The 142,097-nt window shown below is 50.9% G+C and overlaps 2 protein-coding genes across 4 annotated transcripts in view; one reads left to right on the top strand and one right to left on the bottom strand.

Moving 5' to 3' along the window:
* Window positions 1–58,239: 58,239 nt before the first annotated feature.
* Window positions 58,240–117,536, bottom strand: MAP2K6 (mitogen-activated protein kinase kinase 6). 3 transcript variants are annotated; one of them, XR_009488972.1, is made up of 13 exons: window positions 117,363–117,536; window positions 91,313–91,379; window positions 90,366–90,414; window positions 86,242–86,355; window positions 83,541–83,660; window positions 82,860–82,976; window positions 82,373–82,424; window positions 80,096–80,223; window positions 78,963–79,040; window positions 76,509–76,648; window positions 72,428–72,473; window positions 67,596–69,402; window positions 58,240–67,555 (listed from the first exon to the last, which is right to left on the bottom strand). XR_009488972.1 is itself a non-coding variant. In XM_059864735.1 (12 exons), the coding sequence occupies exons 1-12, from the start codon at window positions 117,376–117,378 to the stop codon at window positions 69,325–69,327; spliced, it is 1,005 nt and encodes a 334-aa protein (XP_059720718.1). In that variant the 5' UTR covers window positions 117,379–117,536; the 3' UTR covers window positions 58,240–69,324. The 3 variants fall into 3 exon arrangements, 1 of the variants encoding a protein (XP_059720718.1); XR_009488973.1 differs by having other exon boundaries at window positions 58,240–67,517; XM_059864735.1 differs by having other exon boundaries at window positions 58,240–69,402.
* An 18,114-nt stretch (window positions 117,537–135,650) lies between these two features.
* ABCA5 (ATP binding cassette subfamily A member 5) overlaps window positions 135,651–142,097 on the top strand; it is a 55,316-nt gene continuing 48,869 nt past the window's right edge. The window contains exons 1-2 of the mRNA XM_059864110.1: window positions 135,651–135,751; window positions 138,948–139,077. The gene's annotated coding sequence lies outside the window, so the exon portion shown is untranslated. The remainder of the gene's footprint in view (window positions 135,752–138,947; window positions 139,078–142,097) is intronic.

Genomic DNA, 142,097 nt, shown 5'->3' with positions numbered 1-142,097 from the left:
TCAGTTTCAGCACAGAAGATAAACTTGCTGCCAAATAATGAAATGTGTCCCCTGGTTTAATGTGATTTGTAAGAGCTAAACCTTGCCCTGCTCTGTTTGCAGGGCTCTGAAACCAAACATCAAGCACAGAGATGTCTGCACCCTGCTGTGGGGACTCCGAGCTCTCTGCTGCCCCAATTAACCCCAAAATCTGAGCCAGGAGAGGGCAGGCACTCTGCTCCCCAGGGATGTGTCTGTCTTCACAATATGGGAATTTTTCAAGCGTGCTGGTTGCCATTAAAATCTCATCACTTCCAATAGAGGCTCAGACCTAGGAAGTCTTTGGGTGCTTATAAAATAGTCCCTAATTAATGACAGCAATCATGAGGGTCACCCACCAGTGCCATGGGAGGTTTCTCAAGCCAAGAGGATGTTTTATGTTCTCCAATGTTTTTTCTGTGCAAGGTCAGATTCTGCAATTTCTTTTGCTCCCCTAAACCATTTCTAGAACCAGATCTCTTCACCCCACATGGCTTCTTCATGCATTTGCTGCTCAGAATTCTCTGTAACCTATTGAATTTTCATCTTTAACTTGGATACTAGAAGCAGAAATAAAGAGGCTACACTGCTCCTTCGTGAATAGAGGAGGCAGTCCCTTGTGCAACACAGACAGAAAAAATCCTGTGCATTTTAAACAAGTGCTCTGGGATTCCTAAGGAGCACCTCCATTGTATAAATGTATCCTTTTAAAATCCAGAAGGACCACCAGATAAATGCTATAGATCTGCCTTCCCCTGCTGCGTGCAATAAAGGATGTTAAAGCATGTCGTGTCTGCAGGAGGGAGCTCAGCCCCTCAGGGTGGAGGATTTATCTGCTGGACAGTGACAAAGCGGCCTCGATCCCCAAGGCAAGGTGGGAGTGCAGCCACAGTGAAATCCCAGGGGATTGTTCTTCAGCTCAGCAGCAGCTTTTGGGTCCCTGCACCAAATGCTCGAGGTCTGACAGAATGGAAAAAGGATGAACTTTCCTTCACACCCACATCCAAACAACTGTACCATGAAAAAGCAGAGATAACGAGGCGACGACTGCCCCCAGCCTTGTCTCTTTAAACCAAACCAAAACAAAGCACTGCCTTTTTAATTTGAGCCCAATTAATTTGAATAAAGTGAGGAAATCACATCTGGGCTGTGGCTGCTCGAGAGCTCCTAACCACAGCCTGCGTGAGGTTATGTCAAGGACTTGCTTGTCAGCTTTGCTTTAACTCACATATGGGACCGGGGAGGAAAGAAAACCCAAGAGTTTTTACTTTCTGCAGTAAAAGCCAAACTAACATAAAATGAGATTAATGGCAACAGCAGTGACTGCTTTCATTTCCCAGTGAACTGTCTCAATAGTACCAGTAATCAAGATCAGGTTGGCTTTCATTATATTTTTTTTTCTTTCTTTCTTTCTTTTTTTTTTGGATAAAAAAACAACTTTTCATCAGAGAAAAGAAAAAGAGATACTTAAAATACATAGACACATCTGTTCTCCCATATTAACAACATTACGTCTTTCTCCATGTGATGCATAATGAATCATCTCAGTGTGTTTTGCTTTATAGTTTTGTACAAATCCAATTCCTTGTGACTTTTACTGTAATAATAATATTTTCCAATTCAACAGTACCTTTCATTTTGAGTTTCTCAGCACTAATGAGAAGAGAAGTGTGCTGAGCCCATTGAAACAGCTTGAAAAAGGGAGGCACAGCTGTAATTACCAGAAATTGAATTTGTCTCCTAATGGGGAGAAAAGAAAAGCACTTCCAGCTCTTTTTCTTAAGCAGACATATAATTTTCACTGCACCCTGATCAAAGGAGCCGGTGTTGTCAGCTCCCTGGGAAATGCTTGGAAACACGAGGCTTGGAGCACCTTAAAATTTGATTTTTTTGTTACTTCTTAAGATTTAAATTATATGGATCATCCGTTTTGGGCAGATCATACTTCTCGTTCAAGCCACTGCTGGGTCTGTTTGATGAGCATGGAGCAGAGCTTCCCTCCATCCATAAAACCATCCATGGAACCATCCATCATCCATCCATCCATCCATCCATCCCTCCATCCATCCATCCATCCATCATCCATCCATCCATCCATCCCTCCATCCATCCATCCATCCATCATCCATCCATCCATCCATCCATCCATCCATCCATCCATCCATCCCTCCATCCACCATCCATCCATGGAACCATCCCTCCATCCATCATCCATCCATCCATCCATCCATCCATCCCTCCATGCACCATCCATCCATGGAACCATCCATCCATCCATCATCCATCCATCCCTTCATCCATCCATCCATCATCCATCCATCCCTCCATCATTCCTCCATCCATCCATCCATCCATCCATCCATCCCTCCATCATTCCTCCATCCATCCATCCATCCATCCATCCATCCATCCATCCATCTCTCCATCATTCCTCCATCCATCATCCATCCATCCATCCATCCATCCATCCATCCATCCATCATCCATCCATCCATCCTCCATCCATCCCCCATCCATCCATCCATCCATCCATCCATCCATCCATCCATCCATCCATCCATCATTCCTCCATCCATCCATCCATCATCCATCCATCCATCTATCCATCCATCAATCATCCATCCATCCATCCATCCATCCATCCATCCATCTATCCATCCATCCATCTATCCATCTATCCATCATCCATCCATCCATCCATCCATCCATCCATCCATCCATCCATCCATCCATCCATCATCCATCCCCCATCCATCCATCCATCCATCCATCCATCCATCTATCCATCTATCCATCATCCATCCATCCATCCATCCATCCATCCATCCATCCATCCATCCATCCATCCATCCTTTGTGGAGATGGTGTTGAGGCACAGAAATGAAAACCCAACATCCTCTCCCTGCTCTCTGCCCTTTGGATGCCCTCAGGCCCCACCTTTGCCTTCATGGCCTCACTCAGAAGAGCTCTGGGTTTTCCTGATGTTCCTCATGGACCAAAATTAGATCCATTTTTCTTTTCCTTCCCCATGGCCACATGGGAAAGGTGATCTCAGATCATTTTCCCCAGCAAATTCGTTAAACTGAGCCATTCCCCAGTTCAGACATGCAGGGTTAGAGGGGATTGATGCTCATAAGGAAGTTCCAAACCATATCTGAACCCTTCCAGCCTGTGGGAAACCTCAAATCTTGGGCACCTGTGGGGTTTATAGGAATTGTTAACCTCATTTGGCAGCAGTAATTAACATTTCCTTGAAAGACTGAGATCCTGAGACATCAGATGATGTGTCTGAAATGCTGCTTGAGGACAAAAGTCTCGTTTGTGTTTGCTACCAAAATCCAACAGGAGCAAAGGAATGATTTCCACAGCAAGGAATGGGAATGATGGCTCTTTTTTAAAATTTAAAAAAACCAAAAGAAAGAAGAAAGAGCAAAAATTCTTGATTCAATTAAGTTCTTAGTCATGTAAATAGTTGGGAGTTTCCACAAAGTAATGTCTTTATAGCAGGATGCCAATGCAGTGTATAATTAAAATGTAAAAAATGTAGGAAGTTGGCCAAGCCTTTGATTACAAACGAGATTTTCCTAACCCACCCATGACTTGGCATTTTGATCCCAAAATTTATCAACAGGAAAAGGTGATGATTTCTTTTTCTGGACTGAAATGGAAAATAAGTTATTTTGTAGAGAAATAAATCTCGTTCACAAACTTTATTTGCTCGTTACAAAAGCTTTTAGCATTTGATCACACTTTAGAAGAAGAAGGATTTTCTGGAAAGGGGATTTGTTTTCTTTGATTGGTTGCTTTATATAATACCTGCTTTCTATTGTATAATATGAAAGGCGATGGAAAGCAAGGAGCTTTTACATAACAACCATTTAATTAGAATAATTTAATTCAACTTTACCGTTCTGTATCAAAATGATAACAAGACTTTGGCAGCAAATATCAGTGTTGAGCACAGAGGAATCCCAAAAATATCATGGAACACTCTCCAATGTTTTAACCAGCGCCTCTAAGCAACTTCATTCTCAAACCTTGGACAGCTTTGTTTTTATTTACTCTCTTCACTAAACTGGAAATTAAGTAAAATCCTTGACAGGAGGTGGTTGAATGGGCTGATAAATGTAGTTTTATGTTATTATATAAATGCAGGATGATCAAGCAGGGTCAAACAGTGGGAACACCACAATGTCCCACCCTAAGTGGAACCTCTGAGTCCAGAGCTTTTCCACAGACTTGAAGCACTGAATGAGGATGAATTTTAAAATTCAGTGTTATGTTTTCCTTTATTCCCTTTACCCTTGCATTAAAGCAGCCATTAATTGGAATATTGTAAGCAGCAAATCTTCTTGCTCAAAGTAGAAAGGGTGAACAGCAAGGAAAGGTTTATTAAACTCTAAATTTTCTTTATTGTATGGTCAGGTCTCAGGGAATTGCAGAAAGCCAAATCCATCTCTGAGCTCTCCAGTGTCCTTTCACCATGGACCTCCAGCCAAAAAATACCTTTTGCCAACATTTGCTACTCAACACCCTTTGAGCTGCAAGCTGGGAAAAGAGACCCAATCAATGATAAAATCTACCCAGAGATGAGCAGCTGGGCCAGCTGGGGAGTTAATCCTCCAAATGGTCACTCCTGGTTCCCCAGCTTGGTCCTGGCATGTGAAGGAAAGAGGAAAAGCTGGGCACAAACCTCACCCTCCTGACTGCAGAGTGGGAAGGTGCAGCACCCCTAAAATGCCCCAAATTTATTTCAAATTCGAGCCTCCAAATCTGTGATCTCCAGTGCAGAGTCTCAACTCCATCTCTTGTTGATCATTTATTTTGCTTCGTAGCACTCTGTGGAGTCCAGGCTGTACATTTCAAGCCATAAATAGGTAAGATCAGTAAAAGTTCACACAGCATGTGGTCCCTGATTAGTCATTCCCAAACAGTTGGGGCTACAGATTTTCTCAACCAGGTGTCTCTAGTACAAGGCACATTCCTCTCTCTTTTTCTCGCTGTGATTGCAACGCTTGAATTTTGCAAAACACAAGCTGTGCAATTTCATCAGAATTTATTTGGTACGAGGCAGCTGAAAAGCAACTTTATGCCAAGAAAATGCAAGGAGAGAAGAATTCACAAGTCATATATTGTGCAGCTACACTTCTCAAAGGGTATTTGTGTGTTTTAGTGGAGCACCAAGCATGTTCGTGTCTTTTATGACAGAATAAAGCATTCAGCAGCCCATGATACAACTATTCAGACTGCTGGCAGCCACCAGCCAGTTTCCACTTCTTTGAGTGCAAGATTCAGGGTGTGGAAACTTTCTACTTCCTTGGAAACTCTTCTGAAAACGGGTTTTCACTCAATTCAGCCTCTAAGTGTTTAAGAGGTGACTGAAATTCTGAAAGTGGACGGGCTGTTTTAGTGCCATTGGCAACCTCGGGAAGTTTCTCACTATGTGAAGGGAAAGGAGGGGAGAAAAGTGGGGGAGAAATCTGTGTTATTAAAAAATCTAACTCAGGATTTTCAGCGAGCACCTTCTCTCCCTCTCCTTCTCTCCCTTTGAAAAGCAGGAGGTGAAAATAGCAGGATACTTTTCACTTCCATGTACTATTCACCCTCTGCATCAAAATTTCTACCCCTGCACTTGGAGCTCCTCTGTCTGCTGTAGCTCAGAGCTGCTGATTCAGTGAGATTGGCCAAATGCTTGATTTAACCCAAACAATTACACTGGAGAAAATTCCCACCATCATCCAAGCAGCAGGGAAGATTTTGCCTAAACATACGTCATGACTTGAAGGATATTCCCAAAGAAAGCAGTGATGGGACATGCTCAATGGATCTGGGATAGAAAATCCCCCTGGATGGGACTGATTTCACCCAAATTTATGAATTTAAAGTTAAATATCTATTTAAAACCTGTTGCAAAGGCTCTGGAGTGGCTGGTGGTGGGAGCTGGCTGTGTCAGAGGGTGATTCATGCCCTGATGGGGTGAATCACCCTCTGGGTGCTCCTGCCATTCCCTGCAGCCCCGGGCAGAGCAGGGATGATCCAGGGTGGCTCTGGAATGGCTCTGCTGGGTGGGCTGGGAGCTGGCACAGCCTCCTCTCCCCACACTCCCTGGTGTGAGAGCAGGAGGAGCTGGGTGCTTGCTGGTGTGTCCTGGAGCAAAGAGGTGACACAGAAATAGCAGAGATGGGGAATGATGGACTGTGCTGAGCTGGCAGGACCCACAGGATCATCGATCCAGCTCCTGGCCCTGCACAGACACCCCAACAATCCCTCCCCAAACACTCCTGCAGCTCCAGCAGCCTCGGGGCCGTGCCCATTCCCTGGGAGCCTGGGCCATGCCCAGCACCCTCTGGGGGAAGAACATTTTCTGACATCCATCCCAACCCTCCTGACACTTATTATTCTCCCTGATAACAGAGAAAACTCCTGAAACCCATGTCCAAATCCATTTCTCTGTTGCTTCATGTACAGCTGGCTGGAGAAAGCTTCTATCAGTGACTTGATCTATTTAACAAGATGGTCATAAGCCTTTTTGAAATTTCTGCCAGGATAAAATAGCCCAATTTGTATCTCCACTTCACGTGGGTCTCTAAATATTGTCCTGATCTCACTTTTTTTTTCCACTCTACTTTTAGATCTCAGCATTCCTTACCTTTGGGCAACCTTCATTATACAAGAAAAAAATAGGACTAAACAAACTAACCTTGGGGTGATTAAAGAAATAACTCTATTCCCAATGGAAATATCTGAAATTCCTCAGCAATACCATGAGAAACTAGTCTTGAATGTGATCTGATTTCAAAGGATGATTCATGGTTTCTGACTCAAGAGGAGTTGTTGATTGTAGTTTAGGTGTCTCATCCTAAACAAAGAGACACTTTTTATTTTGGTACTTTCTAGCTAAACAAGTTCTTTTTCTTTCCATGTTGTCAATATATTGTGAATATTCAAAGCTGTGGACAGAAAAACACAGGAAAAATTAACATTTCTCACCGAGCAGCCGAAGGAGACGAGGCAGGACCTAAAGCACTGGGGGGAGTTTGCCATGAAGCTCTTCCTGAGTGGATTTAGGGACAGCAAAGCCTGAGCTGCACCCTCTGACCTTTGCTTTGTGTTTGCTACATCATTTTTTGCTGTTGTTGCTGTTCTCATGGAAGTTCTTGGAACAGCCTGTGCATTTCTCAGGGCAAGGCTCCTGCACATGCCAGAACAGAGCATTCCCAGTGTCCATGAAAGAACAGAGCCATGACAGAGCATTCCCAGTGTCCACTAAAGGACAGGGCCATGGCAGAGCATTCCCAGTGTCCATGGAGGGGACAGGGCCATGACAGAGCATTCCCAGTGTCCATGGAGGGGACAGGGCCATGACAGAGCATTCCCAGTGTCCATGAAGGGGACAGGGCCATGACAGAGCATTCCCAGTGTCCATGAAAGAACAGGGCCATGACAGAGCATTCCCAGTGTCCATGGAGGGGACAGAGCTATGACAGAGCATTCCCAGTGTCCATGGAGGGGACAGGGCCATGACAGAGCATTCCCAGTGTCCATGGAGGGGACAGGGCCATGACAGAGCATTCCCAGTGTCCATGAAGGGGACAGGGCCATGACAGAGCATTCCCAGTGTCCATGAAGGGGACAGGGCCATGACAGAGCATTCCCAGTGTCCATGGAGGGGACAGAGCCATGACAGAGCATTCCCAGTGTCCATGAAAGAACAGAGCCATGACAGAGCATTCCCAGTGTCCATGGAGGGACAGGGCCATGACAGAGCATTCCCAGTGTCCATGAAAGAACAGGGCCATGACAGAGCATTCCCAGTGTCCATGGAGGGGACAGAGCCAGGACAGAGCATTCCCAGTGTCCATGGAGGGGACAGGGCCATGACAGAGCATTCCCAGTATCCATGGAGGGGACAGGGCATGACAGAGCATTCCCAGTGTCCATGGAGGGGACAGGGCCATGACAGAGCATTCCCAGTGTCCATGGAGGGGACAGGGCCATGACAGAGCATTCCCAGTGTCCATGGAGGGACATGGCCATGACAGAGCATTCCCAGTGTCCATGGAGGGGACAGGGCCATGACAGAGCATTCCCAGTGTCCATGGAGGGACAGGGCCATGGCAGAGCATTCCCAGTGTCCATGGAGGGACAGAGCCAGGACAGAGCATTCCCAGTGTCCATGGAGGGGACAGAGCCAGGACAGAGCATTCCCAGTGTCCATGGAGGGGACAGAGCCATGACAGAGCATTCCCAGTGTCCATGGAGGGGACAGAGCCATGACAGAGCATTCCCAGTGTCCATGGAGGGGACAGAGCCATGACAGAGCATTCCCAGTGTCCATGGAGGGGACAGAGCCATGACAGAGCATTCCCAGTGTCCATGGAGGGGACAGGGCCGTGACAGAGCATTCCCAGTGTCCATGGGAGGGACAGGGCCGTGACAGAGCATTCCCAGTGTCCATGGGAGGAATGGGGCTGCTCTTCTGTCCTGGGGGAATTCTTCTTGGTCCTCCCAGGGATTTACTCACCCACTGTGCAGGTCTGTGTGAGTAGCTGAGTGTGTGGCTGGTCACTCCTCCCTAAATCCCAGTGCTCTGCTTGCATTCCTACTCCCAGATGTCCATCAGATTTCCAGGAGATTTTCTTCTTGTTTGTTCATCACAGGGATTTGCCCATCACAATTCCCTCCAGGTGTTGGTGGGACCTGTGTCCTTTTGTGTGAGTGTGGCCATACAGAGTGAGCAGCAAGCAAATGCAAACCCAATCCTGCATTTCTCCTAATTCCCATTTTTCCTGCAGACTTCCAGTTCCTGAGAGGGAACTGGTTTGTCCTTTGTGTGGTGGCCCTGCCACAATGGGGACAAACCTCCCGAGCCACCCTGAGCTCAGACACCCAAAGCAGGGGGAGGCTGTCTAAGCTGAGCTGGGCTGAGTTTTAAAGCTGGGAGCCTGGGATGGCTCTGCCTGTCTGCTGGGAGAGAACAGGGATATTAAATTGTGAATATTTAATTGTGAATATTAAATTGTGGATATTAAATTGTGAATATTTCACCATTGTTATCTGCAACAGCCCAGCCACGCTTGCTGGTGTCAGAACGCTGCAGCAGGAGGAAAGACTTTTGAATTATTAATTCCTGAGGGCTAATTAATAGGAAGGATGCTGGGAAAGCCAGCCAGCAGAAGTTCAAAGCCTGCATGTTTGCAGCTGTGAGCAGCCATAACCTGGCCTGGGATTTCAGGCAGCCAGTGACACCCTTTGACATCACTTGCTCAAATAAGGACACAAACACACCAACCTGGCACTGCAGAGCCTTTGTTACCAGCAGAAGACAGATAAAAGAATTTGATTTATAATTGATTACCAAAAAAAAAAAAAACCAAAAACCAAGAAAAGTTAAATAAAACAAAAGCTTCTTGCCAACTGTTGCATCTCCCCGAGCCAATTCAGTGCACGATACAGAGCACATTGCCCAGGCTGAATTTCTGATTTCAGACTTCTCATTTTTCTGACATGTGCAGCTGAAATCCAACTGAAGATGCTGTTTCCCCAAGGCAGAGACGTTGCTGCAGCGATTCCCTTTTGAACCCTGTGCTGGTTCTCTGCCTCCCAGCACAGCTCACCCTGCCCCAGCCGCGTCCTGCCTGCAGCATCCCCTCCCTGCTGGGCCTGCAGCTCGCCCTGCTGAGGGATGGGCTGCTGGGATCCCCATTCCCACACTTCCCAACATCCCTCTGCCAGCCCTGAGAGGGACAAAAGCACAGCAGCTGCCAACTGGCCTCACGTTTGGAGGGCTGACATCCAGTTGGCACCCGGCGGGTTCCTCACGCTGGAACAGGAAGAGAGCTCCCTGCTGCAGTTCCCCTCCAATTTCTGCTGTTTACCCCAGGAATAAACTCATTGCTGCTGTGAAACCCCCTCCCACCGGGTGCAGCAGGGAAGCAAGGAAGGCAGGAGTGTCAGCCAGCTGGTCAGTGGCCAGATCACTGGCCAGTGGCCAACTGGCATCCCAAGTTTTACTCTCGGTGGAGGGCCTGGCTGCAGATCACCTGCCTGGCATTTCCTCCTGCTTATCCTACAAAAACCCCAAATGTCACACCCTAAACAAGTGTTTCCTTGGTGGCCTAGCAGAGATGTGGTAACCAGGACAGCTCTTCACTCTCCCACTGAATAAAGTCCATTTATTTGAGAGTTAGGAGCCTGAAGGGAAATGCCAGCAGGCTGGAGAAGGATCATTCCCATGGAGATGCACGGGGGACATCTCTCAGTGACTCTGCCCAAAATGTTACCTGCTACTGCATATCTTGATCCTTTTTCCTTCTTCTTCTTCTGTATTGCTTGCAGGGAACATGGCAGGGGATGGTCCCTGCCCTGGGTGTGTGCTGGGCAGGCTGGAGATTCACCAACCAAAGAGAAAAAGTCTTGCAGCTCTTCATCCCTGCCTTGGGATTGCTGCCACAGATTGTCCCTGAATCCTTTTGGGAAGGGGCAGGCTGGTTGGTGAGCCCAGCTGGGAGCAGAATCCCGCATCCCTCACAACTCTCCAGCAGCTTTACCTCTGTCCCATGCAGGGCAGGCAGCCTGGATGGAGCCAGTCCTCCTCTGGAGGAGGATCCTGAGGGCTGTCTCTTAATTAATGCACCCCATAATCACTCCTCTATTTCTGTCTTTCCAAGCCCTGCTGGCAGTGTCAAGGCCCCTTCTGGGCATGGCAGTAAATACCATTTGTTTTTCCCTCTCAGTGTCCCTGTCCCAGCGAAGAGGAGTGACAAGGCTGAGTCACCATGGCATCTGGCAAAACATCCTGGGAAAAGTGTTTGTCTGGAAAGCTGAGGAGCCTTGACCCAGGGGAGGTGACAGGACCCTTCAGGGCCTCTCCAAACCTGTTGGAATGGAATATTCCAGCATGAGGGGAAGGTGATAAGCAGCAGAAAGCAGCTCAGCCCCGAGCTGTGGAGCGCTCCACTCCTGCCTGGCAGATATTAGCAGCTCTATCAGGTTACACATCTGACTTTTCCTCTTTTCTCATGAGGCTTAGCTCAGCAGCTCAGGTCCCCAGGCTCAGCCCAGCTCTGGGCTCAGCTTTACCCTGGGGCTGCCCCACTGAGGGGTCCCTGTGCCCCTGGTCCCATTTGTCCCCCAGGTCTCTGTGAGGGATGAGTCATGCCAGGGTTGACTCTCACAATTAAAAGGCAAATATTATGTGTTTGTTTAGAGAAGTTTTATAGATTTATAATTATGTTTTATCCCTCCTTGTGTTGTTATTGTGGGGTGGCCTGGGTAGTCAGGGCATTTGGGAGGGCAACACTTGACCTCCAGTCAAAGTGATCTCCACCAGTGGACAGAAAAAAGTTGATTGACAAAATTTTGGGAGGAGTTAAAGGGTTAAAAGGTGAAACTTCCATTGTGTGGATGAGCACAAAAATATCCTTTGGATTTTTTTTTTCCTTTGGTGGGAAAAAATCCTCTGCTCCCAGGACTATAATATTTTCTCCATTCAGCCTTCTGTTGTATTTTTGATAAGGTTTTTATAAACCTTTTAAACTTGTAGAAGTGAGGATCATTTCTCCCATGTGGGACAGCAAAGGGCACACGGAGGGGTCTGTGGGCAGCAGAGTGGCTCTGGTGCAGTGGGAAGGATACAGCAGGGCTGCTCTGGGTTGGGGGCCAGCTGGAGAGGTTTCTGTGTAAAACAACGTGGAAAAGTGCAAGGATTCCCCAGCTGTGCTCCTGCAGAACATTTCAGCCCTTTATCAGCAGCCCTTCAGAGCTGGGGTGACTGGTGAGGTAGGCAAAGGAGGGGAGGGCAAAGCTCAGCTCCCAAACCCTCACCCTGTGTGTGCACCCCCAGCACATCATGGACAGGGACACAGAAACCTTGGAACTGGGAAAAATAACTAGGAAATAAAAACATTTTAACAAATCCGAATTTCCCAACTTAATTAACCCTAAAAATGCCTCTGCTCCTTGTCTCACTAGTCCTTAAAGCTTGCAAGCATTTCCACCTGATACTTTATCTCCATCAGATGTCTGTGTTCCACTTAACCCCCCCAGGACCTGTGTGCAGGACTGGGAAGGGTAATAGCAAACAGATTACATCCTTAGCAATAGACTAAGCACAATTAGGCCTCACATTCCTCTCACTCCTATAAATAACTCTCAGTTTCCTCTCCGTGTCTGCAAATTTCATTAGTATGATGGAAAGAAAAGAGAAACACACACACACACACACACACACACACACACACACCCCACACCCCAAAATTGCTTTTCTTGCAAAGCCCAGAGCTGATCTCTCAATCAAAGGTTTTGTTCAGCCTGGGGGAGGAAGGGGGGAGTTAAACCCACCACCAAGACTTGGGCCACGTGCTCCTGGCCATGAAGGGAAAATTCTCTGCAGATGGCTGAGGAATTCACCTGCGAGAAACAACAGAGAGAAACAAAATCCCCCTTTTTGCTGGGCTGTGTGTTCAGCCTGCAGCTGGGGCTGTGGGGTTTTGGGGCAGCATCACCCCTGCTTGTCCCTGATCCCAGAGGGGTGGGTGTTATTCCCAGGCCAGAGCCATCCCTCAAACATCTCCAAGCGTGTCCCTGCCTGGGTGTGAGTGTTCCCAGTGGTGGGATTCAGGTTGAATTTCAACAAGTAAAGATGGAAAATGGAGAGGATCCTAAACCAGTGAAATTGTGAATTTCATTCTCTGTAAAGGACACGGCAGTTCACTGAGCATTCAAAGTTTGCAGGTCTTCATCATCTTCCCTTCCCTCAGTGGAGACCCCTGAGTAACCTCCAAGTGCAGGTAAGTACAGGCTGCAATTGCAGGGGGGACAAAATTCTCCTGTCCCTGGGACCTCAGCTAAATTGTTAAGGAAAAAAGCAATTTTTAACTGCAGGGAGAACAGAAAGAAAAAAAAATAAAAAAAAAAAAGGGAAAAAAGGGAGAAAAGGCCAGGCTCAGACAGGAGTGTAAAAACCCTTGGAAACTTGCCGTGGTCAGCACTGTGATGGAATTGAAAAAAGTTGGAGGTGTTCTCCTGGGTCTCAGGGCTGGACTGGCTGCTTTGTCCAGGGTAGCTTCAGATATGGCAAAATCTGAGGTGCAAGGCAGCCTGGGCAAAAGGAGCTCTGGAAATGAGAGAATGTGGGAACTCAGGGGATGTGCCCCAGGAAAGGGCACCTGAAACCCTGCTCTGGCAGAAATGTTAATTGTTAATGGCTCTGGTAATGTTTGGCACGAGAGAGAATTGGAGAATTACACCAGGAAAAAGCTCTTGCAAGGCAAAATTGGTATTTTCAGCTCCCACTGTGCAAGGATGAGCTGGGTGGAGCTGTGCCCATGTCTGCCACTGCCACCTGTGCCACACCATCCCTGCCCTGCAGCAGAAGTGATCTCAGGCTCTCTGTGGTTGAGATGACCCCGAGGTGTCAGAAAGTCTCTTTTACCCAGCCCCAAGATCGAAGAAGGAGTCGGGATTCCTCAGCTCTGCTTTTCAAGGTTGGTTATTCCCTACCTATAGAGAATAGATATCTGTATCTAGTATCTATAACATTCTTTTTTCTGGTATCTATAACATTATTTTTTCTGACCTGCTGAGGTCTGTCTAGCAGGTTGGTCTGTGGCACACTGACCACCCCAGAGGTGGTGTTATCTTTTTATACTAAAACTACATCTACATTATTTACAATAATTCCCCAGTACCTCTCACCTGTGTTAGACAGTGAGCTTCTCCTCTAAACCAGTCCAGAATTGCCACCATCACCCAGAAGATGGAGGCCAAGAAGAAGAAAGAAGAAGGACAAGGCATGCCCAAATCCCTCCATCTTGGCTTCTGAACCCCCATTCTAAAACCCCCAAATTCTGGTTTTCTACCTTGTAACAAACTAATTTTCATTCTACTTAAACTTTCATGGCTTGTAAATCTTCACATAAAGCTGGTAATTTTCTCCTTGGGTTAAAATCAGAGGCACAGGGGTCTTTGGCTTTGTGCCAAGGTCTCTGAGCCCCCTGGCAGGGGTTTGAGGGCAGCCAGAGGGATGTCCTGGGTTGTGACAAAGTGACAGCAGTGGCACAGCCAATGCCACCATCCCCTCAGCCTGCATTTGCTAATCTGGCTCTGCTCCTCTGGGCACCCTCCTGCCTAAGGCACAGCAGAGGTGGGAAAGCAATGAAGTGCTGAGGGATTTTTCCCCTTGACAGCAGAGACATCTCTATTTTAATTTCTCTCTCTTCTCAGCTCATGTTAGTATTTCCCAGTGTGGTGCATAAATAATAAAAACCATGCAGTTCAATGAATTATTTGCTCTTTTTTTTCTAGAAAAGGTTTTTTCTCTTTCTTTCCCCTCCCTTCCCACACCCTTCTACTTTCATCTTCTGAATAGAAACCGTATAAGAAATGATGGGCAGTAATGAGACAAAGATGATAAAGTAAACTTCAGAAGAGAAGGAGTTGGCTATGGCAGCAGCCTTTTTGCACTTGCAGGGCCAATAGAAAAAGCCAGACGTGTAAAGCAATCCAGGAGGCATTAAAAGAACCTGCACCAGCTGAATGAAAGGCCCAGACAATTGTCTAAGTCTGTGTTTAGGGGCTGAATTGTGGCTTGCACCCCAGGCACCTGTGGGGAGATGTGGATGGACCCTTCAAGGTGTGGCAGTGTTTGAATTTAGGGCTCCTCCCGAAGCCAGTGCCAGCCCCCAGAGGGGAGCAGTTACTCACTGATCTTCTCCCATTTTGGTCTCCCACGTCAGAGCCTCAGAGACACAATTTACTCCTGGTGCTGTTATCTGCCTCAGACCCGGAGAATTTCATTAAATTCCTAACGAAGTGAAATAATTGCCTGGCTTTTCTTGCTGCCCTCAGCCCATTGTTGTTTTAGTCTCCAGTGGCTGGAGGATGTGGAGATGGAAAGATCCAGATGAATCCAAGGAGTTAAAGGCTGGGAGAGCCCATTGTTCTGATTTGACATTTAATGAGTTCTGCCCCAACCCATTACTTTGCCTCATCTCTTCATTGCTATCAGCAGAAAAGTGTCTGCAAATAATCGTGTCCCAGTCCTGCAGCCCATAATGAGCTCATCCCCATGCAAAAGAACTGTTATCTCTGACCAAAAAAGCCAAATTGCTGCCTTCCTTTGGTGTGAAGTCCCAATCAGCAGCGTTCAGTGAATGAATCACTTGGGAAGCCACACTCCCAACTCTCCTTGTTATTGTTAGAATGGAGGAGGAGAATTGAAGATAAAGTTTGATTCCACACAATGAAAATTATTGTAGAGAGGGAGAGGGGCCTGACTGCTAAAGAGATAGCACCAGGTTGGATGAGGAAACACTTTCTATTTCCTCTCCCTCGAAATCCACGTGCACCTCTGCCAGGTCAGCTGGAAGGGAACAGGTTGGAAGTTGTCACTCAACACTCGTGGAGAGGAGCCCTCCCTTCTCCATTTGGAATGCTCCCTGATCCTGCTGTTCATCATGGAGTCATGGAATGGGCTGGCAGGAACCCTACAAGTCATCGTGTTCCACCACCTGCCATGGGCAGAGCCACCTGAACTGTTTGCCTTTACCCTTCAGAGCTCTGGTGGCCACAGCTCCATTCTCACCCGTGGGGAAAGGGCTTGTCAAAGGTCCCTGTGGCAGGAGCTGCCAAAGCCACCACCTCCTGAGAGTGTCCTGCTCTGGAGAGGGATGGACAGCTCAGGGAGCGCCCAGTGCTCCCGCTGCTGTGCAAACCCAGGGCCCAGGGAATATTTCTGTGTCTGCTCTGGGGTGCCCTGACCCCCAGGGCAGCTCTGACTCTGACCCTCATCCATGGAGAAAGTTTCCCAGACCTCAGGATAGACTGGAACCCACCAAAGTGTGCAATAGATTACAGAGAGCAGTGTGGGTGGGTGAGAAATTGAGGATTTGGGGTTTTTAGTGTGTTGTGGGTGGAAGCAAGATGTGGGCACAGGGTGTCATCCTGGGCTGCTTCTTCCTTCTTCTCCAAGGGTTTGTGTGGCATTTTGGAATTGGGCAGAAAAGTCCCCACTGGGGCTCTGTGGGATCAGTCATTGGGGTAAAAGGGAAAATAATCCAGGTGTCAGCTCTTAATTGGACAGTTCAGTCTTAAAAGCCCTTGGACCAGGAGATTGTTGGGCATTTTGTGCCTTCTCATGGAAAGCTGCAGAACTCACAGCAGTGAGACTGTTTCACTGATGAGAAATAAACACTTGAGTGTGAACATGAATTATCATCTCAAGCGCCTTCAATCCAGACCCAGAGAAACCCAGAACCACCACAGGCTGCTGGTGAGTGCAGGTTGATGGAAAAAAGAGCAGGAATAGTTCTTGGTATGGAGTTCTGTAGTTTATTGCCCCCACACACTGAAAAGGGGACCAAGAACCTGTAACACAGGAGGGTTGCATGGGTTTATGTGGGACCAGGGAGGTGGAGCATGGGGCCTGAGGCCAATGGGTAAAGGAGCAGAGGTTGGGTTATGGGATAACAACCAGCTGGGATCCAGGGGAGGAGCTATCAGCAGAAAAGTGTCTGCAAATAATCCTCTCCAGGTCCTACAGTCCTACAGTCCCTACAGGTGGAGACCAATGGAACCAATGGAGAACCAATGGAGACCAATGGAGACCAGTGGGGAACCTTCCAGAATGGGGAGGAGAAAAGGGATGATGTCACTGGGGTTATTAACATGATAACTGGGGTTATTGACATAAAAGTACGAGGAGCTGTGGGGGAGCATCTCTTTGGGTCACCCTATCCTAAAGGTGGGTACCTTCCCATGGCATCCCTGCCTCAGCATCTCCTTTGGAATCCTGGGATGCAGCAGGTCCCAACTCCTGCTGGCCACTGCTGGGAGTGCTTTTCCCTTTGCCTGATTTTGGGAAGCACGAAATGGGAAAGACAGCTGAGGGTCTGTCTGCAGGCAATGGGCAGAGCTGGGAAATACGGGGCTGTTCCTCCTAGAAAAACGTGAACTGCTGTCGTGAAGGATGAGATCCCTGTCCCCAAACTGAGTCATCATCCTTGTCCCCACCCTGGGGCATCCCCTGTGTGTGACACACGTGTGGTCCATGTCACCTCCCATGAGGATGATGTTGGAGCTTAGGGATACTTTAGGAACACAAAACACTTCCTTGGGAAGTCTTAAGCTGCCTCTGCCTCGAGCACTGCAATCAATACAAAGGAAAATAATACTTTTGTTTTACTAATCTTCTGTAGGCTTGGTAAAATATATAATAGGTTCCATTAAGGCCGAGTTAGTTAATTACTAGGTAGGAAATCCAATATCTTCTCAGGGTTATTTTCCAGTTGTCATTTTGCAAGAGAATTTCTGCTTTGACGTCATTGCAAGACAAAAAACACTCTGTGGACAAAAGAAACCACAAATCGGGGGAAAAATACATCAATATTGTTTTTCTTATAGCCTGCCACTCATTGGGTGGAATTTTGTGCAATATTGTGAGCCTGCCTCTGGCAAAGCTCCGTTTCCAACCCAAATGTGTGCAATAATAGGAGACAGCTCATGGAGCCATTCCTGGAAAAGCTTTGCAGACTTTGCAGGTCCTTGCAGGGTCGCCTTCAGGTGCTGACCAACACCTGAAGGATCACTCCTCATTGAGGAAAAAATAAAAACATCCGTGGACATTTTCATGTTGGAAGTCAACATCAGCACTCAATTAATTTTCTGTAAATTCCGTTGCGTCCCCACACAGGTGCAAATCAGCTCCACGACCTTCCTTGGTTAACAAGGATATTGCCATTACCAGGATGCCATCCTTGGAGCAGAGAGGTAATTATGCTCATTAATATTAATCTGATCACCCACTGCATCTATTTTTCTGCTTCAGCAGGAGCTGAATTAAAATGCAAACTGACTTTAGCAAGGTTTCTAATCTGATTAATTACTATCCAGCTTATTTACAGACAAAGCCATAAAAGCACCCATCAAACCGAAATACCTGGTCATTTGTTGTGCATGGTTTTGTGGAAGTGCTGACTGCAAAAGTTCCTCCTAAAAAATCCACCATTCTGTTGGAATCTGCAAGGCTGAGGTGGAAGTTAAATATAATTTAATGTTGAGGGGTTTTTTTTCCTCAGGAATTTTGTTTTGGAAGAGAACCTGAGGGGAAAAATTCTGACAATGTCAAAATATTCTGTTTTGACTATTTCAGAACAAAATGTTTAGAGTTTCCTCTTCGGGATGGATTTTGTTTTGAATTTTTTGGTTTCGTTGTAGTTTTTTTATAATAAATACATTATATTGTGTTATAGAAGGAAAAGTTCGAGTGCCATAATGAAAATAAATGGTTTTATCTGCAGAAAACATTTTTTTCTGGAGTGGAAAACGGGATTTTGGAGCTTTGTACAGACTCTGGTGTGTAACAAAGGGCTGGAGGTGCCTTGGCCTTGAAGGACACAACAGGGAGAACCTGGCCTTGTCTTCCACAGTCCTGCTGAAGAACCCACCAGATCATTTTTTATCAGACTCCCAGCTTGGGTTCAAAGCCCCAGGTGCTGCTTTATGAAGGGTAAATTGGTGGAGAGGGGCACATTTGCTTCTCTTCCTTTTCCCACCAGATTCCTTCAGACTTGCAGGCAGTGATGACAAATGATGAAGGAATAAATGAAGTTTGTGGACTTGTCCACAGTCCCATCATGGGTGGGATCTTTCACCAGCCTGTCAGACATTTGTGGCACAGCTCAGGGAGCAGGGAATTCCCTCCCAAGGAGACCCATTACAATTACAACAGCTTTTCAAGGGCATTAATAGAATCATGGAATGGTTTGGCTTGGAAGAGACCTCAAAGTTCATCTCATTCCACCACCTTCCACTATCCCAGGTTGATCCAACCTGGCCTTGGGCACTTCCAGGGGTGGGACAGCCACAGCTTCTCTGTGCCAGGGCCTCACCACCCTCACAGAGAAGAATAAAACATTTCATTTCATTCCCTTTGCCTTCTCATTGCTGCTTATTTAGAGGGTTAAATGCCTCCTTTGGACCTGCTCCCTCTGGCAAACAAAATACCAGCACTCCCAGGGCTGAAAGAAGATGTGTTATACTGATAAAATCATTTCCCAAATGAAATTTAAGCCTGAAAGAAAACCCCAAACCCAACGAGGTTTTTCCATGGAGGGGGAAAATTTGTCTGCCATAATTTGCTTTGCTTCTCCCTGTTGTGATGGCTGCTGGGAGGAGTCTGGGAGGAAGGAAAGAAGCTCCTGAGCTGAAAAGTTATGGTCTGAAGGCATAATGATGAAGGCAACTTATTTTTAAACCCTTGCTGAATAATTAAATTGATGTTGGGGTGTGACCTTGCTCCTGCTGCCCCCTCCCAGCTGAAAATGTCTGAGCCCCAGGCTGGATCCTCACCTGGCCCAGCAATGCCAACAGAGACCTGGGGCTGCTGCAGGTCCTGCCTGTGCCTGGCTGGAAAATGGGAATTTGGAAGCTTTTTGCTGCAATCTGTGGTTGTGGCTCCCAGCCCTGCCAGCAGTGCCGGGAATCAAACCAGAGCCTTTATTGTAATGGGATAAAACCTTAACAGCCCCTCACAAATGAAGGGCCTCTCTTGCTCTGCCTGGCCTCCCTGCCCTTTTGATGAAGTCTCAGTGAGGCAGGAGCACAGGGAGGGAAAGCAGATCCCAGATTCCCCCATTTGGCTTTGAGGAACACAAACAAAAATCCGATTTTCCCAATAAATCCGATTTCCAGGGGGTGTTTGGCACCTGGCTGGAGCACCTTGGAGCTGTGGGATGAGCTCCAGGGCACCTCCTCTGCAGCCCTGCCCAGCACCCCTGGGTTATTCCCTGGGCAATGCAATCTCAGGCTTCTCCCACGCTGGCAGGAGAAAGCTTTGGCCTCAAACTGGAAACCTCCCAGTGAAACTTCAGCTGGGTTGGTTCTTCCCCTGTGGAATCCTCCCAGGGCAGAGCTCTCGCCCCTCAGATGGATCTTGTGGATGTGGGTGTCAGGAAATTAATGCACAAACACCACAGGGTTCTGTCCAAAAAGGAGACAGAGCAGTCCTGGAACTTTACTTGAATAAAGGCAGAGGCCATGGGGCATCCCCTGGGGTCTCTCCAATTTTAGGAGGACGCAGCCTCCCTTTTTATCCCAATTTCTGAGGTACTTGAGAGGTTCAGACTTCCAAGAACACCTGATCCCAGAGATTCCCCTCTAATGTATAACCCTCCCTTTTCATTTTTAATTCTTACAGAATTTAGGGGTTTTCCCCATTGTTTCTTTCATCTTTCAATATCCAATTCCATTTATTAGCAAACCTAAAATTTATTTGTAAAGGCAAATATATTTTTCCATTCATCAATCAGTGGAACCCTTCCCAATGTTTCTTTCACCTCTCAGTGCTGGTTTTATCCACCAGCAGACCCACAGCTGGTTTGGAAAGACAAATCTGCCATTCCTCTGATGGATAACTCATGGGAATTGTAATTTTGAGTTTTGTGCCCAAGAAGACATAATTTTAGTTTGCTTCAAGCACTCCTGAGCACCTCCAGGGATCTGTCTCTCCATGGGGCATGGAAGGGCTCCCCAGGGATGCTGCTGCCCCCCAGGTCCCTCTGCAGGGAGAGTTCCATAACTCCGGGGTAGTTGATGAAATTCCTTCTTGTTTTTGGCAGAGTCGTGTTGAGGCCAAGCCCCTGCACCCAAACACACAGCTCATCCCCCTGAGCCCCTGCTGAGGGTTCATCCCTGAGCCCCAAATCCCATCCCTCAGCCCCACATCCCATCCCTCAGCCCACATCCCATCCCTCAGCCCCACATCCCATCCCTCAGCCCCACATCCTTGCCCCACTGCTGAGGGCTCATCCATCATCCCCACATCCCATCCCTCAGCCCCTCATCCCATCCTTAGCCCCATTTCCCATCCCTGAGCCCCACATCCCATCCCTCAGCCCCACACCCCATTCCTCAGCCCCATTTCCCATCCCTCAGCCCCTCATCCCATCCTTAGCCCCAAATCCCATCCCTCAGCCCCAAATCCCATCCCTCAGCCCAAATCCCATCCATTAACCCCAAATCCCATCCATTAACCCCAAATCCCATCCCTCAGCCCAAATCCCATCCATTAACCCCAAATCCCATCCCTCAGCCCAAATCCCATCCATTAACCCCAAATCCCATCCATTAACCCCAAATCCCATCCCTCAGCCCCAAATCCCATCCATTAACCCCAAATCCCATCCCTCAGCCCCAAATCCCATCCCTCAGCCCCACATCCCATCCCTCAGCCCCGCATCCCATCCTTAGCCCCACATCCCATCCCTCAGCCCCACATCCCATCCATTAACCCCAAATCCCATCCATTAACCCCAAATCCCATCCCTCAGCCCCAAATCCCATCCCTCAGCCCCATTTCCCACCCCTTAGCCCCACACCCCACCCCTCAGCCCCTCAGCCCTGCACACCTCCACCCGTTCAAAGCCACCCCAGAGCTCTGGGGAATCCCTTTGATTTGGGGTTGCCTCCATCACCTCGGGGGCTGGGGTTGCCTTTGCAGCACCCTTCTGTTATCTCCTCTCTCGCAGCCTTTTCCCTCAGTGGGACTGAACCCTGAGAGGGAAATATTTGGGAATTGTTCTTTTGGGCTGATTTATTCAGCTGCCACAGAGCTGCCACCTCTGTGCAGTTGGGGTGAGGAGGGTTTGCCACATTCCACATTTCTTTGAATGATTCCATAAATAGGTGTCAACCCCTCACATCTTTCATAAAAACATGTTTCAACAGGGGTTTTTTTCTTCTTTCTTGATTATTTTAATGTATTTTCCCTCAAAATTACAAAACAAACAAACAAAAGAGCACAATAGTTCCAAACACTTCATCAGGAAAACATTAAATTATCAGTTCCTTCAGGCTGGTAAATAATGGGGAATTACAATTTGAATTCTGTGCCCAACAAGACATCATTTTAATTTGTTTAAAGGAGTCCTCAGCACCTTCACTTTCCAAGAGCATTTCTGAAAAGTCAGGCCTGAGAGAGGTCAGCCTGGATTTCCAAAATTCAAGAGATCTAAAGGAGAAACCAGCTTAAATCGTGGGGCTGGAATGCCTCAGGCACCTTCCCTGCTCCTGTTCTCATTTCCCGGAGCACAAACTTGAGTGGAGCTCATTATCTGCCTTAATCACCCATAGAATCACAGAATCCCTTTAAAAGGCAGAACCAGCAAACAAAAGCAGCTGGAAAGAAGATTTCAGGCATCATAAAATGTTGAAAGTGCCAACGGTTTTCAATAAAGCCATCTTGATTTAGGATTTCTCATTCAAAGAACTGCACATCTTGATTATTCCTGGGATATATTTAAAAAACCAATGAAACAAAACGAGCCCAAACAACCAATCTTGATGGTATTTTTGTCAAATATTTCCATTCTCTTTCCAAAGGAAATGGTTGATTTTATAACTGCAGATGCCTCTTGGTGAGCTGTTCAGGAAAAATCCCAAGATTTTTCCATTATTAGCCAATCCAGGCTCACTCTTGCATCCACAGAAAGGTGTTGCCACCATAAAACTGGGCCACAGTGTTTGCATTTTTATGATGTTTTCATAATTAGCAACTTTCTTCTCTGTCCCTCTGGTGACCAATTAAAAAGCAGCTGATCTTCGATGGAAACTTTAAGAACATCCTGTTTGGGGATTTTTTCTTCTGCTGTGGCCCATATTTTCTGGGGTTTTTTAAAGCTGAGGATAATTCTACAAAAAATAAGCTCGTTGTTGTGTCAGGTGGGACGTGGTGCTGGTGAATTCTGGTGTTGTCCTGTTCTGCATGGCATCCTAATGTCACCTCCAGCCATCTGATGTCACAGTTGCACCAGAATTTCTGCACTCAGGGCATCTCTGCATGTGAAAAAATAAAACACATTATCTAGGTGTGGAAAATACAGCTCTGAGAACCCTCCATACCTGGCAGGCTGGCTAAAAGAACAGCAAGAAATGAGTATTTTTTTGGTATTCCCTCTTTTGTGGGGATTAATCTGAAACAAAAATGTTTCCACCAAGAGCTGCCTCTTGTTTCCCAAGCCTGGAGGATCCAGCAGGACCCCCAGTCCTGCATGATGCCAAGAACCCCAAATATCTCCTGAGGTTCCACTGAGGGGAGACCAGCCTGCTCCTCACCTCATACCCATGGTCATCATCATCATCATCATCATCATCATCATCATCATCCTCATCATCATCACCATCATCAGAGCCTCTTGCATTTGAGAGGAATGGCAGATTTGTCTTTCCAAACCAGCTGTGGGTCTGCTGGTGGATAAAACCAGCACTGGGAGATAAAAAACAATGGGAAGGATTCCACTGATTGATGGATGGAAAAAGAGATTTGCCTTTACAAAAAATTTTAGGTTTGCTGATAAATGGAATTGGATATTGAAAGATGAAAGAAACAATGGGGAAAACCCCTAAATTCTGTAAGAATTAAAAATGAAAAGGGAGGGTTGTGCATTAGAGGGGAATCTCTGGGATCAGGTGTTCTGGGGAGTCTGAACCTCTCAGGTACCTCAGAAATGGGGAAAGAGAGAAGGGAAATGTGGCTGGAAATTGGGATAGAAAGGAGGCTGCACCCTCCAAAAATTGGAGAGACCCCAGGGGATGCCCCATGGCCTCTGCCTTGACTGGAATAAAGTTCCAGGACTGCTCTTTCTCCTTTTTGGACAGAACCCTCTGGTGTTTGTGGATTAATTTTTCTGACACATTGGATCCAGTGGGAATTGGGGTGAAGACCCCTGCAGAGGAGCCTTTCTGTCACCTCAGGTTGTAATTTACCAATTTACACCCCAAACTCAGGGCCTGCAGTGCAGACCTGATGGAAGCAGCTCACCCCAAACCCCACATCCCTGGTGAGGATCCTTGTTTGGCTGAAAAGGAGCAGAATTTGTCATAAATTTGGATGCCCTCCATAGAAACACTTCCACGGTGTTATAAATACATATTATAATATTGGCTTTTCACAAATATGAAAATAAATTTTATATGTGTTGTCAGGAAAATTAATCCATAAAAATCAGAGGTTTCTGTCCAAAAAGGAGCCAGAGCAGTCCTGGAACTTTATTCCAATCAAGGCAGAGGCCATGGGGCATCCCCTGGGGTCTCTCCAATGTTTGGAGGGTGCAGCCTCCTTTTTATCCCAATTTCCAGCCACATTTCCCTTCTCTCTTTCCCCATTTCTGAGGTACCTGAGAGGTTCAGACTCCCCAGAACACCTGATCCCAGAGATTCCCCTCTAATGTACAACCCTCCCTTTTCATTTTTAATTCTTACAGAATTTAGGGGTTTTCCCCATTGTTTCTTTCATCTTTCAATATCCAATTTCATTTATCAGCAAACCTAAAGTTTATTTGTAACAGCAAATCTCTTTTTCCATCCATCAATCAGTGGAATCCCTTCCCTTTGTTTATCTCTCAGTGCTGGTTTTATCCACCAGCTTGTTTGTAAAGACAAATCTGTCATCCCTCTCAATGTGGTGTTAAAGTAACTTTGTTCTATAGATATTGTTTTTATTTCTGTTGTTAATTAAGCTTAGACATAATAGTAAAATAGCTGATATAAGTATGCTTGTGTTAAAATACCTGCCTGGATGAGATATCATCCAATAAACATGTGAAGAAGACACCTACTACAGAAATACAAAATAAACATTTGAAGAAGACACAACTATCAGCACTCCCCATTTGATGACAGTTTTGACAGGGGCCAAAACTAAAAGTGATAATAAAAAAACCCTAAAACCACAACCAAAAAATACACAAACTCTAAAAAAAGCAGACCCAAAGGAGAACCAGACTAAACAGTTCTTAGAATACATTAACTAGTTTAAAAAAAAGAAAAGTTTACTGTGCATAAGAATCTATGAATATGCAACAGGCTGATGTAAAAGACAAAATATTTAAGGGATATCTCCGAAGATATCTCAGCCAAGATGCACCTGGCCATAATAACCTTTCCTCTGTAATCCTTATCTCCTATTATCCTTTATTAAACTTTTTAAATTCACACAAGAGAATAAACATGTTTTTCACACCCGGGAATGAGAGGAGGGCTGGTGGATCCATCTGTGAGGAGCAGGGGGAATTTGTGCTTTCTGCTCTGCCTGGATTCAGCTTCCACAGCTCCACTGCCTGCCAGAACAGCAACAAAACAACCAAACAAACCACCCCCAAAGAAGTTGTGGGATCACTCCCGAGTCCTTGGGCCGGGAGGTGACTGGAATTAAAGGGAGAACCCAAAACTGACAGGTCCCACCCACAGCCCTTTGCCTTTTCTGTCCTGTGGGCTGTTCACTCCCCAGAGCTGATGGCATTCCCAGGTTACACGTGATGCTGAATCGTTCCAAAACAGAGTTAATGTCACCTTTTAGCTCTGCAATTCTCCTGCAATTCACCCCCTGGAGCTGGGACTGTCTGTCTGTCTGCCAGGCAGAAAACAAGACGTGGGCAGAGAGTTTGTTTTTCCCTCTGGGTGACAAATTTCGAGACTTCACCACTTCTCCTTCCCTCTGCTCACTCCTCCAGCTATTTTTGGACTCACTGGTGTGGCTGTTGCTGCTTTCTGGCCAAAGCTGCTTTGCAAATGACCATTTCCCCGTGTGTCTGCTGAGTGTAAACATCTTGCAAAACACAACTTCTGCTTCCAGGAGCTCTGAGGAGCAGCAGAGGAAAGGGGGAGTTGCTCAGAGCCCGGCTGCTCTTGTAGTAACAGCAAAGAGATTCTCAAATTAGAAATCTGGCTGCAAGATTTCAGTGTCTCGGGCTACTGGAGCAGTCAATGAGTGAGGAAATAAAGAAGAGATGGAAAAAATAAGCCCTGCAAACACACAAGAAACACTTCAGGACTGCACTGAGCATCGTGGTGGGATAGTTCCTGTTTTGTGGAGTAAGGAAACATTGGTATCCCCCTTGTAGCAGCTCTGTGGGGAGGGGTATCCCAAATTCACCCTGCTGGACTGCAGATAAAACACAAAAGAAGTCTGAGTTCAGCCCTTAAATGCAGCCAGCCTGGATTTTCTGGATCTGCAGCACCAGCACTGCCTCTGGCCAGCAATCATCTCGCCTCTCCCACCTGCGAGGGCAGGGTTTGCTTTCCTGCCTTTGCAAGCACTTTCAGAGAATGCTTAAAAATACTTAGAATTTAAAAATAAAAGGCAGGTTCTGCCAAAAAACCAGGTGTCCCCTCATGAATTCCCCATCAGAGGGATTTTACAGCGAGTGACAGGACAATGAACACGTGGGAAAACAGAGTGCTCTGATCCTGCATTGTTTCTTATATTTTTATATCGATAAACACTGACTCACCTTCACCAACGCAATCCAGAGACAATCAAGGGAAGTACGTGGGGATCTCATGATCTTTGCTGACTTTGTTTTGTTTACGACCCCAAAACACCACAGAGGACAAATCCATAAGTGTGTCCCGTCCCTGCAGAGCGTGGGCTACAAGTGGGAAAGAGCTGGAAAACCAGGCAGAGCCTCTTCCTCGACACTGGAGCTGCAAATGTTGGTGGGTTGGAGTTCAGCATTTCAATTCTGCACACACTGTCCATTTTTTGTGGCTATGACTTCTTTCAGAGAATGAAAAAACACCACATTTTCCCCATTTTTCTTTTTCTTTCCCACCAAGATGCTGTTTCCCATAATATTTGAAATGCTGGGAAAACCATTTTCTGACTTTTAAAGGAAAAGCTGTGGAATCGGCTCCAAAAGGGCCCAGCCATGCTCACAACTGATCAGCATCAAAGGGAACATTCTTCTCCTTGCACTGCTTCCTGTAAAGGCACCAATATTCCAAATTTTCATTTGGATCTCTGGGCATTAGGAATGTGTCCTGAGCAGCATTTTGATAAAAATCAACAGAGAAATGACCCTAAAAATACAGTGCAGCCACATGTCCTGAGAAAATGGTGATGAGATCTCGAGATCCCTGATGGCTTTTGCAGGGAATCAGGGAGGATGTCCAGAGCTGCCAGACCAGCAAAGGTGGGGAGATCATTTCTACAAGGTGTAGACATGGGCAGGAATGCTCCACATGGCAAATCCCTCCTTGCAGAAGTATTGCCTGATATGAAAACTCTCCTACACCCCAAAAAAAATGGGTGGGAATTTCTTGTCATTCTCACTGAGAGCTGGATGTCACCTAAAGCTCCCCAAAAATCATTAGAAGGGCTCTCATTAAAAAGGAAAGAGGGGAAAAGGCAGAGCTTGCCCCATGGACTCTGTGGCTTGTGCTGTGTGAAACCTGCCAGGATCTGATCCCTTCAGAGCCTTCAGCAGAGCTCAGATTCCCACATTCCCACGAGGCTCAGGGTGATGAGATGGAAGCTCTTGGACTCCCCAGCCAAGTCTGACTGCACAGCTCTCAGGGGGATTTTTGTGACCACAAGGCCTGGACAAGATGTGGTGATGGGGAAAAGTCAGAGCAGGGGCTCCCAGCACTTTTTATTGAAACCACAGCCTGGGCAGGGACTGGCTCTGACCCCTGTGCCCAGTCCATGACCTCCAAAAGCCATGACCCAAATGCCCCTGGAAACTGCAGCCAGCTCTGCCACCAAGAGCACAGGACATTTCTCTTGGTTTTTCTCTCTCCTGGAACGTTGTCCTTGCTCAGGGCCTGCCTCTCCTGGCCCAGGCAGAGAAAGGAGCCCAGTGAAGCCATGGATGTTTATCTGTCCTCAGAAAACAGCTCAGCTGAGAAAGCAGAGCCCTCACCCTCCCTGTGGCAACTGTTTATCTGTTCCTACTTTTACCTGCTCTTCCAAGAAAAGTCACTTCTCCCTTTCCCCTGATTTTCCTTTCATCACGCACAAACATCCCACCTAAATTGCTCTACATCTCTTTTTCTTTTTTCTTTCTCTCTTTTTTCTTAGTTACCACACAACAAAAACGTTTCTCTTCCATTGATGTTGTCACTCAGGCAGAGCAAACCATCGCTCCTCAGTGCATCCCCCAAACGCCAGAGTGGAGTGACTCAGGCAGGGCTTTATTCAAACCATTTGTCCTGTGGTCAGAGCAGATTAAAGGCAGATCAGGTTGCCCTGGGAGCAATGCTGGGACAGCGAGAGTGAGAGATGTTGGCACTTGCTCCTCAAACCACAGGCAGCTCGCGTGACTGCGGCTTCCTCTGGCCTCTCCTGCCTCCTGGGAGTGCCATTTCCATGTGGGAACACCTGTGTGCCCCTGAGATGGGGCAGCAGAGGGTCCCTGGCCACAGGTGTGTGTGGGGCACTGCGGTGTGATGACCCCAGGGTGGCCACTGCACAGCAGGGGTGGCCACTAAAGATCAGGGATGGTCAGTGCACAGCAGGGATGGTCAGTGCACAGCAGGGATGGTCACTGCAGATCAGGGATGGTCAGTGCAGATCAGGGATGGTCACTGCAGATCAGGGATGGTCACTGCACAGCAGGGATGGTCAGTGCACAGCAGGGATGGTCAGTGCAGATCAGGGATGGTCAGTGCACAGCAGGGATGGTCACTGCAGATCAGGGATGGTCAGTGCAGATCAGGGATGGTCACTGCAGATCAGGGATGGTCACTGCACAGCAGGGATGGTCACTGCCCAGCAGGGATGGTCACTGCAGATCAGGGATGGTCAGTGCACAGCAGGGATGGTCATTGCCCAGCAGGGATGGTCACTGCAGATCAGGGATGGTCACTGCACAGCAGGGATGGTCAGTGCACAGCAGGGATGGTCACTGCAGATCAGGGATGGTCAGTGCACAGCAGGGATGGTCATTGCCCAGCAGGGATGGTCACTGCCCAGCAGGGATGGTGAGTGCACAGCAGGGATGGTCAGTGCACAGCAGGGATGGTCACTGCAGATCAGGGATGGTCAGTGCACAGTAGGGATGGTCACTGCCCAGCAGGGATGGTCACTGCACAGCAGGGATGGTCACTGCCCAGCAGGGATGGCCACTGCATACCTGGGATGTCCAGTGCACAGCAGGGATGGTCAGTGCACAGCAAGAGTTGTCACTACATACCAGGGATGGTCACTTCACATCAGAGATGACAGCTGCCCGTCAGGGGTGGTCACTAAAGATCAGGGATGGTCACTAAACACCAGGGATGGCCAGTGCACACCAGGAATGGTCACTACAGATCAGGGATGGTCACTACATGTCAGGAGTGGTCAGTGCACATCAGAGATGACCACTGCACATCAGGGGTGGTCACTAAAGACCAGGGATGGTCAGTGCACACAAGGGATGGTCACTGTATGTTAGGGGTGGTCACTAAAGAGCAGAGACGGTCAGTGCACACCAGTGATGGTCACTTCACATCAGGGATGGCCACTACATACCAGTGATAGCCACTTCACACCAGGGATGACTACTACAGACCAGAACAGGCAGGTCAGAAGGAGGAAAGGGTTAAAAAGCACATCCAGCATCTCCTCATCCCTCCCCACTGTGGGGTACCTGCAGGATTTTTGCCCTGCCTCAGCAGCAGAAGGGTTAACTCAGTGTGAGAGCGTGGGTCAGGCTCACCAAAGGTTTTGGGATGCAAACCCAAAGCCTCCTGGAAGGTCTGACAGAAAGTTCATGTGATGAGCTGGCTGCAGAGAGGGCCCTGCTGGACCACGAGGGTTGGAGAAGGATCCAGGAGGGTTTAAATTGATTTAATAATTCCTGCTACAGTGTCACCCCATGCACTGGGTGCAGACATGGAGGGAGGGGAAAGACAGTAAACCCCAAAGCTCTGGAGCTTCTCCTGACCATGATTTCACACTCTGGAGTGCTCAGGGCTGGTCCTGAGCCCTCTGCTCAGCTCCCAGCACCCCGAGCCAGGCTCCTCTGTGCCAGCACAGCCGGAGATTGCACCACGGAGCAGCCTGGGGATGGAGCTGGCTCAGGAAGAGCCCAGCAGCAAAAGAACATTTGGTTTAATTTTGGGGAGCATCATTTCCCTGATCTGGCTCGCAGCACGTGCCAGCACTGGAGGAGCAGGAGCTGCTGCAAAGGGGGGGAACCAGGCAGGGAAACACCTCGAGCTGCCATCCCTGCAGGTGCCCACAGCCTCCCTGAGCTCCAGGAGCTTTAACTTCATTTAGGAATTTAATTTAGGGCTTTATTAGCTCTAAACAAAGCATTTAAAGCCCTGAGTCTGGCAGCAGATGGTCAGGGGCTCTTCTGGCTCTCACTGAAACACAAAGCATAAAACCACAGAAGTGCTGTAAAAAGAGAGAATAAACACAAACCTGCAGTGGGAACTGCTGCAAATTGTCCTATTTGTAGCTAGAAAGGGCAGTTCTGGGGCTTTATATATGTTTTGATATATTTATATCTCATTGGAGCCTGGCTACCTGTGTCCAGGCAGTGCTCATGCCACGCACCAGGGATTTACACAAAACCTTTCTCCCAAACTGACTGATCCAGCATTTCATATAAACAATCATTTCTCCCATATTAGAAAAAGATGGTGAAGGCTTTGATTAAGTGCCTCATCTCCCTGAATCCCCCTTTAGATCCAGGGCATGGGGTTGCAGTCTGGGATGCATTCTGTTAATGCCAAATCAAGTCATTACCCAAATCCTTTGAGAAACAAAGCCTGGCAGCTTTGCCTGGACTTTTATTATGGATTACAACTCTTGTGATCAGTTAATCCAAGAAATTACTCAATTCTTCCAGTTGACAAAGTCAAAATATGATTGCTCTTCAAAGAATGCAAACTCAGAGGAATTAATCTCTTCATCTCGGGGATTTAATCATTTTTTACTAATTTTATACCAAAATATTGCCATGTGTGGGCTCCATAAATCTGTCTCACCCTGTTAGCAGTTACTTTCCCCAGATGCTTTGAACTTTGAGAAAAAGTTGCTTAACCAAAAAAACCACAGCTGCCACATGTTGTAATTTCCTCTTTGGGGGCATCTGGTGCTGTCTTTGCAGAGGTTCTGCCAAATTTTCCCCAGGACTTTTTCTCTATTTGTTGTATTTCTCATTATCTTTGGGATTTCTCTGTATCTTTGGGATTTTATCCCAGGAAACAAAGCCGTGTTGTCAGCAGCTTCCCAACCCCCCCTGAAAGGTGCAGTTGCATAAACTCAGGTTTAGACTCAACATTTAGCAAAGAAATGACATTTCCCAGCCCTTTGATCTCTCCTGGACCTGTTTTTCAATGATTATTGGGTGTTTGACTTTCTGCCTGACCAACATCGGTGTCAAATTCAGGCAAAAAGTGAGGGGGGGGGGGGGGGGGGAGAGAGGGAGGAAAAACTTCCATGAGACAATAAATTCAGAAGAAAAAGAATAAAAGGTCATGATGTGAAATTTACCTTCATGTTCCAGTGCCCAAAATTTCTCCTTGTGCCTGTGAAGCGTTTCTCCCGACTTCAAAGGCGTTATTTTGGGAGGTGAGCAGGACTTGGCCCCAGTTCCTGATGACAAACATGGACATTCCTTGGGTGACCTCTCAGCCCAACACTTCAAAGGTTTTGCTGGAGTTGCACCTACAAAGAATTTGTCTGGAGAGGCACAAAGGCTTCTCCATTGTAGAAGCAGCAGGCACCTGCCAAAATACACAGAGCAACAAGCAGGAGGGGGAGGAGATCCCTGGGCTCCCAAAAAGGGGTTTGGAGGTGGAAAGGAGGGGGATTTCCACTGGGAAAAGCAATGTGGGAGCCCTCTGGAGCCCCCAGCTGCCATGGGAAGTATCTGGAAAATGCCCTGGAGGTGGGCTGGGATCCCACTCGGAGAATGGGAACAGTGGTTATGGGGTCCTGCTGGTTCTGGGGTCTCCAATGTGCACTGGGAGCACTGGAGGAGCCAGCAAGATGCACTGGAGGGTGCTGCCTCCCTTTAACTCCTTAAACTCCTTTTAACTCTCCAGGAGAGATCAAAGGGCTGGGAAATGTCATTTCTTTGCTAAATGTTGAGTCTAAACCTGAGTTTATGCAACGGCATCTTTGGGGGTGGTGGGAAGGTGCTGACAACACGGCTTTGTTTCCTGGGATAAAATCCCCAAGATACTGAGGAATACAAAAAATAGAGAAAAAGTCCTGGGGAAATTTGGCAGAACCTCTGCGAAGACAGCCTCCCTGTGAAAGAATCACCGTGAAAAACTCCCCAGAAGTTGGTGTTGCAAAGCACAATTTGCATTCCTTGGGAATTCCGGGAGCTCCTCACCACAAACTGTTCCTCCTCCCCAGCACTCAGCACTGCTGGGGGCTCACAGAGTCTCCTGAGGTCACTGCTCTGCTCTCTCCAGCCCAGAAGTCTCCCTGATTTTGGGGAAAGAGGAAAAGTTTGGCAGTAAAGGCTCTCCAGCATCACCATGGGCTCCTCAGGTGAGTCCCAGCATCTCCTGCTTGGCCTCATGCCCCACTTGCCCAGGTGGGATCCGAAAAACAGGAGAAGTGACACAAAGCACTGAACTCCCACCCAAAGCAGCTCAATTGCTCTGATGCCTTGAGAATGCTGAGCTGGAGCAGAGGCTGGGCAGAGTCCCAGAACAAAGCAGGGATTGATTCCAAGGATCTCCTCCATGGATCCACCTTGGGCAGCACCAGAGCCCAGCCAGGGCTGCCCCCAAGATGACCCAAAATGGCCCCAAAATGCACGGCCGGGCACGGGGTCTCTCCCTGGGATCAGCTCTGCTCCATTTGCACCTTGCAGTTCATTGTCCCAGCCCAGCTTTGGCCCAGCCAGTCCCACCCTGCTTGTTTTTCTCTCTCCAGCCCACGGGGTTTGTGCTCCTGGGCTGAGATTGGGATCATTTGTCCTTGGTGCCCAGCTGGAGCAGGAATTGTTTTGTCTCCCTGCTCTGTGCACAGAGCTCAGCATCCCCTGGTGGGAACCCAGCCCCACACACTGAAGAGCACAGAACCTGAAACACAGAAAAGCTCAAACCTGTGGCGTCAGCTCCATCTCTTGTGTAGACTGCAGTAAAAAATTGGTTTAAATACTCCCCATTTCCAGGTACCAACCAGCAGCAAGGTGCTGTTTCCCAGGAAATCACAGCACAGCTCAATCTCCAGAAGGAATCTTGACTCATTGTTTTCCAATTACTCTTGGGGAGTTGTTTTACTGTGTGCCCATTTAAAAGTTTATTCTCCTCCTGACTAATACAAGCAGAGAGTGACTGATTTTATTTGGCAGATATTGCTCATTTCTCCCATTGCTGTGGGTTTTTTTTAAACTGGCTTTTTTGGGGGTTGTTAGTTCTTTTTTAAAGCACAGATAAAATGAGCTGAGTCTGAATTTCGTTTTGCTTTCTGCAGCTTGGCTTTAAGTGGAAATCATTGCTCTCCCCTGAAGACACTGAGAGGGGAGTGTGAGTAAGCTGAGTGTATCACTCCTTCCTGCAGAGCAGATGTGGCTCAGGTTGTCAGAACACTGAGAGCTGGGAGATAAAACATCAGCCTGAAAGTAAATGTTGGATTTTTCCTCTTCGATTACACTGAAAGGAATCTTTCTAAAGAAAAACAACAACAAAACAAAACACAAAAATAAAAGGTAAATGTGGTCTAAAAGCTGCCACGGATCAAGAGGAATTTTCAGGAATGTGAATGTGCAGAGCTGAAGGGATGCAAGAGGAGCAACCCTGGTTGGATGAGGTCCTTCTGTCCTCCTCCTCACACCAGGGGAGCCACCACTCACCCCACCCCACAACCAACTCCAGGAGTAACAGAGGATGGATCTGCATTCCACAGGATCCCAGAATATCCTGAGCTGGAGTGGACCCACAAGTCCAACTCCTGGCCCTGCACAGACACCCCAACAGCCCCACCCTGTGCCTGAGGCATTGCCCCAGCATTTTCCTTGGAGTTCCAGGTGTTTCCCACCTTCCTTGGTTTTATGGCCTTGCCTGGGGTTGCTCCTCTCTCCCAGCAAAGCTCGTGGGCAGGTTTGTGGTGTCTGTGCTATTTAGGCTTGGATGGCAATTCCTGTTAGGCACAGAGGGAATTATGGAACACCTCCAGATCCCCTGGGAGTGGCTGCTCAGTACAAGGCCAGGTTCAGTGCCTGTGGTGGTTCTGCTCTGTGCAATATCCTGTCGGAATGGCAGCAGGACAGCTTTGCAAACACCTCATCTCATGGAATTCCAGTGGGAATTCTGAAAAGGAAAGAAGGAAAGAAAGGCCAAGCCAAGCTCCAGGAGCTCAGCACCCCCAAGAGCTGCACCCTTCACAAGCAGCTCCTTAGCAGGGTCCCTGCTTTCCTTCATTTATGATCCATTGGACTGCAGTTTGCAGGAGCAGAATTTGGTAATAGAATTAATCTTTGACTAGAAAGGAACTGCTGTGAGGCTGAGGAAAATTCACCTTCTGGAAAGTGCTTTGTCTTGTAATGGGCTGCTCTGCTTATGTGTGCTCTAATTCCAGTGCAAAGAGGAAAACCATTTGGAAGGGGATGTTATTCCTCAGGGCTCCCTGTTGGAATTCATGTCACTGCAGAAGTTATTATTGTAATAAAAAGTAAAAATGAGTTCTCAAAATACACTCGAGCCTATTATTCAGGACAGCCTGGAAGCAGAACCTTAATGTTAAGCACATGCATGGATCAGTCTGAAGTCAAAGCAAGGGGATGGATTGAGGAGAGCTCTTTTCCTGACTCAGGACTCCACAGTGATCCTCCAGATAATTTAAAAAGACAGGCACGAGCTCATGGGGAAAAAAATCCTGATCACATTAAATCGGTGGTAAATTGCCCTTTACCAAATTGCAGCCCAGTTTAGGACAGAGTCAATGACTGCATTTATTTATTTTTTGGCTTTAGAACCATTTCTGGGCCATCTGTGAAGCCAGGCATGCACAGGGGCACTGCACCCCTACACCCCACCCCACTGCATTCACCCATTTCCAAAGGGATTCAGCTCCACCTTTAACATTTGGTTGATTTTCCTGTTCTGTGGGTGAAGGTTCCTCCAGCCCCTCTTGCTCTGATGGTTAAAAAACTTCCCCACTGCAGCCAGGGTCAGTTTTGCCCTCTCCCATAGTTTACAGATCCTCCCATTATTTGTGGGCTCATCCAGATGTTCTTTTACATCTTTAGAGCCTTCACTGCACAGGGATGAGCCAAACCAGCCTCTCTTATTTTCCTGTTAGAGGGGAGATCCGTGTCCCACTGGCACAGGTGACCTCAAGGGGAGCATAACAATCCCTGACATTTAAGGAGCAAATGGAGGGAAAGCAGAAATGCAGAATATGCAGCAAAATTGGACTGCAATTCTGGAATTTCAGATCAAATTGTTCAGAGGGTTTCCAAAGGGAAGCAGTAACTCCTGCAGAACATTTTAACAAACCCTCTGTCTGGCATTTCTCATTAAAAAAATCCAAACCAAAACTCTTTCTGGGGTCAGCACAATGCACCTGATCTTTTATTTGGTTCAACTTCCAGCAGCCTGAATTCAGGGGGGAAATTGTAGCATTTTGGGAAGATTTCCCAGCCGTGGAGAGTTGTGAAGAGCCAGCCTGGTGTGCAGGGACAGCTGGTGCCACCCAGGCCAGGAGAGCTGCTCTGATAAACCCAGCAGGCAAATTTCTCTAATTAACAATGAAAAGACAATAACATCCACAAGATATGCCCATGAAAACTTATTCAAGGCTTATTAAACTACATATGAATTAAAACTGATTTATAATTATATATAAATTAAAATAGCTGAAGACTGTTAAGTGAGATCCAGAAACTGAGATGTTAAATAGATGCTGACAGCAGTTTTGCTTTTGATTTTTAAACACAGGGGGGTTTGTAATCCTTCCCCACAAAGTGAAAAAAGCCACTACCCCATATCTGCACCTGCCAGATCTTTGGGATCCACAACCTGTCCCTGCTTTATCCTCAAACCCACTCTGCACCAGCCATGGCCACTGCCAGGAGCACGACTCAAAGAAGAATTTCTCCTCCTCCCCATCTTCTCAAGGCTCACTAAAAGAACTTCATCAGGGAAAAGTCAGGAGTGAAGTGTCCTTCCTTCCTCCCCTGCAACTTGTCAAGACACTTGAAGGAATTTTAGGAAGGCAAACTCACTCTGAGCATCAGCCTGGTGGGGGCGGAGAGCTGCCAAGTTATTATTGCAGCATTTTGTTATTATTTAATAGGAAGCATCCCAGACATCTTAACAAACAGGAATCCCTTGCGGCTCTTCTGCTCAGGATTCCTTGGATCCTGTGACTCAACACTTTATCCTCGCAGAAATGGTGTGAAAAATACAACTGGAAGTTGTTTCCTGTGAATCAGCACTTTATCCTCACAGAAATGGTGTGCAAAATACGACTGGGAGAGGCAAGAAGCAGCATTCATAGATGAGAAGAGCTGGGGGCACTCATCAGGAAAGCCTTGGTGGGTCCTGTGGGGCCCCCAGACCTGTGGGGTTGTCCTTTCCAACACAAAATTATCCACCCCACTGCCCACAGGAAAGATGCTGCTCCTGCTCTGGGTGACCAGGATAACAAATCCTCCTGGAGGGAGACTCCAGTGCTTTCCCCAACCTCCTCGTGGTGGCCACATGAGGGCTGCAGACTGGTTTCACACCAGCTTTTGCTGACAGCACAATATAATGGAAAACATTTCCATGCAACAATGCCGACCGCATCCTAATTGGCATTTTGTGTCAGCACCCCCGGGATCAGCAGATTCCAATTTAGCAAAACCAATCAGTGGTGCTCCAGGGGTGCCACTGCTGCCATCCCTGGCCTCCAGAGCTTGTCCCTGTCCAAGCCTCAGGCACAGGAAGTCCCACAGTGGTGGCCCAGGGACAGGTATTCAGTTCAGTCCGCTGGAGCTGGCCTTCCTGGGAAGCCTGGAAGTCCTTTGGAGCTGCTTCAAAAGCAGCTGGGCCTAGGACTTGAACTTTCCATCTTAGATCATCCACAGGATGATCTATGGAATCATAGAGGCATGGAATGGTTTGGGCTGGAAGAAATCTTAAAAAATATCTTGTGCCACCTCCCCTGCCATGGCAGGGACACCTTCCACTGTCCGTGCTGCCCCAAGCCCTGCCCAACATGGCCTTGGACATTCCAGGGATCCAGGGGCAGCCACAGCTTCTCTGGGCAACCTCCAGGCCTCCCCAGCCTCACAGGGAAGGTGGAAGAAAAAAAGGGGACAGGAGGAGCTGGCTGTGGGGGACAGGAGGACACACCCTGGCAGTGTCACTGCCCATCCCAGCATCTCAACCACCACTAAAATCCCACCAGGGACGTTCCTCCCTCAGACACCCAAAGGGAAATGTGAGCTGATCCTCTTTGAGTGTTGGATCCGTGTCCTCAAAAAGCAAATTTCAAACTCCAGGAGCCTCCTCTCTCTTCCAAATATTTGCTAGAGAAGCACACAGAAAAAGTGGATTGAGCGAAATGATTTCTCACACTTTATGAATATTTACATCACAATTCAGCTTTGAAACTTCTGAGCCATTTCTATCTAAACACCATTTTTGGCATAAAATACTGAGCATTTTCTACCTTGTTTTTTGTTTTATCTTTGCAATAGCACCCAACTGTAAAAATCTTCATTTTAATGCAAATCAGGGATGGATGAAGCAGCAGAGAAACTTTTGCTCCCTTTTTGGGGACTTTTTGTCCCAACTTTTGCTCCCTTTTGCTGGCTGGGGTAGGCAAGGGAGCACTTTGAGTGCACTGCTGTTTTCCCCAAGCATTCCCACAGTTACCCTCAGCCTTCTGCTCCCTGTCCTGAGATTAAGAAGCAGAAAAAAAGACAATACAGGAAATTTTGGTGGATTTTCCTTCTGTTGAGCTGTTGTGGGGCTGCTGTGCCCCTCCTTAGCACTCAAAGAGCCCGAAAGGTTCATTTTCTTCCCTCCTCTCCAGTTCTACTCTCTGCTCCAACCCAGGGCATAAAACCACAACCAGTCACACCAGAGAAACATTAAAAAAATCCCGGATCCAGCGCTGGGGCTGCAGGAGGAGCTGGAGCTGGGGCAGGACAGAGCGTGCAGCCACCAGCCAGGGTGAGAAAGTAGGTGCAAGGTGATCGGAGTGAAAAACAACCCCTCCACGTCCCATCCCATGCCATGCCACGCCAGGGTTGTTGTTTTCTCCTCAGAGGTTGCTCAGGAAGTTTGCAGCAGGATACGCGGCTGACCTCTGCTCCGCTCGCGAGCCGCGGCAACGCCGCGCTCACCTTCTCTCACACCACAAACACAAGGTTTCCTCCCTGGGAATCTGGCTCTGCCTGCAGGTTTCCTGTGCTGGGCAGCACTTTAACCCTTTGGGATGTCCTCATGTCCCAGTTGGTCCAGTGGGATCCCTTGGGGAAGCAGGTTTGAGTGGGACGTGTTGGCTGACAGGAATGCTGTCCTCAGTTTCCTGAGCTTTGTGGAGAGGAGGAAGGAATAAATGGTGAAAAATAAAAGTTGTCTGCTTTTGTTTTTTAAATTAGTCACAGTTCAGGTCTGTGTGGGGTGCTATGCTTGGTGCTATGACCAAAGAGTCCAGAATACCAGAGAATGCATTCCAGAAAGGTGGAGATTCCACCACCTGGATGCAACATCCAGAAAAACTCTTCCTGGTGAGCAATCCTCTGGAAGGAGCACAAGTGAGACTGTGGGAAAGCCCCAGCTTTGTCCCAAGAGATCTCTGTCCAATGTGCTTATTTCAGCCCCAAATAAGCTTTGGATTAATCATGAACAGCTTGGCAGGTGGGATTCCCATCCTACAGGTACATTCCAGCCCCAAACATCTCCTGGAAAGGAGGCAGGAGTTATTCCTACCCTTCACCTCTGCAGCACTTGCCCTCACTGGGTCCATCCAGGGATGGATGGTTGGAAGAAGCAGTGGGACTGCCCCAATCCGGGGGCTCTGGTGGTTCCTGCATGGTTGAATTCCCCTTTGTAGCTTGGGTGGGGCCATGGGGGACACGACAGCAGCTCAAAAACAGGCTCTGGAAAGAGCGACTCACTTGCTGAGCCATTGAGGATGTTGTTTATATGTGAGATCCTGTTTTCTTCCTCCAGCAAAGTGCTTCTCCTCCCAGGTGCATCTCCCGTGGCTCCCCGGGGCGAGAGCGGCTTCCTGCCGGAGTGACCCCGTGGGAGAGGCCGGGATCAGCCAGGGGGACAAGCCCCTCATCCAGGGGAGAAGCCCCCCAGCCAAGGGTCTTGGGAATGACCAGTGTGAGGTGATAAATAAAGCCCCCCTCACCTCTGCCGTGGGGAGAGCAGGAGCTGGGTTGAGCTCAGTGTTATTTGGGGCTGCTGGAATCCTCCAGACTCCCTGGCAACAGCCCCAAGTGTTGGGGGAGCTCAGGGTGGAAGGGGCCATCCCCACCACAAAATCCAGCACTGCCTGGGCAGCCCCTGGAAAGCCCTCAGGATCCAGGTGTGCACTGGGATTTTCCAGAGAACACCTCCAAAAGACAGAAAAGTGGACACTGGTGGCACCCACCTCCAGCACACACCTGCAGGAGCTGCTCTGCACAGGGTGGGTGGCAAGGAAGGAGAAGGAAAACTCTGACTCAAGGGGACAGGCCGAAAATGGGATATTCCTGATGGTACTCCAAGAGTTTGGAGAGGAGGCCTGAGCCCGGGGAAGCTGTGGTGACACACACAAGGACATGGTGGTGTCACCATCCCAGGGGTGTCCAGTGATAACCTGAGGGGGACACCCAAAAATTTCCCCCACATTCAGCACCTCCCACCTGATGGAGACACTGCCTGGGCTGGCACGTCCCTGGTTACAGGAGGGGAGGACAGGGCCTGGCAGAGCAGCAGCTGCCAACATGGGAATGTTTGAACAAGGAGCTAAACCTCATTTAAACAAATAAATAAACAAGCTGACATCCTCCAGGCCCAGGTTTATGATAATAAAAACAGAGCACACAGCTTGTGGGAGGAAAATACATCGTGTATTTTCACATCTCCCGCTTCCTCCGAGACCGTCGCAAGAATTTCCTCCGAGTCCATCGCTTCCTCCTGACATTTCTGAGCTCAGAAATCCCTCTCTGAGCCCTGGTGCCCTCTCCTTGGTGAGTGACGCAGGAAGAAGAGCCTTTGAAGGATCCCTGTCAGGCAGATTTTTGTGGCTTTGAGGTGCTGGAAGCAGGACAGAGACAAAGCAGAGCTGGGGATGGGCAGCCAGCACGTCCCAGCCTCGGGGTTGGGACCCTTTTCCCCTTTTTCCAGCCCCATAACAGCCCTGGAAGTCTGTGCAGAGCAGCACTGGGCAGCTTCATTTACCCACATGATGGTGTCCTCCAGCCAATCTTCCTGTTGAATTCCAGGGAATTTTGTGGTGGAATCATCATGGAATGGTTTGGGTTGGAAGAGATTTAAAGCTCATCTTGTTCCAGGGCGGGGGCACCTCCCACTAGACCAGGCTGCTCACAGAGGTTCTGAAAAAAGAAAAAGAATCGGCAGTTGGGATCAGCACCTGCACCTGGAGCTGAACCAATTCCATCTTTATTTTATAATAAAATCTTCTCTTCCAGTGTGCTGAGGAGGAATGGACAGAGACATCTCCCACACTGATAACATGGGGTGTAATCAGGAGCTCAGTGCAAAGCCATGGTTTAGGAACAGGCAAAATTAGGCAAGAAATTTGCTGGAGTCACAAACAAACCCTGGAATATTTTAGTGTTATTTCTGTGTGAGGCTGCTTCAAATGCTTTCAAAAGTGGGGGTGAAGCATTTTCCTGGTGTTCAGATCCTCCAGCAGCACTCAGTTGTTTGCACTAAGTTGTGAATGAGCTTGGGAATCTAAATCTAAGAATTCAGTAAACAGGTTGTGGAGACGGGAGCTGGGATATCCTGGAAAGCCCCAGCTGCCCTGAAAAGGAAAAATAAAAAGGGAAAAAAATGCAAAAAAAAAAATCACGAGTGCATTCCAGAGTCTTTTAAATGGAGGTCAAGTTGCCCCAACTCTGGCTCCTGCCAAGGCCATTTTTTTCCTAAGGATCAGATAATTTAGGCACCTCTGCCCTGAATCAGTGACCTCCAGCTGTCCCCAGGGGCCATGTCCCCAGGGCAGTGCCATGCACACCTCGACAGCCCCCAGCCTGAGAGCGAGCCCCAGCAGCACCACCACGGGGGGGAGGGGAAAATAAAGTCACCTTGGGAAGAGAATGCTTCCCATTTTTTGGCTCTCAGAGGTGTCAAAGGAAGCAATCTGACGTCGAAGGGCCGGAAAAAAACAGCTCCTTGGCTGATGTTGGTGCTGCACGGCGAGGTCACTCCACAAGCTATCAGTGGCTTAAAAATAAATGCAGCGTGGAGGCTGCCATTCAGCCATATCCTGGATCTGAAAGCTGCAAGCAGGAAGAAACTGGAATGACCTTCCCTCCCCCCCGCCCCATTCCCATGGGTTTTTTTCTTTTCCACGCTCCTGGCTGTAAATCACTGACATTTCTGCGTTGCAGAGGTTGAAAGCAGCCCGGGGAATGGCCGGTGTGGGTGATGCCAGGCTGTGTGTGCCCTTCTGGGGGTCCTGCACAGGGGTGGGAGCTGTGACACGGAGCTGTGGCAGGGAGCTGTGACAGGGGACGTGCTCCCAGGTGTCCCCAGGGGGTTGCTGCGTGTGGTTTGTGCATTCTCTGCCTGGACACCTGGGCTGGAGGCTGAGCTGAGCCTGCACGACAGCTCTGGGCACGGATGGAGGGCAGTGCTGGGCTCACCACCCTGGATGGCTCAGAAATGTGTGGATGTGGCACCTGGGGACAGGGTTTAGTGGTGGCCTTGCAGTGTTGGGTGAGGGGTTGGACACAATAATCTGAAATAGCTTTTCCCACCCCAGTGATTCTGTGATTTGATGATGATGAGGATGGTGGTGGTGACCAGGCCCACCCCCCTGTGCTGCCTGCAGAGCGAGTTCTCAGACACACAGACGGGAAAAGAGAAATTCCACCCTGGAATATATTTAGTAGCTTCTCCAGCAGATTAAAAAGACATCACAGCCCCCTCAGCATTGTCCCAGTATAGCCTGTCCAGGCAGGAGTCACCCACACAGAGGATGAGACATGGCAGGTGAAGCTGCTGGGGACACAGGCTTTGCTCCCTTGCTCCAGGAGCAGCTCAAGAAAAGCTCCAGCAGCTGCAGATCTGGCCCTGTTCACTCCTGGTCTGTGTAATTCACCTTTTTTACCTTCCTCCCTCCTTCAGCCTCCATCAGGGATGGGAAGGAAGCCCTGAATGAGGAACCTGAGGCAGGCTGGGGTAGGAGCAGACCCCTCTGGGACAGGAGCTCCCAGGTAGAGGCTTAAGATTTTGGGTGCTTTAAACAGTCCTTGGCCAGGTGATCCTCACCTGAGAAGACCCCAGGGTCCCAATTCTGCTCCATCACCCAGCAGATTTTGGAAGAAGCCCCACAGCCAAACTGGGAGCTCTGTGGGGACGGGGAGCCCAGGCTCCCTCCTTGCAGTAAAATCAGAAATACTGAATTTTAGCCCTGCACTTCCAGTCTTAGTGAGGCTTCCCCAGTTAATGCCAGGGATGTCCATGACAGGGATTATCTGGGGAGCCTGGCCATGCTGAAAAGTTGACACCAGCTCTACCAGCATTCCCAAACTGCTGGAGGTTTCTCCCCACCACAGCAGCACAGCTGGGGTTTTACTGAATCAGGGATGTTAGAACTCCTCCTGTCCCTTCTTCACCCCACTCTGGTCCTTTCCAAGCCCTGTCACTCTTTTTTCCACCCAGCAGCAATGATGAGAATCACCAAGGTAAAAATCTGTGGGCAGAAAATCAGCTTATGAAACCCGTTTACATTTTCTCCTGAGAAACTTCAGAACACAGGAAAGAATCGACACCCAAACAGAGAAAGAAAGAGGAAGAAGATTTATGTCTCCTCTGCTGAGAGGATCAAAACCAGCCATGATGTAATCTCTGATGGAGCCCACAATCCCCTTTTGATGTCTGCAGGAAGGAAAGAAGATGCTGAGAACTTTCTCAGCTCTCTGGACGTTATTTCCACATCCAAGGTCAAGAGGTGATGGAAAGAAAAATAAAGTCCCAGTGGGAAATGAGGAGTTGAAAGAGCCCTTTCCTTCCCTGGGGCTGCTGGGCAGGGGCAGAGCTGTGCCAGGGGTGCTGGGATGGGTGGGTGAGTGCTGGGATGAGTGGGAACCACAACCCCATTCCCAGCTGTGCCAGTGGCTGTGCAGCACCTGCACAGTTGAGGGGCCTTCAAACAGCTGTGGAAGTTCACAGAGGGATTTGGGAAAGCAAAATGTTGTGGCCACAGGTTGGCCTGAGTGTCCCCTCCCACAAGAGTGCTTGATCCCACCATGCCACTCACAGGCAACCCCTAAATTTAGACCCACCAGCTGTGAGAGGCATGAGAGGTATTTAGGGGCTATAATTTTAGACAAAGCATAATAGTGAGATATATTTAATTGTGTTCTGTGGGGGGCTGAGCCACGCCAAGTATTTTCCATGGTTATTCCTGTAGGTCTTGACGTGAATTAGCAGCAGCCACAGCAATCCCTGGGCAGAGCCTGCAGCACGAGGAACAGGAGGCAAAGCTGAATTTTGCATTTCACCCCAGCTGGGCTTTGTGAGGGAAGCACTCTGGCATCCACTGGAGCTGGGAAAAGAAAAATCCCCCCTGCAAAGGCCAGGTGTGAATCCTCAGCAAGGCTTCAGCCCCAGCTCTTCCCAAATCCCCGGCAGGATGAACAGAGCAGGCACTGGAGTGGTCAGAGCTGCACAACTGAACTTCCTGAGCTGTCTCAATCCCCTCCTCTTGTCCCCCTCCCTTCTTCTTTTCATCTTCTTGCATTTCAGGAGGGAGAGGAGGAGGAGGAGGAGGAGGAAGGGAAGGGTAATTTTGACTGATGATGAGGAAACAATTTGGTGTAACTTGAGCCAGTTTTTTGTCAAACACTCAGCACCCAGCATCATTTTCCCCAGCCTGGGGAGGCTCATCTTACCCTACTACCTGGAGGGTGTTTAACCTCCCTCCATCCCCCCAGCAGGTCAGAGTTTTCCAGACATTCAAGGAAAGGAGAAATTTGTGTTATGTGGGTTTTTCTTTTTTCCTCATTTGTCTGTTTTCCAACACCACTTGTCCCCTCTGCCTTGGAGCATTTGTGCTGACAGGAGAAGACCAAAGTGGAGAGAGGAAAAGGCTGGAGAGCTAAAGCTGCCCTGGAGGGACTTGATGCAGCTCTAGGAATGGATTTAATAAAAGACAGAACAGAGGGATCAGAGATCAAGAGCTGGTCCAGCCCACATGGGCCACAGGGTAAGAAAACTCCCTTTCGGTCTCATTTTGGCATCTGTGGCCCCTCCACTTCAGCTCCTGGGGCTCCCCTTTAGCTCAGAGGTGTTTTATTCCCCCAACATCTTCTCAGTGATGGTGGCCAAGGGTGGGAGCTCCCCCAGCCCCACTCTGGCCACCCCCAGCCCTCACTCCATGTTCACAGAGCTGGATGGGAACAGTTTTGGCTGATAAAATCTCATCCAGGAAGGTCTGGACCGAAAGGTGAAGCAGCTCAGAGGAAGGACAGCAGGAAGAGAAGAGTCACTGCCAGCTCCTGAGTCACAGGTCCAGGCAAGACCTGCATTATGAATAACACCCCTTCCTTGGCTGACTGAAAAAGGATTCATTTTTAAAAACCCAACTGATTTTTATTATTAGTGTCCTACCTGGGTGCCTCACGCTTGCAAATAAAATGAATTTGTGTTGGTTTCATGTTTATCTTCAAGTGGTTTCACATCAAGTGTTACAGAGACAAAAAGTGGCCTGCAAAGAGAACAGAAGTTTTTTTAATATGTTTGCCATCAGATAGTTTCATGGGCATGTTATTCTCAACCCACAGAACCACATTAATTTCACTTTTTATATCTGATGCCAGTTTTAAATAAAAAAATTTGGAATTTTTTGGGGTTTTTTTTATGATTTGGTACAAATAGAAGTACACAACATCTGGTGAAGTTGTGTGAGCATGTGGTTCCAACCTGCCTCGGAGCAGTTGCAAGTGTGTCCTGAATATTTATCAGGTATTCTAACCCAATTATTCCCTACTAGTCAACAAAAAAGGAATTATCCCAACAGCTTCCCTGTCACGCATGGGATCACAGAGAAATGAGGAGGGAAGAGCACACAGGTAATCACTCCAAATGCTTCCTGGGTGTTTCACAAGGCACCTTCTCCAGGGAGAAATGACATCCTGAAGGTGCTGTGGCTCTGCCTCTGGGCCAAGGGAAAGGTGACAGAACCAAACCAGTGTCACCTTCCCTCAGTGCTGGGACAGGCACCAGCCTGCCAGCCCTCCAGCCCACGCTCCTGTGCCACAGAAACCTTGGGAAGGGACACAGCCGAGGGGATTTAGGACCTGAACGACTTCTGCAGGTCTGAGCAGGCGTGCTGCTGTCTCACAGCCAACAGGCAGGAAAACTGAAAATTGAAGCCGAACCCCTCGCGCTAATCCCGCCATGGAAAAAGGGTTTGAGCAGGGAAAGCAGAGAGGGGACGGGCTGAGAGCTTAACTGGAGCACAGAGGAGGCAAGGGCCAGCAGGGATGGTGCCTTTTTGGGCCACCTAAAAACAGAGGCCAGACAAAATTCAGAGAATAAAAAGCAGTTTTATTTCTTGAAGGGCCTTCAGGTACATTTAGGGCAGACAAAGCCCACCCAAAATGGACAAGGGGTCACAGGTTTTACACTTTTATAAGTTTGGTCCATTTGCATATTGGGGGTTCACCTGCCAATTCCAGCTCCAGCTGATGAAGTCATTGACCCCAAGTTTGCTCCCCCAAGTCCCTTTTGTTCCCATCTCTGGCCCTGAGGCAGTGAGGTGCCCTTGATTGCCAGGCCTGGAGAGGAATTGCTGTGTCTGCCCAAAGTGGGGAAGCAGCAGCTCCCACTGCACATGGAGTCTGGAGTTGTACACTAAAGAATTACAGGGTTACCAATAGATGAAAAATTAGAAAAGGCAGAACCCTGAGGCACCAGGGGTGACCTGGACAATGGCACCGAGCTGCCCCTGTCCCTGCAGGGCCCAGGGGTGGCAGCAGCACCGGGCAAGACTCAGTTCCAAGGAGGTGCAGGGGGAGCCCTGCAGGACTTACTGGGGGTCCATCTGCCAATTCCAGCTCCAGCTAATGAAGTCATTGACCCCAAGTTTGCTGCCCCAAGTCCCTTCTGTTCCCATCTCTGGGCCCTGAGGCAGTGAGGTGCCCTTGATTGCCAGGCCTGGAGAGGAATTGCTGTGTCTGCCCAAAGTGGGGAAGCAGCAGCTCCCACTGCACATGGAGTCTGGAGTGACACACTGCAGAACTGCAGGGTTACAAATTACAAAGCAGAGCCCTGAGGCACCAGGGGTGACCTGGACAATGGCACCGAGCTGCCCCTGTCCCTGCAGGGCCCGGGGGTGGCAGCAGCACCGGGCAAGGCTCAGCTCCAAGGAGGTGCAGGGGAAGATCTGCAGGACATACTGGGGGCTGCAGGCTCCTTGTCCCCGAGGGCTGCTCGGGTGGCTGTGAGAGGAGCCCCTCTGTCATCACCCAGCTCCGTTTCCTCGGGCTGCTCCCCTTCCTGCCCCAGCCCCGGCCCGGAGCGCTGCCATCGCTGCGGAGCCGCCGCTGGCCCGGGGGCCTCTGCTCCGGGCCCTTCCAAGCACAATAACAGCCTCGACCACCAGCCCCAGAAGTCTCTCCTAATTAAAGGCTTTAGGGATGGATGTTCCAAGAGCCGCCGAGCTCCGGTGGAAGCGGGACAATGTAAACAGCTCGGGAAACGCCTCGGGTTCCAGATGAGCTCCCCACACAAAACCCCGAGCCACCAGAGCAGAGCAGAGCAGCAGGGAAGGCCGTGCATTGGCCCTTGTGCTGCTCAGACAGCAGAGGAGTGGAAAAACTCCTTCATTCCTGATTATTCCTGATCAGCAGAGGTCCAGAAATTTGGCAGCCGGGAGCTTTTTTCCCCTCAGCTTTTGTGTGTGTCTATTACTGTTATTCATTCCCCTCCTGTGGCACCCAGCTCCCTGCTTAGGATGGGTTATAACACCTAAAAAGCAAAAGTTGTTCTTGCCCTGTGGGCAGCAGGGATTGGAAATATTTGATCCACCTTTTCAGAGCTGTCCAGGGATTTTCCTCTCCAAGGGAGGCTGTGCCTTTAGTCCATGGTATGATCTTCCATCAGAGAACACTGGGGCTGGTTTTACACTCATTAATTAAACCCCACGTGCTGCCTGGGAGGTGGATACAGGCAATCCACCTCAAATTAACCTGGAAAAGGTAAACTGGACTTCACAGGTGCCCTTCCATTCCTGCCCAGCTCCCAGATAAGCCGGGACCAGGTTGTTCGTGTTGGTGCCATTCCCTCAAATCTGTCACAGACCACACAGGGGAATCAAGTGAGCAACTCCAAAAAAAAAAACCCTCCTGCCTATATCCATCATCTCCTGCTTCCCTTCTTGCTTTTCTTAGCATCCAGAAGAAAGAAAGGAAAAAAAAAATTTAAAGGCAACCTGAAACCACTCCACACTCCCAATGAGAAAATAAAAATGGATGTTGCAGGCTCATGTGTTCTATACGTTTCCAAATATTTCCATCTGCTCCTGAAATTTCCATTAGGAGTTGCCAAAAACTCTTACAGAATTGTTAACACGATGGTAAATTTAGATTCTTTTTATGGAGAGACGTTTCCCCACCCTCATAAAAGTCTGGTATCAATTTGTCCTGTCACTGATAAGCCAGAGGTATTGCTGGATTTGCCCTTTTGCTCCCTGGGATGGGCTCAGGGAAGAGAGGCAGCACCCACATTTTGGGTCTGGGTCTGTCCCCTCCATCCTCCTGGTGTCAGCACAGGAATTCCTTCCAAGGAAATCCCCATCCCCAGCTGCTCACCCCAGGATTGTTCTTCAGTTTGGAAGCTCCCAAAGGAAGGTTGGAGCTGTTGAGGTGTCCTGCCCATCCACCACCCAGACCCTGACTAAAATCTTGGTGTTAATGAGCAGGTTTCAGAGTCTGATTAAAATCCAAGCAGGTTTCAGAGCCTGACTAAAATCTTGGTGTTGAGGAGCAGGTTTGAGCTCAGAAGGATGCAGGGCAGGAGTGAGGAGTGACAGGACAAAGGGAATGGCTTCAGACCCACAGACAGTAGGATTAGATGGGATGCTGGGGAGGAATTCCTCCCTGTGAGGGTGATGAGGGGCTGGGATGGATTTCCCAGAGCAGCTGTGGCTGCCTCTGGATCCCTGCGAGTGCCCAAGGCCAGGCTGGACAGGGCTTGGAGCAGCCTGGGATGGTGGAAGGTGAGGATGGAACTGGGTGATCTTTGTCTCTCCCAACCCAGGTGAGTCTAGGAGGGCAGATCATCACTCAGGGGTGAGGAGAATCCCCCCAAAAAAGCTCAGGGTGAGGTGGAGAAATCAGAGAGAGGCCTCAGCATGCAGGGAAAGCTCTCAGGAATAGTTCCAGGTGCAGTGACACATCCAGAGCTGTGTCACTGGGCTGCTTCACCAGGGGTGCTTTGCTTCAAACACTTGTTTTTTCAGTGAAACAGGGCATCAGTTCTTGTCCAAAAGGGCCTTTTTGGCCCTCTTGTGTGTGCTCCACCTGGGGATTACCAGTGGCATCACTCAGAGCTGGCCAAGCTGTTGTTGGAGTTCTGAGGAGAGCACAGTGAATCCTCTGCAATATTATTTTATAGCACTCCCTGCCTGCCACCATTGAATAATAACCCTGTTTCCACAGCAGAGCAAATTAGGGCCATTTTCCAGAGGGGAGATCAAAGATTCAGAGCCCACACCAAAAGGCAGAAGGCACCAGTCCCTCCTCTGGGCTGATGTGAGCCTGAGCCTTCCCCAGCCTCACTTTGTAGCTCCAGACAGACCCAGTGCCTCGGCCAGGTGAAACCCCAGCCCTGCCCGAGCTCCTGGGTGACATCAGAGCCTTTTCCTGCCCTCCTGGCACAGCTGCCCCATTTCCAGAAGCATTTCTCCACATGGAAAGGGATTTTTGTCCCCTCCAGTATTCCCAGGCTGTTGTGCCAGGCTGTTCCCTCCATCCCCCAGGATTGAAAACGCTGCCCCAGGGCTGAGCAGGAAATGCCCCCAGAGATGCCTTCAGGTGTGAGAAAGCCCTGCTGGAGCAGCCACGGGACTGGGATTGCTGCATGGACACTGAGGGCTCTCTAAAACACTCAGGGATGTTAGAAATCATCACCTCATTAATTAATCTGAGTTTTATTCTGCCTGATTTTCCTTGAGGGAGGAGGGAGAGCTGCCAGTCTGGATTCTGGCTCCTGGGGACCAGCACAACAGTGGGCTCGGGGAAGGGGAATTAAAATGCCTCATTTCTTTTTTTTTTTCCACTTTCAGGATATATTTTGCCCATCTCCCAGCTGATTGCCCCACTCAGCTCCTGGCACCACACAAATTCCAGGGGCTGAGGACAAGCTGGGAGGGTGGCACAGATAAAGGAGCCCTTCCCACCTGATCCCCTCCTTGATCTTGAGTTTTAATTTTTTTTTTTTTTTGGTCAGAGTTGGGATTAAATGTGCTAGAGTGCTTTTCTTGTTCAGACTTAGATGTTTATTCGTTTTTATCTATATTACAGTTTCACAAATTGTGAGTACTTCACCCTAACAAACTAAAAATGGAGCCCCATCTCTCTCTCCCCAAGGTTTTTTAAGGATATACTGTCCAATTAAGAAAAGACACTTAAATTATTTTTACTTTTAACTTGATAACTACTTGTGGCTTGCAGTGTGGACTTTTTTATCTAATTACATGATAGTTTTTTATCTAATTACATGATACTGTCTAAACTTATGAAGAAGAAGGTGAAGAAGGAGTAGCTTCTGCCTTAAAACTTCTATCTTGCCATATATAAATATATATATATATGTATTAGTCTATTCTAGATATGTATATATGTATTACTCCATTCTAAAAGGTTAAACTCTTAATTTTTCTACGATGTGACATTGCACATTTCTATTTAAACTCCACACTTATGATCCCAGTTCTGTCATTTAATTTTGGAAGCTTTCTCCACAGCCTCAGGTCAGAGCAGTGTTCTCCTGGGGGTCAGTGCCTGGCAGCACAGAAAGTCTCAAATTCTCAGTGACCAGGGTTCCAACACTTCCCTGCAGTCAGATTTCCCTGCCCATGGATTCCTTCTTCGAGAGCAACCTCCTCCTCCTCCTCCTCCTCCTCCTCCTCCTCCTGCTGCTCCCGGAGCCCGGGGCTTTCAGGCAGAGGCAGCCTCAGGAATAAATGTATTGCCACCTGCAGCCTGCTTGGGAAAGAGCCGCTGGAATCAGCCCTGCAGGCTGCTCTGACAACCTGCTGCTTCCAAATCCCTCGGATTTTCAGGGATGAGGGGCACCAACCCTCGTTTCAGCCCTGTAGGAGTTAATTAGTTTGTTTTATTTCTAATTTTGATCCGTGCCCAGAGGTGCGAGCTCGGGGACAACAGGGGAGTTTCCATCTGCTGATGTTATTTACAAGCTGGGGTGGTGTTCTTCAAACCTCTGTAAAAAATGGGGTTAAAATCTCCCTTGATTTTAATGTTCCTTTGTATTTTGAGACCAAAACTTCCTTGTTTTCAGTGTTAAATTCACCCAGGGATCCACAGCAGCCTCCTCTGCTCTGCAGAGATGGGAGTGAGTGTGTTTATATGTATTTCAAGTAATTTTACCTTTAAAAAATGCAATGTTATGAAATATTAACAGTTAAAATATCAGTGACTGTGCTCTTAGCCAGATCTGCTTTGTTGGTTTTTTTAATACATGTAGGAAAAAAAAAAAATCTTATTTGCCTGAAGAACACGTCAGAACTTGAACAGATGGGAGTTTTTACCAAAAGGAGACTGTTTTGTTCAGACATCATTCCCTTTCCAAAACCTCAAGTAAAGTTTTATATCTTTCAGCAAATCTTGGAGTGGGATTATAAATTCAAAATAAAAATACAGAAATTTCCTATGGTGAGCTTATAAATGCCAGTTTACAACATTTTCTGGTGTCTTAATGAGAGCCATGTGACCAAAGCCATATATTCTAGGAAATAGCCAAAAGGCACATCTGCTTTTACAAGCCCATTTTTAAATGCAGAGGACTGATTTCACAGTTTTAACACAAGAGGTTATTACCCTTTTTTAATTAAAAAATTACTGGTTTTTTTTTTTTTTCCATTTTCCGAAAGCTCTGCATTGCCAGAGAGAATCGAGTCCTAAAACTCTCTCTCCAGAGACCCAGAGCAGGGCAGGGAAGTTGATATTCCCCTGGCAGCTCCCAAAATCCCAAAGTCACCCATTTTCCATGCTGATATTGCCCTGGCAGCTCCCAAAATCCCAAAGTCACCCATTTTCCATGCTGATATTGCCCTGGCAGATCCCAAAATCTCAGCCTCACCCATTTTTTATGCTGATTTATGCCTGGCAAATCCTAAAAGATATCACCCATTTTTGCAGCTCCCAAAATCCCAAAGTCACCCATTTTCCATTCTGATATTCCCCTGGCAGATCCTAAAACCCCAAAGTCACCCATTTTCCATACTGATTTATCCCTGGCAAACCCCAAAAAATGTCACCCATTTTCGCAGCTCCCAAAATCCCAAAGTCACCCATTTTCCATGCTGATATTGCCCTGGCAGCTCCAAAAATCCCAAAGTCACCCATTTTCCATGCTGATATTGCCCTGGCAGCTCCAAAAATCCCAAAGTCACCCATTTTCCATGCTGATTTACACCTGGCAGCTCCCAAAATCCCAAAGTCACCCATTTTCCATGCTGATTTACGCCTGGCAGCTCCCAAAATCCCAAAGTCACCCATTTTCCATGCTGATATTCCTCTGGCAGCTCCCAAAATCCCAAAGTCACCCATTTTCCATGCTGATTTACGCCTGGCAGCTCCCAAAATCCCAAAGTCACCCATTTTCCATGCTGATACTCCTCTGACACCTCCCAAAATCCCAAAGTCACCCATTTTCCATGCTGATATTCCTCTGACACCTCCCAAAATCCCAAAGTCACCCATTTTCCATGCTGATATTGCCCTGGCAGCTCCCAAAATCTCGGCCTCACCCATTTTCCACACTGATTTACCCCTGGCAGATCCCAAAAAACTCACCCATTTTCCCCTCAGTGATGCTTTGGTTGTGTGAGGGTAGCACCAATGATGGTTTCAGACTGCAGCATCATTAAACCACATTTATTTTACTTAAACCCTGCAAAATAAGACAGTGACCCTAATGGCACATAATGGTGTCAGTGGGGGAAGACTCGGGGCTGTTCCTAAACCTCTCCAGCTGGAAATTGTCACTTTTGGTGTCGCAGCAGGGCTGAGCTCTCTGCTCCTCACAGCCCCCAGCCCCATTTCTGCTGTCACGAGGGATGTTTGTCCCTATTGAATGCCCTGTGATGGGTTGTAGCCTCCAGGCATCCTCCCTCCCATTCCCCAGCTCCGGAAAACACAGATGGGGCCAGGCACTAAAAGGGTGAGAGGCTCCTCTGGCTGAAGACAGAGATTCCCTGTGCTTGGAGTTCTGGTTATTGAGAATTCCAGACTTTCTGTGCTGCCAGGCTCAGAGAACACCCCAGAGAACACTGCACTGACCTGAGGCCCTGGAGAAACTTCCAGAATGGAATGGCAGAGCTGGGATTGTGGGGGTGGAGTTTGATAGAAGTGTGGGATGTCACAGGGTGGGAAAACTCAGAGTTTGGGGTTTAGAATATAGCAATAGATAGAGAGCAAGATGGAGGGTTTAGGGTGGAGGCTGCTCCTTCTTCTTCACCTTCTTCACCTTCTTCTTCACCTTCTTCTTCACCTTCTCTTCACCTTCTTCTTCTCCTTCTTCTTCCTTCTCCTCCATGGGTTTGGGTGGTATTTTGTAATTGGACAGAAAATCTGCATTGCAGACTTGGAGTGATCAGTTATTGGGTTAAAAGTGAAAATAATTTAGGTGTCATTCCTTGATTGGACAGTTTGGCCTTAAAAGACCTTGTAGCAATCGACTGTTAGGCATTTTGTGCCTTGTTAGCAAAGAGCTGCAGGACTCACTGCAGTGGGACTGTAACCTACAGCCTGTAATACTTCCAGGGGAGCTTCCAGGGCACATGGGGCACACCCCAGGGGGGGTTCTGTGTCTGTATGTCCTAAATGTTCAACTAAACCCAGCAGCTGCCAGCACTGGGGCTGAGGGAGGGGGAAACTCCCTGGGTCAGGCTGAGCCGAGGTGCAGGGATGTCCCTCAGCCCAGGATGGCTCCTTGCTGGACTGGTTCTGACTGGGATGGAGTTGATTTTCTTCCCAGTGGCCACTGTGGGGCTGGGTTTGGGGTTTGTGCTGAACACTGGGTTGATGACCTGGGGATGTTTTTGTGATTGTTGAGCTGTGCTTGCACAGCCAAGGCTTCTTCTGCTCCTCACCCCTCCAGTGAGGAGGCTGGGGGGGCACAAGGAGCTGGGAAGGGACACAGAGAGGACAGCTGACCCCAGGTGACCCCGGGGACATCCCAGGCCATCCATGTCAGGCTCAGGGGATAAAGGAGGAGGAAGGGGAGGACATTTGAGTGGTGGCCCTTGTCCTCCCTGCTGTCCTGGGGATGGCTGAGGCCCTGCCTGCCACGGGAAGTGGGGAATGAATTCCTTGTTCTGCTTCGCTTGCATGGGTGCCTTTTGCTCTAATTATTAATCTGTCTTTATCTCAGCCCGAGAGTAAACCCCTCTGGCTCTCTCTCTGGTTCCCTGTGGGGCCGAGCTGCTGGGGCTGGGGTTAAACCACCACATCTGGGAAGGAGCCACAGCTGGAATCTGTGCTGGCACCTGGAGTCTCCGAGTGGACCACGAGATCAGCACGTGACCCCCAGACCGTCCATAGGAGCCTTCGGTGGCACCAATTTAATCATTAAATATTTGCATGTTTCCAATTAAAACAGAGCCCAGGAGACTCTGCAAGCCTGGGATGGGCCATGGATGTGTCCTGTGCTCCCCTCCAGCACTGCCTGGTGGGCCAGGGAAGCTCTGGCTGTGCAAGAGTTAAGGGCTGGGGGCTGGGAATTAATTAACATCTTCCATCTTCATCTGATCTCAGGTGGATACTTAATGTTTTTGTCTGCAGAGGTTTATTTTCCTCCAGATTGATTGGATGAATTGTGTTCCCAGAGATCAGAGAGTTCAGATGGCAGAGGATCCTCTTACCAGAAGATGAAAGCCAACATAATCAACTGCACAACTTCAAAACATGCAGCTTGTTCTTGTTGGCTGTGCCTAAGTTTTCCCTGCAGAGAAGCTGTCGACAATGATTTGATATCAATCCAGTAACAATCCCTGGTTTCTAATAATAATTTGCACTTCAGTAGAAATGTTCATGTGAGGCTCTGAGAGCATTTAGCAGATGGTCATTAGTGAAGCTCCCCAGTTCTCCTGCGAGGAAGAGATAACAATTATGAGCCTTGTTTTACAGATGGTGACACCGAGGTGAGGCACTGAAAGGTGAAATAACTCTCCTAATTTTCCATAATGAGCCAGTGGCAACAGATCCATGAATGAAACCCAGGCATCCTGCTGCGATTACTCCACAAACCCTATATCCTTATCTTTCACAGGAAAACGTGGTCAAAGAGATGAGCCTGGAAAGCAAAAAGCAAATGACTCAAAGGCAGGATTCATGACACATTTCTGGAAATAAGGAATTAGGTCTGGGTCAATAAATAACTGGGAAACCAGGGGGACGCAATCCGAGAGGCATGTGAAACGAGGATGGATGGAAAAGAAAGAAGATAATGGAAGGGAGGGGAAGGAAAACAGAGCAGCTCTGACTTTTTATTTCCACTCTTGGTTTCAATCAGCCTTGTAAAATTAAAGGTTAGGCTCCGAGAGAAGGGAGAAAGCTCCATCTGCTCCCGTGGGGATACATCCAATGGGTGAGGCTTCCAACTGCCAGTAACAAAACCTGGCTCCTCACCCTGCAGTCAAGTGTGGGGACATTGCTTGTGTTTGGGTACCTCAGAGGCCATGGGGAGGGCGGGGAAACGGGGCTGGAGCTCTGGGAGCAGTGTCTGGAGCTCTGGGAACAGCGTCTGGAGCTCTGGGAGCAGCGTCTGGAGCTCTGGGAACAGCGGCTCTGCCCCGCGGCATCACCCACCAAACCGCGGCGGGGCTGGAGAGCGCTGCTCAGCCTGGCTGGAGGTGCAAGGCCTGGAGCTCTGGGGCTAATTTTAGCTTGCACCTGCACTGGTTTTGCCTTTCTCACCCAGCAGGGCTGCCCTGCCAGCGCTGAGGGACTGGCTGGTGCCCCGCGCGCAGCGCGCACACGCCGAGGGGAGCGCGGCCCGACTGAGCAGTTTATAAAACAGCCAAGTGGAAGCCAAAAGACTTGAGTCTAATCCCTCCAGTTAAGTCATCTAGATTCCTTCTCGCCACCAGCCATCTGATCTCAATCAGCAAATCTTGGCCTTCCTCTCCTGACCCAGCCGAGCACGGTGCTGAGGCCTGAAGTAATCTGCATGCAAAATGCTTTAGTAATGATTCCTCCAGGAGGGGCTGCTTTGATTGTTATTTCCCAAAAGCCCTCCAATATGAAAGGGGCAGGCAAACAACAAAGGTGGCTTGGTAATGTTTGCCATCAATAATTTGTCAATGCTCTGTAATGTTCCTCCATTTATTTTCAGTGCCTGTGGTTAATAGAAGCCTATTGAAAGAGACCTATTTATATGCATGCCTTAAAATCAATCACTGGGTATTAAATGGGATGTGCTTTCAGTCTGAAGGTGCTTCCAAGTGTCTATTACTGGGATTCAGCAAGTAAATGAAACAGAATTAAACATCTGTGTCTTTAACATCAATAAACTGCATCCCCTTTGGGTGCAGTGTATGCTTCAAAAACGTTGAAGATCTTCACAGATTTATAAACTCACAGAATGGTTTGGGTTGGGAGGGACCTTAAAGATCATCCAGTCCAGGGACACCTTCCACTACCCCATGTGGCTCCCAGCCCCATCCAACCTGGCCTTGGACACTTCCAGGGATCCAGGGGCAGCCACAGCCGCTCTGGGAAATCCATCCCAGCCCCTCACCACCCTCACAGGGAAGAATTCCTTCCCAATATCCCATCTAACCCGACTCTCTGTGAGTCTGAAGCCATTCCCACTTGTCTAATCACTAATCATGACATTGGTATCACCTTCACTCCAAGCACTCCCAGCACCAGAGCCAGAACTGGAACCAAAAGTGTGTTGGAATGGTAGCACCAGGAAAATGTGGGAGAGCAGCAGCAATGTCTGACGGGCAAGATCTTGACTGGAAAGACTTGGAGAACCTCAGCCATGAGAACACCCATGGGTGCTCCTGCTGCAGGTGCCCCTCAGGGGCACAAGAGCTTGGTGGAAGCCACTCAAAGGCAGCTGGTTGGTGTGAAAACTGGGATGGGGATTCGGGAATGTTCACTGGCATATCTGCACTTTGGAAGCCAGTCCTAGAGCCCATCCAAGGGCTCCCAAAGGAGAGAAGAGAAGATGCAGAAGGGCAGTTCTGTTCAGCCCCAAGGACCCCAAATTTCCTTCTTCTCTTCCTCACACCTCAACTTTCCCTGTTCTTCTCCTCACTTCCCTGTGCCGTTAGCTGGGATAATGCAGGAATGACTTCACAATTTCATACATGGAACAGGCAGGGGAGGCAGAGGAAACAGGATCTGCCATTTTCAACCCAGATAATTGCATTACAGAGCCCAGCACGGTTTTCATTATTGTGCCGTGTTCAATCAACCTCCATCCCAAAGGTGCACACGGATCTCAGGCTATTCCAGGCCTTGGCAGCTGCTTCGCTGTACTTGCTCCTTTTTATTTTTTTTTTTAATTTTTTTTTTCATCTTGGGGCTTTTAAAATTGATGGGAGGCTGAAGGCAAGAGCTGATGCATTGTAGATGACAACAAAAGAGGCTCCATAAAATTGCTTTTGGCATCTCGTGTGCGTTCCGTCTACATCTTATAAATTACTGCTGCATTACAGCGATAAAAATAGGTTAGTATTTGGAATTGATTACAGTGAGATAAAGCCCTAATAAAAAAAAAAAGCACTGATGCATAAATATTCTGAGCATACAGAGGTAATTCGATTTGATAAAATAAAAATATGGCTCTTAATTTTCCTTTTAAACAGAACACACACGCACGTGCAGCGCAGGGAGAACTTCAGCAGCTGTTCAGTCCAGGACTCTCAGAAATGGGTCTGTGCCTCTTGCAGCTCTCCCCTTCAGACATTTTTATGGCAATCTCTGCATCACCAGCATTCCCACTGCTGGGTTAAAATATTCCTGCTGCGATCCCAAAGTGTTCAGCCCAGGCATCTGTGCTTCTTCCAGGTGGCAAACATTGATCTTCCTCATAGCTCAGCTTTTCCCATTCTCTTCCTCACTTCCGTGTGACATTAGTTGTGACAACGCAGGAATTACTTCACAATTTCATACATGAAACAGGCAGGGGAGGCAGAGGGAACAACAGCATCTGCCATTTCATCGACCCAAATAACTGCATTACAAAGCTGCATTTCAAACCTGTGCCCCTCGAAGCCTTTTATTAACCAGGCTGGGTCTCTGGAGTTCACTGTGCAGCACATCAGCTCTGCAGCCAGCGCTCTCACCCTCACTGGGCCTGCAGGATCAGCAGAGGGAGCTGGGCTGTTGTTTTCTGCAGTTCTAACATAAATGGAAGGATAATTTTATTTACAGGAGGAGGAGGAGGGAAGCAGCGATTCATGTTTCAGCACGACCAGCCCAACACGCTTCACTCCAGCAAAGCGGTTTGGCTCAGACAATAAACCCAGGGTGAACACTGGCCTTGCATTAGGGCAAAAGGACAAAAAGTGGCCTGAGAGCCACCCTGGAAAGAAAGGCAGGTAACAGCGATGGGGCTGGCAGGGGAATGCAGAAACACAGCAGCACATCTGTCCTGCAGCCCAGCCCAGCAGCCAGCCCTTGGCCACAGCGCCGGGAGGTGCTGAGCCTCCCACCCAGCAGAGCCCAGCCGGGAGCGATGCTGGGCACGGGGCTGGGTCCCCTGGAAGCCCTGGAAAAGCTGATTTTTGGGAGGGTTGGGGGCAGGAAGCCGCTGCTGCCGTCCCTCCGGGCCGTGCCTTTGATGTGGGCTGGACGGGATGTGGCTGCGCCTGCTCCCGCCAGCCCGAGCAGGGAAAGGGAAACCAGCGGCAGCAGCGCTGACAATTACCCCTGTCGAGCAGCTTGAGCATTCCTGAGCTTTCAGTAAAGTATGATAAGCTGTTGGGAGTAAGACGATCCCCAAAAACCTCCCATGGGAATGGCAAAAGCAGCCCAAAGCGTGTCCCGACACAACTGGCAGCACTTCCACTGAGGGAAACACAGGTAGGCTGAGAGAACGTTCCTTTTAAATTTCATTTATTTATTTTTGTGTACATTTCCCGTAATTCAACTGACATACCATTGCTATAAAGATGCCCTGCTCTTTGAATATTTCCATCCAAGACCACTAGTTTCAAGTGTGGTTATGAAAAGTCACGGCAAACATATGACTGGAAAGAGGTGGTTGGTTTTTGACTTCCAGGCAGTTGTTTGAAGCAGTTCAGAGATGCACACGATATTCAGCAGAACACACGCACGCACAGCGCTGGCTTACACACACGCACACGCACACTCACATCTGGAAAACTGTTACAGTGGTTGAAGTCTCCAAAAAGGTGTACTGTCCCCTCTCAGCAGCAGTGAAAAACCTCTGAGTATCCTGAGAAATCAAATCAAAGCACAGTAAAGAGGAGTAACTTATCCCATCAGCAGGGTTTGGAGTTGGTTGGGTTGTTTTTTTTTTCAAGCCAAATGTATTTTGCCAATCTGATTGAAATTAAGAGGGTGGGGAGAAAGAATCTGTGGCAGTGAAGGTTAAAGAATACCAGTTCAGCATGGATCCTTAAAAGCATCTCATTAAAACATCAACATGGAGTAAAAGCCTCTCAAACGTTACACACACAGTCCTACTGCCACTCTGCCACCCCTGCTCATCTCCAGGGCACCAGGGACAGCAGAGATGGGTGAAGGCAGCACAGGGAAGTGCTGCAGGTGGAGCCAGGGGGAGGGGACGTGTAGCTGTGCAGCCAGGTGACCTCAGAAGGACTCTGGAGCACAAGGACGTGAGCTTGGCAGTGTCTGCACCCAGCTGGGAACGGGAGCTCAGAGCATCCACCCTGCACAGGGCAGCTCCAAACCCTGGGCAAAGCCCACAGGACACTGCCAGCCACCCAGTGCCACCTGACAGCCACCCAGTGCCACCTCCCAGCCACCCAGTGCCACCTCACCCCCTCCAAGCTGCTCTGGCTGGCCAAGCACCCTCCCCAAGGCTGTGACTCGGGCTCTGCCTCAGGCTGTGGTGGTTTGGAGTCTCACAAGGAAAGAATTCCCTCCACAAGGCTGAGAACTGGAAATCAGCCCCGTTGCACTGTGCTGCCTTTAACCCAGCCCCAGCTCTGCCTTTGCCCCCTGCCTGCACCCCAGGGCTCTCCTGAGGGGCTGGAGCTGCCCCGTGCCCTGGCTGACAGAGGGGTTGTGTGAGGTGACAGAGCCCTGCAGAGGAAACCAGCAAAGCCTGAGACAACACAAACAAACACCAAGCAATTAAAAGAAGGATGGGAGATGCGGTCCGATGTACTTCTGCCAAGAAATAAATATTTTACGCTGCCTTTTTTTTTTTTTTCTCTAAAAGCACTTGCATTGTGTTTTTGTAAATCTCAAGATGGTTGAGTTACTCCCTGCACACCCCCAAGCACAACACGTGCTCACACACACACACACACACACACCTCTCACACCCTCTAATGCACACAATTCCAGCTTTGTAGAGCTACTGGAGTTACTTTGAGACAAGTTTCTTGTGCATTTGGACAATTGACTTTGAGACAAGTTATTTGCAAGAAGGCAAAGTTCATGCATGGCTTTGACAGCTCCACTTTCTCATAAATGGTTTTTGAAAAGCAGAAAGCAAATGAGGGCCAAAGCTCCATTTAAAGTTCACCTCGGATGCCTGAAAAGCATTTATACCCACATCCTTCTGAGGTCCCTGCTTTATGAACTTCTAATCAATTCCACATTCTGCTACCCAACGTTTCTTATACGTTGGGGAAAGAAAACAAACCAGAGGAGCAGCGTGAGCTGCCTGAAAGCAGCAGCACCACAGCAGCCAGGCTGCCAGGGCAGGGCTGGAGTCACCTCCCTGGAAGGGCTTAAAACGTGGGCATGTGGCACTTGGGGACATGGGGGAGTGGTGGCCTTGGCAGTGCTGAGTTTTTGGTTGGACTCGATGATTTTAAAGGTTTTTCTCCCCTAACTGGCTCCGTGGTTCTCTGATTGTGTTATCCTTTAGCAGAAAGGCTGGGGAGGCTTTGGAAGCACCTTTCCAAGGGGAGAAAGGGAATAAAAAGAACAAAACCTGATGGGTTTTGAGCCCCCAGTCCTGATTCTCTCCCACACTTCAGGGATTCCCTCCACATCCCCTGGAGAGCAGGAAGCTGCAGATGGATTGCTGCATTATTCCTGCAGGACATGTGTCCTCCATCCCAGAGGTGACACCTGGCTGTCCCCTGCCCTGCCCGGCCCACCCTGAGCACCCAGGGCTCTGCAAACTCCCTGGAAATCTGACAGAGAAAAGCCTGGCACGAGCCCTGGACAAACCAAGTTTGTCACCAAGCAGATTTTAATTTCCAGGTGGAGAGTGGTTGTTTTCTCAGAATTCAGGGTGGTTTTAATGATGTGACACAGAGCATTTTACCAGCTAAACTGAACCCTGGTGCTACTCAATCCCCTCTCAAAGGAGCAAGAAACCCACCTCATGCTTCCCTCCTAAAAACATAAAAGTGAGCAGGTTTCTTCAGAAGCCCCCAAGATGTTAAAAGAAAACTCCAAAAAATACGATTTTTTAAAAACAAGATTCCCTAACCCCATCCCTAATTCTAGAGCAAACCAGGACACTAAAAGAAAAATAATCTAAGTTGCTATAAATATAATTTAAAATCCTAATTAGGTGTCTACTGCCATCCCAGCTGGTGTGAGAAACCACAGGGATTCCACATGGCTCCAGGGCAGGCTGGGAGATACCTTCAGCACCTCTTGGAAAGGACCAGAAAGGGATAAATAATAAATAAGAACATGAGAAAAAATAATCAGCCTTCCACAGGGATGGAAAAGCAGAGACTTTCACAGTTAAGCAACCAAATGATGTAACTGCAAAAAAAAAAAAAAGAATCCTAAAAATGAAGTAAAATGAGGGCTTGCATTACAGCAGGTTGGAAAGTCTTCTCCATCCTAACATGTTTGTGTGCCCTCCTCAACACCAGAGACCCCTGGGATCTGGGTGCTTCTCCATTTTTTGCTCATATTTTGGTGTTTGGGGTTTTTTTTTTGGTAGCCAAAATGATGCAGAAATATTCTTGTTACAGGTTTCCCACCATCTCCAGAAAAAGCAGACTTCACACCTTAAGAAATAAAGTCTAGAAATCCCATCTATTGATGCTAAACATGGATCTTTGCCAATAAAACTGCAAATCCTTAAACTGAAGATTTTGGACAATTTTAGAGAGTTGTTTAGGTTGGTGGTTTTTTTTTTCCCTACAAGAAATGACAAATTTCACTCCAACACATTTCCAGCTTACAAGAAGCTCCATTTAGCAGCTTCCCCTCGTTGTATTGCTATTAAAAAAATGCAGAATTCCAGCTCTTCTGGATGTTGTGACTATTTCCAGCAGCCCCTGGCACAGGGACAGCTCTCACCAAGCACAAACCACTTGATTCACCAAAATAAAAACAGCGGCCGAGCCCTGGAAATTCACTTTACACTTGGATTTTAAAGGGAATATTCAGAGCCAAATCCTGGCTTGGGGGATGTTGGATTTTGAGCCCCAGCCTGCAAGAAGCCCCCCAGAAGGCACAGTCCATGCTGTAGGTGTTTATGCAGGATGTGTGGCTAAATTTGGGCTAAAAATGGATGGAGAGCCCTGCAGCTGCACCTGGATTTGGGAAAATTCAATCCTGGCTCAACAGCTCTGACAGAGACTGGGATTTCTCTTTAAACACGCCTTTTTTTGGCTTTTACCAGGCACTTAATCCACATTTCTTCACCCTGGCTGAACAAATCAAGGACACCTGGCCCTTCCTGACTTTTCACAGTATCCACCCTGGAAAAAAAACCCCAACCATAAAAATGCTGAAGGTTTTTGGGTGTTCTGGGACCCCCCGAGGTGGCTGAATGTTCTCTCCTAGAGGGAAAAATCTGAGATATGGCAGAACCCAACACCTCCATCCCACAATTCCTGGGGAAACTGTGTCTGTGTGAGTTTTTGGAGGCCATGGATACTCCAGGCTGCTCTTCCAGCCTCCAGACATTGGCCCCTCTCATGAATTTATCTCCATCCACCTCCTGGAACAGCTTGGTGCGTCAGGTCCCAGCCTTCTGGAAAGATCACGGCCTGCTCTCATTATTTCCTCAAAAACAATCATTATCTAGGGGTAAAACCAGGCTGAGTTCAAGCCTGAGCTGGCCTGAATTATTCCTGGAAGATAAACCAAGCAGCAGCTTTCCTGACGGGTTCAGGAATACTTTGGGGTGTGTTTAGTCTTGATTCAAAAATTACACCGCCGCGAGTTTCCTGGATTTAGCTAAGCCCAAAAGCGAAAGTAACAGATCAAAATACCCCGAAATCAAACTCCTAGGAAGGGTTTTCAGGTCTGGCTAACACCAGGCAGTTCTGGAAATGGCCAAAGGATGTCTGAGCTTTTGAGATTTCCATCTCCACTTCCAAGCTTATCCCCGCAGAACCTCGCGGCCGCTGGACGCTCGCCCCGTCCTGCAAACACCAGGAGCCTCCCAAGGAAGGGATTGTGGCTCATCCTGGCTGCTGGCTGGGCTCAGCCACCTCACAGCAGGGCTGCTGCAGCTCCAGAGCTGCCCAGCATTCCCAAAGGGCAGCAAATTCCTGCAGGGTGGCTGTGCAGCTGATTCCCAGCTGGGGAATTAGGGAGCAGGGAACTGGAGAGGACAGGCAGCTCCTTCCTCCCCCAAAGCCCTCCATGGACTGCAGGCCCCTTCCCCTTCCTGCTGGCTGTGAGTAAAATCCCATGAAAATCAAGAGATGAGAAATATTTTGACATGAAAATGAAGATATGAAGGAGCCCAGGATGTCAGGGGTGCACAGAGGCCCGGAGCTCTGCAGCATCCCAGGGCTGCTCTGAAGGACACAAATCAAGGACACCTGGCCCTTTCTGACTTTTCACACTATCCACCCTGAAAAAAACCCAAAAACATAAAAATGCTGAAGGTTTTTGGGTGTTCTGGGACACTCTGAGACGGGTGAATGTTCTCTTTTAGAGGGAAACCATCCCCATCCATCCTGCAGCCCCAGCTGCTCCCTGGCTGTCCCTGGTGAACTCCCTCCTCCTGCTGGCCTGAAAATGGGGATTTCCAGCATTAAGCTGGTTGAGACCACCTTGAAACTTCCCCTCTTCTCTCTCAGCTCCAGACACCTCCAGGATGTTCCCTTTTTTTAAAAGGGAAAAACCTTCCAGGCTTTTCCCTTTTCTTAAGGCCACACAGCAGCAGCAGCGTGCCTTGGGTCACCTGCAGGGTTTTCCCTGTGGGTTTCTTTTGGGTTTCAGATTTTTCTCCCCTTGCTGGAGCTGGGGATCAGTGGGACCCAGTTCCCACAAATGTGGGTCTGAAGGAAGATGGGGGGAGGGCAAGGGCAGCCAGGCTGCTCTCAGGCTGTGTCCTGCCTCTCCTGCAGAGTGGACTGACAGCAGCTGCCATCAGAGCACTCATTTTGTCCCCAGGCCATCAAATCCACCCTTGAAGCTCACTGCACTCTCAGAGTCCTTTCCATTTATCCAGCAATGGACCTTTGTGCCTGCAGCACTGCACCAGCAGCTCCTGGCTGTGTTTATTCATCTGCAAACACCTCCAATCTGGGATGCAGCTTTTTCTATTTATTAGCAAAAGCCACTGTTTTTATGGAGGGGGGTGATGTGAAGGAGCAGAGTCCTTTCAGCCTTGAGCAGAGGTGCCACTCCTCCAGCATGATCCAGGGGAGAATCTCCCAGCTCTGCAGAGCACAGGGCAAATTTCACATTCTCCATCTGCTCCAGGAAAGGCTGAGCTGAAAGATTAACGAGGAGATGTGATCCCTTCTCACCTGAAACAATCTGGGGTTTACAGCCCAGGCAGAGGCCAGAGGAGCAGGCAAAGCTCTGGGATCCATCCTCAGCTGCTGCTTAAGGGCTTTCAAGGAAACCAGGAGCCTGGGGCAGGACACAGGGTGTGAAATGGGGACATCTGGTGTGTTCTGTGAGTTCTGACCACCCTTCCTCTCCCCAGGCTCAGCCCCCTCCTGTGGGCACTTCCAGAGCAGAGAGAGGAGCCTGCTCTAACACCAACAACCTTACCATGGCAATAAAGATTAACGAGCAAAACCAGCCAAACTTGCCATTTTCTGTCCAGTCCCTGGGGATTTGTGCTCATCCATCTTTATTAGTGTGCAATAGCTGTTTAGACACTCAGGACAGATTCTCAGCTGGACCAAACTGGCCTTCCTCCAGGCCAGGCAGTGCAGCAGTGCCAGTTTACACCCTCCATGACCCCAGCTCCACATGAGCCATCCCATCTGCAGCAACCACAGCACTGACACAACAGCAGGGGCACAGAAGTGAAGGCAACTATTTGTCTTTCCCTGTATCCCAAAAAAAGAGAGCTGCATGTGTCCAGGAAGCTCAACAATAGACATGTCAATAAACACGAGGAAATTCAATGAAAAAGCAACAGCAACAAAAGGAACCCCAAGGAGCAGGGAAGGGGATGGTTTCAGAGGCAAGACTGTAAGATCTGGTTTGGCAGGAGCATAACTAAGAGGGATCTTTGGCATGTGAAAGAGTGAAAGCACCAAGACAGGCTCCCAGAGTTCCTCTAACAGGAACAAGATGGAAAGGGAAGAAAAAATAAAATAATAAAGGAGCATCTTGGCTGGTTTTTCTGAGAGAGGAGTTTGGGGGTTGTTTTGAATAGAAAAGATTTATTAAACGTGGGAGCTGGTGGGAACCTTGTCTGAAGCACACCAGAGCAGCCACTGAAGCAAAGCTGTGTTGACCAAGCAGGATTTCCTCTTCCAGAGCGTGTAGGGAAGAAGGGAAATGTGCAGCCACACACCTGGCTGGCAGCAAGCACGGAGAAATGCCAGCTGAGGCTGTGCCCTCAGCCCCTGGCAGCCCCTTCCCACCTGGACAAGGTGCAGCAGCACTGACCCAGCAGCACCTGCTCAACCACAGGGCTGAGAATTGAGATTGTTTCAGAGATTTTTTTCCAAGTAGGGACCCACCAACTGCCTCCTGTGTCACTCACCTGCCTCCAGAAATGGGGTTTCACCTCTTTAACAAGTCAGAGCTGCCTCTTTGTCACCAGTAAACTCATCCAAAGCCAGGGAAAAGCAGAGAAATACAGTACAGAGATATCTGTGTCAAGGTTTGTACACCTGGAAGAGCTCCAGGAAAGATGGGCATTGCACCCAGTGCAGCAGCATGAACCTGGTGTTTAAAAACAGCAACCAGAAAATGCCCCCCGACTCCTCTTTCAGATTTAAGGGTCCAAAGGGGACCCAGAAAACGTCTTTGCCACCAGTGACACCTCAGAGCTCCACCATGGCAAGGCCTGCAGCACCCTGGAGACTGCAGGGGCTGTGCAGTGGGGGGAAGAGGAGGAGGAGGAGGAGGGACATCACCCCTGGGGATCCCTGGGATGGGCTGTGGCAGCCTGGAGAGGCCCTCCCTGCCCTGCAAAGCCACCCACAGCTGGGCCAGCCCCCAGCAGCTCTGCTCTCTCTCTGCTGCCTGGCTTTGGGGTCCTTCCAGGTTTATGGCATTTGAGATCTGCTCCTCTGAAATTCCCAGTTTGGGGCGGTCCCAAGCCCTGTGCTGTGTGAACTCCCTGGTGAAGAACATCCCTGACCCTCCATCCCTGGGCTGCTCAGGGGGCCAGGCTGTCAGGAAAGGTTTCCCAGAGACTGTCTGGCCAAACAACGACCTGAGCAGCAACCAAAGGCTTCTCATCCTCACAGAGGTGCCAACTAAAGAGCAGAGAGAAGAGCTGACTCACCCTGCAGCCCAGCAGGGCTCTGAGGCACACAGGAGTCCCTGGCTCTCCTCCCTGAGCTGAAGCCACCGAGCTCAGGCTGCTCTCTAAGGAATTCCTGGGTCAGGCCAAGCTTTGTGTCCCCCACGAGGGATGCAGGGACAGCTCCCCTCGGCACCGGGCACCTCTCCCAGCACCTCCCACCCTCAGACAGCTCCACACTTACTCTGGGCTCACACAAACCGCTTGGAAAGGAACAAAGTCCTGGAGAAGGAGCAGGGAAGGGGAGGGATTTGCTGAGTGCCCTGTTGTAATGTCATTAAAAGGAAGGGGTTAGAGCAGAAAGCAGAAAAGCAGGGCCTGTGTGGAGGCCCAGAGGAATCCTTTCAGAGGGTTACCAGCTGCAGACAGCACTGCCATTAATTCTCTGTTGGAAAACGCTGGTGACATTAATATCTGCTATTAATACTGAGCCCTGACAGTGTCTCATAAATTCAACCTGTCAATTAGCATGGCACTGAAATGAAGGTGCTCTGAGGTCAAGGAGATGCGGTGTCCAAATGAGACTTATATTGCAGGGGGAAAGCAGCAAAAACAATCTTGAACAAAAGCATCAGATCCATATGTAGGAAAACCAAAGGGTGGTTTTAAATGTCATGTTTTTCAAAGTGAGAATTGATGCTGGAACCAAGTCTATAAACTGGCTGGCTGGACTTTCAGCTGCAGCTGAGGACAATCAATCAAAACAGCTCTGTGACTCTGAGAAAGTGAGAGAGAGCAAAAACACACACACACACCATGGAATATGAGAGGGCAGATCATGAGCCATGCGAGGCCTCTTGAAATCCCACTGTGAAGTAAAACATCCTCGAGTTTCACCCGCCACAAAACGTAACCTGAAAGGTTCCCCTGGGCACAGGGTGAGGCGTGGAGCTTGTCCTTCCCCCAGGGCTGGGCAGGCTCCTGGGGCAGGGCTGAGCAAGGGGAACCTCCTCCCCAAAGCCTGCACGACCTGGGAGTGGCACCCTGACTCCTGCCTGCCCTCTGTGAGCCCTGCTCTGCAGCAGCATTGAGAAACCCCACAAACGCTGCCCTGCCTGTCAGTGCCAGCCCAGGGCAGAGGGGCAGCACCCCAGTGTCCCTGCCAGCCTGTGGTGGCAGTGACAGTGACAGGGGCAGCCCAGGGCAGAGCTGCAGCACCCCAGCCTGTGGTGGCAGTGGCAGTGGCAGCCCAGGCACCCCAGCCTGTGGTGGCAGTGACAGCACCAGTGGCAGCCCAGGCACTGGTGGGGTGTCTGTGTGCCTCTCTGAAGGGTTGGCATGTCCCCAGCACAGGAGGTGCCACCACCCCCCAGCCGTGCTCTGAACACTGCCCTGCCAGGGGATCCCTTCCCAAAATCCCCTCACACTGCTCCAGCCTGCACCAGAGTCTGGAGCTGCTAACCTGGCAGGGCAGGGTGAAATGACACCTGCACGGGGGCAGTGACACCTGCACAGGTTCAGCCTGCAGGGCAGGGTCAGTGACACCTGCCCAGGGTCAGTGACACCTGCACAGGTTCAGCCTGCAGGGCAGGGTCAGTGACACCTGCACAGATTCAGTGACACCTGCCCAGGGTCAGTGACACCTGCCCAGGGTCAGTGACACCTGCACAGGTTCAGCCTGCAGGGCAGGGTGTGTTTCTGCTCAGACCTGGCTCTGAGGGGCTGTCCCAGCCAGGGACGGAAGCGCGTGCAGGGGCACGAGGCACTTGTGCAGCCCCCCAGCTGCACAGGCAGGCCCCAGTGCAGGGCTGGGGGAAGGAGCCAGGGCAAAGGCAGAGGAGCTCAGGCAGCTGGGGCTCAAAGCAGCGTTAGCCTGGAGCCAGCAGCCTTGCTCCGGGCTCAGCAACACTCCCAGTGCCCCCTGCTCCAGCCAGTGACTGACCCCAGGGCAGAGGGACCTCCAGCTCCTCTCCCACCTCACCAGCCTCCTTCTCCTGCCCCTGGCTTGCAGCTTGTCCCCAAGGACCCTGCCAGCAGCGAGGAGCTCCTGGGCAGGGTGGGCCGTGGTGTCCCTGCGTGGTTTCCCAGGCTGCAGCTCCCACGTGCAGCCAGGGCAGAGCCCAGAGCTGCTGGCTGCCTGCAGTGCCCAGCTGGGGCTGGCACAGCCCAGTCCACGTGCCAGCAGGGGCTCCTGGCAGCGCTGGCACTGCCAGACCCTGTGGGCAAGCAGGGAGGGAAAGCAGTGCCAGGAGCCCTGGCAACCAGCTCTGAAGCACCCCCTTCTTAGGGGTGTCACAGCGTGCACCCTGTGATCCTGTCCCACCCCGAGGAGGACAGAGGAGCTCCCACTGAGCCCAAAGCAGCTCATCCCCAGCCCAAGGGAGCCTCGGGCACTGCAACGCTGCTGGGCAGGCAGGCACGGACCAGGGCAGCCTCCTCCTCCTCTTCTTTGTGCAACTCCTCTGACAGCCCCTCCCTTCCCTCCTCTTCTGTCCCAGACACTGTCCCAGGGACTCCCAGAGCTCCCAGCCTGCCCCTGCAGCAGGGCAGGGGGTGGGATGGGGCTGGCCCAGCCCAAGCAGCACCAGCTGGACTCAGAGCGTGGTGTCTGGAGAAGAGGTGACACAGGGGACACCAGGAGGTGACACAGGGGACACCAGGGCCTCCCTCCCTGGCACAGCTCGAGCAGCTGAGCTGCAAGTCTTGCTCATCAATTCCTTTTATGATGCACATTAAATATATTCCACAACAGGGACACTTCTCCTCTGCTCTCCCCTCTCCTCAGACACCTCTTCCCCAGCAAAGCCCTGCAAGTGCTGCTTGCTGTGGCCTCATTTTGCATCATCATCATCATCATCATCATCATCACCACGCACTCATCCTCATATAAAACAGAAATCTATTCCATCAAGCACTTAACATAAATATTAAAATAATGGAAGGGACAAAATATAAATCTACATACAACTTCATGACTACCATAGCACCTATTACCATGACAAAGCAAATTCTGGTTCAAGGGGAAGGGAAGGGGGATGAGGAGCAAGTTAGGAAGAGGAACCTCGACTGTCATTAAATATGTAAATCACTCATTCAAAAAAAAAAAAAAAAAAGGTTGTTGTCGTTTTGCTTTTTGTTTTAAGGTTACCAACCTCATTAAAATTCATCCCACTAACCAGCTCGTTCTGTGTCACTATGGATACCAAAGAACCCTTTCAAAAAACTCGGGCGAGGCGGGGGTTTCTCAGAATAAAACCAAACCAAACCAAAGCAAAACCCTTTCTCTTGGTGCTTCCATGACAAGTCCTGCCACGTGCCCCTCCCCTGCACCCACCAGTCCACAGAAGGGCAATTCTTTTCCAAGTCCAGTTCTCAGTCTCCCAGGATGAGCTTGACAAAAGAGGCGACGTCTGTCTCTTTGGATTCGTGCAGGGTGAAGAAAGGATGTTGCTGGCAAAGCAAAGAGAGAAAAAACCAGCAAAGTTTATTATTCACCACGCTGAGCAAAAAAAGCTTTTCAGACAATCCTCTAGACAGTGAAGAAGGTTTGCACTGTCCTGCTCCATGGAATTGTGCTGCCCCCCTGGACTCCCCCCAAACCCTGCCCTGGTACTGGCAGGGCTGAGTGGGCAGCTCTGGAGGCAAGGGGAGGTTCAGAAAACCCTCTCCATGTGCCCCAAACCACCCCCAGCCCACGGTTACCCATCCAGCTGGAGCAGGGCAAACCTTGCTGGCTGCAGTGGTTTTCCCTCAGCCCTGTCTGTATTTTTACCCTCTGGTGACTCCTGAGCCTCATTTCCTCCCTGAGCTGCCCCTCCTCAGAGCAGGAGAGGCTCCTTCAGCCCAGCCACCACACAGGAAAGCCATCCCAACTGGAAAACCATCCCCTCCTGTGTGTTTAACCACTTCATCCTGACCAACGTGGGGAGACAGCCTGCCAGAAAACCCTGCTGACATTTCAGCACCGATGGAAAAACAAGGGTGAGGAGGAAAAACACAACCAAATCCTCTCCAGAACAACAGAACCCCTCTCCACCAGGAGCAGCAATTCAGGTTGGTTGGTTCAGACACACACCAAGCTGAGATCCCACCTGAAACCCCCCAAAATCCTGCTGGACACCCACTGGCCTGGCAGATAACTGGATTTATTTGTATGGAGGGTGTCAGAGAGAACCAAAAGGCAGCCAGGGCCCTGCAGGGCTCACAGTGATCTCTGCTCTGTCCAAGGCTTTGACTTCCAACCCTCTCATTCCAAGTAGGATTTTTAAAGGCAATTGGGGGTTTCCAGGGTTTTTCCAAGCTGCCCCTCAGCTCAGCTCCTGAGCATTGGCTGTTTCCAAGAGGAGGGAGAAGAAGAGCAAAGAAAAGAGATTTTTCAAGGTGGGCTTGAGTGGAAAGTCACCCAGGGAATAAGATGAGGCAGCTCAGAGTGGCTGGGAAGCGATCCAAAGACACAGCAGTAAGGAAGAGGAAGCACAATTATGTGGGAAACAGGGCTGGAATGGGCTGAGGCAAAGATCCAGGCAAAACTGAAGTTCTCCCTAGGTCAGACAGTCACAGCAGTTGAAGTGTCCTGAGTAACTCTGAGGTGAGCCCAATGTCTCGTTATTATCCAGCACGACACCCCTGCTTTGGCCACCCAAAGCACAGCCACCACAGCCTGGAGGCACCCAAAAATGTGCCAGGGCTGGCAGCAGTGCCCTCCAGCCCTGGGCCCCAGGGTGTGAGCCCTGAGGCTGGCACAGAGCCCCGTGCCAGGCAGGGTGTGCAGACCACCACTCCTGCAGCAGTGCCACGCTCCGCTTCACCTGGGAAAGGGGGTTTTAAATGAAATTAAGCACCCCTATCAGCTTTCCTGATGCTCAAGATAGCACAGAGTCACATTTTCCATGAGAAACCTCAATTCCACAGGAAAGCAAGGCAGCAGTCTTGGTCTAAATGACAAGTCCAATCCAGCACCACAACTTAATGCTGTAAGAGAGAGGAAAAAACCCCAACAGAACAGCAACCCTCAACCACAGGACCTCACAACATCCATGTCAGCCATAAAATACCACAGCACTGAGGTACTCTGCAGGGGTGATCCAAGAACCTAATTCAATAGAAATGCACTCCCTTGCCAATGGGTATTAATGCTGCAGCAGACAGAGCTGCTTCACTGAACCTTTCTTGATAAAAGGCCATTTGGCAAAGTTCAGAAGTTTGCTTAAAATATACAGATGGATTTATTCAATAATATAGCCCCCAAAAAATAAAGTTTTTTTTTTAAAAAAAAGCCATAAATCTCAGGCCTCTCTTTGTTTGAAACCAGTCTGGGGGCAAGCTGTGTGTCAATCAGATCTATTTATAGATTAATTGCATTACAGGGCTCAGCACTAAATGCCACGGGAATTATTCACTGCTTACAACTCAGGGTTGTGGATTTCCAGTATGACTTGCAGGTAAAAATCACCTTAAACCTGCACCTTCTCACCTCTGAGCAGGAGGTGTGAGGTGGTGGTGGGTCTGACCCTCTGGTGGCTGAATGTACACCCCAAAAATTGAGGGGTAGGGAATATGAGTTCCTAAAGAAATCCCTCAGCAGTTTCCAGCCTTAACCCCGGTGATGTTGACACTGAGACTGGGGTGGGGATGCAGGGTCAGGATCTTCAGAAATGACAAATTTAGGCAGCACCTTCCTGCCTTTAGAAAGCTGTGAACTGTGTGAGAGTAAAAAAGGATTAAACGCCTGCAGGAGTGAAGCACCAACTTCTGACCTCCTCTGCTTTTTGCCAGCTTTTAGGAGCACCAGAAAGTCAGGGGAGAAGGGGAGGCCATGAAACTGTGGAGCCCAAGCAGAAAAATCTCTTCTTGCCAGCTGCAGCCCAGAGCTCTGGCTGGGCACAGGGCAGTGCCCTGCATTTCCCCTGGCACCAGCCTTTATTGGCCTTTATTGGCATTTTCCTCCTGGGTTACTCCTCAGTTATCCCTCTGTAAGCAGTCTCTAGGCAGCAGATGAAATTCAATAACTGGAATTACGAGTCACAGGCTCATCCCTGTCCCCATCATCCAGGAATTACTCTGCCCAAAAATTCTCCTCTCCAAAGCACCAGGGCAGCAAAGCCCCCTTGGCCACGGGGCTCCTGCAGCTCCTGTGGAGCACCTGGGGCACACTCAGGTGTTTGAGTTGATCACAAACCCCAGAGGAGGATTTGAGCCTCACCAACTGATTCTTCACAGCCTCATTCTCGTCCATGACCTGCTTTAACGTGTATTTTCTCCCTTGATGTCCAAAAAAGGTAGAAAAGCACCTGGCTGAGATTTCAAAGAGCATCTCTGATTTGCAGCCACCCTCCCAGCGTCACAATTCTCCCATCTGGTATGAAAAAAGAGATGCAGAGCAGCCCAAAACACCATCACTACTGGAATTTCTGCCTTCAGCACCTCACTGAGACCCTTTCCAGCTCTGAGCACTGCTCGATGCAGCCACACTCACCATAAGCTCTGGGTATGTTGGCCGTTCTTTGGAATTCTTCTTCAAGCTTTAATGGGAAAAAAAAAAAAGAGAAAAAAAATTAGAATTTACATTCTGTCTGCAATTTAAGTAAGGCCATAAAACAACACCATGACCAAAATAAGGTTTAAAGACTCTGCAGAATAAGTTCAGCCACTCCTCCAAGCTGAGGAAACAATTTATGCCTTGAGGACAGGGACAGCCAACAGTGCTGGGTACAAGAGCTCAAGGTGCACCGAGACACCTGGAGCCACAAAACCACCACTCAAACCACTGCCTCTTGCTGGGGGCCAGGTCCAGCTGGGAGTTTGGGTGCTCTCCAGCAGGCCAGTGACTCAGGGAAGGGATTCAGCCTCCGAGCTGTGCCTGGGAGCAGTGACTGAGTGGCTGCAGAGCACGTGCCCAACTGTTTGTTTATCACCGCGCCGTTATCAGCGGGGACGCTTCCATGGGACATCCTTTTTTTCTCCTCTCCTACAACAGATGGCCCTGGAGGGTTGTAGCTGGAAGTTATTTTGGTTTCCCTCCAGCAGAAAATAGCTTTTTAAAAGACAGGACGTAATCTCTACTCACTTCCTGGCAGTGTATTTAGGGGAAAGAAACTTGGAGCAACTTGAAAAGATCTTCACACACGTACGCGGCGGTGGCGGGGAAAAGGTGTCACACTGAGCAAAACAAAAGTGAGAACCTCTGCTAGGATTTTCTGGGGGCCAGAGGAAGCAGAGGACACACACTGAATAGATATTTCCTGCTTGCTGTGTGTAGAGGGCTCGTGTTTAGTGTCATGTTGTGAAAGAACAGAGGAACCTGGGGCTCATACGTGCCAATATCGCCGGCCCGAAGGTGCGGGATGTGTCACATCCTCCCAGCTCAGGAGCAGCCCCAGCCAACACAAGGTGAATTTGAAGGTTAACTGTGTCCAGATTTGGTGCAATTCTCTTAATTTAGACCCTCTACAAAACCAATTCATGCCCAGGTTACTAACAGCAGGAAATCTGGTGATAACTTACTGAAATCGATGTAAATTTTCAGGAATGAAAAGTTATATTGGGATCTGATCCTGACTCAGATATCCCAGGGACTTTCCTGCAGTGCCTACAGCTGATCAGACCTCAGGCAGCAGATGGACAGGCACAGTCCTAAGCCAGGCTTGATCCAGAGTGGCTGTGACCTGGTTTGGTGTCAGAAGGAATTCCCAAACCCCAACAACACAAAACTGGTGCAAAGTTCACCATTCCAAGTCCTTTGCCCAAAACTGGTGCAAAGTTCACCATTCCAAGTCCTTTGCCCAAAACTGGTGCAAAGTTCACCATTCCAAGTCCGTGCCACTCTGCTGGCAGCCAGGGATCTCCAGTGACCCTGGAGGACAGGATTTGCAAAGACAGGAATCACCACGTGCTCCCAGAGTGGCTGTGGATGTGACTCCTAAAGCAGCCACGGCCTGAGCTGCAAGACACAGGGCTTGGAAGAGCAAATCCCCCAGAGAGGAACAGCCTGCCTGGCACAAGCAGGGAAGCAGCAGAGCCAGCACCGTTTGAGGAACAGCAGCTGCTCCAAAACCTCAGCGTGGGCTTGGCAGGAACGGGGGGCATCTCGTGGGAGGGTTTGGCCAAGGCAGCTCCCAGCTCTGCCACAGGGCACAGGGGGCACAGCAGGTATTCCCCAGCATGGGGCAGGAGCTGAGCAGCCGGAGCACAGGGACATGGAAACACGCTGGAACAGACTCTGAAGAATCCACACGTGGGTACTGAGAGTCCCCAGGCAGGAGCAGCTGACAGTCCCCTTCCTGGGGCACAGCAGAGCCCTGGCCCTGGTGCTGGCAGCTCAGAACAGTCTCACATTTCTGTTTGTCCATCTGCCATCCTCTGTGGCCACCAGGCAGAGCCAGCAGCTGGCACTGCAGGGCCTGCCTGGAACCCCCAGCCCTGCAGGGAGGCTGGAGGGAGCCACAGGGAGGGCAGGGGCTGCCTGAGCTCTGTGTGCAGCCTGCAGACAGCAGCAGGGCTGCTCCAGCCCCTTCCTGCAGCACAGCCAAATTCTCCTGCTGCTGCCAGCTGCCAGGGCTGGGGAAAGCACAGCAGCAGCCCCAGGGCTCTGGGAGAGGGACAGAGACCAGGCAGAGGGGGCCAGCACGGGGCAAAACCTGCCCTCAGAGCCGTGTCCCCCTGCAGGCACACAGTTTGGGGTCACTGGGGTGGGGCTGTGTGTGGCACAGTTTGGGGTCACTGGGATGGGGCTGTGTGTGGCCCAGTTTGGGGTCACTGGGCTGTGTGTGGCACAGTTTGGGGTCACTGGGATAGGGCTGTGTGTGGCACAGTTTGGGGTCATTGGGATGGGGCTGTGTGTGGCACAGTTTGGGGTCACTGGGGTGGGGCTGTGTGTGGCACAGTTTGGGCTCACTGGGATGGGGCTGTGTGTGGCACAGTTTGGGGTCACTGGGCTGTGTGTGGCACAGTTTGGGGTCACTGGGATGGGGCTGTGTGTGGCACAGTTTGGGCTCACTGGGATGGGGCTGTGTGTGGCACAGTTTGGGGTCACTGGGGTGGGGCTGTGTGTGGCACAGTTTGGGCTCACTGGGATGGGGCTGTGTGTGGCACAGTTTGGGGTCATTGGGATGGGGCTGTGTGTGGCACAGTTTGGGGTCACTGGGGTGGGGCTGTGTGTGGCACAGTTTGGGCTCACTGGGATGGGGCTGTGTGTGGCACAGTTTGGGGTCACTGGGCTGTGTGTGGCACAGTTTGGGCTCACTGGATGGGGCTGTGTGGGGCACAGTTTGGGGTCACTGGGGTGGGGCTGTGTGTGGCACAGTTTGGGCTCACTGGGCTGTGTGGGGCACAGTTTGGGGTCATTGGGGTGGGGCTGTGTGTGGCACAGTTTGGGGTCACTGGGATGGGGCTGTGTGTGGCACAGTTTGGGGTCACTGGGATGGGGCTGTGTGTGGCACAGTTTGGGGTCACTGGGATGGGGCTGTGTGTGGCACAGTTTGGGGTCACTGGGATGGGGCTGTGTGTGGCACAGTTTGGGGTCATTGGGATGGGGCTGTGTGTGGCACAGTTTGGGGTCACTGGGCTGTGTGTGGCACAGTTTGGGGTCATTGGGATGGGGCTGTGTGTGGCACAGTTTGGGGTCACTGGGATGGGGCTGTGTGTGGCACAGTTTGGGGTCACTGGGCTGTGTGTGGCACAGTTTGGGGTCACTGGGCTGTGTGTGGCACAGTTTGGGGTCACTGGGATGGGGCTGTGGCCCAGCCCCATCCCCAGTGGGTGCAGGTGAGAAGCAGGTGAGCAGCACTGAGCAATGAGCCATGGAGTGCCCAGGGGTGCTGAGCATCCACCCCAGGGAGCAGAGGGCACACAGGGGCAGTGCAGGGACAGCAGGGGTGTAAAAGGGTGGGCTAAACAGTAAAAGGAGTGGATGAGTGGATGCTTGAAGCCTTCTGCTGTTACTCTGTATGGGTTGAAGCTCTCTGAAGTTGTATGGTGGCACTCTGTGTTTTGTGGCTGTCTCTCCTGTGACAGTCCCTGAGACAGGACACAGCCACTCCATCCCCTGCTCCCTTCCACACTGAGGGCCACGAGCTGCCTGGCTGCCCCTGCTCACAGCACCCCTGTGCTGCTGGCATGGGGACAACCAGGGCCAGGAGCCTCCTAAACCCCGTGTGACCCCTCCTAAACCCCGTGTGACCCCTCCTAAACCCTGTGTGACCCCTCCTAAACCCCATGTGACCCCTCCTAAACCCCGTGTGACCCCTCCTAAACCCCGTGTGTCCCCTCCTAAACCCCGTGTGACCCCTCCTAAACCCCGTGTGTCCCCTCCTAAACCCCATGTGACCCCTCCTAAACCCCGGTGTGTCCCCTCCTAAACCCCGTGTGACCCCTCCTAAACCCCGTGTGACCCCTCCTAAACCCCGTGTGACCCCTCCAAGAGCCCAGCCTGCCCCTCAGACAGACCCCCAGGCACGAGGGCACAGGGAATGTTCTGCCCCAAACTGAGAGCTGCCCGTGGAGACGTGGTGAAGGTGAGCAGGGCCAGGGAAAGAGAGGGAGAAGAGGACAAGTGTTACCATTGCGAGGTAAAATCGACGAACTCTGCTGAGAACCTCTCTGCTGGGAGCTGTGGGGAGGGCTCCTCCACCACCTGCTTGAGCTGCTGGAAGGGAGTGCCCCAGGAGTCGTAGGGGAAGCGCAGGATGGCCAGCTCGATCTGCAACACAGAGCCCACAGCTCAGGAGGGGGCACACCCCACAGCTCAGGAGGGGGCACACCCCACAGCCACAGGAGGGGGCACACCCCACAGCCACAGGAGGGGGCACACCCCACAGCCACCCACCCCGCGGGACTGGCACGGCCCCACGCCCACCCTGGCTCTGGTTTTGTGGCTGCACACAAATGGGGCTGGTCAGCCTGGACATGGGAATGTCCCAAGAACATCTTAGAGCCCCCTGCACACCCCACAGCCACGGGACTGGCACGGCCCTGTGCCCACCCTGGCTGTGGTTTTGTGGCTGCACACAAATGGGGCTGGTCAGCCTGGAGATGGGAACATTGCAAGGAGATCTTAGAGTCCCTTGCACACCCCACAGCCAGCCACCCTACAGGTTTGGGATGGCCCTGTGCCCACCCTGGCTGTGGTTTTGTGGCTGCACACAAATGGGGTTGGACATGGGAACATTGCAAGGAGATCTCAGAGCCCCTTGCAGTGCCTAAAGGGGGATTCCAGAAAGGAGGGAGAGGGATTTTTACATGGAGCAAGGGGGATTGGTTTGGAATTAAAACAGGAGAGATACAGATCAGATATTAGGAGGGAATTCTTCCCTGTGAGGGTGGTGAGGCACAGGTGCCCAGAGCAGCTGTGGCTGCCCCTGGATCTCTGGAAGTGCCCAAGCCAGGCTGGACAGGGCTGGGAGCAGCCTGGGACAGTGGGAGGTGCTCCTGGCCATGGCAGGGGTGGAATGAAATGGTCTTTAAGGCCCCTTCCAACCCAAACCACTCATGGATTCCATGATTTCCTCACCCCCCCGGCCACAGCTCATTGCTCTCCTCCCCCAGCAAACAGGAGAGGCAGGAGCAGCCCCAGCCAGCTCACAGGCAATCCCTGTCACCGCCGTGCCAGAATCCCCTGGGAAATGCTGCCAGCTCAAACCAGCCCACCCTGCACAGGGTAACTGGACTTTGGGAGCACATGGACTCCCCCAAAACACTGCCTGGGATCCCCCTGCCCCTGCTCTCCCGAGGGGGCCTCAGTGGATGGCTGAGCGCCGGGAGGACTCTGTGTGCTGGATGTGAGCTGCTCCTCCACGCCTTAGCCCATGCTGCCATCTCCCGGCAGCTGCAGCCTGCACAGCCCACAGCAGCCAGGAGCTGACAGAGCAGCTCCTCCTCCTTCCCTTCCACCCCGGGCCACCTGCCTGAGCTCTCCCCCTTCCACCCCGGGCCACCTGCCTGAGCTCTCCCCCTTCCACCCCGGGCCACCTGCCTGAGCTCTCCCCCTTCCCACCCCGGGCCACCTTCCTGAGCTCTCCCCCTTCCACCCCGGGCCACCTGCCTGAGCTCTCCCCCTTCCCACCCCGGGCCACCTTCCTGAGCTCTCCCCCTTCCACCCCGGGCCACCAGTACCGCTGTGGGGAGGAGAATGAACCCATGAGCCACACTGAGCACTCCTGGTGGCCCTGGCAGCCCTCAGGTGACAGCCCTGGCAGCCACAGATGACCCAGGTGACCCCACCATGGTGATCCCCAGGTGACAGCCCTGGCAGGGCCCAGGTCACCCAGGTGACCCTGCCATGGTGATGCCCAGGTGACAGCCCTGGCAGCCCCAGGTGACCCAGGTGACCCTGCCATGGTGACCCCCAGGTGACAGCTCTGGCAGCCCCCAGGTGACCCAGGTGCCCCTACCATGGTGACCCCCAGGTGACAGCCCTGGCAGCCCCAGGTGACCCCACCATGGTGATCCCCAGGTGACAGCCCTGGCAGCCCCAGGTTGACAGCCCTGACAGCCCCAGGTGACCCAGGTGACCCTGCCATGGTGATGCCCAGCTGACAGCCCTGGCAGCCCCAGGTGACAGCCCTGGCAGCCCCAGGTGACCCAGGTGACCCTGCCATGGTGATGCCCAGCTGACAGCCCTGGCAGCCCCAACTGACAGCCCTGGCAGCCCCAGCTGACAGCCCTGGCAGCCCCAGGTGACCCAGGTGACCCTGCCATGGTGATGCCCAGCTGACAGCCCTGGCAGCCCCAACTGACAGCCCTGGCAGCCCCAGGTGCCCCTACCATGGTGATGCCCAGGTGACAGCCCTGACAGCCCCAGGTGACCCTGCCATGGTGATGCCCAGGTGACAGCCCTGGCAGCCCCAGGTGACCCAGGTGACCCTGCCATGGTGATGCCCAGCTGACAGCCCTGGCAGCCCCCAGGTGACCCTGCCATGGTGATGCCCAGGTGACAGCCCTGGCAGCCCCAGCTGACAGCCCTGGCAGCCCCAGGTGACAGCCCTGGCAGCCCCAGGTGACCCAGGTGCCCCTACCATGGTGATGCCCAGGCTCCAGATGTCCGATTTGACGCTGTATCCCTTCTGGTTCAGCTCCGGGTTGATTCTCTCCGGCTGCCAACAGACACAAAGGAGGGTGAGGACAGGGATGTCCCCCGTGCCCTGCCCACGCCCAGGGTGGCTCTCTCAGGGTGGCACCCAGCCCCCTTAGCCCACACAGCCACCTCACCCTCCTGCTTGTGCTGGCTCCCCATCCTCACAGAAGGGCAGGCAGTGAAATGGGTCACCAGAAAGTGGCACCTGCCCCAGGGGCTGGGCTGCTGGAGCTGCCCTGGCACAGCTGGCACCAAGGGCTGACAAGCCTCAGCTCTCCAGGACTGTTCCCACCCCAGTCAAGTGCTCCATGAAGGGTGAATCCTGCACAGCAGCTCCCAGGAGCAGCCCAAGGCACACAGCCCCTGGGTGTTTTTCCTCCCCATGCTAAGCAGTCCCCACGGGGCAAATGGCAACCAGGCAATGGGGAGCAATTCCAGAACCTTCCCCAAGGTCACAGGAAGGAGAGAGGGCAGCAGGAAGCTGTGTCCAGGAGATGTGGCCTGAGCCATGAGCTCTGCCTCCCCTCCCAAGGGGACTGTATCCCTTCACTTCAGGGCTACTGTGGCTTTCACAGTTTTTGAAAAATCCCTTTGCCCAGGATTCTTCTCCTGGGAAGCTGAGAAGCCTCAGAGAAAAGGAAAACAATTCTGATCTCATTGGCTTCTCCTGTGCTGTGCTCCTGTGGAATGTGTTTGGGGATTGTTCACCCACAGGTGAACAATCCATTGCATTCTGCTGGGAGTTGGTTTCACTCTTTGGCCAATCAGGGCCAGGCTGTGTCAGGGCTCTGGAGAGAGTCTCGAGTTTTCATTATTATCTTTTTAGCCTTCTGTCTGTATCCTTTCTGTATTCTTTAGTATAGTTTAGTATAGCATTCTTTAATATAATATAGTATCATAAAATAATAAATTATCCTTCTGAGCACATGGAGTCAGATCCATCATTCCTCCCTGCCACAGGGGTCCCTGAAAATACAACAGGCTCCCCAAAGGAATCCCCAGGGTAGGTGCTGCTGATCCTTCCCCCCAGGCTCAAGTTCCTTTGGCTGCTCCCCAGGCAGCTGCTCCACTTACAGCCATGTAGGGTTTGCATCCTGCATCCATGGTTTTAGCCACAGAGTCAACGAGGTAACCGCTGATCCCGAAATCGCACATTTTCACCTGCCCCTGCGTATTGATCAACACGTTAGAGGGCTTTACATCTGCAAGAAGGAACACAGAGCACAGTCACTGTCACCTGGGGGTGCTGGCCAAGGCACAAGCAGCCACAGAGGGTTCAGCAGCAGCAGAGGGCACAAGGAGCCCAGCAGAGCCCAGCAGAGCCCAGCAGAGCCAGCGTGCCAAAAGCCGCTGGCTGCGCTGTGGGTGTGCAGTGTGGGGCTGTCCGTGTGTCCTAGCAGTGTCCCTGCACCCACACACCCCCTCCCTGAGCCAGGGCAGCAGGAGGTGACTCTGTGTGTCACCATCACATCCCAGTGCTCAGGGAAAGGCCAGGGACACCAGGGAGCTCACAGGGAGCAGCTCCAAGGGGCTGGGGGTGATCCTATGGGTGATTCTGTGGGGTGATTTTATGGGGTGATTCTGTGGGGTGTCTGCAAAGGGCTGCAGCTCTGGCAATGCCCCGTGGGTCTGGAGTGATGCCAGCAAAAGGAAAAACCCACGGGGGAAAGATGAGGGGTAGGAAAGGGTGAAAGGGCTGCAGGGGAAGGAGAGAGCAGTAAACTGAGACAAGGATGAAGGGCTCAGACACCTTTGGGATTTTAAGGACACAAAGCCTGACTGCAGCGTGAGCAGCAGCAGGAGAGTGGGAGCTGCACACCCCATGGAAATCAGGCCAGAGTCTCATCTCTCTGTTGCTGCCAGATTCATCTCTTCCCATCGTGGCTCTACAAATCCCTGGGTGCTCATCAGGCTCCTGAGGGCAGCTCCAACCCCCAGCAGAAAGGGGATTAAGGCACCCAGAGATGGCAGGAGGTGACACCCAGGGGAGCATGGAGGTGTTCTCCTGCAGAGCAGGGGGGCAAATCCCAAATGGAATTCCAGCACAGGTGACCCTGCTTCCTCTGGGATGCTCCAAAGGGAGATATCCTTCCCCTGCTGCCACCCAGAAATAACAGGTCCTGAAGATGCTGTGTCTCCACATGACAAAGAATTCAATGGAAGAGCTGAAACACCCTTTGAAGGATGCCAGGAGCTGTGTTTGAGCCCTGCTTATTCGAACTGTGGCTCTACAGCTCGTTAACATCTGCTCCCTAATCAGCATTCTGCAGTCAGGTATCCAAAATCCTCACCCATCTGTCACTAGGCTGAAATAAGACAATTTTCAGTGGAAATCAAACCAGTACACACAGAATCCCAGCAGCCAAGAAGGGCTTTGCACCTCCTGTGAGTGAGACAGAAGGCAGAAACTCTGCCCCAGCCACAGGAAGAACAGAGCCAGGGCCACTGCCTGCTCCAGCTGAACTCTGCTGCTTCCCACACTCCAGGGAGGGCTCCTTCCTCCTCAGGACAACTTGAAAAGCACCCTTTAAAAATAAAGGTGTCAAGCAGCAACTGCAGGTTTGTTTCTGAGTGTGCTCACGGCAGCTTTGAGACCCTCCAGAGGGGAAAACATCAGAAGAGTTCAGGGAGGGGATTTGTGATTTGATTTGAGGCTGGTTTAGGTGTCAGACTGCTCTGCTGGTGCTCAGGGAAGCTCATGGAAGGGGTGAGGATGGGAAGATGAGGCTGGCAGGGAGATCCCTTGTGGAGTTTTTTATCCAAAACTTACACACTTTATATATATAAAACTTTATAAATATTACTATATTCTAAAAGCTTAAACTCTGAGTTTTCCCCCCTGTGATATCACGCACTTCTATCCAAACTCCACACCCACAATCCCAGCTCTGCCATTCCATTCTGGAAGCTTCTCTAGGGCCTCAGGTCAGTGCAGTGTTCTCTGGGGGTCAGAGCCTGGCAGCACAGAGAGTCTGGAATTCTCAGCATCCAGAACTCCAACATCCCCTCCCACTGCACATCAGCACAGAGCCATGGACACATGGGCACAGCCTGCTCCAAAGCTTCCCAGGCTCAGGGAAAAAGGCTGAATTTCACCCAGGTGATGAAGCACACCATGAGTTTAGGGTTTGCTCATGGGTTTAGGGAAACAGCCCTTCCTCTGCCAGCCCCTCCTGCTCCCCTGCAGGGAAACACAGGGAGCAGCAGGCAGATTTTAAGGAGCAAACAGCAGCCACCTCCTCTGCCTGGGTTTTGCTGCATGTCAGGAGATGCTGGGGAGCATTTCTGCTGTCAAAGGCTCACTCAGCCCCTGCCAGGCTGAGAGCAGGGCAGGCTGTGCCTGGCACTCACCTCGGTGGATCACGGAGAGCTTGCTGTGGAGATGTTCTAGGGCTTTTACAATCTGAAACAACAAACCCAGAGTCAGTCACAGCTGGCAGCACCACGAGGAGGAGGAAATGACACCTGGCTTCACCCCCGACCCGCCAGGAGGGCAGGAAAACCACATCCCCCACGAGTCCTGCACCCTGCCAGCAGCCTGAGGGTTGGAGGGTACCCAGGGATCTTCCTGGGGGCTCCAGGACCCCAGTGAGAAGGGAAAGGAGCTGCAGGAGCCTCCCCACACCTCCCTCTGGGCCAGCTCTCCATCACAGGTGTGGATGGGCACACTCATGGATTATAGACACCACCACTTCAGAGCAGACCTGGGAATGGCCACGTGGGCTGGCACATGGACCACCCTCCTCCTGGTGCCCACACAGCAGGGAGCTCAGGTCAGGTAGGACCTGGCTTCAAACAGAAACCCCTTCCCTGCCCTCCTCACCCTGCTGCTACTCACAGAGACTGCGATTTTCCCCAGGATGTCCTCGGGAATCGTCAGGCCTTTGTCAATGACATGTTTGTAGAATTTGTCCAGTGAGGTATCCATCAGCTCCATGCAAATCCACACATCTCCCTGGAGAGCAAAGCAAGCAGGTACCCAGAGATTTGAACAAAACATCTCTTCTTCCTTTCCCTTCCTTTTTCCTTTCTCCCTTTTCTTTTTCCTTTCTCCCTTTTCTTTTTCTCTTCCCCTTTCCTTTTTCCTTCCCTTTCCCTTTTCTTTTTTTTGTTTTTTTAAACACATTCAAACCTGTCCTGGGCTCTCTTTTCCCTGCTCTGGAATTCAGTGCTGTGCACATTCCCTACCATTTAGGGCGTCCCCTTCCCAAAGCAGAGCCACAGTGATTTAGGAGCCCAGAGAGTTATCAGGAACTGAGGCTCCCAAAGCCCAGCCAGGAGAAGTTCAGCTCTGCAGGGCTGTGCTTGAAGCTCCTCACTAAATCCTCCTTTTCAGAGCTTTCCATGTGGATGAGACCAAGCCAGGACAATTTTAACACCACAGGACCAGGCTGTCCCACAGCCACAGTAAGTGACACATCCTTAGGCCAGGACTAAAACCTCCATGTCCAGGTGGAGATTAAACCCCTGGCACTAGCAGGAAGTGCAGGAGTGGGAAGTGAGCCCCAGGAAGCCTCACCTCTCTGAAGAGTGCCCCGTAAAAGGTGACAGTGAAGGGACAATCCACTGTCCTCATGGAGATGTCCAGGTCCATCAGCAGCCTCTTCTGCTCCTGGCTGTTCACCGTGGCTCGGATCCGCTGCAGGACAGAGCAGGTCAGGCTGGCTGCCCAGGGCCTTGCACCACACCTGGGCCCCCCCAGCACCCCTCATGTCACCCCTCTGTCACCACCTTTGTCATCCCCAGCACCCACAGGGTGTTCACAAGGATGTTTATGGCTTTGACCTGTCACATCCATATTTTCTGAAAAATCCCCTTGCCCAGGATTTTTCTCCTGGGAAGCTGAGAGGCCTCAGAGAAAAGGAAAACAATTCTGATCTCATTTGCTTCTCCTGTGTTGTGCTCATGTGGAATGTGTTTGGGGATTGTTCACCCACAGGTGATTGTTCCATTGCATTCTGCTGGGAGTTGGTTTCACTCTTTGGCCAATCAGGGCCAGGCTGTGTCAGGACTCTGGAGAGAGTCACCAGTTTTCATTATTATCTTTTTAGCCTTCTGTCTGTATCCTGTCTGTATTCTTTAGTGTAGTTTAGTTTAGTATTCTTTAATATAATACAGTATCATAAAATAATAAATTATCCTTCTGAGCACATGGAGTCAGATCCATCATTCCTTTCTGCCACGGGGGTCCCCACAAATACAATATTGACCTAATCCTTCAAAATTTTGTCTAATGGACTCATGCTGCAGTGTGAGCTTTCTTAGCCAATCATGTTATGACACACAAACCTACAGAACTGCATTCCAAACTCCTTGTTCACCTTTTTAACTCCTTTTATTTTTTTCTTTATCTTAAACTCTAAATATTCTTCTTCTTAACATGTCTCTTCTTAAAATGTCTTCTTCTTAACATGCTTCAAACGATAAATCCACATTTTCACTTCCAGCACTTAAGTTTGGAGCCTTTTCCAAGGTCTCAGATCAAATCCTGGGTTTAATTCTAAGCTTAGGTGCAGGAGCACCCTGGGTCTTCTCAGCACTGATGGTTTTTGCTCTTCCCTGCAAACACCACTCTTTGTGCAAGAGCCAAAAGAAAGAGGTGGCTTGGGAGAGGAGAAAGGAGCAGGAAATCACATTCTGAGCTGGTGGAAAGCTGGGATTTTTGGAGTGCAGCTCTGTTCCATCAGCAGGTTTTGGGCACAAGAGAGGGCTCCAGAGCCTGTGGGTTCCCCATGGCTGTGGAAAAGGGGCATTGCCCAGTGTCCCAGTCTCCTTACCATTAAAAATGATGGTGTATGGCATCCTAGGCAAGCAGGAGTATTGTGGACAAAGGTGAATAATGTGACTGATGCACCACAAAGCTGGGGCACCCCAATTTAAAACCCCCCCTTTTCTTGGTTCAGCAGCCCAACCCTCCCAGTGTGGCAAGGGGATGAGGAAAGCAGCACTGCCAGGGAGGGAACACGGGGGATCCCAGTGTGCCCAGTGAGACCCTTAATGATCCCAGTGACACTCTTAATGATCCCAGTGTGCCCAGTGAGACCCTTAATGATCCCAGTGACACTCTTAATGATCCCAGTGTGCCCAGTGAGACCCTTAATGATCCCAGTGAGACTCTTAATGATCCCAGTGTGCCCAGTGAGACCCTTAATGATCCCAGTGAGACCCTTAATGATCCCAGTGTGCCCAGTGAGACCCTTAATGATCCCAGTGAGACCCTTAATGATCCCAGTGTGCCCAGTGACACTCTTAATGATCCCAGTGTGCCCAGTGAGACCCTTAATGATCCCAGTGTGCCCAGTGAGACCCTTAATGATCCCAGTGTGCCCAGTGAGACCCTTAATGATCCCAGTGTGCCCAGTGAGACCCTTAATGATCCCAGTATGCCCAGTGAGACCCTTAATGATCCCAGTGAGACCCTTAATGATCCCAGTGTGCCCAGTGAGACTCTTAATGATCCCAGTGAGACCCTTAATGATCCCAGTGTGCCCAGTGAGACCCTTAATGATCCCAGTGTGCCCAGTGAGACTCTCTAGTCCCAGGGTCGTGGGTTCAAGCCCCACATTGGGCGCCAGGCTGTAGGAGTGTCAGGGGTGGGACGGTGGGGATGGATGGAGACAGAGATCTCTGCAGCCAGGTCTGGAACTTGGGGTTTATTGCAAAGGGCCGAGGGCAGGGCCCTGATGGGAGCTGCCAGCCACAGCTCAGAGCAGGCCCAAGGGAAGTGAAGAGAGGGGTAAAGAGGATGAGAGAGAGAGAGGATGAGAGGGTAAGAGAGCGAGGTTCCCATTCCAATACAATAAATCTTCTTCTGTGCTGAATATTCTCATTCTCTCTGACCAATCTAGTACAAGATACAAATCCTACAGCATTCACACACAGCCTATAAGAATCATTACATGACCACACTGTGTTACATTTTAAACCCTAAAAACTCCTCTTTGGGCCCTTCTGCCAAGCCAGCAGGGTCTGCTCTGCCCCCTGGAGCTGTCTGCAAGCAGAGGGTGTTGTTCCATCACAAGGGGATTGCCTTCAGCTGGCCATGCCATTGTTTCCCAGGTGTTCAGTAACTGAGGGATCTCAGAGCTTGCTTTCATTTCACTCTCACTTATAGTTTCCATATTCTCAGAACCTTTAGCCAGGCAATCATATTCATAAGGCTTCCCTGTTCCACCTTCCCCAAGAGCCCAGCCCCCAGCAGGGCCAGAGGCCCCCGGTACCTTCACTGCCATGATCTGCCCGCTGGGCATGTGCCGCATCTTCTCCACCACGCCGTACGCGCCCCGGCCCAGCTCCGAGATGGGCTCCAGGTCATCGGCCTTCACCTCAAAGTTCTGGGAACAAAAGGCAGCAGCGCCCTGGGGCTCTGTGCTGTGCTGCGACCCCCAAATGCAGCCCTGCTGCCCCCCAGTGCAGCCCTGCTGCCCCTCAATGCAGCCCTGCTGCCCCTCAATGCAGCCCTGCTGCCCCCCAGTGCAGCCCTGCTGCCCCCCAGTGCAGTCCTGCTGCCCCCCAGTGCAGCCCTGCTGCCCCCCAGTGCAGCCCTGCTGCCCCTCAATGCAGCCCTGCTGCCCCTCAATGCAGCCCTGCTGCCCCCAAATGCAGCCCTGCTGCCCCTCAATGCAGCCCTGCTGCCCCCTCAATGCAGCCCTGCTGCCCCCAAATGCAGCCCTGCTGCCCCTCAATGCAGCCCTGTTGCCCCCCAGTGCAGCCCTGCTGCCCCTCAATGCAGCCCTGCTGCCCCCAAATGCAGCCCTGCTGCCCCCCAGTACAGCCCTGCTGCCCCTCAATGCAGCCCTGCTGCCCCCCCAGTGCAGCCCTGCTGCCCCCAGTGCAGCCCTGCTGCCCCTCAATGCAGCCCTGCTGCCCCTCAATGCAGCCCTGCTGCCCCCAAATGCAGCCCTGCTGCCCCTCAATGCAGCCCTGCTGCCCCCAAATGCAGCCCTGCTGCCCCCCAGTGCAGCCCTGCTGCCCCCCAGTACAGCCCTGCTGCCCCCCCAGTGCAGCCCTGCTGCCCCTCAATGCAGCCCTGCTGCCCCCAGTGCAGCCCTGCTGCCCCCAAATGCAGCCCTGCTGCCCCCCAGTGCAGCCCTGCTGCCCCCAAATGCAGCCCTGCTGCCCCCCAGTGCAGCCCTGCTGCCCCCTCAATGCAGCCCTGCTGCGTGCTATGACCCCCCGTGCAGCCCTGCTGCCCCTCAATGCAGCCCTGCTGCCCCCAAATGCAGCCCTGCTGCCCCCCAGTACAGCCCTGCTGCCCCCCATGCAGCCTTGCTGCCCCCCAGTGCAGCCCTGCTGCCCCTCAATGCAGCCCTGCTGCCCCCCAGTGCAGCCCTGCTGCCCCTCAATGCAGCCCTGCTGCCCCCCAAATGCAGCCCTGCTGCCCCCCCAGTGCAGCCATGCTGCCCCCCATGCAGCCCTGCTGCGTGCTGTGACCCCCCCAGTGCAGCCCTGCTGCCCCCCCAGTGCAGCCCTGCTGCCCCCCAGTGCAGCCCTGCTGCCCCCCATGCAGCCCTGCTGCGTGCTGTGACCCCCAGTGCAGCCCTGCTGCCCCTCAAATGCAGCCCTGCTGCCCCCCAGTGCAGCCCTGCTGCCCCTCAATGCAGCCCTGCTGCCCCCCAGTGCAGCCCTGCTGCCCCTCAATGCAGCCCTGCTGCCCCCCAGTGCAGCCCTGCCTGGCACATCCTCCCCCTGCTCTGCATTCCCTCCCCAGCTGGGACAAACTCCCAGCCTTGGGAGCTTATACAGATAGAAAATATTTATATTATACTATTATATAATAATACATATTATTATATAAAATAAATATATTATCTATTAGTATATAATAATAAATATTATTTATATATTATATAGATAATAAAATAGTAAATAATATTCAATATATTTATATAACTTATATGTTATACTTATATATAATTTTATATTTATATTTATTCACTTATACTTACATAGTATAAAAAATATAATATTTGATTGATAAATTGTATATTACACATAGATTATAAATAATAAAAATAATAAATAATAAATAATATTCATTATAGCTATATAATATATATAATATATAATATATTTTTATATAACTTTATATTTTATTTATTTTATATTTATATATTTTAAATAGTATAATATTAAATAGATAAATTATAGCATATAGATTACATACATATTATATACATAATAAAATATTGAATAGTTATATAATTTTAATATATCATATTTATATTATGTTTATATATCTTAAAAATATAATATTTAATAGATAAATTGTAGAATATATAACTTATAAATATATTTTAATAATATAAATAAATGTATATATATATATATATATATATATATATATATATATATATATATATATATATATATATATATATATACATATATATAAAAATAAAAATATAATGCAGGGGAATCAGCCAGCAACACAGTGACCACAGAGCTCTGAGGGGACATTGCTCATGGGCCTGTGGCACAACATCCCATATATTTATATGTTTTAAATAATATAATATTTAAATATATATATTTTATATATATTTATATATATAAATATATATTAAAGATTATATTAATATATATTAAATATATATTTATCATTATAATATAGATAAATTATAGTATATAGATTACATATATATTATATAAATAGTAAAATATTTAATATAGTTATATAATTAATATATATTATTTATATTATATTTATATCTTAAATATAATATTTAATAATTAAATTGTATAATATATCACATTAAAATATCTTTAAATATACATAATTAAATAAATAAATAACTATATATATATATATATATATATGTATATATAAATATACACATATACACGTATGTATGCATGTATATATGTGTATATGTATATATATATAAATAAAATATAATGCAGGGGAATCAGCCAGCACCACGGTGACCCCAGAGCTCTGAGGGGACATTGCTCACGGGTCTGTGTCACAACATCCCAGCCCCAGCAGGGGAAGGGTGGGAGGGACCTGGCTGGGGCCACCTGGTCCCTCTGTGCCAGGAGCATCCTGGGCAGGGCTGGCACTGCAGGGCTGGCACAGCAGGGCTGGCACAGCAGGGCTGCTATTGCAGGGCTGGCACTGCAGGGCTGGCACTGCAGGGCTGCTATTGCAGGGCTGGCACTGCAGGGTTGGCACTGCGGGGCTGGCACTGCAGGGCTGCTATTGCAGGGCTGATATTGCAGGGCTGCTATTGCAGGGCTGGCACAGCAGGGCTGCTATTGCAGGGCTGGCACTGCAGGGCTGATATTGCAGGGCTGGCACAGCAGGGCTGGCACAGCAGGGCTGGCACAGCAGGGCTGCTATTGCAGGGCTGGCACTGCAGGGCTGGCACAGCAGGGCTGCTATTGCAGGGCTGGCACTGCAGGGCTGGCACTGCAGGGCTGGTATTGCAGGGCTGGCACTGCAGGGCTGGCACTGCAGGGCCGTTCCCTCCTTTGGGAGCAGGAATTTGCTCTGCCTCCCTGCTGCACCATGCCCCCACCTCCCAGCCCCTGCTCCAAACACAAACTCCAAAATGAAAGGAAAGCCTCCAAGACCAGGCATTTCCAACCACTCCTGGATTAGCACTCCACTGCAGAAATTACTCACTGACACCAAGGCCTATCCTTTGCACCTCATACATTTATTGTCCAGCTTTAAAGGGCTTTTTGTGAATTCTGCTCTGCCTTTTCCTCCTATCAAAACAACTGTCCTGGGGGTTGTTTCTACCCCTGATGGGTTTTTTTAATCCAGGTGGATTGGTTTCCATGCTGCCAGAATGATTTCCTTCCAGGGCAGGAACACCCACCCTGAGTTCAGCTCCTGGAGGAGATGACCTTCAACATCAACAAAGAGAAATATTTTGGGTGAAGGCTTTAAACCAGCAAAGGAACTGCAGAGAGGAGAGTAAAACAACTCTGCTAGCAACCCCCTTGCTTGATAATGGTCATTTCCAGGGGATTAGCTGCTCCTCAGTGCAGCAAGGAAGGAATTTCCATGGTGGAAAATATGCAGGGAGCCCACGTGGCAGGGGAGGCAGAGGGTGATGCTGGGCAGTGCCAGCTCCCACCCACACAGCCCTGGCTGAGCACAAACACCAGGGGCCACTCTGATATTTCTGCCTGCACGTGGCTCACAAACCCCCAGAGCTCAGGAGCTCCCAGGCTGGAGCTTCTCAGCTTTTATTGCTCCAGCAGCTGCTTTGTCTTGCAGGTAAAATGTTCATTCTAACAGCTGGTGTTTAATTCTCTGCCCTTTCTGAAGTGAAGCAAACCCCAAGCAGCCAGCCCAGGATGGTCTCTGGTCCCACAGGTCTCTCAGCCTTACCTCCTCACCAATAGAGATGCAGGCTTTGGAGTCCAGATCTCTGGGTGGCCTGCACAAAGAAAAAAAAAAAGGGAAAAGATTTGAAATATTCCCTACAAAGATCAATTTTAGCTCAGTGGCTAAATCCAGCCCCCAAGCCATGCCCTCACACCTTCCCTGCAGCCCTGAGCAGCCTCCTGGCTCTGCAGGATCAACAGATCCACAAAGTCACCCCAAAAAAAAGGAAAAAAAAGCAATGGAATGGGCATTTCTCACACCCAGCCTGGCCCTGCAGGGTCCCAGAGGGATTCACTGTGAAACCAAGGCCAGCAGCAAACCTCTGCCAGCCTGGAGGAAAAGTGGATTAGAGGGGCAGGAGCACCCAGACCTGCTGTGAATCCTCACCTCAGTCACTCAGCACAGGCTGACAGGCTGCAAACACTCCGTGCACAGAAGCAAAGAGAGCCAGGCAGGCTGGGCATGCACAGAGGGCCCTAAAACCAGAGGGGCTCCTCCTGCAAGGCTGAGCAGGCAGGGAAGGGATGAGTTCCATGCCTTGACAAATGCCTGCTGCTCAAACTGGTGCCAAAGTGCCACACCAGTCAAAACTGGGGGCCCATGCTGGTTTTTATCTTTTTTTTTGTCTTTTTCTCCTGCTCTTTATCTTTTTCTGCATCATCCAGCACAAGAGACTGACTGCTGCACCTCAGATGGGGCTGAGTGAGAACCCCTGGGAAATGCAAGGGCTGAGAAATCATCACAAAATCCCAGAATGGTTTGGGTTGGAAGGGACCTCAAATATCATTTAATTCCACTCCCTGCCATGGGTAGGGACAACTTCCACTATGCCAGGGGGCTCTGAGCTCCATCCAGCCTGGCTTTGGGCACTGCCAGGTGCCAGCCAAGGCTGGGAGGCAGCTGGGCTTCGTGGTTTGCTTTTCACTCTGCCCCAGAGCTTGCAGACTTACGTGGAGCTTGTCTGTGGTTGCTCAAATGCTTCCTTAGGAATTTTCAGCCCAGGGTTTCTCTTCTTGCCTGCGAAACAAGAAAGAGGCAGAGTTAAAGAAAGGCACTTTTTGGTGGTTGTTGTTGTTTGGTATGATTTGTTTGGGGTTAATTTGCAAAACACAGCTTGTCTCTATTTGTTGAGCTCATTTAACAGAAATGCCCGGCCAGGCTGGTGGGGCAGACTCAGGGCACAGAGTTCAAACAGAAAGTGCCTTTGTTCAGCAGGGTTTCATTAAAACCTGCGAGCTCTGCCTGCCAACTTGGTCCAGAAAACAGGCAAGAGCTCTGGCAAAGGCAGGCCAGGAGAACATGCAAAGGGAAAGGTATTTCTCCTCCTACCCACATAGGATCCCTTCAAACACCTCTCAGATTTAAAACCATTCCAGATACAGAACTTCAAACCCTGGCAGGACGAAACATCTGAAAATTGCACCTGAAAGTGCAGACTGTGGTTCTGCTTAACTGCATGTTTCTTCTCCTGGTCACTAAAGTTATGCAAACCCAGGAAAAACAAAGCAGAATTCAAGTCTGGAGGCTTCAAAGCCATTTGTTTCTATTCACACTGACCAGCCAAGCTTTCCTGAGCTGGAGGCAGCTCAAGATCCGAGGCAGCTCAGCTGCAGCTCTGCTGGAAAGGGCTCCAAAGCAGCAGCCACGAGAGCCAGGCAGAGCAGAGAAACACAAGAAGCTTTTTATGACTGCACAGATCCAGCCCCACTTCAGCAGGGCAGAAACAACCTGGACACATCACCCATGGCACCAGACCCCAAGGGAAACACCTGCCTGCTTGGCTGGCTAATAAAATCCACCCCCAAAAAGGCACAAGGATCTAACTGAGGCATTCAGCACTCTTAATCTAACAATTTCTATTAATTAATCTTCTTTTTAAGCAGGAGTTTTACTCTCTGTTCCCAACTCTCTCTTTCAAACTTCACCCATAATTTGGTCCATTCCCCCCCAGAAAAGGCACAATTTAATTGAGGCATTCAGCATTTTTAATCTAACAATTTCTATTAATTAATCTTTTTTTAACAGGAGTGTTACTCTCTGTTCCCAACCCTCTCTCTCAAACTTCACCTATTCTTTGGTCCATCTCCCCAAAAAGGAACAAGCATCTAATTGAGGCATTCAGTATTTTTAATCTAACAATTTCTATTAATTAATCTTTTTCTAAGCAGGAGTTTTACTCTCAGTTCCCAACGCTCTCTCTCACACTTCACCTATACTTTGGTCCATCCCCCCCAAAAAAGGCACAATTTAATTGAGGCATTCAGCATTTCTAATCTAACAATTTCTATTAATTAATCTTCTTTTAACAGGAGTGTTACTCTCTGTTCCCAACCCTCTCTCTCAAACTTCACCCATAATTTGGTCCATCCCTCCCCCCAAAAAAGGCACAATTTAATTGAGGTATTCACCATTTTAAATCTAACAATTTCTAATAATTAATTGGGGTTTTTTTAAGCAGGAGTTTTACTCTGTGTTCCCAACCCTCTCTCTCAAACTTCACCTACACATGTCTGAATTTGTTTTTCCTTTTGACACATCAATAGATGCCTGTGCATCCCAGTGCCAGAGGGTGCTGGATCAAAGGGCAGCACCCAGGATGGAAAATGACCTGTAGGAATCAAGTAATCAATTCACATTAGCATTTTTTTTAGAGTTTTGGTTTTTGGGTTCTTTTGTTGCTGTTGTTTGGTTTTGGTTTTTTTTGTTTTTGTTTTTGTTTGGGATTTTTTTTAAGATTTTTTTTTTTGTTTGGGGTTGGGGTTTTGGTGGTTTATTTTTCATTTTTAGTGAGTTTTTGGTGGGTTTTTTTCCACCCTATGGAATGGGTGGAAAATTTGGGATTTTTTTGCCCTTCCTGAGTTCTGGTGGGGTTTTGGGTTCTGCTCATTCTGGGCTTCACTGTCTTCACCTACACATGCTGAGGAGCATAGACCAGGAGTGAGATCCCTGCAAAGACCAAATTTTAGTGAGGTTTTGGGCTGATCAGGGCTCTTTGGGGGGGAATCCTGGGGTTTGGCCCTTCCTGGGTCACAGTGGAGCTCAAGGAACCTTTTTGGTCTGCAGAGTTCTCCTCCCATCTGTGCTTTGAACATTGAAGATCTTCAGCAAATTTTTATTCTGTTGAGTTTTCAATTCAGGATGAGTGGGACTCTTTGGAATGGGACTCTTTGGGTGGAAAATTTGGGGTTTTTTGCCCTTCCCAGGTTGTGTTGGAATTTTGGGTTGGGAAATCAAAGCACTGTTGGGGAGCCACGCTGATTTGTGGAGTTCTCTGGTGCTCCAGATCCCCTCTCCTGCCCAAGCTGTGCCTCAGACCTGTGGGATGCTCCATGGCAGAGCTGTTCTGGATGCTGGCACCTTATCCAAAAAAAAGCAATCTCAAAAGTACAGGGCTGGCAGTGCAGGCAAACAAATTCCCTGCTCCTCTTCCAAGCTGCCATCCCAGCCACTCTGCATCCTCAAGGAAATGAGACAGGCACAGGAAAAGCTTCTTCACACTGATTTTGCACGTGGAAAAGACACAAAAATCCACCAAGCTGCCTGTGGAATGGGTGGAAAATCTGGGGTTTTTTGCCCTTCCCGGGTTGTGTTGGAATTTTGGGTTGGGAAGTCAAAGCACTGTTGGGGAGCCACGCTGATTTGTGGAGTTCTCTAGTGCTCCAGATCCCCTCTCCTGCCCAAGCTGTGCCTCAGATCTGTGGGATGCTCCATGGCAGAGCTGTTCTGGATGCTGGCACCTTATCCAAAAAAAGGAATCTCAAAAGTACAGGGCTGGCAGTGCAGGCAAACAAATTCCTTGCTCCTCTTCCAAGCTGCCATCCCAGCCACTCTGCATCCTCAAGGAAATGAGACAGGCACAGGAAAAGCAGCTTCACACTGGTTTTGCACGTGGAAAAGACACAAAAATCCACCAAGCTGCCTGTGGAAGGGGTGGAAAATTTGGGGTTTTTTGCCCTTCCCGGGTTGTGTTGGAATTTTGGGTTGGGAAATCAAAGCTTGTTGGGGAGCCACGTTGATTTGTGGAGTTCTCTGGTGCTCCAGATCCCCTCTCCTGCCCAAGCTGTCCCTCAGACCTGTGGGATGTTCCATGGCAGAGCTGTTCTGGATCCTGGCATGTTATCCACAAAAAGGAATCTCAAAAGTACAGGGCTGGCAGAGCAGGCAAACAAATTCCCTGCAAACAAAATCCCTGCTCCTCTTCCAAGCTGCCATCCCAGCCACTCTCTGCATCCTCAAGGAAACGAGACAGGCACAGGAAAAGCATCTTCACACTGGTTCTGCACGTGGAAAAGAAGACACAAAACCCCAGCCCATTGCCTGTGGAGGAACTGACTGCTCCTTTTAGGGCTGAACTGTCCCTGTGAACACCCAGCAGCTCCCCCAAGGATCCCCTCTGCTGCAGCCACGCTGGCACGACCAAAATCCAACAGGAAACAGGCACAAATTTGCTCTGTTATTCCCTTTTTTCCATCTTATCCTCCAAGCTTTGCTTGCACCACCCCACGTGCTGTCCCTGAGGCTCAGGAACCTGCTGTGGGAGGGAGAAAATGAACCTGCTGGGAATGAAGCTGATTTGAACTGGACCCAGAACAGGTTGGGCAGCGCTGAATCTCATCCTGGTTCACCAGTGGTGTCAGCAGAACCAGGGAGCAAAAGGCCAAACCCAAATAAACACTGAAAACCTTTCCTCCTAGGGAAATAAAATCTGCATTTTGGGGAGTTTATTTTCCTTGTCTCTTCTTCACAGAACACAATATTTTGAAACTTTGCCATTTTTTTGAAGCACAATCTGTCCGTGCCTCGGAGCTGCCAAGGCACAGGCAGAGTTTAACATTCTTTGGGGTTTTCTTTTCAAGAAAGCAGAAAAGCAACAACGGTAGCTCGAATAAGACACGGATTTCAGGATGGCACCAGGAGGAGGGGTGGGAAATGGGAACTGCCACGGCCAGGATTTGCACCTGCAGCAGCCAGAGGTGTGTGGATGGTGGGGGGCTGTGCTGACTTTGTGGTTATTTAATGAATCCTGGGTTGAAATCAGGCAATTTCATGGCTTTTAACTGGATCAGGCCAAATTGCTGAGCTCCTTTTGTTCCAACATGCAAAGCTCTCGTCTCTCCGAGCCTCTGGGGCCAAGGTGTGTGAGTGGTTTGCAGGAGGCAGCAGCAATCCTGAGCATGGCACTGCTCTCAACCCAAAACCAGCAGCAGAACCATCCCAGCAGGGGATGCAGGAGCCAGGATCCCCCTTCACTCCAGAATTCAACAGTCCAGCTCACACCACTGACTTTCTCACACTTAAAAGGCTTTTTTTTCCTAAAGGAAAAGAATATTTGGAAGTCTCAAGATCAGCTCTGTTCAATAGGAACTGCCAAGCAAGTGTCTCTCTGTCAAAATAAAATCCCCCAGTTTGCCAGAGCAGAGGTTGGCTTGAGGAGCATTAAAATCATCTGCACAGGAGCTCCAAATGTGGGGGCTGCTTAACAACACACGAAATTGCACGGTACCTGCTCCATGCACCAGAAAAGCAGTGTTTTCCAGGGTGTTTTTGTGAACCATTACTATTTTTAGCTTTGTTTCCTGGACAAAAGCACCGTGTGTGTTTATCTGTGCTGCCTGTGGCCCCTCTCAGCCCCACCTGACACAGAAACTGAGCTGTTGGAGATTGCAAATCTGGGAAAAGCAGGGGAGTCAAGAACAGAGTCCCCAGCTCAGGGACTGAAAGACAAAAGGCACCCATGGCAGGCAGCAGGTACCCCCACAGGTGCTTCAGACACCAAAAACCAGCACGGGGCTCCAGCCTGGGGCACAGCCCAGCAGTGCAGAGGGATTGCTGCAATCCCTGGGGATTTGCAATGAGGAAAGCCCCATGAGAAAACCACCACACACAGCTCAAAGCCCAAATGTGGCTCCTTCTGCAGAGGGTTCTGCTGGTGGCTCAGCAGATGGGATGGTGTATCTGCTCCCCAGCACCCAAAAAACCATGAATTTTCTGTGTAAACAACCCCTGGAGCTTTGCTGGTCCCTGAGCCTTCGAGCTGAAGCTCATTTGAGAGCTCTCCCTGCAGTCTGGCACATGGAGACATCCACAAGCACTCGACTCAAAAGCCAAGTTTGAAGAATAATTGAGGCAGAAAAAACCAAGCCTGGTTTGGAGTGATGCTGAGAGACATCTCCAGAAGCCAGTTTTGATAAACAAAACTTCCAGGGTATCTGTGACATTAAGCAGAAATCTACTTTCTCTTAGCAAAAAAAAAACCCCAAAATTCACAGTAAATACTGAACCTGGTGCTGAGGAAGGTGCCACCTTCACAAAGCCTCTCCTGCAAGTTCTTTCCTGCAAGTTCCCTCTCAGGATGAGAGGAAACAGCCTCAAGTTGTGCCTGGAGAGGTCCAGGTTAGAAATTAGGAGGAATTTCTTCTCCAAAAGGGTGGCCAGGCACTGGGAGAGGGCAGTGGTGGCATCAGCATCCCTGAAGAGAGGTGGGGACGTGGTTTGGTGGTGGCCCTGGGAGTGCTGGGTTAATGTTTGGGTTCAATGAGCTTGGAGAGCTTTCCCACCCCTAGTGATTCCCTGATTTGGGGGTTCTGATGCCAGCACCTGGCTGCAGCACCCCTGGAAGCTCCTGTGCCCCAGCACCGACCCCGACTGCTCCTGCAGGGCCCAACCAAGCCAAGAGCCAAACCAGGCCTGAGAGCAAAACTGGGGCAGGAAAAAGAAACCCTGACTCCATGAAAACACATTAGACACTTCCCTGGGAAGGTCTCAGAGCCAATTCCTGAGGGAGGGCAGGAAAGCACATTTCCAAGGGGCTCCTTACCCTCTTCCCACTGACAGAGCACGGGGATGGTGTTGAGAAGCTTTAACCCCCCTCAATTAAACAATATTTAATTGAATATCTAATTGAAGAAGGAAACTTCAGCATTTCACAGTGAAGAGAACAGAGAATAACAAAGAAAGGGAAGACAGAGGAATTTGCTGCCCACATGGGCTGTAACAGAAAACAAACTTCAACTTCTGAAGGAAAATCCCAGTCTCCAGACTTTTCACTGCAGTCAGAAACTTTTTATGATATAATCCAAAATAAATGGTTCCTTGCCACAAAAAGCTCTTATTTCCTTCAGAGGATATTAACTAGTTCTGTCTTCACCACAATTTATTATTAAAAATGTGTTCAATGGCCATGTAGCAACATTTCCTTTCAAGCAACACTCTTGCTGGTAAAATTTCACAGGCAGGAAATGCCTCTTTCTCCCATTTTTTAGGAGATAGAAGTGGCTCATTTACAATTCCTGTCTCTCCCAAGGATTTTTTTTGCCTGATTTCTTGGAAGGTTTTGAAAGCTAAATGATCTGGTTCTCCCCTATCAGCTGTAGTCTCTGTGTGAGCAAACTCCCACCCCAAAAACGGGGGCAAACTGGGAATGTTTGGTGGGTTTCCATGGAAGAAAAGTGAATTTTGGCAGCTCCCAAGGCTCCACAACCAAAGTCTGCCCTGATCCTGAGGTGCCACTTTGCAGAGGGACAGCACCCATGGCCATGGCTCAGGTGCAAAACTCCCAACCCAGCTGGTTCTGGCAAAACCAAGGAATTAAGAACAGGAATTTCTTTTGTGTCCCAGCCACCCTGGAGATGCTGAGCAGGAGAAAGTTCTGGGGTGCAAGTGCAAAGGGCTTCTTTAATCCCAGCTCTGCTCCAGCCCACATTTCACCAACAATGGTGGGTTTGATGTTTGCTGCCAAAGAGAACTTTGCAGGACACCTGGAAATACCCAAACCTCTGAGAAATCCACTCATGAACCCTCCTGGACACAAACACTGAGATAGCTCAAAGCAGCACCCAGGGCAGAGCAGGTCACCTGGAGCAACTGCTGGTGTAGCAACCTTGAATTTTAAAATATTTTGACAAAATGACCAAAGAAATTACAAAATATTTTTAGCAAGTATTACAAATCATTTGATGGGTTCATTATTTATATTTGTGGATTCTTATGGCTGTTCCACAGAGCATCCTGGCACAGTCTGAGGGCTGGGGATGTCCTGCCACCTGCACCACTCCTCACCACTGCCCCGTGCTCAAGGTTTGGAGCCTTTAATCCTGCCCAGGTCTCTCTCTCCAAGGAATTGAATTCTTCCCCCACACGTGGGGACATCCCAGGCCAGGGTGAGAGGAGCATTCCTGGTGTCCCCAGGGCCAAACACTGCGCTCCAGACTAAACAAGGGCCATGAGCACAGCCCGGGGCTCCCTGCCCAGCTGAGAAATGAAAACACAGAGATAGCAAAGTCTCTTCTCAATGAGAGGGCCTGAGGAGAAGCTGCTGGAGCTGTACCAGGACTCCTGCTGGCCCCACTCCAGCTGCAGTGGGAACCCAGCCCTCACAGAGAACACAGAAGGGGGCACATTCCTCAAGCAGTCACTTCTGGGGGGTTTGTAGTACAAAATGCCACATCCCCACGTGTCCCCTCCTCAGTGGCTCCTGCCCCACCACCTTCCTCCCACGGGCTCCAAATGGGTGAAACCCTCTGAATTTGCCCTTTGGGCAGCCCAGGTGTGGAACCAGGCAATGGATTTTGGATTTCAATGCCCGTGGGATGGAGCTGCAGGTGACAGGGAGGGGGGTGCTGGTGACAGTGGTTGGGTGACCAAGGTGGGCAAGTTCTCCCACCCCTTCTGCCCCCGTGCTTGGGCTGTGTGCCTTGGCAACATTCTGGTAAAGGTGCCTAAATCCCCTCTGTGCCAGGGACAGGCTGGGTGGGTGGCTGAGCTGTGCCCACCATCCAGTTTGTACAAGCAGAGTTTTAGCCAAGCCCTAATTTCTGGAGAAAAACCAAAAGCCAGGTGTTCATGTAAGCACCAATGGCTCTGAAAATCTGGTTTAGAACCCCTCATTCAGCCACAAAAAGATTTTAACATGCAAGAGATGTTTAAAAGCTGTAGAAGTTTCAAGCAAAAGCCAAGGGATGGGATGAGGTGGATTTGTGCTTTAATTTTCTCCTTGAAACCTGAGGGAGCTGCTCTCTCCTTAGCCCTGCCAGAAAGTGGCCAAGTGCCTCTGGCTGCTCCTCCATCACTGCAGCTGGATGTGCTGGAAGCACATGGAGATGCCCCAGGGATGGTGGTGCAGGACAGGGACATTCCCCACACCTCCTTTATCTGTGTCCTGCCTCCTGGCTGTTTGCAACAACTCCTTGGAAACAGCAAACTCGGGATGTGTTTCCTTAACAACATTTCTGGGCTGCCTGGGGGGTGGAGCTGAGCCTGCCACGGTCCTGGGGCCGAGCTGGCTCCCAGCTCCAGCCTCTCCTCCTCTGCTCTGGGTGCCGTGGAGCTGCTGGCCCAGCTGGTGGCTGCTGGCACATCCAGCACAGCCCCACGGTGTCCACACTGCAACTCACACCTTAATGTCTGAATTAAAGCACTGTTTATTTTCTTTTCTGTGTTTAGGAGTCACATTTTGGGCCGTGCAGCAGGAAAGGCAGGAGCACTTTTATGGCTGTGGTGAATTTTTCCAACGTGTACCAGGAGAGCACAGCAGGAAACCCTGAAACTCTGGCACACCACAGGAGCAGGGGATGCTGCACTGGCATGCCAGCTTAACTCCCAAGGCTCCTGAAGGGAAGAGCACGGCCTGGCATGGCCTGGCATGGCCTGGCACAGCTGCCCTGCTGACCACACACCAGCTGATCCCAAACTCCCCACGACACCATCAGCACCCACAGGGAATGGTGGGGATGCAAGTCACTGTCCTGTCCTGAGGGTGGCCATGGCCAGCCCCTGTCTGTGCCCCAGAGCCCAGATGTGCCCCAGCACCTGTCTGTGCCCCAGAGCCCAGATGTGCACCAGCACCCAGATGTGCACCACAGCCCAGCTGTGCCCCAGCACCCAGATGTGCACCAGAGCCCAGCTGTGCCCCAGCACCCGGATGTGCACCAGAGCCCAGATGAGTCCCAGAACCTGTCTGTGCACCAACATTCAGATGTGCCCCAGCACCCAGATGGGTCCCTAAACACCCATCCCTGTCCTAGCACCCATCCCTGTCCCTCACACCCATCCCTGTCCCAGCTCCCATCCCTGTCCCTCACACCCATCCCTGTCCCTCACACCCATCCCTGTCCCAGCTCCCATCCCTGTCCCAGCTCCCATCCCTATCCCAGCTCCCATCCCTGTCTCTCACACCCATCCCTGTCCCAGCTCCCATCCCTGTCCCAGCACCCACCCCTGTCCCTCACACCCATCCCTGTCCCTCACACCCATCCCTGTCCCTCACACCCATCCCTGTCCCTCACACCCACTCCTGTCCCAGCTCCCATCCCTGTCCCAGCTGCAGTGCCTGCCCCTGGCTCTCTCCCTCGCAGGGCTGCACTGCAGGGCTGCACTGCAGGGCTGCACTCGCTGCTCTGACTCAGCCCCACAGGCTGCAATAACCTCGGGCAGGGGAGGCTCCAAACCAAAATAGCAGGGCTGTGCAGGGAGAGCAGGGAGAGGCGAGGTGCACCCGCTGAACCGGGGCAGGCTTGAGCAATGCCAGGGTTATTTGTGTCCCGGGTCAGCCCTGCCGAGGCACCCACACCGCCCAGACAAAGATCTGCAGCTCTGCTGCCAGGTGAAATCACAAGGTCAGGGCTGGGTGCCTGCCTCAGCCCAGCCTCCAGCAGGAGAAGCTCTGAGCAGCTCCAGAAGAAAACGCTGGAACAGGCAGAGCAGGGAGCTCTGCAATAAGGACTCCAGCAGACTCAATCTGTGGCTCCTGCGGTGCAGACATGGACAGAAATGTCACCAAACTCTGCAAATATCAGGAGCTATTTGCCTGCCTTTCAGCAAGCTCTGCATGGCAGTAATTCAATTTTGAAGGTAATTTCCTGATTCGGGCTAATCTCTCCTACTCTGCCCATTTTCCTCTTAACACACCCTGCAAAAGGGCTGCAGGCTGCTGGGTTACTCGTGATGATACTGGAACCAGAGGATGCAATTTCTTCTTGTTTATCTGCACATTTTGGTTACCAGAGTCTGTCTGTCCCCCTGATAAAAGTGCATTCCAAATCTCAGAGGAGCTCACACCTGCTGAGTGCAAAGCAGAAGAGCCACTTCAGACAGAGATCAGAGGTGGGATCCTGTGCTGGACATGCCCTGGAGGGGGCTGCAGGGACCCTGGGGAGGGGACAGCTGATACAGCTTTGGGGCAGTTCTGGAACCCCCACCAAACAGACCTGAGCCCCCACGCAGCTCCTGCAGGGAGCTCTGGGATAATCCCAGGCTGGAGCAACCATCCAGCAGGTTCTGTGGGACACCAGCACCCAGGGCCAGTGTGCAGATGAAGGCTGGTGGAGATGATCCTGCAGCTATGGGTGTTTAGGATCCTCTGTGTCCTGGGGAAGTCACTGACACCTCACTGAGCTCTTTCCTGGGCTCCCACACTGGCCTGGCCATCCCAGCACCATGGATTGCACTTCCCAGCTGGGCTCTGCCCCATTTCCTTTCCCCCATCCCAGTGCTGGCCTGCAGGAAAACCAACAGGAGAGGAAACCCTCAGAGCCCATTTCCACACGCAGAGATCAGCAGAGAGCAGCCACATTAGGCTAATGGGGAGGTGACAACAAACAGCTTTGCCAGACAACATCCCTTCCCAGATGATGTCCCATCCCAGCTGATGTCCCTTCCCAGCTGATGTCCCTTCCCAGCTGATGTCCCTTCCCAGCCCAGCCACTTCCAGTCTGTGCAGGAACAGTGTGGGGCCATCCTGTCCCTGCTGAGCTGCTGCCAGCGGTGGTGCTGGCACCTGCAGATGTGCCAAGGGCAGACAGAGCCCTGCCCTGCCACCCTGCCCTGGCAGCAGCCTGGGGATCAGCCAGCTTCCCTCCAGACAGCAGCTGCAGAGCAGCCCCAAATCCACAGTCCCTCAGGTGCTGATGGGAGACAGGAGTCCTCTGCCTGCCTCCAGCTCTCAGCACAGGCCATGGCAGGTGGGAATACGAAAATCCCTGTTCCAACACTTTGGCTGAACCCACCTGGCATGGGCAGCCAGCTCCAGTGGCCTGGGGGAGAGGGCACAGCTTCCCCCAAAGCTCTGTGCACACAGTGGCATCACCACCCTGCAGGAGCAGCACCTGATCCCAGGGAATTCCACCCACCTGGGGCAAGGCTGCCCCCAGCAGAGCCCTGGGGATCCCACAGGATCCCACACAGCCTCTTCCCAGCTGGTGCAAGTGGGAATGCTCAGCTCTCTCCTGCAAGAGGCTCTGTGAGGAGCAGGCAGCCCCTCAGACCCACGGGATGAAGATGAAGATGGGAGGAGGTGGTGCTGCAAGGGATGGAGCACCAGGATGTGCACACACACATTTCAGCCCTTTTAACCCCATGCATGGCCACGGGTGACATGGAGAGTCACAAACATCCCCGTGGGAAGGGACCCACAAGGATCTCACCGACTCCCAGAGCTGCACAAGCCTTGTCTGTGTGTCCCCTCTGCCTGGTGTGTGCAGTGAGGAATTCAGGCACAAACACCTCTGCTGCTGTGGGCTCTGAGTCACATCCAGCACAAGGCACTTCCACGGATGGGGATTTCAGCAGCTGCCAAAGGATGCAGCCCACAAAGTGCAGAATTCCACACTTTGTCCATCTCCAACAGCCTGACAGACACCAGGACCAAAGCCTCTCACTCCCTCTCCCCTTCCTTTGCTTTTCCACCCAGCAAACTGACTTCAAAGGTGGCCCAAGCCTCCCTTCCACCCCTCCCACCACATCACCTCAAACACCCCTAAAAACCACTCACAGGGAAGCTGCAAGAAACAGAGGCAAGGTTCAGGGAAATCCTACAGGGTCCAAGAGGTGCCCTCCTACAGGACTTGGCTTTCTGCTCCTCGAGGTCACTGGAGCTGGGGATGCATCAAGGGCTGCATCCCTGGTGGCTTCCAGCAGTGGCATGGCCACATCCTCCTGCTGCTCTGGGAAAGATGTGAGAGGGATGGAGATCCCACAGAGCAGCAGAGGCCACTGGGGCCTCATGGCCTCCCCCCTTTCCCTGTATCAGGAGAAATCCCAGCACTGGAGCTCCGGGCAGGGAGCTCCCCCAGCCATCAGCACCCCATAAACATAAATCACAGCCCCATTTTCCCTCTGCCAAGGGCATCCCGTGCTTTCTTCACTGCTTATCTCAAATCAGGAAATGCACAGGAGCTGCAGGCCAGGGAAGCTGTTAGAAAAGAGCCTCCAGCCCTGGCTGGGCTTTTTTTTTTTACAAGCAACTTTTCATTTTGCTGCCACTTTGTTTTCAGCCCTCGCCTGTCTTCTTGCAGTGGGAGTTTGCTGGAGTCAAAACTGGAGAAAAGCTCTTGGAATTCACCCTGGGAACAAAAGGGCTTTTGTGCAGGAGGATTTGGAGGACGAGGCTGCTTTCAGGGCCCTACCTCTGTGCCTGTTTCCCTGTGCCAAAGAGCACCTGGCCGTGGCAGGGCAGGAGGTGGGCACAGCAGGGGCTGGGCTCTGCCAGGCACAGGGACACCTCCCACACCTCCAGCAGTGCCAAAGCAGCACACAGGGCCAAGAGCTTCCCAAATATTCCTGCATGGAGGCTCAGCCAAGGCTCTGTGCCTCTGGCAGCAGGCAGGGAGGGCACCACCAGCAGCACCTGAAAAGCCTCCCAGGGGACCCTGCCATGCCAGTGGGTGCTCCCCAGCAGCCCCATGGGTGAGGGGATGAAGCTCCCAGACCAGGGTGGGAGCTGAGGGCTCACCCACGAGCTGGGCATCACTCCCAGGACTGCACTTGTTTTTATATTTCCCCTCACCCACCAAGATTCCACCTCTGAACACCACCGTGAGTGACCACAGGGCTCTGACCAACCTCCCACAGGAATCCCGAGCAGGCAGCAGCAATTGTCCAACACTTCCCACAACAGCAGGGGCTCCTTCTGCCTCAGCCACATGGGGAGCAGGATTTGCCTTAAATCCATGAGGCCCAGCCCAGCTACAAACACTTCTGCACTTCCAAACCCACTGCTCCCAATGGTGAGGCATCCACTCATGCAATTAGAAATACCCTGAGCTGGAAGGGACCTGTATTATCAAGTTCAACTCCTTTCCCCACTGCCATGTGGAGCCTCAAACCCCAATTTTCTCAGGGTGACAAGGTGCATCAGCCACCCCACAGACACATTTTTGCCCAAGCTCTCTCTCCAGCTCCAATATTGCTTTTCAGGTTTTTAACCTGCCCAGTGCAGCTGGGATTTTCTCCCAGCAGATCTTGCAGAGGGGTTTTGAAGCAGCCCAGAGGGAGCTCTGCAGCAGAGAACACACAAGAGACAGACAGCAACTCCTGCCCTCCAATAAAGTGACACAAGTGGGCAGATTTATTTTTCTCTCTACATATGCCCACATGGATCAAAGCCCATCAGGTCACACAGAAGCTGAACACACAAACCTCTCTTTAGGAGCCTTTCTGCCAAAGCCTCCATGTGAGCTTTGAGGCTGTGGTTTCACTCACACACTCCCAAAAAGGAGACTGCTTTCCATGAGCAGATAAGCAGATTTGGGCAAATTTCAACATGTGAAGGCCAAGGCTTTGATTCTCCTGCCTTTGTGCCACACCACCACACAGCTCTCTTGCTATTCTTTAATGATGCAAGAGCTTACTTGCTTATTTTTATATCTCAGTTATTGAAGATGGTTCTTTAATAACTGAGATATAAAAATAAGCAAGTAAACTCTCGCTTGCTTTTCAGCAAGCAATTTTAACCTTATTTTAAGCAAATTTATAGTTCTGATCAGCACAGAGGGGAGGAACCAACTCCTGCTCCCTCTGCTGGCAATGCCTCCAGCAAACCTGGAGGTCCTTCTTTAAAACTACCCAGGAACATTGCTGGGGGGAGCCAGGGGAACTGCAGGAAAACCAAAAAACCAAAGCTGTGACTCCTCTGTGGGCACTTTAGAACCATTCAGGAGCATTGCTGGGGGGAGCCAGGGGAACTGCAGGAAACCCAAAAAACCAAAGCTGTGACCCCTCTTTGGGCACTTTAGAACCATCCAGGAACACCATTGCTGAGCCAGGGAGACTGCAGGAAACCAAAGCTGTGACCCCTCTGTGGGCACTTTAAAGTCACCACTGCCAGGGGGAGCCAGGAGAACTGCAGAAAACCCAAAAAACCAAAGCTGTGACCCCTCTGTGGGCACTTTAGAACCATCCAGGAGCACCATTGCTGAGCCAGGGGACCTGCAGGAAACCAAAGCTGTGACCCCTCTGTGTCCCACCTGCAGCTCTGGGCCCTGCCCCAGCTCCTGGCAAGCACTGCCCCCTGTCCATGGCACTGCCCAGGGCTGCTCCAGGAGCCCAGGGGCACACAGAGCCAAGGACTGGAGCTGCTCCACCACCACCACCAGGTCTGGGTGCTGCTGGCACAGGAGGGAGGCTCCAGGAGCTCCAGGCTGAGCAGGGCAGGGTGGATGCAGCTTCCAGGAAAGCTCCTTCAAGTTCAAACCTGTTTAAGCAGAGGTCAGGGAGCACGACCTGCCAGCCACCTCCTTCACTGTTTTTCCACCCAGCAGCCTGACTTGGCCCAAGCTTCCCTTCCACTCCTCCCAGCACACCATCTCAAATGCCCTCAAATCCCAAAAACAACCTGAGCTGGAAGGAACCCATCAGGAACCCTTGAGGATTATCCTGTCCAGCTCCTGGCCCTGCACAGACACCCCAAAACCCACCCTGTCCCTGAGAGCAGTGTCCAAACTCTCCTGGAGCCCCAGCAGCCTCGGGCTGTGCCCGTTCCCTGGGAGCCTGGGCAGTGCCCAGCACCCTCTGGGGGAAGAACCTGTCCCTAAAATCCATCCCAGTGCCCTGACACAGCCCCAGCACTGCCTGTCCCTTTCCCTGTCCCTGTCCCTGTCCCTGTCCCAGAGAGCAGAGGCTGGAGCTGCACCCAGGGGAGAAGCTGGAATTGCTGAGATCTCCCCTGAGCTCCTCCAGGCTGAGGAAGGCACATCTGCTTGGCTGGCATATAAAGAACACAAGCCATTTATAAAGAACAAAAGCCTCTCCCCAGGTTTCACCATGCAATTTTATCTCAATTTGGAAAACACACTGAAGAAATCCATGACAGCACAGCACTGTGACAGACTTGTGACAGCAGCTCCTGTCCTCCCAATAAAGTGACACAAGTGGGCAGATTTTTTTCTCTCTACATATGCCCACACAGATCAAAGCCCATCAGGTCACATCTCTACAGCAGAAGCTGAACACACAAACCTCCCCTGAGGAGCCTTTCTGCCAAAGCCTCCATGTGAGCTTTGAGGCTGTGGTTTCACTCACACACTCCCAAAAAGGAGACTGCTTTCCATGAGCAGATAAGCAGAACTGGGCAAAAAGGAAAGCAGAAACAAGGGGAAAAAAAGAACCAAGAGAAGCAGGATAACATAAATCATCAACACAGATCCATAATGTCCATCTCACTTAGCAACCAGGACAAAATACATCCCAGCCTTGTAAATTCTTTTATGGGTGTGCTCAACCCCAACCAAGCACATTCAGTCCCACTGAGTCCTGCAAAAGGACTCAGATGTTCTGAGTTTACCACGTGCACTTTCAGGATGAAGACATGAAAAACAAAAAAAATCCTATTTAGCCTCTCCATTAAGAGAAAAGAAAAAAATTCTTCAGCCCCTACTGCTCCAAACAGGGCCCTGCTCTGCATCAGCCCTGAGTGAGCCTCAGGATTGCTCCTGCCTTTCTGCTGTGGCAATGCCTTTTTAAAAAACCTTTTTAAAAACCTTTTTACAGCAAACTGCTGGAAAAGCATCCCCCCTTGGCAGGAGATGCTCGCACAGGATGGACCCTAAATGAGATTATCCGAGGTAAAGAGAGGCTGGAAGTGCTGGCATTGTTCTGGCTCTGTGCAGGAAGAGCCAGAGGAGAAATTCTCTCCTACTGCAGGAAGCTGTTCCAGCCCCTTATCAGACAGAGAGCTCCTGATTTCTTGCGGGGGAAGCACCAAATGTTTTTGAGGGGAAGGAAAAAAAAAAAAGGAGAGAAAAAAAAAAAGGCTCTAAAGGAAAAAAAAGAAAAGGCATGGCTGGCTCTAAAGGAAAAAAAAGAAAAGGCATGGCTGGCTCTAAAGGAAGCTGCCTGATGACATGAATGGAGCTGCAGTCACGCTGGGAGGAAGCCTGAGGTGCTGCCCAGCTCAGGTGGCTCTGAGCAAGGGACATTGCCAGGGCACATTCCCTTGTTGTCACCCCACAGGGACATGCAGAGGTGCAAGTCCTGGGCTCCTTCTCTCTGCCAAGCAATGTGAACTCAGCCTTGTCTCACTGCACAGAATCACAGAGTGAAGCAGGCTGGAAAAGACCTTTGAGCTCATCAAGCCCAACCCGTGACCCAACAGCTCCTCATCAACTAAACCATGGCACTGAGACATGTGACACGACTGTGACCCCACCACCTCCCTGGGCAGGTGATCCCAGTGCCCAACCACTCCTTCAGTGAAGGATTTTTTCATTTCTTGCCTCCAGAAAACAACTTGTTTCTCATCATCTCTGAATGCAGCATCTGTGTCACCCTCCCCAGCTGCCAGGGGCTATTTTGGGCTCTCCCTCCAGTCGGGGGCTGCTTTGGGATGTGGGATGTCCTTCCCTGCAAAGCACAATCTGCTCTTTTGCTTCATTTATAAAACTGATTGCTTGGCAGGGATCCAAAGTTTTCTGTAGATATGTTCCAGAGTTTTATTAGCAATGAGCAAATGGCTGGTGTCCTTGGGAAAGGTGAGGAAGTCACAGCCTGTGCTATTTGCCTTTGTCTTTTTCTAGAGGGTCTCTCCCAAAGGACAATTCCATGTCACAGAGCAGAGCTCTCTGGCTGCACAAGGACCTGTAGATGTGATGGCTGTCTTGGCATATTCCACAGATACTAAAAAACTTAGATTTTAACTCTGTTCCCTATTTTGTGCCTTATTTCAGCCAAGAACTCCTTGTCTCAGCCTGGTTTCTCCTGGTAGGTTGTTAAGGGATTGTGGTTTTCATCTCTTAGGAGTTAAAAAGCAGAAAAACACTTTGGAACAGGTCAAAACCCAACAGTATTAGAGCATTGCCTTTCTCCTCCTTTAATGGGCTACTCTGACAGCCCTCTGCTTGTTAAATGAGAGAAAAATCTGTGGGCAAGCAGTGAAGGTCAATCTTGTGGTTTTTGAAAGCATTTAATTAACACAGTTAAGTACCAAGGTCTGCTTGGGAGGGAACTCCTGCATTAACCAGCAGCATCTTTCTCTTCAGAGAAGCAAACCTTCAAGAGGGGACTGACTGCAGGATTTCTCCTCATCTCCCCATCCCAAACCTCAGTGCTGCTCAGGTTCACTGCAGCAGCTTCCCTGTCCTGTTGCTGCTGCCACAGCTGTGAGGAAATCATGGTCAGACCTGTGTCTGCACCTCTGGCCAGACCCTGAGCTGCTTCTGCAGGGCTTGGGGTGACCCCTGCACCCTCAGGGCTGTGCTGTGCCCTGGATTTCTGCCCCAGGCCTTTTGGTCAAGTGCTTAAACAAATCCACCTCAGATGTAGCTCAGCCCAAAGGGGGGTTGGCATTTGGTGACAGCATGTAAAGTCCCTGTCTCTTCCTTGAGCTGCTCTCAGCTCCTACAGGTGCTCCTCTCCTTGGATTAAACTGCAATAAATATCTCATATTTGGGCTTTAACCCTGGGCATGCACAGACCCCACAGTCACAGGCTGACAGCTCCTTTCTAAAAGGTCACAGCATCAGCAGCTTGAGAGAAGAAATCAATCCCAGCCCTCACAAAGCCAGACTGCCTTTTATTTCTTTACACTTTTTGCAGCACTGGAGACCCTAATTGAGGGTAATTAAAGCAGCCCTAGGAAAAAGGGGCTGTGCTGAAATCCAAGCTGGGAAGTGTGGCTCTAACTCCAGTGCTGGAGAGGGGCCCTGCAAGCAGGAGCCGTGCCCAGGGCTGTGCCTGGTGCTGCACAAAGCAACCCAGAGGGCAGAGCTGCTGCCAGAAGGACCTTCTGAGCTCCTGTGCCCTGCTCTGGCAGGCATTGTGGCAGGGCTTGTTCCCCTCCTACCTGCAGGGACTTGAGGCAGTGACTGCAGCGGGCTCTGCCTGCAGCTGCTGCACACCAAAGATGGGGGAGCAGATAGAGCAGAGCAAATCCAGGGAAAAATCACCCAGTCATGGAATGGGATAGGCTGGAAGAGGCCTCAAAGCTCATCTCATACCTTCCACTGTCCCAGGTTGCTCCAAGCCCCATCCAGCCTGGCCTTGGACACTTCCAGGCAGCCACAGCCTCTCTGGGCACCCTGAGCTTTCTGCTTTCTGCTTTTTGAACTTCTAAGAGATGAAAACCACAATCCCTTAACAACCTACCAGGAGAAACCAGGCTGAGACAAGGAGTTCTTGGCTGAAATAAGGCACAAAATAGGGAAGAGAGTTAAAATCTAAAGTTTTTTAGTACCTGTGGAATTCGCCAACACAACCATCACACCTACAGGTCCTTGTGCCTCACCACCCTCAGAGGAAGTAATTTGCTTTTAATATCTAATCCAAACCGACTTTAAAAAGTCAGTACTCAGTGCTGGGTTTGCCTTTATAAAACAGTCTTTTTCCCTTCCCTTTTGGTTCTCTGGGCAGGTTTGTCTCTGCTGGATTGGGCCTTCCATCACTTTAGAGCTCTCAGAACAACAAAAGACACTTGAGTCATTTTCTATATCTGACCTTGAACTACTGCAGAAGCAATAAACACCCAGAAGAGGAATGACACCACGGAGAGAAGCTGTAATTTTTATAACTTGTTGCTTGAGTGTGGAATAAGCCAGGAGTGAGGCAGTCAGGGATCAGCCCCCACTGCAGGAGGAGCACAAAACCCACCAGCCCTGGGACTTGCACACAGCAGCCACACCGTGCTCTGGGGCCATTTGGCACTGATAAGCATTTCTCATTGAGTGCAATTACATATTTTTGCTTAGAAAAAGATTCTCCTTCAAAAGCAGCTCCCAAGTCCGTGCTGATTCAGCCTTCATTAAAGGCCTCTTCTTGCAGACACACTCAAGTGTTGACTCCTGCACTGATTTTCTATTGCTGCCTTATCTTTGGCATCTCATCTGCAACTTCTGCTGGGTTTTTTTCTTCCTTTTTTTTATTTTTTTCCCCCCACTGTTTTCATCTGAATGCAGTAAAAGCGGCTTCAGTTCTTCTCACGATTTTTGATCTGCCTGGGTGCAGGCTAAGAAAACCCAGGCTTGATGATAAAATTGCTAAGTAGGCTAACAAAACAGCACCAGCAAGAAACTGGATCAGCTCAGCTCTGTGAAGTTTTCCTGCAAGAGTAGGGGAAAAAAAAAGCTTTTTCTCTTACAAATGTGAAACCTTACCCCAGCTGCATGCAGAGGTTGTTTGCATTGGGCTTCACAGGACCCAGATTGTGCAGCCCAAAAAGCCACAGCCACTGCTCCAGCATCAACTGGGGGATGCAGCCAGAGCAGCTCCCAGCCCTGAGCCTTCCCTGATGCCATCTCTGACCCTGCCCCTCCAAATCCAGGCTCCTGCTCGAGGCTGGGATGCAGATCCAGAGGGATTTGCCACAGCTCTGGCAGCACCAGCGACGCACCAGAGGATTCCTGGAGCTCCCACAGAGGATGTGCACCACGACCTCTCTGCACCAAAGGAAAGATGACTCAGAAATGCTTCAGAACCCCACAAAACTGTCCTGGTGGGATGAACCCTCTGTGTTTGGAATCCCCAGTTTAAAAGGATGGGGAGACTGGAAGGATGGGTTTAATTCTGGCTCTGAGGCAACAGAAAGCCCTACAAGGGCTCAGACTTCCCCTCTCCAATCTGCTTTTCACTGAGCCAAGGCCACTGAGCAGGAGTCAGTTTTCCATTCACACTTGTCAAGTGCAGACTATTGTGGATTTGGAAGACAAAAGCAAACTAAAAGAACAAAAAAAACCCCAGTTTTTGCACAATGAGCAGCTATGGAAATTGCACCCAATGGCCTTCACCACTCGGCCACCACAGACCATAATAAGTGAGGTGGCACAGCTCCAGCCTCCTGGATCTGCCTCCCTGCTAACACTGCTCCAGTGATAATGCTAATCCCTTCAACTATTCCCAGACAGGCCCTAAGGAAGGGAGCTAAGGAACTCCACAGGTAATGAAAGGGATTTTTATTCTTTTTAATTATAGCTCTGTCCCTGTCTCAGACCAAAAGAACACTCCTGCAATTCCCCTGGCCACTGGAGGCTGACTCAACACTTCATCTCATGATGCTGCCAACTGGTAAATGCACCCCAAAACGGTCCCCAAAACGTGAGTGACAGCAGGAGGGGACTGCTGGTGAGGAATTCTTGCCCAGAATTGCTTGTGCCACCGCTGTGACCTGTGCTGTGCCTTCACCCCCTGGGAAGGGCAGAGCTCTGCCTCTGGAGCTGGAGCAGCATCAGGAATGCGAGTTCATGGGGGGAATCCCTCGGGGCAGGGCTGGGAACCAGCACAATGACCAGGCCAAGGAGCTCTGGGCCTCCCAGTGCATTTGCAGAGGCCTGGAGAAGCATTCTCACTCCTGTGCTAGCAGAACTCCCACACTATTCTTCTTTTCCCAGCTTTTTTCAGGTGTGTTGGTTTTCAATCCTTTTTGGAGAGGCTCCTAGAGGTGCTGTCACAGCTCTTCTCAGAAAGAGAAGCCCAAATGACAACAAACACAGGCACTGTTTGGGGGGAAAAGGCAACTTTTTAATCATCTTGTGTATTTTCAAGCAGGTGGCCCAGAATCTCAAACCTGGTAAGCACCTTCCATGGGAAGTGTCTCACCTCACCTTCCATGGGAAGTGTCTCACCTCACCTTCCATGGGAAGTGTCTCACCTCACCTTCCATGGGAAGTGTCTCATCTCTCCCAATCACTCCTGTGGCTTTCATGGAGCATCATTTGCTTCACCTCAGCAGCTCGTGGATGTGTCAGGGGAGGGAACTGAGCCCTAAGGAAGCCCCCAGGTTTTGGTGACTTAAACACCAAAAGGAGCACTAGGGAGCCTGGCAGGAGCACTCAACTCTCTGCTCCCTTCTTCCTGCAACTCAGCACTTTCATTGCTAGAATTGCTCCTAGCTGGAGCTTTTAACTATTAAATATGTCCTGGGTGGCAGCAGGGAGCTGCTGGCCTGAGCAGTGGCGTTGGGACATGCTGGGACCTGTTGGGACAAGGGGACAGGACAAGCAGGGGCTCACCCAGGTGTCTCAGCTCTCACCTGGGCACAGCTTGGGTTCATCTCCAGCCAAACAATTTCTGCCCCAACCCCATTTTCCTCTTCCCAAGCAGGGTAATTCCTCCAGCCTGGCATTGCACGAGGTTTTTAAACCTCTTTAGAAACATTTGCCCCCTCTTAACCCAAAGCAGGCACACAGGCACCTCAACACTTAAACTAATTCAACAGGGCACCCTTAAAAAAAATATTAATGAAGAAGAAATCAACAACTCCAGCTGAAATTTGCTGCTAGTCCAGGCTTTGCTAGGCTTGCACCTGGCTGACCGTGGCTTGGCTGTGCCCTTGCCAAGTGCCTGTGTCATGGGAGTGTGTGAGTGAGGAGAAGCTGAGGTGGTGCTGATGAGGCAAAATTCACATTGCACAACCCACAGGAGCTGCTTGCAGGTTAATCCTACACCAGCAACAACCTGCCACCTACCTAGGGCTGCAAAAAAACCCAACAACAAGGAGGATTTCAGCTTTACAGCTGCTCCAGTGAGACTTCTGGCTGGGAAAACATGAGTGTTTCACATGAAACTCTGGTATTTGGACTAGGTGCAGGGCCTTTGGTCAAAGTCCATAGGGTGCATGCTCAGCCAGCATCACGTGGGATGGGCTGCTCATAATCTCAGCTTCCCTCTGCAGCTGGAGCACTGGAAAGTGTGTTTGAAACACGAGTCTGAGGGTTAGGTGTGAGATCAACAGGCAGCAAGACTTACATCAAACATCATTTCAGTGTATTCATGAATCAGTGCTCTCCTGGGTACTGCTCCCCCTCCCCTTTTCTTATTGCAGTGGAGAAATTTGCATATTTGCAGGTGTTTTCTCCCATGTGGGCTTTGCCAGGGGATAATTCCTCCCATTGCAAGGAGTTTGGGAGACTCCTGAATATATCTGCTGCCACCAGAGTCCAGATTTACAACCTCAAACTGTGCTGGGCTTGAAATGAATATGGACTTCCTCTTCCCCCCCCCCCTTCCAAAATAATATCCTATTAGTCATGAGAGCCAAATGGGCTGGATTTGGGCAGGGATTCAACTCCTGAGTTCCCATCAACACCAAGGCCCTCCTGGCCAGGGCAGCCTCCTCTCCCAAGGTGAGGAGCAGGCTGCAGGACCCTGCTGTGCTCAGGAAAAGCTGATTTGCTGTGGGTTGCTACATCCAACAAACACCACCAGTCTGCAGCTTGAAAGAGGGAATGGACAGGCACAGGGTGAAAGGCAGGGGTGTCTCTGACTTCAGGTGAGTTCTGTATTTAAGTGGTCCCTCAGGGGCAGGTGAGGTGGCTCAGAGCCACGAGCACAATGCTGGAGGCATCTGCTCGTTCCTGCTGCAGAAAGGGCCAGAAGAAAAGTGTTGTTTTGGAATTCCAGGGGGAGTTCTAACCTTTAGAGACTGTGCAAGAAGCAAATCCCCCCCCCCCCATTTTTTTGCATAGCACAGGTAGGGTCTCCCTGAACCAGGTGGGACTTCTTGCAGGGAGTGAAAACAACTCTGCTGCTCACACGTTCCTCTGCCACGCTGCACCAAAAAAATTAATCTCTGGCAAATTCTCAGAACAACTCTGGAAAGGATTCAAAGCAGGGAGAGGGCTCAGCAGCTGGCTGGGGCTCTGGGCTGTGCTTTCCAGAGCTGCTGAGGAACCTCCCGTGCAACACATGAAAGCTGATCCCAAAACTCAGATTATCCCAAAGAACGACACCTCTGCTGCAAAGCCCAGAGCTGAAACCCCTTCCTGAGCAAAAGCTGGGCCTGAACAGCTGAGCTTGGAAAAGTTATCTGTGCCAGGAATGCAGGCACTGGTGCTGCAGAGAGCGAGGAGGACGGCAAGGGGAGTCAAGAATGATGCCATTCATTGAGATCATGTTTTGTGGGTTGGCTACTTCCATCCTCCCTTTTCCTGGTACTGGGGAGGACGCAGCAGGCCCTGCTGGGGGACACTCAGCACCCCTGCACAGCCTGTCACCACCTCTGCACGCTCCTCTTTGTGACCCCCAGGCTTTCTGGGGACCCCCTGTCCCCCCCAGGACCCTCGTGGCAGTGGCAGAGGGCTCTGGGTATCCCCGGGTTCAATCCTGCATTATCAAACTCCCTTGGCTCTTTGCATCGGAAACTTTTACAATTCCCTGCTCGGCTGGAAAAGATGAGTGCAGCAAACCCAAATTAGGAATAAATTATACAACAACTTTACATTTTTCTTTTATAAAGGAAAACTGCGTGGCAAGAGCTGTGCAGGCACCTCATTCCCGATGTCCTCCCTTGCAAGGATTATTGTGGAAGGCTTAGTTTGAATAAATAAATAAATAAATAAATAAACACAACACGAGCTCCAAACCCACTTTGGGACCTGCTCCTGCCAGGCCACACGCTGCCTCTCACCCCCAAAATCCCAAATATGTGCAGGATGCAGGGAGAGCCAAGCTGCAACATCCAACCCAAGCACTTCCAAAAGCTGCATCTGTGTCACGGGCATGGATTTTCACAATGAATGGCCACGGCTACTCCTTAAAGCTCTCCCTGTTGCATTCCCGCAGCATTTTTGCAATATTATACTCTCCACCTCCTCCCAGCCTGCCCCCCTGCCCTTGCAAGGGCACAAGGCAGAGGCAGTCCGCAATAAGCAGCCAGTTAAAAAGCAAAGAGCCAGCTCCTCTTTGCCACCACCACGCTGGCAGAAATAAATCACTGCTGTCCCCTTCCCAAACCCCCTCCCGCTGCTCCTCAGGGCTCAACTCCTGCCCTTCTGCAGCTCCTCAACGCTCAGCTTTGCCCTTTTGCAACTCTTAAACTCCCAACTTCTGCAGCTCCAAAATGCAGAATTCCTGCCCTATTGCAACGCCGAAATTCTCAACTTCTGCAGCTCCAAAATGCTCAATTCCTGCAGCTCCAAAGTGCCCAATTCCTGCCCTTTTGCAACTCCTAAGTTATCAACTTCTGCACTCCCAAAATGCTCAGTTCCTGCAGCTCCAAAATGCTCAATTCCTGCCCTATTGCAATGCCTAAATTCTCAACTTCTGCAGCTCCAAAATGCAGAATTCCTGCCCTATTGCAACGCCTAAATTCTCAACTTCTGCAGCTCCAAAATGCTCAATTCCTGCAGCTCTCAAATACCCAATTCCTGCCCTTTTGCAACTCCTAAATTTTCAATTTCTGCATCTCTGAAATGCATAATTCCTGCCCTTTTGCAACTCCTAACCTCTCAAATTCTGCAGCTCCAAAATGCATATTTCCTGCCCTATTGCAACTTTGACATTCTCAACTTCTGCAGCTCCAAAAAGCTCGATTCTGCAGCTACACAATGCCCAATTCCTGCCCTTTGCAACTCCAACATTCTCAACTTCTGCAGCTCCAAAATGCTCAATTCCTGCAGCTCCCAAATGCATAACTCCTCCCCTTTGCAAATCCTGAATTCTCAACTTCTGCAGCTCCAAAATATTCAACTCCTGCACCTCCAAAATGTCCAATTCCTGCCCTTTTGCAGCTAAATTATTAACTTCTGCCCTTCTGCAGCTCTGAAATGCTTCAGTCCTGCAGCTCTTAAATGCTTTAGTCCTGCCTTTCTGCAGCTCCAAAATGCACAATTCCTGAAGCTCCAAAATGCACAATTCCTGCCCTTTTGCAACTGCTAACCTCTCAATTTCTGCAGTTCCAAAATGCATAACTCCTCCCCTTTGCAAATCCTGAATTCTCAACTTCTGCAGCTCCAAACTGCTCAATTCCTGCAGCTCCAAAATTCACAATACCTGCCCTCTTGCAACTCCTAAATTCTCAAATTCTGCCCTTCTGCAGCACCTAAACGCTCCATTCCTGCAGCTCCAAACTGCTCCCGTTCCTGCAGCTCCAAACTGCTCCACTCCTGCCTGTCTGCAGCTCCCAAATCCCCAACTCCTGCACTTCCAAACGCTCCATTCCTGCCTTTTTTGCACGCTCGGAGCGCACTGGTGTGACAAACCCCACTACTGCCTCCGACCAAAAGTTACCAAATATTAAAGGGGGGGGGGGGGGAGAGAAATGGGTGGAAAATGATCTCAGCGCTGGCACGAGAACAATACTTCCCCATGGAAACATAGGTATATATTTAATTCCCGGTAACTCCACTCCAGTTTCACCTTTCATCTCCCTCGCGGACTTGTTTAAAAGTTTGCTTTAACCCCGCGCCGAGCCCCGGCTGCAGCTGCTCCTGCAACACCGCCCGCTCGTTCCGGGCCGTGCCAAAGGCAGGCGAGGGGCTCGCTCATCCCGGGACAGGCTGCACCGCCAGCGGGCAGGAAACGCGGCACCGGGAGCGGCACCGGGGGGTGCACCGGGAGCTGCGAGCACCGGGAGCTGCACCGGGAGCGGCGACCCTCGGGCAAAGCGAGCGTGCAAACGCGCGGGCACCCGCACCCGTGCATGCACACGCACCCGCACCCGTGCATGCACACGCGCCCGTGCATGCGCATGCATATGCACACGCACCCGCGCCCGTGCCTGCACATGCACACGCACCCGCGCCCGTGCACGCGCGGCTGCACGCGCACACGCAGCTGCACGCGCGCTTGCACGCGCGGCCGCGCGCCCGGTTGCGCGTGCACCCGCCAAGTTGCACAAGCGAATGCGCGCGCGCGCACCAGCCGCCCCCCCCCCCGCGGCCCAAGTTGCACAAGCGAGTGCACGCTCGCGCGCGCGTGCACGAGCGTGCACGTGCATGCACGCGCGGCCGCTGCACGCGCGGAAAACGCACGCGCACCCACCCGCGGCTGCACGCCCGCGCGCGCACGTGCACGCGCTCTCACCTCGGGGCTGAGACATTGTCCCCCGGCGGGCTGGGGGCAGGGCGCGCGCACAAAGAGCCGTCCCCCGCGCGGCCCCGCCGAGGGGCGAGCCGCCCGCCCGCCCGGCGCGCTCACACACACACACACACACAAAAGATGCGAGCCGCGCGCTCCCCCCCGGAACGCCGCGCGCGCTCCCGCCTGGGCGGCGCGGGGCTCGGGGCGCGCCGGGCCGCGCCGTGCCGGGCCAGGCCGGACCGGGCCGGGCCAGGCGGGGCCGGGGGGAGGGGGGGGTCCCTGCGCGGCTGGCGCGGGGCCGGCGCGGCTGCACCTACATGATGGGCCGGGGCGGCCGCCCCGGCCTCCGGCGCGCACGGGGGGGGGGCGGGGGGCACCGCACTGCGCGCGCGCGGCGCCGCCGCGGTGCCGCATGGGAGCTGTAGTCCCGCGGCCTCACCCCCCACACGGCGAGGCGCCGGCAGAGGGCGCGGAGAGCGCGGCCGGGTTCGCCCGCTTCAAACCGCTTAACATCGCTTCAAACGGCTCACAATCGCTTCAAACCGCTTCAAACTGCTTGAAACTGCTTCAAGTCGCATCAAACCGCTTCAAATTAATTGAAACCGCTTCAAACTGCTTAAAACTGCTTGAAGTCCGCTTCAAATTAATTGAAACTGCTTCAAGTCGCTTCAAACCGCTTCAAACTGCTTAAAACTGCTTCAAGTCGCATCAAACCGCTTCAAATCGCCTCAAACCACTCTAAAATTGCTTCAAATTGCTTAAAATGGCTTCAAATCACTTCAAACCTCTTCAAATCATTTAAAATCACTTTAGGCCATTTCAAATTGCTTAAGGTCCCTTCAAAGCGCTTCAGACCTCTTCAAATTGCTTCAAAGCCCTTCAGACTGTTTCAAACCGCTTCCAACATCTTCAAATCGCATCCATTGTATCCATCCCTGCACCCATCCCTGCACCCCTGCCTGCATCCCTGCCTTCAGCAAGTTCTCAATCCATGTGTTTTAATTTCTGCCCTTGCAGGCAGATCAGATGGAGTGAGCTCCCCCTGAGTGTCTTGGTTTGAACACACAGGTGTCTGCTAAGGTAGGCAGGAGTCACCCCTGAAATGGAAAATGCAAACCCCCTCCCTGTGAATTGTTATAAATTTGAAATTAAGGGGCTCTCAGGCAAAGATGTGGGAATGGGAATTACAGTTCTTTATTAGGAAAAAAAATTTAAAATTAAAGGAAAATATAAAAATACAAATGCAGGGATACAAAACAGCCCAGCCAGACTCAGAGCAGGCCCTGCCCCCTGTGTGTCAGGCTGGTGGCACAGTCCCATCCCAGGGTGGTGGCACAGTCCCATCCCAGGGGGGCTCAGGGTGGTGGCACAGTCCCATCCCAGGGGGGCTCAGGGTGGTGGCACAGTCCCATCCCAGGCTGGTGGCACAGTCCCATCCCAGGGGGGCTCAGGGAGGTGGCACAGTCCCATCCCAGGAGGGCTCAGGGTGGTGGCACAGTCCCATCCCAGGAGGGCTCAGGGTGGTGGCACAGTCCCATCCCAGGGGAGCTCAGGGTGGTGGCACAGTCCCATCCCAGGGTGGCTCGGGATGGTGGCACAGTCCCATCCCAGGGGGGCTCAGGGTGGTGGCACAGTCCCATCCCAGGGGGGCTCAGCCCTCCTGCAGTGCCAGCTGTGGTTCTGCTGGAGCAGGGATCCTGCACAAGGGGGGAGTTTTCCTCTGCAGCTCCAGGGCTGCTGGAGATGGGCCTGCTCTCCCTCTGGGAATGCAGGGCAGCAGAAAGCTGCTCCTCTGGGAATGCAGTGGGCAAAGGCTGCTGGGGTGTCCCAAAGCTCAGATTGGATCCAGGTAGGAATGCTTGGCTCCTCCCCTGGGCGGAGCATCTCCCCATGGGATGGTGGAATTTGATCAGACATGCAGGGACACTCCCTGGCCATGGGCAGCAGATAATTAATAATCAATGGCCCATGAACAGAAGATAATCAATAATTAAAGGCCTGTGAACAGCAGAGATCTCCTGGAGGGAGGATTGGCTGTGAAGAGATAAAGTAACCAGCCCCATGAACAGCAGAGAACTGCCCCAGCTCTGACAGATGGGGACAAAATTCCCACATTGCCTTGCAGTCCTGGACACTGGGGTGTTCTGAGGTGCTCATGGAAATGTCCCATGGGAAGAGCCAACAGACCTGACCTGGTGACATTTCCCTGAGATGGGGACACTGCCCACATGGGGAACTCAGGGAGTGGTAGAGGGGTACCCCCTTTGCCACGCAGGAACCCCCCTTTGGGAAAAAACCCCTAAGGAAAGGTAAAATTCGACCTTCCCAAAGCAGTGTTTACCATTATTTATATATTTCCTTGTAGGAACACCGGTAGAAAATAAACAAAATGTAATAAAAATAACTGAGAGCTAAAAAATGTGGACTTCAAAACCATTCACAGCTGAATTAGTGCTGAGGATATTTTACATCCTGGCAAGATATGGGTGCCAAAGGTGTAAAACCCAGTGAAAAGGTTGCAGTGCTGCCACTCCTTCCTTGGGCTGGCAGATGTGCATTGGAGCTGATTTTGGTGCTGTGCCTCCTTCTCCCAGCCAGCCCCGGGCACTGAGCCTGCACTCACCTGGCCCTGCCGTTTCCAGCTGCGAGGGCCAAAGTCTGGGGGAGCTGCAAGCCTCAGGTGGGGCTCTGGGTGTCATTCCTGCTCTTCAGAGGGGTTCAGGTCTGAGGGAAAGGCTCTGCTGCTCCTGGTCCTTCCTGCCAAACACTCAGCTCAATCCTTACAGCTGGGGAGTAAATCCCCAGAAGTTTGGTTTGCCATGGGGATGCTCCAAACCCTTCACTCCCACATTACACCGGGGCAGCACCAGGAGCAGGACTGTGCTGGGACCCTGAGACCCTGTCCCATGACGTGGTGCTGCAAGGCTGCAGCTTTTAATTGGCTTTTAATTGGTTTTTAATTGGCTTTTAATGTTTCTAAGGAACTTCTGCTGCTCAAACCTGCACGCAGGGGCCAGCTCAGGGATGCTCCTTTGGGTTTCCCTGAAGATTTCAGATAACTGTTGGAAACTCAACCACTGGGCCATATCTAAACCCAGCTGCTCTCATGGAATTGTGACAGATGAGTAATGCCATGGCTGACTCTCACAATTCAAAGGCAAATATCATGTAGAGATGTTAAGTTTTATAGATTTAGTTATGTTTTACCCCCCTTGCGGTGTTATTATGGGGTGCCCTGGGTTTGGGACATTTGGGAGGGCTGGCTCGTTACTATGGCAACAGCTGACCTCCAATCAAAGCGATCTCCACCACTGGGCAGTGAAGGGAGGAGGCCATGGACTGAGCTTTGGGAGGGGCCAAAGGGTTAAAAGGTGAAACCTCCACTGTGGGGTGAGCACACAGTGGGGAAAATTCTCTGCTCCCTGTGCTGTAATATTTTCTCTCTTCAGTCTTCTGTTGGATTTTTGATGAGGTTTTGATGAGGATCCTCACTGTAAAAACAATTCCTCCTTGGATCCAAATCAGGTGCTACCAAAACACTTCATTACCTTCATTGCTCCTGTTTGCTCCACATGGTGCCCAGCCTTTCACCTTCCAGCTTCCTCTTTCCTTATTAAAATCTGAATTCTGCACACACTGTGACCAGATCTGCCTTTTCCAGGTGGGATTTACCTGGGCTCAGGTGCCCCTCTCTGCTGGGAAAAGGAGGGGAGGGAAAGGGAAGGGGGAAGGGGGAAGGTTTGGGAAGAGAAGGGAAGGTTTGGGAAGGGAAGGTTTGGGAAGGGAAGGTTTGGGAAGGGAAGGTTTGGGAAGGTTTGGGAAGGTTTGGGAAGGTTTGGGAAGGTTTGGGAAGGGAAGGGAAGGTTTGGGAAGGTTTGGGAAGGTTTGGGAAGGTTTGGGAAGGTTTGGGAAGGGAAGGGAAGGGAAGGGAAGGGAAGGGAAGGGAAGGGAAGGGAAGGGAGGGGAAGGTTATTGCCCAGCTGACTGAAGAGCTCAAACTTCTACATCTGGGTCTGGCCGTAACTCTCTTCCTTAGGACTCCCTGCCTACTGTAGTTTGAATTTCCTATGAGTTCTGATTTATATATTCCCCCTCCCAACTCACTCTTTCATTGCTAAGGAATGAATTTGCTGCTGAGGAATTGGACAAGCAATTTCTGTGGTCTGACTGCTGAAAAATCTCCTCTCTGTGTCTGCCAAGAGAAGGTTTGCCCCGAAATGTTGTTTGTTTCAGACACGAGGCTGTTCCCAGCCTTGCTTTGATCGGGGAGCTCGGGAGGCAAGCAGAGTCATGTGCTGGGTTTGTCCAGGAAAACACAATTGGAGCTTCAGTGTCAGTGTTTGTGTGAACACTCACTCCTGGGCCAGAAATTAACCCCAGAGCTCCATCCTCAGCCAGCAGTGAATCCAGCCTCCCCAGATTCTCCTGCTTCCCTCTGGCAGGAGCTGTGCCAGAGGTTGTTTCCCTTTCCCATCTCTCTGGGGAGAGGGGTACTTGCCCCTGCTCCATCTCCCTTCACAAGGAATTCTTTGGAAAATCCAGGTGCTGCTCGTGTGGGATTTTCAGCTGTGACAGGTGGTGGGAAACAGGAGCAAAACTGTGTCCAGAACACCTGTGGTGCTTCCCTGAACACCAGACCAGGTTTTGGGGCTTAAATCAGGATTTTTCCAGCATGCCATGGGGAGGGAAAGGGCCCCAGGTTTTGTTCTGAAGCTGTTGGGTATTTTGGATCCCAGCCCTGTGCAGGGACAGACAGAAGCCCTGGTTTTTTTCCCAAAACAATGCACTTTGCAAATGGAGAAACCAGGCAGAGGAGCTTGGTGATCCAACTTGATGGAGCAGGAGGTGGGACAGGCTCCAGCAGTTGCTGTGCTGAAGGATCCAGTGGCTATTTCAGTTTCTTTGGTTCTGGTTTATGGGGTTTTTTTTTGATTATTCTGCTCCCAGCCATCCCTCCCTTCATGGGAATGGGAGCTGTGGGGAAGGAAGGATGATTTGGGAAGAATGTAGCGAGGTTTGGCTTGGTCTGTCCTGTGAGAGGCAAGGAGACAATGACATTTTCAAGTGTGACAATGACATTTTCAAAGTGTGATCCCATCCTCTGGACAGAACCTCATGAAATTTCTCATTATTTTTGAGCTCAGGTAGGGGTCAGTCCCTACAGAACATCTGGACAAGAGAATGCAACCATTCCCTAGTGCTCCTGAGGTACAGGAAGAAGCTGGAAATTCAAAATAATTGGAATAATGACCCATGGGCAGCAGCCAAGGCAGGCTCTCTGCTGCAGAGGCTGAATGAACTGCAGGAAGTTCTCCCAGCTGGGAAAAGGGACCCTCCCAAGGGATGTCTGGGGAGGGAGCTGGAGGCAAAACCGAAGCAAACAGAGGGTGCAGATGCTGGGGAGGAGAACGTGGCTGGGGGAGAGAGGAGGTGAGAAACAAAGAGCTGTGCTGATGGCAGCAGCACCATCTGCTCCTCAGGGTCCGGGTGCTGCCACTGATATCCTGCATTCCTTTGTTCCCCCGGAGCTGCAGCCTGCAGGAATTTAAAGCCAAACACAGCCCCTGCAGTTCAGCCCCATCTTACCTTTTGTCTGAATTTCCTCAGTCTCCTCCTCCCTTAACTCCCAGTTTTTCCTGAGCTGATGGATGAAAACCCAGGAGAACTTGGAATTCTCAGAAGTTAAACAAACTGTGCTGCCCCAGCACACACAGGGGGGGATGTTGGTAAAATCTCTCTTTAGCTGAAGAGCTGAATTGTGAGGGGAAAATGATCCAAGAAATACATGCAGCTCATAAAAGAGGAAGAGGCCAGTAAATAAAAACGACTTTCAGCTTAGTAATAAGAAGGTTTTAGAGCCATAAATCTGGCTGGACAATAATGATGAGTCAAGCTTGCTCTTCCAGGAGGGGTGAGGGTGATGTTTGTGCATGTTAACCTAAAGAGGAGGGACAGAGCTGGAAAAGCAGGTAGGAATTTTAAATTTTTAGAAAAATATGCAATGAATGCACAGGTGAAGTAAGGCAGCCTCAACTCCTGAAATCATTGATCTGGGCCTGGGGAAAAGGGGTTTTTACATGGCCTGTCTTAAACTGCTTGTCCTTCCCTCTGAGCCTTGCACTCCTGCTCTTGAGGATGGTTTTGTTTCTTAGAAAAAGGCCGAAATTTTACCAGTTACATCTCTTTTTGTGGTCACCTGTCACTGACATGTTTTATGAAAAAATATTTTTTTTAGGATTTTTCCTTCTTGAGAAGTTGAGAGGCTTTAGAAACAAACTGCAAACAAAGATTCTCTGCTGCTGTGGGATGCAGCAGGTGGATCTGGGATTGGTCTCGTGGTTGTTTCTAATTAATGGCCAATCCCAGTCCAGCTGTCCAGACTGTCTCAGTCAGAGACAAACATTTATTAATTCTTTTTCTATTTTTTGCCAGCCTTCTGATGAAATCCTTTCTTCTATCCTTTTAGTATAGTTTTAATATAACATATCATAAAATAATAAATCAAACCTTCTAAAACATGGAGTCAAGATTCTCATCTCTTCCCTCATCCTGAGACCCCTGTGAGCATTGTCACAGTCACCTTTTTCTGTGTTGCTGCAGAAAGCCAGAGGTGCCATCCCTCTGTCACACTTTGGGACAGAGCTGAGTGTGGTGGCTCTGCCTTGGCTGCTGCTGTGGGTTTTGATGCTGCAAACACTGCAGGCTTGTTTTAGTGGTTGCATTTGCTCCTCTGTGCCTCTCTGTGTGTAACACGTTCTGGGTTTGCTTTGCTGCACTAATGGACTCAAATGCACCCTTGGGGCAGCTGGGAGCTCTCAGAGCAGCCCTCAGCCCCAGCCCTTTTGTGTCTGTGCGTTCCCGGGGTCACATCCCGAGCTGCAGGCTCTGTGCACTGCCCTGAGCCTGCTCAGCCCTGCAGGGACAGCTGCCTGCTCCATCTTTCAGGGTCAGATCCAGCACCCTCAGCCCCCGTGGCTTTAACACTTGCAGCTCGCTCAGCAGGCGTTGTCTGAATGCCCCGTGACTCCATCCCAAAGCCAGGAGCAATCCGGGGAATTCAAACCCTGCCCAGTCACCCAGAGCCCAGCCCTGCCACCAGGCTGGGTGCAGCTCCAGGGGGGTTAAATGACCCCATCAAGGCTCCCCTGCAGTCGAGACATCTTTAAATCCCACCCAGGAACACCAGGCTGCCCGCCCCTGCTCGGGGAGGGATTTCCCTCCTTCCCCGGCAGGAGAGCTGGGGCAGCAGCCCGGGGAACTGGAGCTGTGGCACTGCTGGCTGGCACTGCTGGGTGGCATTGCTGGCTGGCACTGCTGGGTGATACTGTGGGGGTCACTGCTGGGTGACACTCCTGGGTGGCACTGCTGGCTGGCACTGTGTGGGTCACTGCTGGGTGATACTGCTCGGTGGCACTGGTGGGTGAGACTGCATGGGTCACTGGTGGGTGACACTCTGTGGGTCGCTGCTGGGTGACACTCTGGGGGTCATTGCAGGGTGGCACTGCTGGGTGACACTCTGTGGGTCATTGCTGGGTGGCACTGCATGGGTCACTGGTGGGTGGCACTGTGTGGGTGGCACTGCTGGGTGACACTCTGTGGGTCACTGGTGGGTGGCACTGCTGGGTGACACTCTGTGGGTCATTGCTGGGTGGCACTGCATGGGTCACTGGTGGGTGGCACTGTGTGGGTGGCACTGCTGGGTGACACTCTGTGGGTCACTGGTGGGTGGCACTGCTGGGTGACACTCTGTGGGTCATTGCAGAGTGGCACTGCTGGGTGACACTGCTGGGTGGCAATGCATGGGTCACTGGTGGGTGACACTGTGTGGGTGGCACTGCTGGGTGACACTGCTGGGTGACACTCTGTGGGTCATTGCTGGGTGGCACTGCTGGGTGACACTGCATGTGTCACTGCTGGGTGACACTCTGTGGGTCACTGGTGGGTGGCACTGCTGGGTGACACTCTGTGGGTCACTGCTGGGTGGCCTCTGTGGGTCACTGCTTGGTGATACTGCCGGGTGGCACTGCTGGGTGGCACTGCTGGGTGGTACTGCATGGGTCACTGGTGGGTGACACTCTGTGTGTGGCACTGGTGGGTGACACTGTGTGGGTCACTGGTGGGTGGCACTGCTGGGTGAACTGCTGGGTGAACTGCATGGGTCACTGGTGGGTGACACTCTGTGGGTCATTGCTGGGTGGCACTGGTGGGTGACACTCTGTGGGTCATTGCTGGGTGGCACTGCTGGGTGACACTCTGTGGGTCATTGCTGGGTGGCACTGCTGGGTGGCGCTGCTGGGTGAACTGCATGGGTCACTGGTGGGTGGCAATGCATGGGTCACTGCTGGATGGCACTCTGTGTGTGGCACAGGTGAGTGGCACTGGTGGATGACACTGTGTGGGTCACTGGTGGGTGGCACTGGTGGGTGAACTGCATGGGTCACTGCTGGGTGACACTCTGTGTGTGGCACAGGTGGGTGGCACTGGTGGGTGACACTGTGTGGGTCACTGGTGGGTGGCACTGGTGGGTGAACTGCATGGGTCACTGCTGGGTGACACTCTGTGTGTGGCACAGGTGGGTGGCACTGGTGGGTGACACTGTGTGGGTCACTGGTGGGTGGCACTGGTGGGTGGCACTGGTGGGTGACACTGTGTGGGTCACTGGTGGGTGGCACTGGTGGGTGGCACTGGTGGGTGAACTGCATGGGTCACTGCTGGGTGACACTCTGTGTGTGGCACAGGTGGGTGGCACTGGTGGGTGACACTGTGTGGGTCACTGGTGGGTGGCACTGGTGGGTGGCACTGGTGGGTGAACTGCATGGGTCACTGCTGGGTGACACTCTGTGTGTGGCACAGGTGGGTGGCACTGGTGGGTGACACTGTGTGGGTCACTGGTGGCTGTGAGGAGATGTGGCCTCAGCCCTCCCCTGAGTCCCCTGCAGACCTCACTCCTGGCAGATGTCAGCATTTGGGATTTGGGATTTGGGGCAGGGTTTCACCTCGAGGCACTGCTCTGCCCTTGGCACTCAGTTTCTCACTGTTTGTCCCCAACTCCTTCCTGCCACCCTTTGTTTTTCAGCAAATTGAGCTGCAGGTCTGTTCAACAACTGAGTCAAGGGTTCAGTCATCAACTGCTCTTTGCTCTGGATCCCCAGGGATGCAGAATGATTTTTTGAGTGTGGATGCAATGCTGGGGGCCCAGCCAGCCTCAAAATTCCCAGCATGGAGTGTGCAAGGCAAGGAGAAGCCTGGATATTTAGGGACAGAAGGAGAGGCCTCCCCAGCAGCCAGGGAGAGGAGAGAAGAAAAGGAACTGACTCTTGTGAAGGCTGACCTGGAACAGAGGCTGGACAGAGTTACAGAATAAAGTATTTATTCTTTGAGTTAAATAATAAGTATTAAGAATAATTTAAAGAATAAAGTAGGGATTTATTAAAAGGATATCCTCAATGGAGATGGGCTTTTGTTGTGTGTAATGCTTGGGGGAGGAAGATAAAAAGTTCTGGGTGTTTTTTTGTTGAAGTTGTAGTTATGTCATTGTATTTACTCAGTATTCTGTTGGCAATTATTTAATTAGAGTCCTTTGAGCTAATACTTTTGATTAAGGTGGAAACTAAGGAAAAAAAAAAGAAAGTTTCCATGAGTTTTGTGCCTTGTGCAGGCTGAGCTGGAGCAGAGGCTGGGCAGAGTCCCAGAACAAAGCAGGGATTGATTCCAAGGATCTCCTCCATGGATCCACCTTGGGCAGCACCAGAGCCCAGCCAGGGCTGCCCCCAAGATGACCCAAAATGGCCCCAAAATGCACGGCCGGGCACGGGGTCTCTCCCTGGGATCAGCTCTGCTCCATTTGCACCTTGCAGTTCATTGTCCCAGCCCAGCTTTGGCCCAGCCAGTCCCACCCTGCTTGTTTTTCTCTCTCCAGCCCACGGGGTTTGTGCTCCTGGCCTGAGATTGGGATCATTTGTCCTTGGTGCCCAGCTGGAGCAGGAATTGTTTTGTCTCCCTGCTCTGTGCACAGAGCTCAGCATCCCCTGGTGTGAGCCCAGCCCCACACACTGAAGAGCACAGAACCTGAAACACAGAAAAGCTGAACCTGAGGCATCATTTCCCCCACTGCAAAAATGTTCTAAAACAGGGTGGAATGAGGCTGAGCAGCTCCAGTGCTGAGCAAGGACAGGTGGCACCTCTCTGAAAGGATCTTTTTATTGGGATGGCAGCAGGAAACATCTCCTCCTTTAACTGGCATGGATATCTGGAGTGTGCTGCACTGCAGAGCCAGCCAGGAGCTTTTTTAAAGCAGGAAATCATATTTAATAATCCAACCAGGAAAACCACTGGGAAGGGAACACAGCTGGAGGTGGGCAGGTGGCTGCAGGACCAGGGGATGGTGCCACTCACGACAGTAGTGCTGAAAAAAATACTCATTTTCTGTCAGATCCCCATCTGGGAGAGGTCACATTTTCCCCTCTCAAACTCTGCTGATTTAAAATAGGCATTTGGCTTCTTTTTTCTGCAATCATGAGGTATTACTCATGGCCAGAGTGAATCTATGTTTGTACCCATCTGGGTGTAATTATGGCATTCTATATGCACTGCACACAATGTATATATTGTGCACTGAACTGCTGCCATGGCTCTTGTTGAGCTCTCTTGATGCTTCACTTTAAAGCTTGGTTTTTTGGTTTTTTGTTGTTTGGTTTTTTTTCCCCCCAGAGGTTTTTAACTTCCCGTAAAAATCTATTCTGGGCTGGGACTTCTTGTGCCAAGTCTTAGGCCAAGATTGAAATTTCTTTTATGAAATTTTATTCTGAGCCAGCCTGGATGTTGTTCCAGAAGGGGGGTGAGGGTGTGGAGTAAAACCCTGTCCTGCATGGTGTGAGCAAAGCTGACTCCTGAAGAACTGAATTTTGCATGATCTCTTCTAGGGGTGCAAAATGCTGCAATTCTCAGCTGGGTTTTAAGCCCTCTTCCTTTAAATCCAGGGGTAAATTGTACCTATTAATCATGCCCTGGGTCTGAGTATCAGGACATTTTTGGTGTCCAGGAGCTGGTGGCTTTGACAGTGGCCAAGGACCCTTTGCAGTTTGGTGCAGCTGCAGTTGGAGCAGTGAACACTGGAGCAGTTTGGGTTTTGCACAGTTTATTTCAGCCTCTTTCCAGCTCCCAGAAAAAGGGAAGCCTCTAAATGAGGTGCTCTGAATTCCTGCTGAAGGGGTTCCCTGGCTGGGGATCTGGGCTGTAGAGGGTGGAAATGCATCGTCCTTGTGCTTACCCACAGGTTTATTGATGCAAACACATCACTTCCAGTAAATGTGGAGGAGATCTCCTCAGCCAGTGCCTGAGCCAGCTGTGTGCACATGAAAAAGAGCTCTAAACAGTCACAAGATTCAAGCAGGAGCAGGGTTCTAGTTGGTTCATAAGTCCAAAGGAAAATGTAAAATAATTTGGGTTTCTCTGCGTTGGAATCTCAGTAATTTCTGTGATGGGCCTCTGGCTCCCAAAGGGCTCTGCAAAAGCTTGGATATAAAAAGAAGCTGTGAAAGAGCAGCTGCAGTTTACCTGCAGCTTCTGCACCACTGCACAAAATCATTCCAGCATTCCTGGGCTCCTGAACGGGCTGGGAAGGGCACCAGAGCAGGAATGCTCTTCCCAGCCAGAGGGGATGGAAGGGCCACATCCCCAGCCTGAAATCCCCGGGTAATGTTCATTTCTGGCCATTTATTTGTTCCTGAACTTGTGCACAGCACAGAACCTCCCAGATTTACCTTCAAGAGGCAGAGCCTGTCCTGCCCCTCCCTCCTGCCCTGCTCCACATCCAGCACAGAAGGGTTTCCACAGCATCTTTGGAGCAGGGATGCACCAAAGGTTTTGGGAATGGTCCTTTGTGATTTTAATGCCTTTTTTGGGTTTTTTTTTCTTTTTCCTCTTTACTTTCAAAAGGCTGAGTCCCAGAGAGAAAGGGAAGAAAAGAAAAGAAAAGAAAAGAAAAGAAAAGAAAAGAAAAGAAAAGAAAAGAAAAGAAAAGAAAAGAAAAGAAAAGAAAAGAAAAGAAAAGAAAAGAAAAGAAAAGAAAAGAAAAGAAAAGAAAAGAAAAGAAAAGAAAAGAAAAGAAATTCAGCCAGTCATGTTTCCTTTGTGGATGAATTGATGCATTCCCTCTGCAGTGCACTGGCCTGTGCTCCCCTGATATCCTGTTTGCTGAGTTCCTGAGGTGAGCACCTGGGCACACCTTTCAATTTCAGTGAAATACCCCTGGAAGGAGATCCTTTAAAGAGAAAGGGGAAGAGATGGCCCAATTGTACCTGTGCTGCTGTGAGCCTGGGACTCCAGGTGGGATGCACAGGGTCCATCAGCCCAGAGTGATGGGGACTGGAGGAATTCCCCTCTGCTCCAGCGTGACCAACCCCAACTCCCTCAGCCTTCTTGCACCTGGAGCCACTGGAAGTCGCCATCATTTGGTGCCACTCCTGGTGGAGTTGTTTAGATCCCTGATCCACTTAAAGAGATTAAATTCTCCTCTTTGTCTGTAAATCCTTCTGCTTGGAAGTGTAACCTGGACAGGTTTGTGGTGCAAACTCAGCAGCCACCTCCACCTCAGCACAGACTCCTTTTGGTGTGGAACAGATTCCAGCACCTTTGGCTCTTTGTACCCACAAACAGAGATGATGTTTGAGGCACCTGAGCACACGGGGCCGCTGTGAAAATTAATTAGGTGCTGGTGTGAAGGTGCTTTGAAGATGAAAAGCAGCGCAGTGCTTGAGGTGGAATGGCTCTCTGGAGGTTCTCTCCCTGTGCTGCAGGCTGGGTCGGACTCTCAGGTGCTGGTTCTGGTTGGTGTTTCCCTGGCTGCAGCAGCACCCAGTGCCAGGGGGTCTCACCCACCTGCCAGCAACATTTCAGGGGATGTTTTCCTCCCAAATGCCACGGCCAGGAGTTTTGGAGCACCCACCTCCTGTGCTTTGTGCAGAGCCCTCACATTTTGTTGCTGTGAGTTGTCCTGGGGGTTGTAGCTGTGAACCTCTTCAGGAGGAGCTGTTGGGCTAAAATACCCCGAACTCCAAGGAGTTACAAACTTTACAAACAGAGCATCAAATCACAGATTCCTAGAGTGGTTTGGATGTTGCCTTTCTCCAACCTGGAAATGAGACTTGATTAATAATTTTAGTAAGGAGATAATAAAAGAGCAAATCTTTACTGAAGGCTTTCAGGAGCAGTAATGGAAAGCTGTCCACAAAAGCCCACCCCTGCAGGGATGAGCACACATTTCCAGGTTTTGGGAAATCAGCATGATTGTTAAAAAGCACCCATGAGGAGGACGAGGGGTGATGCAGTTGCCCCCTGGGTCAGGCAATTCTCTGGAGCCCCCCCAGATCTTCTGGATCTCCAAGAGTTGTTCTCAGCCTTGGTTCCCAGGAACCACGACAGCAGTGGGGCCTTGTACCCCTGGAGCTTGGAGCTCTGGAATCTGTTTTGTCCAAGGAAGGGCTATGGAAAAGTACTGGGGAAACAAGCCACTACTGCAATACTGAGTTACAAATATATGTGTGAAGAATACAGAGAATATAGAAAAGAAAAAAAGGCAAAAGCCAAACCAGCATCAGGAGGGAACCCTGGAGACCCTCTCGTTCCAACTTCCACTTGGCCAGGAAGAAGTAGAACATGAATATGAGCAGTTACAACTTTTGAAGTATAAACAGAGACCACAACAAAGTGACCAGAAGAATTCAGCCCCAGATGGGCTTTTATTGTGTTTAATGCTTGGGGGATGAAGATAAAAAGTTCTGGGTGTTTTTTTTATTGAAGTTGTAGTTATGTCATTGTATTTACTCAGTATTCTGTTGGCAATTATTTAATTAGAGTCCTTTGAGCTAATACTCTTGGTTAAGGTGGCAACTAAGGGAAAAAAAAAAGAAAGTTTCCTTGAATTGATGCCTTGTGCAGGCTGAGCTGGAGCAGAGGCTGGGCAGAGTCCCAGAACAAAGCAGGGATTGATTCCAAGGATCTCCTCCATGGATCCACCTTGGGCAGCACCAGAGCCCAGCCAGGGCTGCCCCCAAGATGACCCAAAATGGCCCCAAAATGCACGGCCGGGCACGGGGTCTCTCCCTGGGATCAGCTCTGCTCCATTTGCACCTTGCAGTTCATTGTCCCAGCCCAGCTTTGGCCCAGCCAGTCCCACCCTGCTTGTTTTTCTCTCTCCAGCCCACGGGGTTTGTGCTCCTGGGCTGAGATTGGGATCATTTGTCCTTGGTGCCCAGCTGGAGCAGGAATTGTTTTGTCTCCCTGCTCTGTGCACAGAGCTCAGCATCCCCTGGTGGGAGCCCAGCCCCACACACTGAAGAGCACAGAACCTGAAACACAGAAAAGCTGAACCTGAGCCATCCCTGTGGGGCTTGGGCCTAACGAGGGCCCTGGGATCAGGCTGGGGCTTCAATCCTGGATATTCCCAACCATTGCTGTGGGTGAAGGAGGGAATGCAAATGCTTCTGCATGGCTGAGACCTCATGCAAACAGTGCTTTTCACTTCAGTCTGTGCTGTGAGATCCTTTTCTTCTTTCCAAATGAGGACACAGTGTCCTGATCTCCATTTTCCAGGATAAGAACGTGGAGTCCGTGCTGTGCTCACAGAGCTTGGTCACTGCTGTGCTGATCCTTGTGCACAAACCAACCCAGACATGGAATTCCCAAGCCCTGCAGGGATCTGAGCAGTGAATCCCTGCTGGAGCAGGAGCTGCTGGGTGTTTTCCTGAGCGTGCATGAGCAGGATTCAGGATTCCTGCTCAGCTCAGCCTCTCCCAGCAGCTCACAGGAGGCACTCAGAACATCAGGGCACATGGGGTTGTGCTCAGATTGTGCTCCCAGAATGGGAACAGGGTGATGAGCAAACAGCTCCGTGGGGCTGATCACGTCCCAAAGGCAGCAAAGGCCCATCCAGAGGGTGACAGGAATTCCAGAGGGGGAATAACTCCATGGGAAGCATCACAGGAACCAGCACCCCTCTGTAGATGGCAGGAATTCAGTGTTGCTGTTCAGGGCTGCCTTTCCAATGCTTTAATTACATTTTGGGGAATGGAATAAAGTCCTGCTGACCTTGTGGATGCAGGCAGGAGCTGGGAGCAGTGGATGGAGTGAGGCAGGTCCTGCCCAACCTCAAACCTCCCAGCACATATTTCCAGCCCCTTTCCTCTGCTCCCCACCGAGGCTGTGCTGGGAGCTGGAAGGGGGGTGTCCCTGGCAGGAGTGGTCCTCAGGAGGAGAGAATCCTTGGAAGGGAGGGCACTTGGAGGAGGGGGTCACCCAAGGGATGGGGTCTCCAGGGTGGGGGTCCTCAGGAGCGGTGGTCACCTGGAGGATGGGGTCCCCATGAGGAGAGAATCCTTGGAAGGGGAGATTCCTTGGAGGAGGGGGTCACCTGGAGGATGGGGGTCCCTGGGAGAGGGATCTCTCAGAGAATGGAATCCCCAGCTTGGGGGTCCTCAGGAGAGGTGGACACCTGGAGAACGGGGTCCCCATGAGGAGAGAATCCTTGGAAGGGGAGGTTCCTTGGAGCAGGGGTCCCTTGGAGGATGGAGGTGCTTGGGAGGGGTGGCCACACAGAGCATGGGGGTCCCTGGGAGGGAGTCCTCAGGAGAGGTGGCCACACAGAAAATGGGATCCCCAGGAGGAGAGAAACCTTGGGAGGGAGGTCACTTGGAGGAGGGGGTCACCCAGAGAATGGCAGTCCCTGGGAGGGGTGGTCCCACAAAGATGGGGTCCCTGGGAGGGGTGGTCCCCTGGAGGATGGGGTCCCTGGGAGGGGTGGTCCCCTGGAGGATGGCAGTCCCTGGGAGGGGTGGTCACCTGGAGGATGGCAGTCCCTGGGAGGGGTGGTCCCCTGGAGGATGGGGTCCCTGGGAGGGGTGGTCCCCTGGAGGATGGCAGTCCCTGGGAGGGGTGGTCACCTGGAGGATGGGGCCCCTGCGAGTGAAGCCCTCAGGAGGGGTTGATGCCCAAAGATTTTTGGGTTTTATGTATTTTTCGTGTATTCATGGCTCTGTTGGCCATTGCTGTGTAGTTATTTAGTTTCTTAGCTAACTCCAGGGCTTTGTGAGACAAACACATTCCTGGAATGCAGCTCCAATCTCACTTCAGCCAGCCAAGGCCATTTCACTTTCCCATGCATTTAGACACAAACTGTGTGGGGCTGGAACAAGGGGGAGGCTTCAGGAGGGGGCTGAGCCAAGAGGAGAATTACTTCATAAATACTTCTAATTGGGGACTCTTGTCAGAGATGCTGATTTGCTAAACTTATAAAAGTGTCAGAGCCCTGAACCACGTGTGCATTCTGCCATAAGCCTGCCTGGAGGACCTTCAACAAACGGTAACTGCTTTTTTCCTCCCTTTTTTCCTCATTTTCATCTCCTTTGGCTGGTGATTTTAGGGCTGGTGAGGCATCAGGATGGGGTCAGAGGAGGGAATCCTTAGAAGGGAGGGTTCCTTAAGGGGGGATGGAGGTCCCTGGCAGGGGGGATCACCCAGAGGTTGGAGGATTGGAGTCCTCAGAGGGATGGGGTCACCTGGAGGATGGAAAAGGGCTCCTCAGAGGGATGGGGTCACCTGGAGGATGGAAAAGGGCTCCTCAGAGGGATGGGGTCACCTGGAGGATGGAAAAGGGCTCCTCAGGAGGGATGGGGTCACCTGGAGGATGGAAAAGGGCTCCTCAGAGGGATGGGGTCACCTGGAGGATGGAAAAGGGCTCCTCAGAGGGATGGGGTCACCTGGAGGATGGAAAAGGGCTCCTCAGAGGGATGGGGTCATCTGGAGGATGGAAAAGGGCTCCTCAGAGGGATGGGGCCACCCAGGGGAGAGAATCCTTGGAAGGCAGGCATCTGGAGGATGGAGGTGCCTGGGAGGGGAGATCATCCAGAGATTGGGGTCCTCAGGAGGGGGTCATGGATCACTAAGAGAATGGAGTCCTCAGGAAGGATAGGGTCACCTATAGGAAGGGGTGCTGAGAAAGGCATCCTGAGGAGGTATGGGGTCACTTGGAGGATGGGGTCCCTGGAAAAGGGGTCCTCAGGAGATATGGGGTCACCTATAGGATGGGGTACTGGCAAAGGGGTTGTCAGGAGGAATGGGGTCACCTGGAAAAGAGGACCTTAGGAGGAATGGGGTCAGTTGGAGAATGGGATCCTGGGAAAGGGGTCCTCAGGAAGGATGGGGTCACCCAGGGGAGAGAATCCTTGGAAGGGGAGTCCTTTGAAGGCAGACAGCTGGAGGATGGAGGTCCCTGGGAAGGGGGGATCATCCCAAGATTGGGGTGCTTGGGAGGGGGGTCATGGATCACCCAGAGAATCGAGTCCTCAGGAGGGATGGGGTCACCTGGAGGATGGGGTCCCTGGGAAGGGGGTACTCAGGAGGGATAGGGTCCCTGGAAAAAGGGTCCTCAGGAGGGATGGGGTCACCTGGAGGATGAGGTCCCTGGGAGGAGGAGGAGGTGCTCGGACAAGGGGGTCAGCAGCAGAAAGGGATCCTCGGGAAGGGGGGGTCACTCGGAGGATGGGGCCCTGGGAAGCAGTATCCCTGCGAGGGAAGGGGTCCCGAGCCCTCGGGAGGGGAAGAAAGGGGGTCCCTGGAGCGGGAGTGTCCCGGGAAGGGAGGAAGGTCAGCAGCAGGGAGGGGCCGGCACTGCGGGCTGGCCCGGGGGGGGCGGGCGGGGGCACCGAGGGGTACCGGGGATACCGGGGGCGCCGGGAGGTACTGGGGGGACCGAGGGGGACCGGGGGGTACCGGGGGTACCGGGAGGTACTGGGGGGACCGAGGGGGACCGGGGGGTACCGGGGGTACCGGCGGGGTTCAGGGGGTACTAGGGGTCACCGGGGGTACGGAGAAGTACCGGGGGATACCGGAAGGTACCGAGGGGTGCGGGAAGTACCGGGAGGTACTGGCGGGGTTCGGGGGGTACCGGCAGGGTTTGGCGGGTACCGGGGTTCTGGAGGGTACTGGCGGGGTTCAGTGGATACCGGGGGTACCGGCGGGTTCGGGGGGTACCGGGAGGCACCGGGGGGTACTGGCGGGGTTCGGGGGGTACCGGCAGGGTTTGGCGGGTACCGGGGTTCTGGGGGGTACTGGCGGGGTTCGGGGGGTACCGGGAGGCACCGGGAGGCACCGGGGAGTACTGGCGGGTTTCGGGGGGTTCGGGAGGGGTTCGGGGCACTGCCGGCCCCGCTGCCGAAGGGGCGGTCCCGGGCCGGGGGCGGTGGCAGGGGCCGGGCCCGGCCCCTCCGGCTCGGGTGGGACGGGAAGGGGAAGGAGCGGAGAGGAAGAGGAGGAGTTGGGCTGCACCTGGGTGCGCGTCATTACTCGCGGGTGCCGATGGCTGGGGCAGCCGAGCCGGCGGGGCTGCGCGCAGAACGGTGAGAAAAGCGCATTTCCAGGGACTCGGAGAGGGGAAAAGGGAGATGTGCAAAGCAGGAGTGTCCTCCCTGTGAGACACGCGGGGCACCCGCGGCTGGGGCGCCATGGGCATGCGGGAGGATGCTGGGGATGCAGGGGGTGCTCGGGGATGCAGGGGGTGCTCAGGGATGCAGTGGGATGCTCAGGGATGCAGGGGGGTGCTCGGGGATGCTCAGGGATGCAGGAGGATGCTCGGGGATGTTCAGGGATGCAGAGGATGTGCAGGGATGCTGGAGATGTTAAGGGATGCAGGACGATGCTCAGGGATGCAGGAGGATGCTCGTGGATGTTCAGGGATGCAAGAGGATGCTCGGGGATGTTCAGGGATGCAGGAGAATGTTCGGGGATGCTCAGGGTTGCTGTGGATGCTCAGAGGTTGCAGGAGGATGCTGAGGATGCTGCGGGAACTGTGCAGGGACAGCCCGACCCGGCTCTGCTCCGTGCCATTCCTTGTCCCCGCAGGGAAGCAGGGACGAGTTTGGAGGGAAGGGATTTGCAGCCCCGGGCAGGGCGGGGGCTTCCCTTGGGGCTGATATGGGAGAAAATTCAGAGAAGGGAGAAAATTCAGCCCATTTTTTAGACTTACCACATAAAGCAATTATGTTATTGTGTGTTGTTGTGGTCACAATTTAAAGAATGTAAAGAGCACAGCAGAGTTTTGCTGAAGGACCACCTCGGCTGCTGTCTTGTAGCAGCAAGATCAATAATCTCTTTTTCCTGCTGTTGTTCACTCATGAGTTGTTTTTGCCTCGAGCCACAGCTCATTTAGCTGTGGCTGACACCCCTCTTGTTTGATTTTCTTTGGGTTTTTTGGGTTTTTTTTGGCTTGAGAGACAAGGCAAACGTGCTGTGCAGCACTAAGTCACCATGTGACCTTTAAAGCCCGTTGCCAGGTTGGTGCCTGGGGAAGGGAGGGGAGCCTTCCCGGGGATCAGCTGAGCAGTGTTGAAGAAGCACTGGCATCTCTGATGGGGATTAAAGCCCAAAGCCAGCCATTCCCTTGAGATGGCTCTGACTGAGAGCCCACGAGCATTCGTGTGTCACCCACTTGCCACAGCAGCACAAACCACAAGGCAGTGCCTGAGCTGAGCAGGATTCTCACAGCCTGAGACCATCTTCATTTTGTCTGCTATTAATCAATTCAAATGCCTTGGCAGCTTTTCCTGCTGGGCCTCTGTGTTCCTTTCCTTCATCTGGAGTTTCAAAGAGGGTTTTTTTTCCTCCCCCAAATACAATTTTTCACCCTTCATGGGATGCTTCTTCAGTGTCCTTCATCGTTCTGTAGCCTGCGTGGAGGTGGCAGGTGTAATATGAAAAATTAATTAACATTCTTCAAATGACCCTTCCTTCAACCTGGCTGACGTAAATGAGAGCATGGCAGAGTTCCAGTGGAGATGTGGGAGTGTTTTGGGTTTTGGAGGTGGAGAGAAAATAATTAGAGAAAAACAGTAACTGGCACTGGTGATTGAATCTTGTTAAATCATCTTTGCCAGGTTTTATTATAATTAATATTATAATGGATATTATAATTATAATTTATTTAAAATATTGTGGCTGAGGGAAGGGGTTGCTGGGTCAGACCCTTGTGCTGAGGAGGGCCCTTGGTGGAGTTTTATTCCTGGGAGTGCTCTTGAAATGTGCAGGCAGTGGCACTTGCAGGGTGTGCTGTGAGCAGAGGGAGAAGCACAGTGATTTTCATGACCTGTAAGCAAGAGCTGCTGCTTTTGATTATTTTTCAAACACTCTGCTGTCCCTGGAAAAGGTTTTTTTGCCCGAAAATATCCAGAGGAGTTGTACTCATTTTTCCTGCAGGGCTTGGTTACTGTCATAGCTTGGTGTTGAAGCATTTTGTTGTTGTTGTTTTTTTTTTTTTTAAAGCAAAATATTTTGTTATTTTTTTAATTTTTGAAGTAGTCTCAGTGTGAGGGCAGCACTCCAGGCTGGAGGTGGGATTCCTTCCCAGAAATTCTCTTGTAGTGATTGTATCCTACATCTCTTGTGCTTCCAGGGGTCACTGCTCCATGGAGGACCCCAGAGCCAGCCTGGGAGTGGGAATTTGGCTCCTTTTAGCCCCTTTTCCCTCCTCTCACCCCTCCCATGCTCAGACAGGCTCTGTGTATAAAATATTTGTGTATTTATAGCGGTGTTGACATCTGAGGAGCTTCCTGTGTCCCGTTCCTGTGCTCCAAAAAAAGATTTGCCCATTAAAACCCAGCCAGGGAAGGAAGTTTGGGCCATGTGGTGTCTGACAGATAACTGAGAGCCCAGAGCTCTGCCCAGGCACCAGCAACATCAGCCTGCTTCTGGAGGGAGTGCTGGGAGCTGGAAGGCTGGAATATGGATAAATTCCATGTTTTCCACTGTGTTTTGGCTGAAGGGTTGAGGGATTACTCAGTTTCTTGTTTTGGATGCTGAGAGTTGGAGACTTTCTGTGCTGGCAGGCACTGACCCCCAGGAGAACTCTGCATTGACCTGAGGCTGTGGAGAGGCTTCCAGAATTGATGAATTTTGGCTTCCAAAATTGATTAATGGCACTGTGATTGTGGGGGTGGAGTTAGTTAGAAGTGTGTGATGTCACAGAGTGGAAAACTCAAGGGTAAGAATACAGCAATAGATATAAAGCAGGATGGAGGGTTTAGGGCAGAGGCTGCTCCTTCTTCTTCTCCTTCTTCTCCGTGGGTTTGGGTGGTTTTGAGTCATTGGATGAAAGTCCCCATTGCAGGCACAGGTGGTTGGTTGTTGGGTTAAAAGTGAAAATAATTGAGGTGTCATTTCTTAATTGGACAGTTGATCCTTCAAAGGCCTTGGAGAGAGAGATAGCTGTAGCCATTGTGTAGCTTGTTAGTGAAACACTGCAGAACTCACCCCTTGTGAGACTGCAATCTAGATAAGAAATTATCCATATTAGAAATAAAGAATCTTCTTTATTTCTCATCCATATTTCCATCTTTATTCCTTATCTTCTTTCTTCTTATCCATGTAAGAAATAAACACCTGAGTCTGAACACAAAATCCCATCTCAGGAGCTTCAATCCTGGCCTTGGCAGAGGCAGGAGAGAAGCCAAACCCCAGCAGTTTGTCACTGGTGTTGCTGGAGGTGGCCTTGGTGCCACCTGTCCCCTCTGAGCAGCTCCTGGTGTTGTCTCCCCCTCCCAGGTGAAATGTCCCGAGGTTCCCAGCTGAGGCAGCAGAGGGAGATGGAGACTGAGCCCTGAGTGCCAACCTCAGGCAGCAGAAAGGGGGGCAAAACCCAGGAGAGAGGAGCCCTTGCAGCCCCCCAGCCCAGGTACGTGCAGCCATCTCCTGCAAGAACATTCCCATTGAATCCCACTGATCAATCTCCTGGAAGAACATTCCCATTGAATCCCACTGATCAATCTCTGGGAGAACACTCCCATTGAATCCCACTGATCAATCTCCGGGAAGAACATTCCCACTGAATCCCACTGATCCATCTCCTGGAAGAACATTCCCACTGAATCCCACTGATCAGTCTCTGGGAGAACACTCCCATTGAATCCCACTGATCAATCTCCTGGAAGAACATTCCCACTGAATCCCACTGATCAGTCTCTGGGAGAACACTCCCATTGAATCCCACTGATCAATCTCCTGGAAGAACATTCCCATTGAATCCCACTGATCAATCTCTGGAAGAGCATTCCCATTGAATCCCACTGATCAATCTCTGGAAGAGCATTCCCACTGAATCCCACTGATCAATCTCTGGGAGAACATTCCCATTGAATCCCACTGATCAATCTCTGGAAGAACATTCCCATTGAATCCCACTGATCAATCTCCTGGAAGAACATTCCCATTGAATCCCACTGATCAATCTCTGGAAGAACACTCCCACTGAATCCCACTGATCAATCTCCTGGAAGAACACTCCCACTGAATCCCACTGATCAGTCTATGGAAGAACATTCCCATTGAATCCCACTGATCAGTCTCTGGAAGAACACTCCCATTGAATCCCACTGATCAATCTCCTGGAAGAACACTCCCACTGAATCCCACTGATCAGTCTCTGGAAGAACACTCCCACTGAATCCCACTGATCCATCTCCTGGAAGAATATTCCCACTGAATCCCACTGATCAGTCTCTGGAAGAGCATTCCCACTGAATCCCACTGATCAGTCTCCTGCAATAACATTCCCATTGAATCCCACTGATCAGTCTCTGGAAGAGCATTCCCACTGAATCCCACTGATCAATCTCCTGGGAGAACATTCCCATTGAATCCCACTGATCAATCTCCTGGAAGAACATTCCCACTGAATCCCACTGATCAGTCTCTGGAAGAACATTCCCATTGAATCCCACTGATCAATCTCCTGGAAGAACACTCCCATTGAATCCCACTGATCAGTCTCTGGAAGAGCATTCCCACTGAATCCCACTGATCAGTCTCCCTCATTTCCCTGTCCCCAGGCCTCGTGCAGTGCTGGCTGGGGTGATGAGGAGGCTCCAAGGGCTGCAGGGGGGCTGGGTGGCGCTGGCTGTGCTCCGGCAGGGAGGGGGGTGGGTTCCTCACCCCCCAGGCACGGCTGGCCCCGGGGCAGCTGCTGCCTCCCTGCTCTGCCAGCAGCCTGCAGTGCTGCTCCCGGGAAATGGCTGGGTTGGGATCCACCTGGGCAAGTGGAAATAAGCCTGGCTTAAGGCAGGGAGTGAGTTGGCCCGGAGCTGGTCCTGCCCTGGGCTGGAGGGGTGGCTCCAAGGCGTCCTGGGGCATCTTCAGCCCAAATTCCCAGCTGGATTCCCAGTTGCTCTCATTCCCAATTGCCAGTTTCTCTCATTCCCAATCTCTGTCATTCCCAATATTTCTCATTCCCAATATCTCCCATTCCCAGTCTCTCCCATTCCCACTTCCCAGTCTCTCCTGTTCCCAGTCTCTCCCATTCCCAGTCTCTCCCATTCCCATTCCAAGTCTCTCCCATTCCCAGTCTCTCCAATTTCCAGTTTCCCCCATTCCCATTCACAGTCTCTCCCATTCCCAGTCTCTCCCATTCCCAATTCCCCATTCCCAGTTCCCAGTTTCCCATTCCCAGTCTGTCCCATTCCCAGTCTGTCCCATTCCCATTCCCTCCCATTCCCAGTTCCCCATTCCCAGTTCCCCATTCCCAGTCCCCATTCCCAGTTCCCCATTCCCAGTTCCCCATTCCCAGTTCCCCATTCCCAGTTCCCCATTCCCAGTCCCCCATTCCCAGTCCCCCATTCCCAGTTTCCCATTCCCGGTCCCCATTCCCAGTTCCCCATTCCCAGTTCCCCATTCCCAGTCCCCATTCCCAGTTCCCCATTCCCAGTTCCCCATTCCCAGTTCCCCATTCCCAGTTCCCCATTCCCAGTCCCCATTCCCAGTTCCCCATTCCCAGTTCCCCATTCCCAGTCCCCATTCCCAGTTCCCATTCCCAGTCCCCATTCCCAGTCCCCATTCCAGGTCCCCATTCCCAGTTCCCCATTCCCAGTCCCCATTCCCAGTTCCCCAGTCCCAGTCCCCAGTCCCCATTCCCAGGTCCCCATTCCCAGGTCCCCATTCCCAGTTCCCCATTCCCAGTTCCCCATTCCCAGTCCCCATTCCCAGTCCCCATTCCCAGTTCCCCATTCCCATTCCCAGTCCCCATTCCCAGTTCCCAGTCCCCAGTCCCCATTCCCAGTCCCCATTCCCAGTCCCCATTCCCAGTTCCCCATTCCCGGTCCCCATTCCCAGGTCCCCATCCCCAGTCCCCATTCCCAGTTCCCCATTCCCAGTTCCCCATTCCCAGTTCCCCATTCCCAGTTCCCCATTCCCAGTCCCCATTCCCAGTCCCCAGTCCCCATTCCCAGTCCCCATTCCCAGTCCCCATTCCCAGTCCCCATTCCCAGTCCCCATTCCCAGTTCCCCATTGCCAGTCCCCATTCCCAGTCCCCATTCCCAGTCCCCCATTCCCAGTTCCCCATTCCCAGTCCCCATTCCCAGTCCCCATTCCCAGTCCCCAGTCCCCATTCCCAGTCCCCATTCCCAGTCCCCCATTCCCAGTCCCCCATTCCCAGTTCCCCATTCCCAGTCCCCATTCCCAGTCCCCATTCCCAGTCCCCAGTCCCCATTCCCAGTCCCCATTCCCAGTCCCCATTCCCAGTTCCCCATTCCCAATTCCCCATTCCCAGTTCCCCATTCCCAATCCCCATTCCCAGTCCCCATTCCCAGTCCCCATTCCCAGTCCCCATTCCCAGTCCCCATTCCCAGTCCCCATTCCCATTCCCAGTTCCCCATTCCCAGTCCCCATTCCCAGTCCCCATTCCCAGTCCCCATTCCCAGTTC

The sequence above is a fragment of the Haemorhous mexicanus genome, chromosome 20 (genome assembly GCF_027477595.1).
Source record: "Haemorhous mexicanus isolate bHaeMex1 chromosome 20, bHaeMex1.pri, whole genome shotgun sequence".
Lineage (NCBI taxonomy): Eukaryota > Metazoa > Chordata > Aves > Passeriformes > Fringillidae > Haemorhous > Haemorhous mexicanus.
Note: the sequence above shows the minus strand (reverse complement) of the source record. Positions and strands in the feature narration are given on the sequence as shown.

Excerpts from the sequence above, each read along its gene's own strand:
- MAP2K6 (XM_059864735.1), bottom strand. Across the intron at positions 82,977-83,540 it reads ACGGGGCACTCTTCAGAGAG|GGAGATGTGTGGATTTGCAT; the intron begins GTGAGGCTTCCT and ends TTTGCTCTCCAG. Across the intron at positions 79,041-80,095 it reads GATGCAAACCCTACATGGCT|CCGGAGAGAATCAACCCGGA; the intron begins GTAAGTGGAGCA and ends GTCTGTTGGCAG.